Genomic DNA, 144,179 nt, shown 5'->3' with positions numbered 1-144,179 from the left:
TGTGTTTTAGGAGTGATTTGTAGATTTTTTTGACAAGGTACAGGGGGCTTTTCATATTATAAATAAATTACAGAAAATTGGAACCAAACTACTGTTACTCATTGTTATGCTGATGGTTTAGAGGGTTCTCAGCTCACAAGCTTTGCTAACAAATTTTCAGAATCCTCTCTTTCTCTGTTAAAAACTTCTGTTTCTCCATCGCCATTGACAGTAATTTCTGCTCTAAGTGGCTTGCCTCGTCTACGGCCATACCACCCTGAATGCGCCCGGTCTCGTCTAAATGGCTCGCCTTGTGTATCCATTACCACGGATCTGCCCTGACTGCTTTCAAAGAATAGTTAAGCTTTGAGCGCGATCCATTTTCTGGTCTAAAACCATGCCCCACAGTCCAAGCAAACCAGAAAAAGGGGATCTACAGCTGCTGGGCAGACTAACTTCTCAGATACATAGAAAGGTCTGTTGCCATAATCAGCATCTTTCAGGTGGTGAAATGGGATCAGAGACCATAATAATTGCCCAAGGGGTCCCAGCTAGGGGCTGCCAGGAGGCCAGCTAGGATCTGAGTCCTGGTTTCTCATCCCCAGATCCTTGCACCTTGACCTTAGCATGTTGGAAGAGATGCTGCATCAGTAGTGAGTGAGAGATTTTAGCCTGAAGGGACCATTTTGGTTTGATGGTCAGTAACACTGGGAAGTTCAGTGTTCATGAGGCCCTACAGTGGCACCAAGACATTTCACCCCAGGGTATGTCCATCTCATGGGTTAGATGCAGATGATTCTTGGCATCTGGGGAAGATGATGCTTCTTCCATATGTATCTAAAAGAATGCAGAGACCTTCCCATCTCCTGTTTTTAAAATTTTATTTATTTGGCTGTGCTGGGCCTTTGTTGCTGCTTGGGCTTTTCCCTAGTGGTGGCGGTCAGGGGCTGCTCTCTCCTTGCGGTGCCTGGGCTTCTCGGCACGGTGGCGTCTCTCCTGGTGAAGCGCAGGCTCTGGGGTGTGTGGTCTTCAGTGGTTGTGGCTCCCCGGTCCCAGAGCACAGGCTCAGTAGTTGATGCACATGAAATGAACACATTTTCAATAGGTTTCCCATATTTTTCTACATTTACTTCTTTTTGTCCCCCTTCTCTACAAGGATGGTGTTTAAAAAAACTAATGAACAATTAATGCACATTTAGCTGCCCTGAAGCATGTGAGATCTTCCTGACCCAGGGATTGAACCTGCATCTCCTGAACTGACAGGCGGATTCTTTACCACTGAGCCACCGGGGAAGCCCCCCACTTCCTTTTATTTTGTGTCTCTCATACGAAGCACAGGGCTCAGTTCTGATCCTTGGGAACAGAGACAGTTTAAGGCTGTCAGCCCCAATGGAAGGCTCATTGTAAAGACTGAGTATTGTGTCTCTTTCATAAGAATTAAAGATCTAACCTGACCAAGGCTCCATCAATGCTGATCAGGAAAAGGGGCGTCTTCAAAATATGGAAGACACTTGATCACTTTTTATGGACGAGATACTCTAATTATTCAGGGGGGATTCATTTTTCAGGTTGCAGAATTTTTATTGGAAACTATTTAATTTTCAGTACCCATCATTCCAAGTGGACAAGGATGAGGCACATAGAAGAATTACTGAAGCAGGAGGCCAGGGCCCCTGTAATTTGCATGCACCCATATAATATAATTTTTATCTTCTTTTCACATAGGAAGGCAGTGAAATTGCAGATATTGTCCACAGACCGCTGCCTAGCATATTGATCGTAGCAGAACTGTTAATAAGAAGGAGAAGAATGCGGGAAATTCAATTTTAGGAACTAGCTCTATTTATCCACACAAGGAGAACTTTCTCGGATGCTAACTAGAGCAAATGGAAGGGAGGATGCGTGTTTCCCTCCCACTCTTCTGCTCTGTTACTGTTCCCCACGTTCAAAATTAAACCGAGCACATAATTTCCCAAAGCAACTTGGTCATTTTCACCATGAAGATTAGACAAAAAGCAGACAGATGAATAAAAAGGAATGAAACCATAAGCAAATAAGCAGGGGTTGAAATCTCGAAGCCGGGCTCCTAATGTATGCTGCCGGTGGATCTCCGGTCTATTAAAGCCAGTTGTGAAGCGTTTACACTTGGTTTGTGCAGTTGAGGGGTATCACTGAGCCAGACAGCGATGCTCCCACGCTAGTCGCTTCCACTTGCGCCTGCCCGCATCCTGAGAGATGCTGTTTGCCACCATTCAAATGAGGCTTCCAGAAGACACCTTGTCTTCAGAAAATATCACCTTGTCAATAAATTTGCATTTCATATGTGGCAGAATTATTCCAGGAGGTGTCTTTAAGAATGGTGTTCTAAGGCACAGCCTTTCCAACTGTTTACGATTCACGCAGCCTGGTCTTCAAGGCATCTCGGCAGCTCCCCCTACTCATGTCCCACTGGCTCATCATAGCCCCCAGTGCCGCCAAGCTTCAGGAGGAGACAGGTGAGATCCCTCTGATCCTAGGAAAGTGAGAGATGAGACAATTTTCCCTCCTGAAGAGGAGCTGTGGACTTGCCCAGGGATGAGGCCCTCAGTAAATGTTACATGAAGGGATGCATGGCTGAAAGAAAGCCAGGATGGCAGGACAGTGGAAAGCTGAGCTGGTGATGAGAGGACTCGGTTCGCGGAGCAGGAGGAAGATGTGTAAAGATACGGTGACGAGCGAGCACATGATGGGCTTCTGCCTGAGTTCCTGCCAGCAGGTTTGACCGTGCTGGCCCTCAATTCAGAAACACTGATTAAAACAGGTGGCCACTAGGGATTTCCCTGATAGTCCAGGGGCTAAGACTCCACACTCCCAATGCAGGGGATCCGGGTTCGATCCCTCATGGGGCAACTAGATCCTACACACCGCAACTAAGACAGGCACAGCCAAATAAATAATAAAAAAATAAAATATTTAAATAGATAGGTGGCCCTTAGAACCAATTATTTCTTCCATGGACTCTGATATAAGCTTCAACACATCTTATAAGTGAGGGCTTTCAAGAACAGGATTAGAAGCAAGACCATGAGAAAGGGAAAGTGTCAGTTGCTCGGTCGGATCTGACTCTTTGAGACCCCACAGACTGCAGCCCACCAGGCTCCTTTGTCCATGGGATTTTCCAGGCAAGAATACTGGAGTGGGGGTAGCCATTTCCTTCTCCAGAGGGTCTTCCTGACCCAGGTAGTGAACCCGGATCTCCTACATTGCAGGCATATTCTTTATCATCTGAGCTACCAGGGAAGCCTAAGACCATGAAAGTGAAAGTGAAAGTTGCTCAGTTGTGTCCAACTCCTTGTGACCCCAAGGATTATACTATCCATGGAATTCTCCAGGCCAGAATACTGGAGTGGGTAGCCTATCCCTTCCCCAACGGCTCTCCCCAACCCAGGAATCTAACCGGGGTCTCCTGTATTGCAGGCAGATTCTTTACCACCTGAACCACCAGGGAAGCCTGAGACAGTGAGACGGCAATAAATTATTGCCATCGGTCAAGGGTATCCGGCACCTTTCTAACGAACTCATTTTCACTCACTGGAGACCTCAAAGCTCTCCTGAAGTCTCTCCATGGCCTGTGATAAGGTTGACTCAGATATAAGCACCTTGAACAGGTGGCATCTGAGTATCCACGCAGCTCCATTACACAGGACGGTTCCCTCTGATCACATCCTTCGTACCAGCGGGCTCAGTGATTCCTGCCCAGCCTGCCAGGGCCGTGGGTTCTCGTGCTCACCACCTGAGAGCAGGGAGGTGGAGACAGTGATCTGAGGAGAGCCCGGTGTCGAGAAATCCATATCGACATTTTGATCATAGGCAGCGTGGGACCGAAAGTTTTTGAACAACAAACCATTTGAAAGTGTGTAACACGCTTGTGAAAATATTCAAGGCATAATTAGATAAATAACAGATCCAGTGTCTATTTTTACTTTGCCTTGATGAGAAGCTTTGCAGGAGAGACTGTTGGTAGTTAATTCTCCTTAACAACAATCTGTGTAATCACAAACCCCAATTAGCCGTGCCTGTTCTCCGCGATACAAACTATTTCCTTAGCGCTTCACATCACTACTTTGTAATTAGCTTTCATCTACACGAGCTTTGACTAAAAAAATATAAAAGAGTGTAAGTGATTGTACTGCCACTCAGTATTCTGAGAAATAATCGCCTGCGATTTCAATCAGATTAATTTTATCACCCGTATTAAGGAAAATTACCTCCCTCTTCACTCTCTACAGCTGAGGGCTATTTCATTTCCTGAGATGTTCATAAAAGCATAATATAAAGCAATCTGTAATTGTAAATATCCTTCCCTAATAACTTTGAGATATTTCCTTAATACATCTCTACATTTGGAGTTTCCGTTCCATAAAATACAGTAACAAGTGCTCTATTATGTTTTAAGTGTGCGCTGTTAAGCCGGACAACTCGGCTCTGTCCTTCCTGTTTTTACATAGGGTTATATTTAACTTGCAGATAATGGGAACAAGGTTTAAAAGTGATGGAGCGGAATAATGGCGTTACAGCAATAATATATCTTGCCTTTGTGAGGAATAGAACTTTACAGCCCTATTTCAGGTCAGCCGACACTGATGCCATTTTTCACAGCCTGACAACTTTCACCTTCACCCAAACTCCTGATGCGTTCGGAACACCCTTTCCAGCCAGGACACAGAGGTCTCTTTGCTATGGGTGTCCTTCCTTGTGAACCTCGTCAGAGAAGAACAGAAAAAAAAAAAAAAGACTGTACACGCTGGTCTGGGATTTTCAAGGCATCCAGAGTTCCCACAGGCATCAATGCAAAGGGTTGAGAGCTTCCTCTGAGAGTGAGCGATCACAGGGAAGGTTTCAACCCCAGATGGGCAGGGAGCTGGAACCTTCCCGCTGGACTGAGAACCTTCCCATGGCCCTTGACCCAGCCAACCCGGGCAGGACTGCTGTTCTGATGAGGTGGTGGGCGGCCTTCTATGCGGCATTGAACACCACACTGCAGCCCACCGATTCCCCGACAAGAACAATGTATTAGGTGGGTCGTTCCATCAGAGTTGTACCTGGAAGGTGGACTTTAGAAGGATTCCGGATTCTCAGCTCAAAAGCATGTCAAAGCCCCACAGCTGGGAACCGTGGGTGAGGGGAGGTCTCCTTGAAACCTTGCTGATCATATTAAAATATAATTTGTATCCTGGGCCACCAATCCATATTTTCATGCATAAGAAGTCTACCAGCATCGAAGACTAGGCATACCCAATCCATACCACACAACTGTCTATATCTGTCCTAGTGGGCTCGGGTCATTTGAATTTGATAAAGACTGCGGGGGGCAGGCTGGTGCAGAAGGGAAGTCACATCGCTCTGTGCAGTGGACCTTGAATTGCTCTCCTACAGGCAGGCCCCATAGGGAAATGAAGTGCTCAGATGCCTTTAATCTGCTCCCCTGCAGCAAACACAGTGGCGTGTGCCAGCTCAACTCAGAAGTGCTCTCCCTTGCTTAATATTCTTCAGGCCTCTCTGTCTCCTGGCAGGTTTGCAAAGGTTTTTTTTTCCCTGCAAAATAATGTAGTGTGAACCAAAACTTTGGGATTCGAAATGGGAAGGGAAAGACGAGGAACCACGTGATCTTTTCTCGGTCTCCTGATGCGAGAGAGGGCATGACAGAGGCAGGCGCTCAAGTGTGGGAGCGTGCCTGATGAGAAACATCCACCGCGCCCATTTGCCACGTTGCAATTTTTTTTCTGACCCCAACTCCTGGCACAGGGATGGCTTGGAGCAGCAGCTGTGATGTGAGGTGACCTGTGACCTGCCACTATGTCTGAAGACACGCCTCCCAGGATGTGGGAGCAGTGACACCAAACTGAGACCCCACAAATTCGTTAGCCTTCCTCTGTTCATCACCTCGCTGTCTGCGAAGTCAAAAGAGGGTTTAACACGTGTTCTTGCCTTGTATGTTTTCATCCTTCCATCAAGACAGAGGCCTTTTAGAACATGAAGATGCCATCTGCTGTTATGAAGAAGGCTTGCACGTGTGCTAAGTTGCTTCAGTCGTGTCCAACTCTTTGTGACCCCGTGGATCACCATAGCCTGCCAGGCTCCTCTGTCCATGAGATTCTCCAGGCAAGAATACTGGAGTGGGTTGCCATGCCCCCGTCCAGACGATCTTCCTGACACAGGGATTGAACCTGTGTCTCCTGCATTGGCAGGGAGGTTCTTTACCACTGAGCTACCTGGGAAGCCTTTACATCACACTAGGGTCTACAGTAAACATCTGACCCTGACAAAGGAAGCTCTGATTTATGATATCTAAAGATGTAAGTTATAATTGCTGGGGGAAGGATGGGGGGAAGGGATAGTTAGGGAGTTTGGGAAGGACATGTACACACTGCTATATTTAGAATGGATAACCAACAAGGACCTGCATTCTACTCAACGTTATACGGCAGCCTGGAGGGGAGGGGAGCTTGGGGGGAAATGGACACATGTGTACGTATGGCTGAGTCCCTTTTCTGCCCACCTGAAATGATCACAACACTGTTAAGCAGCTATACCCCAATACAAAATAAAAGTTTAAAAGAAATAAAGATGTTAAACTCTACTACAAATTATTAATGATATCTCCCACCATTGCAAAAGTTAACAGATTATTGCAGGTGGAGTGAGTTCGGGCCAACAGTTAGGGACAGAGTGTGCATGTACATGGGAAAGGAATACACATTGTACAAGGGGATGATTCAGAAGGAAAATGTTTGGGTTGAATACCTCTCAGCAGGCATTTGTAAGGAAAGTCATCTCCTGGAGGAAGTGGGATCTCTTGCCATTTTCCTTGAGTTACAAGACATAAGGAAAAGGCAGCAGGTGTATAAATTGGTGGTAACCATGACCTGTGGTCACACAAGTGAAACTGATTAACACAGGTCAGTGGTGACCAAAGGAACACGCATCAGGCTTGGTTTGTCCACCCAAACTGTCCTGTTGGGTGGACTCACTTGGGAAAAGCTCAACTGCTCTTTGCTTATATGGAGATTAAATTACTCAGTTAATTAAAGATTTTTCTTTCACCGTGTTGGAAAATTACCTTGGGAAAATGTTTTCATTTACGTATCAAAATATTTCTTAACCTGTGAATTTCAGAAGCTAGTAAAGGACAGTTGGTTTTGATATCACTCTTCTTTTTTTTTTTTTTTTTTTTTTGGCCTTGCCCCTTGGCTTCCAGGATCTTAATTCCTTGGCCAGGGATGGAAATTGTGTCCTCGTGCAGTGGAAGCACAGAGTTCTTACCACTGGACCACCATGGGATTCTCTAGAAGCATCACCTTTAAATTGAGCTTCAAAGAGTTATGACAGTTCATTTCAGAATGCATTCATTCCTTATACATTGGTTTTAATAGAACATTTACTATATGAACCCTTACTATATATTGGATACTATTCTAAGAACTGACTGTTAGAGGGAAGGTCTTGTTTAAGACAGTCAATACATATTCCAAAACATTTTCTTTGTTTTTCTTTTTTTTCCACTTAGCCACTGTTGCAAAAGTAACCAACTTGAGGAAGAGCTGCAAAGACTGAAAACTATAAACACTTTTTACAAATTTCTCTTCACAACACCAAGAACTATTGCCTAGAGAGGATAAGAGTAGGGAATTTCACCCAACCCAGCAGATGTAATATCTGCAATTTTTAATAATAAAAGTAATGGGAATTAGAAAGATCTATGCTGATTCAAGATAGGAAAGCCTTCCTCAGCGATCAATGCAAAGAAATAGAGGAAAACAACAGAATGGGAAAGACTAGAGATCTCTTCAAGAAAATTAGAGATAACAAGGGAACGTTTCATGCAAAGATGGGATTGACAAAGGACAGAAATGATATGGACATAACAGAAACAGAAGATATTAAGAAGAGGTGGCAAGAATACACAGAACTGTACAAAAAAGATCTTCATGACCCAGATAATCATGATGGTGTGATCACTCACCTAGAGCCAGACATCCTGGAATGTGAAGTCAGGTGGGCCTTAGAAAGCATCACTACGAACAACGCTAGTGGAGGTGATGGAATTCCAGTTGAGCTATTTCAAATCCTGAAAGATGATGCTGTGAAAGTGCTGCACTCAATATGCCAGCAAATTTGGAAAACTCAGCAGTGGCCATAGGACTGGAAAAGGTAAGTTTTCATTCCAATCCCTAAGAAAGGCAATCCCAAAGACTGCTCAAACTACCGCACAATTGTACTCATCTCATACGTTAGTAAAGTAATGCTCAAAATTCTCCAAGCCAGGCTTCAGCAATACATGGACTATGAACTTCCAGATGTTCAAGCTGGTTTTAGAAAAGGCAGAGGAACCAGAGGTCAAACTGCCAACATCCGATGGATCATCGAAAAAGCAAGAGAGTTCCAGAAAAACATCTATCTCTGCTTTATTGACTACTCCAAAGCCTTTGACTGTGTGGATCATAATAAACTGTGGAAAATTCTGAAAGAGATGGGAATACCAGACCACCTGACCTGCCTCTTGAGAAACCTGTATGCAGGTCAGGAAGCAACAGTTAGAACAGGACATGGAACAACAGACTGGTTGCAAATAGGAAAAGGAATATGTCAAGGCTGTATATTGTCACCCTGCTTATTTAACTTATATGCAGAGTACATCATGAGAAACGCTGGGCTGGAAGAAGCACAAGCTGGAATCAAGATTGCCGGGAGAAACATCAATAATCTCAGATATGCAGATGACACCACCCTTATGGCAGAAAGTAAAGAAGAACTAAAAAGCCTCTTGATGAAAGTGAAAGAGGAGAGTGAAAAAGTTGGCTTAACACTCAGCATTCAGAAAACTAAGATCATGGCATCCAGTCCCATCACTTCATGGGAAATAGATGGGGAGACAGTGGAAACAGTGTCAGACTTAAATGTTTTGGGCTCCAAAATCACTGCAGATGGTGATTGCAGCCATGAAATTAAAAGATGCTTACTCCTTGGAAGGAAAGTTATGACCAACCTAGATAGCACATTAAAAAGCAGAGACATTACTTTGCCAACAAAGGTCCGTCTGGTCAAGGCTATGGTTTCTCCAGTGGTCATGTATGGATGTGAGAGTTGGACTGAAGAAAGCTGAGTGCCAAAGAATTGATGCTTTTGAACTGTGGTGTTGTAGAAGACTCTTGAGAGTCCCTTGGACTGCAAGGAGATCCAACCAGTCCATCCTAAAGGAGATCAGTCCTGGGTGTTCATGGGCAGGACTGATGCTGAAGCTGAAACTCCAATACTTTAGCCACCTCATGCAAAGAGTTGACTCATTGGAAAAGACCCTGATGCTCGGAGGGATTGGGGGCAGGAGAAGGGGACGACAGAGGATGAGATGGTTGGATGGCATCATTGACTCAATGGATATGAGTTTGAGCAAGCTCTGAGAGTTGGTGATGGACAGGGAAGCCTGGAGTGCTGCAGTCCATGGGGTCGCAAAGAGTCAGACACGACTGAGCAACTGAACTGATGATGATGACTCAGTGACAAAGGAAATCAACCCTGAATGCTCATTGGAGGGACTGTTGCTGAAGCTGAAGCTGCAATACTTTGGCCACCTGATGTGAAGAGCGAACTCATTGGAAAAGCCCTTGATGTTGGGAAAGATTGAGGGCAGGAGGAGAAGAGGACAAGAGGATAAGACAGTAGGATGGCATCATCAACTCAGTCGGCATGAGTGAGCAAACTCCAGGAGACACTGAAGGACAGGGAAGCCTGTGTGCTGCAGTCCATGGGGCGGGCCAGAGTCAGATACGACCAAGTGACTGAACAGCAACAACAAATATTCAGTCCCTGACATGGGAATTTTACTGACATATATGGCTCAAGTGAGATCATACGACAACTGTCCTAATTATGTTAGACATCATCAGAAAACAGAGATGGAGGAGTGGGATGGGACCATGCTGAAGAGGCCTAACTGCAACACGTGATTGAAGGGTCGCAGCTGCTTCCTTAGACATTTGGGCTGAACACCAGGAAAGGAGGAGCGCAGAGCCACAGGCTCCTGGTGCCTCCAGCCCCGCATCCCCTTCAGGGTGAACGCCCAGGGGAGATCTTCCCATCCTTCTTGCGACAAGATGAACAATGGTGCTATTTGTTCACTTTGTTTTTTTCTGAAGATTCCCTCTTTCCCAGGCTTCATTTAAACAAAGCCATGTGGAATTTGGATTCTTTTTAAGGAGGAAAGCCCAAGTGAACTACCCCAGCTCTGAGAAGGGGTCTGCCTCCTCTGGTCCTCCGCCTGCTCTAGGGATGAGCAGACACGCAGAGCACTCACACATTTTTGTGGAATGAGCTTAAGAATAAAGAGATGGGGAGGAGAATTTGGGGGAGAATGGATATATGTACAGCTGAGTCCCTGAGCTGTTCACCTGAAACTACCATAGCATTGTTAATCAGCTGTGTGTGTGTGTGTGTGTGTGTGTGTGTGTGTGTGAGTCACTCAGTCATATCTTGACTCTGTGACCCCATGGACTGTAGCCCGCCAGGCTCCTCCGTCCATGAGATTCTCCAGGCAAGAATACTGGAGTGGGTTGCCATTTCCTCCTCCAGGGGATCTTTCCAACCCAGGGATCAATTCCAAGTCTCCCAAAGTGCAGGCAGATTCTTAACTGTCTGAGCTACTGGGAAGCCTGTAATCAGCTATATCCCAACACAAAATAAAAGAAAATTTTTTTAAAGAAAATAACAAAGAAAAAAGAGATAACTTTACTGTGTACACAAACACTTTAAATAATTCCATGCACACTCACACCCAGCAAAACGTCTCCCAGCTGAATTTTTTCAGGTAGGATAACACTCGGTACTGTTTTGTTTTGTGTTTTGCTTGTCTATTCATTCTGTTTTTAGCTTTGTTTTTCCTCTCAGTGATTGCTCTAGCATCTAAAATATGCATCTTTAACTTAGAGTTTATTTAAGTTAAAATAATACTATATTATGACACACTCTGATACTATATCATCTATGATTATATATATGATATAATACAATATGATCATACACAAACACTTCCCTTGATTTTTAGTATTAAAACTACATTAACTTATCTGAGTCTACCAATATGGCTTTTTAACAAATGTTTTCATAGAAAATTATTTTATGGGTTTCCCAGGTGACTCAGTGGTAAAGAACCTGCCTGCCAATGTAGGAGTCTCAGGTTCGATCCCTGGGTCAGGAGGGAATGGCAACCCACTCCAGTGTTCTTGCCAGGAGAATTCTATACACAGAGGAGCCTGGCAGGCTACAGTCCATGGGGTCGTAAAGAGTTGAACACGATTGGGCAACGAACACTTTCACTTCTCTTTTATTGTATTTTAGGATATAAACTAGGGATTTTGTGCTCATGTGTAGGTCACATTTAAGGTAATGGAAAATGACCATCCAAGTGAGTGTTGCCAGGCAGATCCCTGTTTTTCTGCCTAGGATCCCAGACACTGAGCATGAAATGACTGCATTTCCCAGTAGGAAGGCTTCTCCCAATAAATTCCAAAGCTTTCAGAGGAGAACATTCTCATCCTTAGCCAGGCTCAATTCCTACCTAAACACCTAGAGAATATTCTTCAAGGGTCCGTTTGAGCAAAATCCTAAGGGAATTATAGAAGAATATCTGAATCCCAACATTTGAATCCTGCTGAAAGATGAATGATCAAACCATTGGAGCAGGCTCATGCACAGTTGACTCTAGTAAATAAAAGAAAAAATAAATTCACAAGAGAACCTAAAATCTTTTGACCTAAAGAAGACGTAATAGCCTGAGAAGCTCTTATGATGAGTGCTATTTGTTGTTTAGTAGCTAAGTCATGTCCAACTCTTCTGCATGAAAAGTCTTTATTACAGGAGATGACCAGTTATTTGACTGTTACATGAAATTCCTGATGTATAGTATTAAAACAATACTGAAACCCAGTACTAAGAACTCAAAATTCACAGAATGATTATTTTTGACCAAAATCCCCTCATCTGAAAGGATTAAATAAGACTGAAATCTTTTCAAATGCAAGTACCCGATTTACTAATGATTTGTACCTATACGCAAATCAAATTAATTGCACTGTTTCTGGAAATGTTACCAGTCAAGAGGGAAATCTCCCATTCATCAAACCCATTTAAATCCATTTGGAACCCTTTTTGAGGGGCATTAAAAAGATTTAGCTGTTTAAGGAGAGAGCAAAGCCATTTGGACACAATTATTTATAAGTATTAAACATGCTTCTGGTTTCCCCTTCATTTATTAGCATGAAGCCCAGGACCTCTCAGGTACAGAGTCCATCGTAGGTTTGACACTGGTCTCAGCTGTTTTCTTTCAGCAAAGATTCTGGCATCAAAAGACCACCTACTCTTTCAAGAGACATAAATGATTCAGTTCAGTTCAGTTCAGTCGCTCAGTCATGTCCGACTCTTTGCAACCCCATGAACCACAGCACACCAGGCCTCCCCGTCTATCACCAACTCCCGGAGTTTACTCAAACTCATGTCCATCGAGTCGGTGATGCCATCCAGCCATCTCATCCTCTGTCATCCCCTTCTTCTCCTGCCTTCAATCTTTCCCAGTATCAGAATCTTTTCAAATAAGTCAACTCTTCACATCAAAGTGGCCAAAGTATTGGAGTTTCAGCTTCAACATCAGTCCTTCCAATGAACACCCAGGACTGACCTCCTTTAGGGTGGACTGGTTGGATCTCCTTGCAGTCCAAGGAACTCTCAAGAGTCTTCTACAACACCACAGTTCAAAAGCATCAATTCTTTGGCGCTCAGCTTTCCATACGTGACCACTGGAAACACCATAGCCTTGACTAGACAGACCTTTGTTGGCAAAGTAATGTCTCTGCTTTTTAATATGCTATCTAGGTTGGTCATAACTTTCCTTCCAAGGAGTAAGCATCTTTTAATTTCATGGCTGTAGTCACCATCTGCAGTGATTTTGGAGCCCAAAACATTTAAGTCTGACACTGTTTCCACTGTCTCCCCATCTATTTCCCATGAAGTGATGGGCCCAGATGCCATGATCTTAGTTTTCTGAATGCTGAGTGTTAAGCCAACTTTTTCACTCTCCTCTTTCACTTTCATCAAGAGGCTCTTCAGTTCTTCTTCACTTTCTGCCATATGGGTGGTGTCATCTGCATATCTGAGGTTATTGATGTTTCTCCCGGCAATCTTGATTCCAGCTTGTGCTTCTTCCAGCCCAGCGTTTCTCATGATGTACTCTGCATATGAGTTAAATAAGCAGGGTGACAATATACAACCTTGACATATTCCTTTTCCTATTTGCAACCAGTCTGTTGTTCCATGTCCTGTTCTAACTGTTGCTTCCTGACCTGCCTACAGGTTTCTCAAGAGGCAGGTCAGGTGGTCTGGTATTCCCATCTCTTAGAATTTTCCACAGTTTATTATGATCCACATAGTCAAAGGCTTTGGAGTAGTCAATAAAGCAGAAATAGATGTTTTTCTGGAACTCTCTTGCTTTTTCGATGATCCATCGGATGTTGGCAGTTTGACCTCTGGTTCCTCTGCCTTTTCTAAAACCAGCTTGAGCATCTAGTCTCTGATTAGAAAGGAATCAAGAAATAAGCTGTCAGCTGAAATTTATGATTCCATGAGTTTGAGTAAGCTCTGGGAGTTGGTGATGGACAGGGAAGCCTGGTGTGCTGCAGTCCATGGGGTCGCAAAGAGTCGGACATGACTGAGCAACTGAACAGAACAGATACAATGCTAAGGTCCACAACAATTCATTTTAAGATGCTGGCTGCCATGAACACTTCCTTTCATTTGGCTGTGATCACTTAACAAATAAAAAGCATTTCTGAGCCACAAAAGGTCTTCCCTGGTGGCTCAGATGGTAAAGAATTCGCTTGCAATTAGAGAGACCTGGGGGTGAATGAAACCGCTTCCCCCCATTTTAGTGGCATTAATAGGTGTACATGGGTAAGGCTTGGAGGGGGCAGAGTGGATGGAGAGGAGGCCAGAGGTGCCTGCATGCAGAGCAAGCCAGTCTGACAGCACGCCTGCCATTTCTGGTGATAGAAATCACGGGCTTATAGCTGCAGTCTCCCAGTGGACGAGTACAGCACCCCAGCTTCTCATTAGAGAACAATTGCATCCCTCCCTTTTCCACATTAAACACGGGGTACACTTTGTGAAGTAAACACCCAGGGTCTTGAACCAGTGATTGGGCTCCAGCCTCAATGCTGTTTACTGTCCAGCACAGCCGCCCCTGCTCCTGGGTGGTGGGGACAGACGTGTGCGGGCGGGGAGAGCGAGCCTGTACACGCCGATCCCAGCTCTTTGGGGAGGGCAGCCTCAAGATTCCGGGCAGAATTAGCTCTGCCAATTGCCTTATTCCATCTGCTCCTAGAGACCCACACACTACAGTCATTAACAGAAAGATTTCCTGCGACGTTACAAAAAGGGAACACGGCGATATTTTTTAAAAGATGTGCTTTGAAATGGACATCAATCTGAACAAATTGTGCAAACATGCCTGATGCCAGTTCCAGAGCTGACCCTTTGATGTTTTATACTTTTATAAACCTATCCTCCTATTTTCAAGAATATTTCTTTGTTTTTAAGTTTATTTATCTTTAATTGGAGGATAATTGCTTAACATTGTTGAGTTGGTTTCTGCCATACGTCACCATGAATCAGCCATAGGTATATACATGCCACCTCCCTCTTGAACCTCCCTCCCATTCTCCCATCTCACCTCTCTAGGTTGTTATTTAAATTTGCTTTTGAACATGCCTTTACCTACTGTACGGCACAGGGAACTCTGCTCAAGGTTATGTGCCAGCCTGGACGGGAGAGGGGTTGGGGGGAAATGAATGCATGTATATGTACGGCTGAGGCCTTTCCCTATTCACCGGAGAATATCACAGCATTGTTAATTGGCTATGTATCAATACCGAATATTTTTGGTGTTAAAAAAATTAAAATTAAAAATGTCTTTATATTTAGCACGACATGGTCCCTACAGACTGGGGGACTTTTCATAAAACTGGAATGTTAAGTTGACCTCCCATGCCTAACAGATCCTTTTTTCTCTCCATCATCCTAACTTTAAAAGCGTAAAAAGTCCCAGCTGATGCCCTAGACTGTGTTCTGATCCAGCTTCATCTCTGCTCGCCATTCTGGCAACCAGGTTGTTGTTTAGTCGCTATGTTGTGTCTGACTCTTGCCAACCCCATGGACTGTATGTAGCCCACCAGACTCCTCTGTCCATGGGTTTCCCAGGCAAGAATACTAGGGTGGGTTGCCATTTCCTTCTCCAGGGGATCTTCTCAACCCAGGGATCAAACCCGAATCTCCTGCATTAGCAAGTGGATTCTTTACCACTGATACCACAATTAGCTCCGCAGTGCTTCAGCCTGTCACTAACATCTCCTGGTACCCAAGAGGCCTTCTCTTCTTGAATCTGTTGATCCCTGAAAACAGGTAATGTGTTCCCCTCTCTGGATGGGGTCAAATGTCATCTGTGGCAGAGTCAGCCAAGGGGTAGCACGCTGCTCTCATTTCCAGCATCTTCTCCACTATGAACAGCCCACAGCATGCCCTGTGAAGCATTTGTTCTCAATCCCACTTTAGGATCTGATGCTTTTATTCTATTTCCAAGTCTCCTGTGCCCTGGCCGGAGTTCCACAGCCTCCCAGGCCCTCATCTGCCTCCACAGAAGCTTAACTGTTCACTGTTACCTTCTGCAGTGCAGATAAATAAATGAGACAGAATCTCATCACGGCTTCCCTGGTGGCTCAGATGGTGAAGAGTCCAGCTGCCAATGCAGGAGACACAGGTTTGATCCCTGGGTGGGGAAAATCCCCTGGAGGAGGAAATGGGAAGCCACTCCAGTATTCTTGCCTGGAGAAACCCAAGGACAGAGAAGCCTGGCAGGCTACAGTCCATGGGGTTGCAAAGAGTCAGATGCAACTGACTGACTAACACACACGCGCACACACAATCTCATCGTACTTCTCACTTTACAAACGAGGATGCCGAAGGCGTGCCCATGGCGTTAGCTGTACAACATCGCAGAGCTGGTCAGTGACAGAGCCGACCCTGAGACTTCTCTCCGAGGGCGGTGCTTTCCAACGTCAAGGCTGGGTCTTGCCCAGTGATGAGTTTCTCATGCCTGTGTGATGACCTGAGTGTTTTAGGACAAAGACGGTCAGGTTTCCAAGCACAGGCTTGAACTGTGCTCCAGGTGAGGGAGGGAGGAGGGGAGGAATTACACAGCTGACCAGGCAGGACCTCTCAACTGTGCCCCCTACTGGCTGCCAGTCACTTCCATTGGGACCACTGCCCCTTGAACAGAAAAGAAATTCACCTCCAGCCCTGCTCTCATGGGGCCTTTTCCTACAACACTGACCCGGATTGTCTGTTTTCCACCCTCCAGTTTCACCTCCAAAATCTACCTTCACCTCCCAGGAAAAAGGGAACAACAATTGAAACAAATATCTTATGGGGAGGGGCTTCCAGGTGGTGCTAGTGTTGAAGAACCTGCCTGCTAATGCAGGAGACATAAGAGATGTGGGTTCCATTCCTGAATCAGAAAGAGCCTCTGGAGAAGGGAATGGCAACCCACTTCAGTATTCTTGCCTGGGAAATCCCATGAACAGAGGAGCTTGGTGGGCTAAAGCCCATGGGGTCACAGAGTCGGACACGACTGAAGCGACTTAACATGAGCACGAACACACATCTTACGAGGAGTTTGGAAGTGCTGGAAGGCCAAGCCACCCCAGGATGCCTGGAAGCGAGCAGTGTCTGGGGGGCATGCTAAACCCCCACGCAGCCAAGGTCTCTCGGGCAGACGAGCTTGCTAGCGGTGGTGGCTGTTGCAGCCCTGCGGGTGTCTGAGCAAAGCACTGGTGTGGTCACATTTCTGCTCATCCACAGGTAGTCACCCCGCTGGAGCCTGGCCACACACAGGACTACCCTCCGTGCCGAAGACAAGGACCTCCTGTCACCGGGAGAGGTCGAGCAGGGGTGGGAGGGAAGGACTGCTGCCCCCACACCTGCTGCGGATTCTCTGTAGGTCTTTCACAGTCATGGTTTTGACTGCTGGTGCTGACACTGAAGCCTCCGTGTTAGCAGCCAGCCCCTGCCCACACACTGTGCCCACTTCACTGGTGTGCTTTCTCCCACCAGCCACAGGGCTGTGATTTCCCTGCCCTTCTAGTTTGGTTTCCATTTTAGCTATTCTTTCTTCTTCAGACATCGATAGCTGTCTTCCTTTGTAAGGATCGAATGAGCACTTTGTAGGCAAAAACCCAGCAGGATGTATTATACTATAGTAATTTTTTCAATTTTAAGGGGAAGGGGAAAATACAATAATGCACACATTGCCAGAAAGAGTGATCCCTCTGAAAAGTAAGTAGCTTTGCTTTTAAAATACAAATAATAAAACCACCAAGGTCCCCTGCCAACAGTGTGTGTGTGTGCTAAGTCGCAGCAGTCATGGTCACCTCTCTGTGATCCCATGGACTGTACCCCACCAGGCTCCTCTGTCAATGGGGATTCTCCGGGCAAGAATACTGGAGTGGGTTGCCATGCCCTCCTCCAGGGCATCTTCCCAATTCAGGAATCAAACCCACGTCTCTTGAGTCTCCTGCATCGGCAGGAGGGTTATTTACCACTAATGCCACCTAGGAAACCCGCCCGTGCCAACCACCACCACCAACAAATCAAAAACTTTGCACCTTCACACCACAACTGGTAAAAGCCTGGACATCTAGGTGCAGAAAATGCCATATATCCACTTAAGACACAGTCACCTGATTCATAAATACAAATACATATTGATATTTTCATCGCCACAGAAACTTATATGTGAGAAAGAAAATCACACATGCAAACACATTGGCTGCTTCTGAAAACTTGGCCCCGAAAGTCGAGTATATTTTGCCATCGGCAGATGTTGTTGTTGTTTTTTATCATTGGAGACGTCGGTATTTTTACACACTTCAGAAAGGATCGTAGAAATCACGAAGGCTTTTTTAAAACAAACTTGAAGTCGTCATTTACATTCAGGGTCCAAAACAAGGTATCGGTAGGAGTCGGCCCTCTAATGAGATTTTTTTTTTTCCCTTCCCTAAACAAATGTGGAATGATATGCAATGCACTTTCCAAGCCAGGTCACCTTTAAGAGGCCTGGGATGGTTGTAGTTACTGAATTACCCGCCAGCCCTCCGCAGAGATGTCTGCCCTGCAAAACCTGTGACAAAGGACCAAAATGACAGCACTCTGACTCACTCCTACATTGTGTTTGTTTAGGAGGTCCTAGAAATTGTATTTCACCAACCACATTCGCTATCAACACACAATTATCTGGCTTAATCATGTGGAACAGTGGCAAATTCACCTGGGGCTTAAGAACTAATGACATTCTCGTCTGAGCTGCTTTAGTGAAATGGCCCAGCACCTGAAGCAGGAACAGCAAGATTGCTCAAGAAAATTTGGTTTTCTGTTTTCATTTCACAGCATAGGGCCTCTGCTCAAATCAACAAACACTCCTGATTAAATAGCCGTGCTGGCCGGCTTCTCCTCGCTCTGGCGCGTGGCTCGGAATGTTACATCGAGCGCCCCAGCCTCGGCAGGCCAAGGATTGTCTGGGACTTTGTGGGTGATGCATTGTCTTTCTGATGGGGAAATGAGTAAATAAATTGGCGGTGCCTAATTTGGGTCTGATGACAGTTATTAGTGCTGGGCAACTCCTGTGTGGCTGAGAGCTCCGCCAGCCTGGCAGCCCCAAAGTCACGCCAGTACGCTGCTCAGGTGTGTATTTTCATTTCCTCCCACCATTTGGGGCAAGGACGTTAAGATTCTGCTTACTCCTGAAAAACCCAGCCCCTGCCCTCGGCCCTACTAACCCCCAGCATGCAAGAAGCTTTGTGGAGTCACTGCAGACTGCTGTGAAAATCCCAAGGAGGGGAGGAGGCCAATTTTCGAAAGCTGGCAGGGGCGAGGGATGGAGTGCTCAGACTTCCAAATGTTTCAAAAAAGGAGGGGGCAGGCATGGCGTTCCTCCTGGAGGGCCACAGGAGGGATGGCCTTCATTTCTCAGAGAGATGAGTGATTTACACTCATTCAAAGGTGGCCCGGGAGACCCCCGAATTTCTGCTTCCCTTCTTGGTGGATGTTCTGCACCCAATGTCCTTTTATTTTTTTAAACGCCAGCTATGAACATCTGAACTTTATTTTATTTTGTAAATATTTACTTTTTGTATTTGGCTGCTCTGGGCTTCATTGTATCATGTAGGATTTAGTTCCCTGACCAGGGATCAAACCCTGGCCCCCCGTATTATGAATATAAAGTTTGAGTCACTAGACTGCCAGGAAAGTCTCCCCAGCGTCCTTTAATTTTTGTTTCATCTCTCTCATGAGCACGGGCTGTGGGGCTAATGGTGATGAGCAGAGCACTTTATCTTCGGCTATAGCTTTTGCTCTCACTGCCAGCCCTGGGGCTGGGTTGCCCGCATCAGAGCCCGAAAGCCTGCCATGTAGAGAAATTCCAAAGTCCTTAGGTTTGCCAGTCCAAGCATAGTTCATGCGCTTGCCTCTGGCCCCCCACGTCCTCTGCTCCAGCTTCCCCTCTCATGACTTCTAACTACCACCAACACCATGACAATCCCTACCCTCAGAGAATAAGAAGGAATGCATAAACAGAAAAATTATACACAGAGCAGAAGCAAAAATAACAGTGATAAACCCTGAGCGGTAAAGGATAAAAGGGAGAGAGAGAAAGCAGGAGAGGTCAGAGATTAGCACAAGTCTGGAGACTCATTGTCACACTGACTTTGAATATTTTTTTTAAAAACACAGGGGGCACTTCATAGGAGAGTCTTTTGATACTTAACACACGAAAGGGCTTTTTGACGGACCTCCCAAAGTAACCTGCCTCATAATAAAATGGCTAATGGCACAAACAGCAGCCCCCCAGGGCTCCTGAGTGGGTGAATTCATCACACTCTCACTCTTTTTCACCGGCCGAGTGCAGTATGTGCGGCTTGTCGGTGGCCCGCCCACCTGTGACCACTTTGATCGCGGTGAGACAAAGTGTAGTCAACCTTCATTGCACAGTTCAAATAAAGTTACTGCACACTCACCACCAGCAGCACACAGCTGCCGAGCATCAGCCAGAAGCTGCAGTTCCTGACTTTGTCAGAAAGAGACCATGATACAGCTCAAGACGACAGGAGTTACGGGAAATTTCTCATTAAAAGGAGGCACTTACATATGAGGCCATTTACATACGAAGAATCAGGGTTCAGATAAGAAATAACACTAGTTCAAAATCAACTAACTCTGAGAAGCAAGGTTACAACTGGCATTGTGCATGCGTGATCTGTCATTATTCATACCTGACTCTTTGTGACCCCATGGACTGTAGCCTGCCAGGCTGCTCAGTCCAGAGGATTCTCCAGGCAAGAATACTGGAGTGGGTAGCCATGCCCTCCAGCACATATTCCTGACCCAGGGGTAGAACCCAGGTCTCCTGCATTGCAGGTGGATTCTTTACCACTGAGGCACCAGGGACGCCCGACAACTGGCCTTAGCACCTTTCCATTGCTTCTGTGAAGCCTCAGAAGTGGAAATGACTTAGACTAATCTAACACCACTGTCTTCCAAAACTGCACGCATCCAGAAGTCTGCTGCTGGCAGAGGGCTCAGGGATTTGCCGCTTTTGCCTCCGTTGGGGCTTCAGTCTCCCCCAGGGTGTCTCCCTCCCCAACCCTTCTACCAGCCATCCACAATGCGGACATGTCCGTCATCCACAATGCGAGAAGGACCCGAGTTTAACAAGCCACAGTTCTGCCACGAAGGGGACCACAATACGGCTGCTGTTAGTGCTGCAGAAAAATAAAACTAACGAGTTTTCAGAATCCACTGTAGTTATAGAAACATATGCAAGGGCTTTGTGGGGCTTCCCTTGTGGCTCATATGTTCAGAATCTGCTTGCAATGCAGGAGACCTAGATTTGATCCCTGGGTTAGGAAGATCCCTCGAAGGAGGAAATGGCAACCCATACCAGTGTTATTGCCTGGAGAATCCCATGGATGGAAGAGCCTGGCGGGCTACAGTCCATGGGATCACAGAGTCAGACACAACTGAGCGACTAACACTTTACTTCTTTTCATGCAAGGGCCTAAGAAACCTACATGGAAATGACCATTCTATAAACAAAGGAAAGTGCAGCAACTTTTCAAAAAAAAAAACATGATATTTGCACCATGATTCTGCTCTTGTGAACAGGAAGGCTACTGGGAGAGACATAAAATCACCCAGTGATCACATAGAAACAGTCCCAATAACTTGAAGAAAAACAGGGCCAGCAGTTCAGAGCACCACCAGACATCACTGAGCAGGCAATGTATAAGCTTAGACCTGAAGGATGAACAGAGAGAGAGCCATGTGCATGCGGCTGGGGGGACAGGCAAAGGGGGAATAGACAGAGGAAGACCCCCTGCTAAGAGTCATCACAGTGATGTCTAGACCAATTATATGCTGACTGTTGGCCAAGAGACTAGACCTGTGACCCCAAATGGACTAAAGCATGTAAATAACCCACTTTGTGGGATTCTGGCTTCATTCTTCTGTCACTGTTACATACTGCCTGTGACCATATGTGAATCACTTCTCTTTCACGCACCCACTTTGAGACAGATGAGCAGAAAAAGAAAACGCTCAACCTGACTATAAATTAATAACAGAAAATCAATGATGAAAATGGTTTATCACCTGAAAGTGATAGGTTTTCTCTTGACGTGACCAAACGATTCCTCTCCCATCCTTCAGTCCTGGGGCAAAAATGATCTTCCCACAGCCTCAGAGCAAGATGCTTTCACCATCTACCACAGCACGTTGGATTAGAAATCCCATCTGACCATCCAAATCTACATGAACTACTTGCCTAAAATAAAATTTTCATGTTGTTTCATAACTCACAGATTTTGAAAATTATCCCACAATTTTTAATTCAGTGGGATAAAGTAAAAATACCCAGACTAACTCATTACTAAAACAAACCTTATTATTCTCTAACCTTAAAAGCATATTTTGAATTGCAAAAAAAAACCAAAATAGCATTCATGAACTATATGCTGAGGACATTCAGGTAAATGGTGAGGATAATTTATAAAAGCAACCTGTTGACCAGCTGTGCCATCAGGTAAAGTCCACTCAAATTCCTTATTTTTCTTTTTTTGCCTGAGATTCTCCATCAGATGTAGTGGTCCCCACTCTTCCAAACTGCTTTGTGGTTGTTGTTCAGTCACTAAGTCCTGTCCGACTATTTGTGGCCCCATGGACAGCAGCATGCCAGGCTTCCCTGTCCTTCACTATCTCCAGGAGTTTCCTCAAACTCATGTTCATCGAGTTGCTAATGCCATCCAAACATCTCATCTTCTGTCATCCCCTTCTCCTCCAGCCCTCAGTCTTTCCCAGCATCAGGGTCTTTTCCAATGAGTCAGCTCTTTGCCTCACTCAGGTGGTCAAAGTGTTGGAGCTTCAGCTTCCGCATTAGTCCTTCCAATGAATATTCAGGGTTGATTGCCTTTAGGATTGACTGGTTTGATCTTTTTGTTGTCTAAGGGACTCTCAGGAGTCTTCTCCAGCACCACATTTCGAAAGCATCAATTCTCTGGTGCTCAACCTTCTTGATGCCCCAACTCTCATATGCATATATGACTACTGGAAAAACCATAGCTTTGATTATACGGACCTTTGTCAGCAAAGTGATGTCTCTGCTTTTTAATACACTGTAGTTTTGTCTTAGTTTTTCTTCCAAGGAGCAAGTGTCTTTTAATTTTGTGGCTGTATGCATCATCTACAGTGATTTTGGAGCCTAAGAAAATAAAATCCAAACTTCTTAGGCAATGAGGAAATCAAACAAAGTGTCACAGCTTTAAAAAAAAAAAAATGTGCTTTTTAAAAATCACCTAACTAAATGCATGTAAGCTTATTACACTGTCATTACAGATGAGCCTCCTAGGTCATTGGAAGTTGGAACCAAAAACTCCATCACTCTAGGTGAGAACAAAGATGAAGGAAACCTTCAGAAGAAAAATAAGAGATAACACAGAAAATGCACAGTACAAGAACAACAAACCCTTCTTCTTGTGAATTACCTCTAAATGACCCAGTAGGTATTCCAGAACCATTCCTGACCCTTTACCAACAAAGCCCTTTGCTGCTTGCGGTAAACTGTTAATAATGGACTATTATCATAATATTTCTTCCCAGGAAATTATCTGAGTGCTTTGCTCATTAGAAAGAGCTTCCCTAGTTTTGTTCCTAGAGGTTCTTATTCGACTGATAGGGAGAGAGTCCTGAGGATCTGGATATTTAACACATACCACATGTTATTCTATCAGGCAGTTTTGAGAAATACCACTGCAGCCTGAGTAAGCAACTGAAGGGCCTTAAGCAGGAGTGTGGCACCCTTCAATCTATGCTAAAACCAAATTGCAAACGCCTCATCTGGGAGCTTTATACTTTGAGGCGGCGATTGGCTTCTGGAAATCAGCTAGGGCACTGTTAAAAAATCCCAATACCCAGGCCAGAGCACCATAGACTAATTACAAAAGAAGCTCTGGGGTAGGATCCAGACACAGCATCTTTAAAGCTCTCCAGGTGATTGCAGTGTGCAGCCAGATTGGAGCATGTGAAATTCTGAACAATATTCTCCTGGCTACTTACTCAAACAGGATGGCCCACCTCCCTCTCTGGCAGACTTTGGGTTCTAATAATAAAAAGTCAAGGCTCATTAGGTCAGTGCTGGGTGTCACTTGCTTTGTTTTTCTTTGTAGAACTCACCACAATCTAACACTGTAATATCCTTTAGTAGTTTTTAAAACACACAGAATCTATCTCCCCCTTTAAAGTATATGTTTCATTAGATTGAAGACTTTTTCTGGAAGAGCAGTGCCTAGTATAGCTCCAGTACTTCAGACACCTGATACGAAGAGCCGACTCTACTGGAAAAGGCCCTAATGCTGGGAAAGACTGAAAGCAAAAGGAGAAGCGGGAGACGGAGGATGAGATGGTTAGATAGCATCACCAACTCAATGGACATGAATCTGAGCAAACTCTTGGGAGACAGTGGAGGACAGAGGAGCTTGGTGTGCTATAGTCCTTGGGGTCACAGAATCTAACACGACTTAGAGACTAATCAACAGTACATGGTTGAAAAACTTTTTTGTGTTGTTACTGGATACTGCATATATAATATCACTTGGCAGAGGATGTGGGGGGAATATAGCAGATAGATTTTTTTGGATGAAAAGAAAAAAATAACTGTGAATTAAGATATTTTTGTCAATGACAATGTAGATAGACATCTTCCAGGCAGCAAGAGAAAGTGATCCAAAACATCAGTACCCTCCTAACAACATCAGCAGATTGGTGTTGAATTCCCCTCTTGAAGGGAAAAATTCTCATAGACAGCCAACCACCATTAAATGTTTGCCTCCCAAAGTCATTTAAATGATAAAAATATCTAAGTAGATCTCAACTCGTTATGTTCATAATCTCATACCTGTAGAAAGCTCAAATCAAACACAAAACCACAAACCAATAAAAGTACATTTAACAAAATTAATGTGGTACATGATGCAAAAATAAAAATGCCAATTTTGTTTTTAATAGGAAAGAGTTCTACCTTTTTTACTTTTAACTTGCTCATTTATCTCTTTTTATTTTGAGCATAATGGAACATCATCTGATCAACTTTGTTGAAATGTTATTTTCTTTCTGAACAATAAATGTGTAACTTATAGTTAATCCTTAACTTTAATGAACATATATATTTAAAAGGGCACTTCAAAAGACAATACTAGCAAAATGTAAAACTCCAGTTTAATCAAGTTCATCAATGTGTGACAACTATGATACTTACAATAAATATAAGTTATGTGTAGAGATAGGATTCCCCCCCACACACACACTGTAAATATGGTGCTAAGAGAAGGCTTGAGTATAATAAAGGACTTGAGTTACCAAATGTTAATAGGAAAAAGGGTTTCCCAGGTGGCTCAGAACTCCCCACCAATGTGAGACATAAAGACACCGGTTGGATTCCTGGGTCGAGAAGATCCCCTGGAGAAGGGCATGGAAACCCACTCCAGTATTCTTGTCTGGAGAATCCCATGGACAGAGGAGTCTCGCAGGCTACAGTCCATAGGGTTGCAAAGAGCTGGACATGACTGAAACAACTTAGCAATAGGTAAAATGTTTATATGTATGTGGTGGTGGTTTAGTCACTAAGTCATGTCTGACTCTGTGACCCCTTGGACTGTAGCCCACCAGGCTCCTCTGTCCATGGGATCCTCCAGGCAAGAATCCTGGAGTGGATTGCCATTCCCTTCTCCAGGGGATCTTCCCGACTCAGGAATCAAAGCCATGTCTCCTGCATCTCCTGCATGGGCAGGCGGGTTCTTTACTACCTGTGCCACTTGGGAAGCCCTTTAAGGGATCCATTTAATAGGAAATGTTTAATTTCCAAAAGTGGCCAAACTCTTCAACCCTCCCTCTAACCATGCCCTCTGTCATGTGACTTCGGAGTCCTTATGAAGGCAGAACCCTCCTGTTTGGGTTGGAACAAGACCTGGGTTCGATCCCTGGATCGGGAAGATCCCCTAAAGAAAGTAATGGTTACCGACTCCAGTATTCTAACCTGGAGAATTCCAAGGACAGAGGAGCCTGGCGGGCTACAGTCCATGAGGTCACAAAGAATCGGACACGACTGAGCAACTAACAGTTTCACTTTTTCATCAGGACATCAAGGATGAAAAGACAATAAGCTGTGGTCCCTGCTCTTGAGGACCCTTCTATCAACTTGACAACATATCGGAAAATATAATGAAATAAGTGTTTTGCCTTCTCTCTTCTGTAAATTATAAGAATGAAGTAATGGTACTCTTCAGTTCCTAGTGTTTAGCTTTTATAAATACTATCTTCTAATTCTCTGTGAAAAACCAAATGGTCCAAATTAAAGAAAAGTCAATTTGTTTATTCCTCAGTTTATAATGTCACACCTCAAGGTAAGACTCCCTTGAAAATATGAAACTCCTTGACATTGGCAGTATGGAAAAATAAAAGTACGTGTCGCTCAGCGGGTGCCTGGGACCTATATTATGTCCTACTGTTGGTTACAGAATTTTCAATATTTCCTTATCCTTTTTCACTCATATGAACTGCAGCTTATAGCAGTGGTAATCATTTCCTGTGTTTGAAAAAGAGATGAAAGCATTCATGGATGAAAGTCAGTTGGATTTAATCTCCTTCTCTCTCATCCAGGGCACTGCACTGATCATTTTCCAGGAAAACAAGACTTAAGCTCATTTTTGTCATGACAAAACTGGTTTCCTAATAATCAGATGGCAATTCCTAGTGTACACAATTCTAATATAATTACCAGGAGGAAATGTGGAGGGAGTTGCAGGTTTGAGATAAAGAAAAGCCTGTGAATTTTGTATTAATGTCTCAGACTCTCTTATTTGTGCAAGTAATCAATCTTTCGGGGAGTAGAATAGTAATTCTTTGTGGGAAAAAAAAAAAATGACAAGAGTCAGAGGAAGAAAGGAGATAATCTGAGTTCCATTCGGTACACAGTGGGTCAGCTGTGAGTGACAAAGCTCATCACAAAACTATAGCTCACAGAGTAATCCCAGTAGCAGCGTCTCATTTGCAGCCCAAGCAGTGTTAATGACATGTTTAACAGCTGCTTGTTGAAGTTTGGAATCTGCATTAACCCGCAGAGCAGTGAACAGAGAAATGAGGGAGCGTATTGAAATCAAGCCTTCATTATGCTGACAGCCCAGGTGAAAGGCTGTCCGGAGACTGTACTGAGGCGGGGAGGCAGGTCTGGAGGGTGGAAGGTTCAACTGCATGTGAGGACCATCTCGCAGATGACAGGGGCTGATCAATAGACACAGAGGACCACAGAAGTGATGGCTCCTCTCTGAGACAATGAGGTGGGAGAGGCTGGCCGTGGTATTGAGGTCCTGGCGGGAAACACCAGCCACTTGGCTGGCATGACCGTCACTGTGCATCAGCTCAACCCCACACTCCGTCAGCGCTGTCACAGTGGGGACGTCAAGTGATGCCAAGGTTCAGGCTCCTTCACCCCCGGGAATATTATTTACCCAGCACTGCTCCAAAAGCAGAGGAGTATAAGTGCCACGGCGTGGTCCCTAGGCTTCCTAAAAGAGTGTTTGTCGCGTTAGCTTAAATGAATGACTAAATGAGTTTTCCTTTTATTGTTCAATCACTGTCATGTCTGACTCTTTCTAACTCCATGGACTATAGCCTGCCAGGTTCCTCTGTCCATGGGATTCTCCAAGCAAGAATACTGGTTGCCATTCCCTTCTTCTGGGAATCTTCCTGACCCAGGGATCAAACCTGCATCTCCTGCACTGGCAGCTGGGTTCTTTACCACTAACCACCAGGGAAACCCAAATACAACTCCTTATACCGGCCCATAGTTCCCTGAAAGTGTTTCTCTGGCTTTTCCCTTGCAAGAGGACATTCATTACTGAAGACCAAGAAGGAGGACGTGGGGGGAAGAGTCATAGGATTTGGGGCAAGTCCGAGCTTCTCTGCACTTCTTAAAACGTAGGGCTGCCCTGGTGGTTCACAGGATAAAGAATCTTCCTACAATGCAGGAGACTCGGGTTCAATCCTTGGGTCAACAAGATCCCCTGGAGGAGGAAATGGCAACTCACTCAGTATTCTTGCCTGGAGAATCCAATGGACAGAAGATTCTGGTGGACTACAGCCCATAGGGTTGCAAAGAGTTGGACATGACTGAGCAACTAACACTTTCACTTTTTCACCTTTGGCAGCTTGTGTGAAAGTCCTAGCTTCAGTGTTCTTGCCTATAAAAAGAAATAACAACATCTACCTTACAGGGTTAAGGTAAGGATTGAAGTAAAACGCTGAAAGCCCCCAACACAAGTAGACGTTTCATCAAAAGTCTCTAGGATTTTTATCAGAGACCACCTCCATCAGCAGTGCAGATGTGGCCAGTCTGCGCAAAGGCCCTCCCTGGAGTAAACTGCACCCGTGGCACGGGTCAGGACCTGCTTGACGTTCTGCGTCAGGACGATCCCCTGAAGGAGAAAATGGCACCCACTCCACTCTTCTTGCCTGGAAAATCCCATGGACAGAGGAGCCTGGTGGGCTACAGTCCATGGGGTCACAAAGAGGTGGACACGATTGAGCATGCATGCATGCATGTGCGTGCATGCACACACACGCACAGCTGCACTCTGGTAAATTGTCAGCCCCATGAGACCTGTGCATTTTTTTTTCTACTTTGTCGACTGATTCACTCCCTGAAAACTAAACAGTGACTAATCCACAATGGTCAAAAGATATGTGTGGGTGACAAGCCTACTGTCCCCATCTAAAGCACCTTTCACTCCGCTGTATATTGCTTCTATATAAAGCTTTCTTCATTTAAAAAGGAAGAATGCTGGGGCTTCCCTGGTGGTCCAGTGGTTAAGAATCTGCCTGCTAACGCAGCAGACACAGGCTTGATTCCTGGTCAGGGAACTGAGATTGCACATGTCATAGGGCAACTAAGCCCGTGCATCACAACCTGTAAGCCACAACGGGAGATCCTGCATGCTGCAACTAAGCCCAGGTACAACTAAATGAATGTTTTTTAAAAAAGAAGAATGGTGGAATTATTGAATTATAGTATCTTAGTTCTCATTTCTAGGAAAAACCAACTCACTGGAAAAGACCCTGATGCAGGGAAAGATTGAAGGCAAAAGGAGAAGGGGGTGGCTGAGCATGAGATGATTAGACAGCATCACCGACTCAATGGACAGGAATCTGAGCCAACTATTGGTGATAATGGAGGACAGAGGAGCCTGGGGCTGTATCCATGGGGTTGCAAAGAGTCAGACAGGACTTAGCAATGGAATATCAACAGCAAAAGCACTCACTTTATTTTGCAAATGAGGAACCAACTGAGGCCCAGAGAGAGGTTGATATACTCTGTGAAGAGCAGGCTAAGCAATGAAGATTTCACAGCCTTAAGGAGATTCCCATAGAACAGATCACTCCTATACACCATGTCTGGGATGCTTTCCCTTTAACCAAAGCCCCGAGCAGTGAATTTTCATAGTCATTCAGTCATGAAAGCAGGCTTGCCCACTGGCGTTCTTTCTTTGCCCTCAAGTCATGTTGCCTTTCAGGTCTTCTATGTTCTCTTATACTTTATATAAATGAGGGAATTGGAGAAGGTTTTGTCTTCACAAGGCTTACTGGAGAACATGGTTCTTCCATCCTTATGTAAGTGTGTATGTATGTGTGCACCAAGTCGCTTCAGTCATGTCTGACTGTGCGATCCCATGGAGTGTAACCCACCAGGCTCCTCTGTCCATGGGATTTCCCAAGCAAGCATACTGGAGTGGGTTGTCATTTCCTCCTTCAAGGGATCTTGCCCATGCAGGGATCAAACCCTAGTCTCCTGCGTCTCCTGCATTAGCAGGTGGATTCTTTACCACTAGTGCCACCTGGGAAGCCCCTTGCATCCTTATATTCCTACTCAAAATATAGCACCTCTGTCGTAACATCTATTTTATACACCAGATTCTAGGTAAGATTTGTTTAGGGTTAAAGACAGTTTCTCCAGCTCAGCAGCACTTGCCCAGACGACCTTGAGGCTCCCTTCCCTCCTGTTCCCCTTGGGAACAGAAAGAACAAAGTCAATTCCATGAGGAGCCACTGGATTCTGACTGCAGCCCTCCACAACTTCCCCTTCCCAAGGGATGAGGGTCTCAACAGAGGAGGCCAGAGGAGGGGGAGGTGGAGGAGGGGGGTCAGAAGGAACTATTAATAGAAGGTTGAGAAGAACAAGAAGAGGAAGAAAGTCAACAATTCTACAGGACGGCCAACAGTTTTTGGCCCATGTATTTCTGCATCTGTCACCTTAGTTAATCCTCACAAAAATCCAGGGGTCTAAGTACCAATGGTATTAAAATGAAACAGTGGAGGCGATCAGATGAAGTTACCTCACTGAGTCACCCAGTCTGTCTTAATGTATTCATTCACCTGCTAATAGAGGAGACGCAAATTCCATCCCTGTGTTGGGCAGAACCCTGGAGCAGGAAATGGCAATCCACTCCAGTATTCTCATCTGGAAAATTCCATGGACAGAGCTGCCTATCAGGCTAGAGTCTGTGGGGTTGCAAAGAGTCAAACACAACTGAGAGACTAAACAACAGCAGCCCAAAGAGCAATGGTCAACAGCTCGCATCTCTGAAGTCTGCAAATCCAGGCAGCACTCCTTCCCCAGAGAACTCGGCTTAGGTCTGGAATAGCCAGATCTCTCCAGGTTAATCTCCTCACCCCAGCACCTCATTCATTCTTCTGCTTTGCATCCAGGTAGAGACTGCTCCGTTGCAGACTCAGTCCCTAGCCATGAGGCCAATAAACAGTTAAGTAGCAGGAGACAGCCTCAACTCCTTCTTTGGCATGCAAATAAGGATGACTAGATATTCTGAAACCATGCCAAGTGTTCAGAGCACTGAGCCTCCTCTTTCTGGTTTTGTGACATCTTGGGATCCCCTCCTCCCAACACACCACACTCTACCCTCTCCTAAGACCTGAGGCTTTTCTTAAATTTCCTCCAAATGTCTTCAAATACAAATAGTTTTAATTCACTTTTCACATATATCTATATATATGTTTGCTGGTGTAACTGCACATATTCCTTTTCACATGTAACTACATATGTATATTTTTAAATGTACCTATAGAGGGCTTCCATGATGGCTCAGCGGGTAAAGAACCCGCCTGTTAACGCAGGAGACAGGAGATGACAGTTAGATCCCTGGATTGGGAAGACCCCCTGGAGAAGGAAATGGCAACCCACTCCAGTATTCTTGCCTGGAAAATTCCATGGACAGAGGAGCCTATCGAGCTACAGTCCATAGAGTCGCAATGAGTCAGACACACCTAAGTGACTGAGCATGCATGGAGGTCACATACACCTGGAAAAGTACTTGGGTCTCCCTTGCTTCTCTCTGCCCTGGTACATGAACTTCCCCATTCATCACAGTTTATCCTGTATCCCTCCCCCACTATCAACCCTAAAGAGCCATGCTTCCCCTGGGTAGTAATAATAACAGTACCTACAGCCTACAGAGCACCTGTTCTGTGTTGGGAACTGCACTAGATATTTTATAGATAAGATCTCCTACACTTCCCCCCAAAAGGAGAGTTACTAGTATCTGCCTTATAAGGAAAAACTGAAGTTTATAGATTAAGTGAATGTCTAAGGGCACATGAATACTAAGGGAAAGGATTGATATTCAAACCCAGGACTAGTTTTCCCTAAAGCCCGTCATATTAGCCAGTAACCTGTGGGCCTTGCATCGCGCTCCTCAGGATCTTCCTGTGGATGAACAGGATCTTCATTCACTGAGCACGTGTTTACTGAATGCCTGTTTCCTGCCAGGCACTCTTCTAGGCACGCCAGATCTGGCAGGAGACAAAACCGACAAACACCCAGGCGTTTGTGGAGCTCACACTCCAGTGGGGAAGACTGACAACAAAAACATGAGTGAATCTGCCGCCTTGATACACGTTTCCAAGATGAACAGGGCTGAAACTTACAAAAGGCGAGATTACTTGTCTTTCCATGTAGCCTTCTGGGAAGGCCCCTGCCGGGTGAAAGAGAATGATTTTTTAAAAGGAGGCGGGACACAGGCAAATTGGCAGGCAAGCTGGGGGTCTCCAACAGAGCTTGACAAAACCAAGCCAGTCAACAGCTTCTTGCCTTGTGGGAGGGGAAGAGGAAAACATTTGTAAAGTCTGGACTTTTAACCAAGCCAAGATATGCGTGCCCAGTCATGTTCGATGCTTTGCAGCCCCATGGAATGTAGCCCGCCAGGCTCCTCTGTCCATGGCATTTCCCAGGCACTGGAGTGGGTGGCCATTCCCTTCTCCAGGCAATCTTCCCACCCAAGGATCAAACCCACGTCTCTTATATCTCCCGCATTGGCAGGAAGGTTCTTTACCACTAGCGCCACCTAGGAAGCCCGTGTCATTTTTACATTCAGTCAAAAGCTATTCAAAATGCAAATACTGTAAGAGTCTTTCCACAATGCCCTCACAGAATTTGGCCACAGAAGCTGTATAAACAATCTTTAGTCTTCTCTGCCAGGGCATCTTCCCAACTCAGGGATCGAACCCATGTCTCCTGCGTCATAGGCAGATTCTTTACTGCTGAGTCACCAGGGAAGCCCTGGGGAATCTGCCTGCTACTGCTACTGCTAAGCCACTTCACTCGTGTCCGACTCTGTGCGACCCCATCCCTGGGATTCTCCAGGCAAGAGCACTGGAGTGGGTTGCCATTTCCTTCTCCAGTGCATAAAGGTGAAAAGTGAAAGTGAAGTCGCTCAGTCATGTCCGACTCTTCGCAACCCCATGGACTGTAGCCTACCAGGCTCCTCCATCCATGGGATTTTCCAGGTAAGAATACTGGAGTGGGGTGCCATTGCCTTCTCTGGGGGAATCTGCCTAAGTCAACACAAATCTTTTAACATTTTTAAAATCTTTATTGAATCTGTTACAATATTGCTTCTATTTCATGTTTTGGCTTTTTAAGCTGTGAGGCTTGTGGGATCTTAGTGGATCGAATCCACTCTCCCTGCATTGGAAGGCAAAATCTTAACCACTACATTGCCAGAGAAGTCCCCTCAACAAAATCTTGAATGGGGAGAAAGAATTTAAATCCTCACCTCCGAAATCCCAACCTCTTTTCCACTACAAAGAGCTTCCAAACTTTTACTGAGGAAGCAGTGTACCATCTATTTAGAGATTTCTTTAGTTTGACTTGTTGGCAGCATATTCATGGTTATAAATTGAAAGGAGAGACAAAGAAAAGGAATAACATGAAATAGCAGGTTTTTACTGCATAAGTCCTATGATGGCATACAAAATTAGGGAATAATGCTATGGAAAAAAGGTATACTGCCATAAAAATAATAAATACAACATTGGTGTTTCTTACTGTGCTAATAGATAAAAGATAAGGGACATTCCTTCAGAATACTGGAACTAAACATTTTTAATAATAATTTTTAAATTATCACCAACATTCAGTCTGATTACAGCTCTGTGTTCCCTAGAATTCTCCTTTAGCTTGTTGCATGAAAATGGATAATTTGAACTCACTATTCTCTTCTAGCCTGTTCATCGGTGTGCCATGTCCTGAAAGGGTAAATTAAAAAAAAATTATTTATGTACAAAAATAGTGGCATCAAAAGTAAAAGAAACAATGTCCAAAGAAGGGGAACAAAAAACAAACAATGAATTTCAAACCAGCAACAGCAAATCCCAAACAAGAGCTTTTGTGAGCGGATCACCTGGATCAGAGAGAAGCGTTCCCCCCTGCAATTCTCACTTCGACCAGGAGGGGGTGCTACAAACCTTCAAGGTTGCCCACCCAGCTGTTGCTCAAACCATCCCTTTCCTTTCAGAGGCAAAGCCACTGGCTGGAAGTAAAGAAGACAGTGTGGGTGTGTCAGGAACTGGCCTGAAGCTAGCTGACTCCCCAGCACCCTGAACAATGACACCAAGGTGGAGATGTTCATAAGAGCTGCTCCAATCTTCCACGAGGCCAGTTTGACACTACACCAAACCCCAACTTCACAGTTGGTTCATTCAACACACAAATAACAGAAATGACAAAGTCAAGCTCTAACTTTTCCAACTAAGTATTCTAAAGATGGCGTGAACTGAGAATCATGGCGACAAGAGGAAAATCTAAGTATCTATCTGAGTGTGTCAGGGTTAAAATAAGTTTTCCCTATGTCCCCCTTGAAATTAAAACCCAGTGAACCTGGCTCATGAATCTTTTAGTTAATGAACTATTTTGCTAGCAGGAGGTTTAGCCAGAAAAGGACCGAAACTGTTTTAAGTTTTTGAAGTCATCCTCTCACAGCAAAAGGGAAAAGACCCTCTCTCTTAAGAAAAATCTTATAACTGTATGTGGGATACAATTATAACTGGTTTGCTCTAAATTCCGGAGAAGGCAATGGCACCCCACTCCAGTACTCTTGCCTGGAAAATCCCATGGATGGAGGAGCCTGGTGGGCTGCAGTCCATGGGGTCGCGAAGAGTCGGACATGACTGAGCGACTTCCCTTTCACTTTTCACTTTCATGCATTGGAGAAGGCAATGGCAACCCACTCCAGTGTTCTTGCCTGGAGAATCCCAGGGACGGGGGAGCCTGGTGGGCTGCCGTCTATGGGGTCGCACAGAGTCGGACACGACTGAAGCGACTTAGTAGCAGCAGCAGCTCTAAATTCAGTACAATCTTGGCTGTGTATTAAGCAGTTGAACAGTTTTTCTCCGGGTTTTTTTTAACTTTCATAAAATATTAATTTTCCCCCCCTGTAAACATTGTTCCAACCCGCTTGGTTAATGTGATGAGGTGCGTGTGGTCGGGAAAGGAGAGCTGTATTATTACCACCATGCTCTATTTAAGCAGTGCACCACGGTCTTTCAGAAGCAAAGGGCACATTGAAATAAAATCAGCCCAAAAGTGTTCCTCTGTGTTTACATCTCACAATAGCAATCACCACCACCATGCAGGGCGTTTCTCAACAAGGCCTGACTGGCTGAGGTTAACTGCCCAGAGTACAGCTGAAGGCCAGCAATTCTTCCAAGCTACTTATTAACCCCCAGGAAATCTCCTGAACCCTGAGGGTCATTGTTCAATCCTTTATAAGCAGTTTTCCAAGTATTCTGAGTACTTGTTCTTTCCTGAACACCTACAGCCGGCCAGATCGTGTTTGTATAAAGAAACGCTCTTTTTTTTTTCTCTTTAAAAGTGGATTGAATTTCAGGTCACCTTAAAGGCCAGTGGCTCAGGGAACCTTCCCCACAGCACCAGGAGCTCAGCTCAGTGCTGCGATGACCTAGCAGGGTGGGATGGCGGGGGAGGAGTACGGGAGGGATGCTCAAGACGGAGGGGATGTATGCATACATCTGGCTGATTCATTTTGAGGTACCGCAGAAATTAACACACTGTAAAGCGATTATACTTCAATAAAAAGAAAAACAAAAGAATGATCCTCACATGCTTTCAGAGGTATTTAGAGGGCACGTGGGTGCGTGTGTGTGTGTGTGTGTGTGTGTGTGTGTGTGTGTGTGTATGTTCTCAGTCTCTTAGCTCTGTCCAGCTCTTTGAGATCCCATGGATCATAGCCCACCAGGCTCCTCTGTCCACGGGATTTTCCCAGCAAGGATACTGGAGTAAGTTGCCATTTCCTTCTCCAGGGGATCTTCCCAACCCAGGGACTGAACCAGCGTTTCCTCCATCTCCTGCATTGTCAGGTAGATAATTTTACCACTGACCCACCTGGGACTGCCAAGATGGCATGAGATGACCTGTGGCTCATTTCTGGCATGACTATGTTACCCAGAATTGCAGAGTCTTCTATATCCATGAAGTTGCTGTTCTTTGCATAATCGACTCAGGTTGCAGAGTTCACAAAAAACACTACTAAACATAAACAGAATTATTATTGGAGAAATATTTTGCACATGTCCCAAGAGAAGTCAATCTTTTTAGAGAAAAGAAAAAAGACCAGTGGCTCAGAGAAGGTCATTTTCATCACATTTTGGCTTCTGGTTTCTTTTGTTTTTTTTTTTTTTCCCTAAGGACCAAGAGAATGGAGAAGGTAAGGGAAAGAGGGGGAGACAAAGGGAAGGCCGAGGAGCCCAGGGACCAAATTCCTCCTCCTCCCAGGAATCACCCTGTGAAGGACAGGAGAGCAGGGAGGCTGCTGGGGAGGAAGGAAAGGCCCAGAAGAGACGATGCAGGCTACAAGGAGGTCGGAGACAGAGGAGCCACTCTGCCAGCGACACAGCCGGGCCCAGGCCAACCAGAGACCACAGCTCAACCCAGAGACCGAAGACAACACTGCTGATCTCTTTCTGCAAAACCAAGAGACTCTATCCATGCCAGAGAGTCCCATGCATGTGTGTTTTAATATTGCAAGAAATTGAAGAGTATAGACTAACTTGCCAATTTATGACAATAAATAGAATTAAAATTTTGGTCTGCCTTGCCAATAAAAATTTTATATTTCACCTCAACATTTAATATCTTCTAGATCAGGTGTCTGGTATTAAGACATTGTGTAAATAGTGGAGATTATTTTAAAACCACAAATTAATTATAGAGCTGTCCAGTGTTAACTCATTGGGAAGTTTTGCGTGCCCTGTACATTTTGTGTGTCTGTGTGACAGAAAGGAGGGGAGTAAAAGAGAACCACAAGAAAGAGGAGGGAGAAGAAAGAATCTTCTGAGTCAAAGTGACTTCATCTATTCTACGTGTTAGGGTCCCTCCTTCCAAATCATTTTTCTATCACTTATTAGTGCCCATAAGAAAAAAAGAGTGTCAAATGAAAATGAAGCTCTTCTAAACAGATATTGTTAACAATAAGTATATCCCTGAAAGTGAAAGTGAAAGTCACTCAGTCGTATCCGTCTCTTTGCGACCCCATGGTCTACACAGTCCATGGAATTCTCCAGGCCAGAATACTGGAGTGGGTAGCCTCTCCCTTCTCTAGGGGATCTTCCCAACCCAGGGACCAAACCCAGGTCTCCTGCATTGCAGGTGGATTCTTTACCAGCTGAGCCACAAGGGAAGCCCCAAGTATATCCCTATTATGACCTAAAAAAACAATTGGGGTCTCTTCCTAATCATCTAAAATCAAAGACAAAAGGAGATTCCCTTATGGTCCAGTGGTTAAGATTTCATGCTCCCAATGCAGGAGGCCCAGGTTCCATCCCTGGTCAGGGAACCAGATCCCACGTGTTCTAACGAGGACCTGGCACAGCCAAATAAATAAAATAAATATTAAAATCAAAGACAAAAGACTAGATACATAGAAACGATATATACTTTGTTTATAATTTAAAAAATAAAATGATGTGAAGGCTGTCTCAAAGGACCAATAAACTTTCTAAAGTCATATGGCAGAAACATCACTATAGTTTCTTCCTTTAGCTGAGAGAAGAGAGGAAAACTATATTCATAAACACACACATACCAAATTGCCCTACCTTGATGTACTGGAGATCCCTAGCTCCTTTCCAATCTAGTGGTGGGCTTCCCATATACGTTTATGAAACATTATATTAAATCAGTCCAATGCAATTCAGTGAGCAGTGATGGGCATCTGGCTGAAGGAGAATCTCACCCTGGTATTTTTATGAGGAGTATAAGGGGAACTGTGATATCATAAATGCAAAGGAGGTGATGAGCGTTGCCTATTCAACCAGGGTAGGGCTGAAGGAAATTTCTATAAAATGTTTTCTAATTTGACAATGTCTACACAAGCAAGAGACATCACTTTGCTGACAAAGGTCCATATAGAAAGCTATGATATTTTTTTCAGTAGTTATGTACAGATGTGAGAGTTGGACCAAAAAGAAGGCTGAGTGCTGAAGAATTGATGCTTTCAAGTTGTGGTGCTAGAGAAGACTCTTGAGAGTCCTTTGGACAGCAAGGAGATCGAACTACTCAATCCTAAAAGGAAATCAACCTTAAATATTCATTGGAAGGACTAATGGTGAAGCTCCAACACTGGCCATCTGATGTGAACAGCCAACACATTGGAAAAGAGCTTGATGCTGGGAAAGATTGAAGGCAGGAGGAGAAGGGGGCGACAGAGGATGAGGTGGTTGGATAGCATCGCTGACTCAATGGACATGAGTTTGAAGAAACTCCAGGAGATAGTGAAGGACAGGGAAGCCTGGTATGCTGCAGTCTGTGGGATCGCAAACAGTCAGACATGACTTAACGACTGAACCAAAACAACAACGCAAGCAAAATTATAGTATTGGGCAAAGCAAGTCCCATTATTTCTGCATCTTGGATGCTGACATAAATACAGAGCAAGGTATAAGTAGTCAAACATAAGTAGTGTTGGGTTGTCTTTATAATGACATGGTATCTGGTATACATTGAATCATAAAAGGATTCAAACCAAGCCAGCAGCCAAGAGCAGGGTTGAAGGAGGTGTTTCTTGCAGACACTAGCACTTGAGCGTCTAGGACCTTAATTCAGAAAGAAGCAGACAGTTCAGCTGGATGACTCTTCCTTTCCCCCAAAAAAGACTTGGAGTCCCTGAGTGAGAAGGAAAAATGCCTTCCGTGGCCTGCCCACTGCCATCCTATCCCTGAAGGCTATCCTGAGACTAAGTGCGGCAGAGCCTGCTGAAACCTGCACAGCTGTGATAAAAACACTTGGACCAGGACTTCCACAATAACTGTGTGCATGGCTAGGTACGGTTAATTATTATGTTTTTCTTCACCCTTTCAGAATTCATAAACTCTGCCTCAAGGTCAAGGCATGATTTTTCTGTACTTTTAACAGGTCATTTATTCTTAAAATGTTGGGGTTTTTTTTTTTTTTTTTTTTGAGAGAGAGAGTGAAACAGGTATATAACTTTAGGGAAAAATCCAACAGTCCAGTTTGAAGAGATGGTTAATGGTGGAGGGGATGTTGTTTTCCTTAAATATTTCATTAGTTTTTTCACCTTGAGATTTTTTTAAAAGCCACGTGTTTATGATGATTATTATAGGCCAGGTATCCTGCTAAGAACTTTTTATATGTTTTAGTTTTCACAATAACCATATGAAGAAATTTCATTACCATTCTCTGTTTACATACTGGAGGTTAGAAAATTTCAAACCCTTTGCAGGAGTCCTGTTACTAGTAAGACACAGAACTGAGGTGTGAATTCAGGTCTGTCCTGACTTCATATCTCTTTATCTTAATTACTGAGTAATTTTGCAACTGAATTGCTTTTCAGAGGTGAACTACTTCAGATAACAAAATGAGGTTTGCATTTCCTTCCCTATTATCATGTTCAGTCAAAGGATAATAGTTAAAAACAACACTAGGGACTTCCCTGGTGGTCCAGTGGTTAAGACTGAGCTCTCACTTAGGTTGGCTGGGGTTTGATCCCAGATTAAGAAACAAAGTTCCCACAAGCCACACTGAAGTGCCAAAAAAAAAATACATAATAAGCAAAACAAAAACAATGCTGTATTAGATATTTACTGCCTTGTCAATTTCTTCACTTTTACTAAGAGTCTCGTGAAATAAAAAGTTTTATTTCAAAAGGCAACACAAAAAAATTTCAAATGATGGTTTCTTTCCCTACAGGGAATCCTGCATAACTAAGGAAGACATTGGCCACTCCCCAGTTTCATCCAAGCAAAGCTCTTCTCATCCAGGAGAGTTTAGTAGTGACATGTTGGTATTAGAATAGCTGTCTATTTATCCTGGCATAGTACTAATATTGTTAACCAGAAAATTCACATTTATCAGTGTAGAAATGCTGCATTATCAATTCAACCCTTTCGGTCCCCTTGGAACTGTTCAAGGGTTTACATTTTTGTAAATGGAGCTTTACATTTTACAAACAAAAGCTTTCTTTTCTACTCCCCAGAGCCCATCCAAAAAGTTGTTCCAATAGCATCAACCTTCTGCTCCCACCATAAATACATACACATGCACACACACATGGGCACACACATGAACACACACTCATCTCATTCTTAGAGGAAGAAATAATGAATAGGGTATTTGAGTACGAAGCTAATTAAATGCACTTAGCCTACACTGCCATCAGCTTTCTATTCAGCTTAATGTATATTCCTTTACCTATGTAATCAAGGCATACACCCCAAGCTGTCAACACCTCAGCCCAAATAATCAAAGCAGTTCCTGGATAATAAAGAAACAATATGCAAACAAAGTGTTTCTATGGCCTCATGAATTTATGTATGGCTCAAAGTTCTCAGATATTCTTTCTATGAACTTCTGATTCAGTCAATAGTCTACACTGACACAAAACAAGAGTGAAACATTCTTGAATCGTTTCTTATGCCTGTTTATACCATTTATTCATGATCTACAAATTTATTTAATACACATTTCATGTAAGCTTAAAAGAAGCTTCATGAGAAAATGTAAGGAAGCAGCATACATAGAAGATGGAAAGAAAATGTGCTCTTTTTCAAAGAAGAATCCAGGAAGATTTCATGTGCGGTGGAGCAACTAAGCCCGTGCACCGCAACTACTGAAGCCCACAAGCCAGCGCAAGGAGAAGCCCTCGCACTTCACCCAAGAGCAGCCCTGCTCGCCGAAACTAGAGAGAAGCCCATGCGCCCCAACGAAGACCCAGCACAGTCCAAATCAGTAACTAAAGAAATAAAAATTAAACAAACAAAAGATTCCTAATCCCAATAAAAGAAGAGGGATGAAATTTATTTCAAAAAAGAATATTTTTAAAGCTCAAATGTATCCATGAACATGGCTGTTTCAGCAATCTGAATGTTTCTTTCACAGAGAAACAGGTTACTCCTGACTTGTTTTGCAAATATACTTCACACTGATTATCAGATCACTCTCAGTCTGGAAGGGATTGTTGTTTTACCAACTTTCAATAAATATGAAATAATCCTGGAGGAATAAGTGCACAATAAAAGTCTAACTGGAGTTGCTTTGTTTCCCAAATGCAAACTTGTTCAACTGCAGACTCTTTATCCACCACAGTTCTGAAAGGGAGAATTAGGTCATGAATGGATGTGACTGAGAAACAGAGGTTGAAGAAAAAAGATATGACATTCCTCAACCATGCACAAGGTATTATGAAAATACATAATGCAGTGTGGTGCCCTTCCTCATAAAACAGTGACCAGTACAATTATAATGAATATACCAATGTCAGTGGTTAAAGGCCACGCAAAAGAGTCATGGGGAGATTACTTTCTGAGATTTATAACACACTGCAGATTTATATTTATGTATTTTCACTAGAGTTGATAATAGGTTAAGGTTTGGAATGGCAAACATTCCAGCTATAAAATCTTTTTAACGAGACATATGTGCCGAGGATATAGGACAGCGAGAATTAAAAAAAAAAAAGGTGCTGATTTTGAAGAAGTTAGACAATTTTTAACTTTCGTTTATTCTATACTAGAGTACTGACATGCTAACTAAAAATTGAAACTATCAGTGTAAAAATGCTATTGCTGTTGCTGTTATTTGTCCTGACAGACTCTGTCACTCCATGGGCGGCAGCCCACCAGGTTTCCCTGTCTTTATTATCTCCCAGAGTTGGCTCAAACTTATGTCCATTGAGTTAATGATGCCATCCAACCATCTCATCCTGTATGGCCCTTCTCTTCCTGTCCTCAGTCTTTCCCAGCATCAGGGTCTTTTTCCAATGAGTTGGTTCTTCACATCAGATGGTCAAAGTATCAGAGCTTCAGCTTCAGCATCAGTCCTTCCAGTGAATATTCAGGGTTGATTTCCTTGAGGATTGGAAGAGAAAGAAAGAAAGTGAAAGTCGCTCAGTCGTGTCCGACTCTTTGCGACCCCATGGTATAACAAAATAACCCCCTTGAAGTTTTAATGTGATCCAGTAGCTCTCTTGTGCAACACAGCCTTTAAAAAGTGCCAAGATTTATTGCTTTGGGAAAATACAACAGACTATAAATCAAGTTATGATAACAACTATGAAAACTTCTCTTACCGTTCTATACCTCTAGGCTCACCTCTGCCCAAGGAAGCTCTGGAAACCTTCTATTCAATAGACTCTGTCTACAAATAGTTATTTATCACACCTTGAGAGGTGGCTTCACCTCCACAGCAAAGTGTCTGGAGATTTCATTTGTCTTCACTCACAGTTATGAGAACAAAGGAAACTTTGATTCACTCGGTCGGGATGAAACGTATCCATATCATAGCAATATTAGGGCCTTTTAATCATCTCTCCATAAGAAAAGATTAAAATGCCTTAGTTATGCGAGATTAAATGCTCATTCGGTAATTGCAATGGACAGTATGCTTTCAGAGTGGGAGAATTAAATTAAAAGAAAGACAACTCTGGAAAATGTACTAGTGGTAGAATTAGAGGATGTTTCATCAGGTCCTGATGTCTCCACAGTAATGAATCTGCCAAAAGATAATAATATTTTAGTGAAAGCTGTGATTGGATAAGTCACATTATTTATTAACTGTTACCCTAAAATATCACTTTTGTCTTATTATTAAGAACGGTTAGAGGGCAGCTGGAATGCCTGACACAAGGTATTAGAATTGGATTGTGTCCATCACAGACACTGGAGGCATGATGTTTGAGCTTGGTATTGGAACTCACTAGCGCCTGCTAGCTGAGTGTTCACAGACCAGGGCCTGCCAAGGTCTCAATTATGTTTCCAGGATCATCCATGGACTCAAGAAGAGCTGTCTTTAATTCCTAAACTTGCTCTTCAAAAAATTTCAAATAGATGCAGGTATTGTCAGAGATCAGAAAGACTAAAGTTACAAAAGTGGGAGGGAGAAGCTTTTCTGGTGACCCAGTGGCTAAGACTCTGTGCTTCCAATACAGGAGGTCCAGGTTTGATCCCTGGCCAGTAAGACATATGCAGCCAAATAAACATGTAAGAAATATTGATATTTCTGTTGTTCAGTCACTCAGTCCTGTCCCACTCTTTGCGACCCCACAGACTGCAGCACGCCAGGATTCACTGACCTTCACTATCTCCAGGGGTTTGCTCAGATTCATGTCCATTGTGTCAGTGATGCTATTTAACCATCTCATCCTCCGCTGTCCCCTTCTCCTGTGGCCTTCAATCTTTCCCAGCATCAGGGTCTTTTCCAGTGAGCCGGCTCTTCACATCAGGTGGCCAAAGTATTGGAGCTTCAGCTTCAGCATCAGTCCTTCCAATGAATATTCAGAATTGATTTCCTTTAGGATTGACTGGTTTGATCTTCTTGCAGTCCAAGGGACTCACAAGAATTGTCGCCAGCAACACAATTTGAAAGCATCAATTCTTCAGTGTTTGGCCTTCTTTATGGTCCAACTCTTAACATCCTTATGGTCCAACTCTTAACATCTTAACATCCAACTACTGGAAAAACCACAGCTTTGACTATATGGACCTTTGTCAGCAAAGTCATGTCTCTGCTTTTTAATACAGTCTAGGTTTATCACAGCTTTCCTTCCAAGGAGAAAGCATCTTTATTATTTTTTTTTAATTTGTAAAGAAAAAAGATTTGGTGGGAAAATGTCTTCGAAGCCCTCTCTGGAGGTTACCGGCATTCTCCTGGGAAGCAAACTTTCATGGACAGCTTAATTTAACTCCTTAGATTCCCAAAAAGCTTATGTGATAAAGACTACAACATACCAAAGAACAAAAGGATATAGACTACTTCAAGCAAAGCAGGTCTGGAGGGTAAGGAAGCAGCAGGAAATCAATCAGTAGTTACACTGAATTTCCAAGGGCTTGCCACGGAGGAGGGGGAGGGGGAGGAGGAATCCAAGGGCCTCACAGCTGTAAGAATTCTCTCTCACTGGGTGGAGGTCCGTCTTTGTCCTACTCAGGCCTTGGACTGACTGGAGGAATACCACCTTCACTATAGAGCCATCTGCTTTACTCAAAGTCCACTCATTCAGACTTTTGTTTGCTTGTGTTTGGTTTGTACTAGTTGCTCAGTCGAGTCTGACTCTTTACAACTCCGTAGCCCGCCAGGCTCCTCCGTCCATGGGATTCTCCAGGCAAGAGTACTGGAGTGGGTTGCCATTTCCTTCTCCAGGGGATCTTCCCAACCCTGGATTGAATCTGCTTGTCTCTTTCCTCTCCCGCATTGGTAGGCAGATTCTTTACCACTAGCGCCACCTGGGAAGCCCTATTTAGACATTGTGGTGTGTGCTGTGCTGAGTCGCTCAGTCCTGTCTCTTTTCAACCCCGTGGACTATAGCCTGCCAGGATCCTCTGTCTATAGGATTCTCCAGGCAAGAATATTGGAGTGGGTTGCCATGCTCTCCTCCAGGGGATCTTCCCAACCCAGGAATAGAACCCAGGTCTTCCACATTGGAGGTGGATGCTTTACATCTGAGCCACCAGGGAAGCCCTTATTTAGACGTTAACCTCATCCAAACCCACCTTCACAGGAACACCCAATACGTGGGACTAAGTATTTGTCCCCACTGGCCTAGCCAAGTTAACACACAGAATCAACCTTCACGGTTTCTAAATGGACTTGCTACTTAAGACCCAGTTGACTGACCATCTGGGCAAGGAGCCACAGCATCATTTACAGAGAAAAGATAAAAGAAATAAATCTGCAGATAAAAATGGACTCTTCCAAGTCCCAGACATGAAGAAGAGAAGAAAACCATGATGGGACTAATCATGATAGTAAAATCATTTCATCATTTCAGCTTCTCTCAAGTTGGGTCAAGTGAATAACTCTATGAGAAAAGCAAAAGATTGTTTAATAAAATATTAAATCAAGCCCATGTATAGTAGTGTTACAGGGTGTGATAGTTAATTGTATGTGTCAATTTAGTTATGCTCTAGTGCTCAACTGTTTGGTCAAACACCAGTCCAGATAAGGCTGCAAAGGTATTTTTAGATGTGATTAACACTTACATCAGTAGGCTCCAAGTAAAGCAGGTGACCCTTCATAATGTGGGTGGGCCTCATTCATTCAGTTGGAGGACTTAAGAGAAAAGTCTTAGGTCCTTTGAGAAAGAGAAAATTCTACCTCCAGATTGCCTTTAGACTCGAAACTGTGACTTCTGCTAAAATGTCCAAGCTGCCCACCTGCCATGCATAAGTCAAATTTACCAGCTCCCATATTCATACAAGCCAATTTTTGCAAATCTTTCTTTCTGTCTCTTTCTCTGTCTTTCTCTGTCTCTCACCCTCTCTTTCTCACTTACTCTGTGTGTGTGTGTGTGTGTGTGTGTGTGTGTGTGTGTGTTAATGTTAGTCACTCAGTTGTGTTGGACTTTACATGACCCCATGGACTGTAGCCCACCAGACTCCTCTGGCATGGAATTCTCCAGGCAAGAACACTGGAGTGGATTGCCATTCCCATTCTCTAGGGGATCTTCCCAACCCAGAGATTGAACCTGGGTCTCCAGCATTGCAGGCAAATTCTTTACCATCTGAGCTACCAGGGAAGCCCAATAGGATGTGTGTGTGTGTGTGTGTGTGTGTGTGTGTGTGCATCCTATTGGTTCTATTTTTCTGGAGGACCATGGCTAATACAGTGGTGGAGAGCTTTATGGCACGAATGGGCCCAGTATCTGAAATACTTCTCTTCTAAAATAGGTGTGCTGTTCTATAAACAATCCTTATATCTTATTTTTAATGTGTATATTAACACTTATTTAACTTTGTTACAAATTTTAACACTTCTGTTTTAAATTCATAAACTCACTTTCTGTGTTAAATTCATAATTGACCAGCACAAAACTCTCGGAAGAAGAAACTAAGATTGCCTGAAATCTGTTTAGCGCCTTGCACACCGCAAGCACCCTTTGAGTGGTCCAGGTGTACCAATTAATCTTCCCGCATTACAAGGATACGGTTTCCCAGGTGACGCAGCGGTAAAGCATCCGCCTGCCGATGCAGGAGATGTGGGTTCCATCCCTGGGTGGTGAAGATCCCCTGGAGAAGGAAATGGCTACCTACTCCAGTATTCTTGCCTGGGAAATCCCATGGACAGAGGAGACTGGGAGGCCACAACACATGGGATCGCAAAGAGTTGGACACTACTGAGTACACGCACATAACACGTAACTAATCTGTTCAGACAAAGAGGTTTGTATCCTCTCTATGCGTCTACAAGACAAGATGTGAGGTCTCTAAATACAATAAGGTAAGTGGACAGCATCCCTTAGCTGATAGCCAGGAGAGACATTTGACTGGCTTTCATCAACTTCCACCCACCCATGTTTCATATCCAGCAAGTTTTAAAGCACGCCAAGAAACAGAACTGACTAACTCCTCAGTAGCTAATTCCAGCATACACAACATCCGCTTGCATGCTAGAAATGGTGTTCACAGGATGCAGAGGCTATTAAAGTAAGATGTTCACTCAGTTAACGTTATATAAAACCAAGTATGCACAGGCAAAATTATTAAAGATTTGTTTACTTGGAACTCTGATATTTGCCATGAAAATTCCTACAATTAAAATTTGACTTAAAAAAAAGAAGTTTGTCCCTCCTCCCTTTAAAAATCAGTTTCAAAAAACCCTTGATAGAATCAGCTAATTAATTCTTGGCCTCTTTAACTAACACCACATTTGAAGTCATGTGCTATAAATCAGTTTCAGTTGAGATATTAAAATCAGATTATAACAGAAAAGCCTTGTAAATATTTGCCTCCAAATGAGTTTAAGAATAAATATATATTCAGTATATCATCCATATTTAGCAGATATTAATAAGACAAAGCATAGCTTTAAATTCACTTATCATTTAATACAAAGGAGGAAATAGGAAAGTGAGCCTGATTAGCTTGTTTATTCTTGGGCTTGGTAATACCTTATTAAAATTTGAGGTTCAAAATTGATATAATCTGTCAAATGTCAGCAGAAATATTTATTCTGTAAATGAAGCTTTAGTTAATAGAACTTTAATTTGAAGTATTTTACATTTTCTTCTCCTCCATAGGAAACTGGAAAAGGGCTGGACAAGTCTTGATAGGAATGTGAAATTAACACATGCAGCGTGCTTGCTCAGTCACTAAGTCCTCTTTGTGACCCCGTGGGCTGTAGCCCACCAGGCTCCTCTGTCCATGGGATTTCCCAGGCAAGAATACTGGAGTGGCTTGCCATTTCCTACTCCAGGGGATCTTCCTGACCCAGGGATCAAACCCAGGTCCCCTGCACTGGCAGGCAGATTCTTTACCTCTGAGCCACCGGGGAATAGGAAATTAACACTGAGGTCTGAATTTCCTTTCCAAAATCTGTGCTGACACTAGAGGTCAGCAACCTTCCAGAAATGATATCTTGAGTTTTCATTTACTCATTGTAATTTGCGATTTTGACAGAACCACAGAATATTAGGTGAGGAAGTGATCTTACTAATGACTTAATCTGCTGTCTTTCTAGAGGAAAAAGAGGAGAGATCTCAAGAGGACCAGGGACTTGGCTGGTCTCACATTTACAGGGAGTCAGGGCTGAACTCTGGACGCTGGGAGCTGATCAATGGCACTTAGCGTTGGGACTCTTCATGGTCACCGAGATCCTATGTGGGTGCTTGTGCTAAGTCCCTTCAGTCATCTCCAGTGCTATGGACTATACATCGTCCTATGGACTGTAGCCCCCCTATGGACTGTAGCCCCCCTATGGGCTGTAGCCCACCCTATGGGCTGTAGCCCCCCAGGCTCCTCTGTCCACAGGATTTTCCAGGCAAGAAAACTGGAGTGAGTTGCCATTTCCTTCTGGAAATCTTTTCAATCCAGGGATCCAACCCATGTCTCCTGTGTCTCCTGCCTTGGCAGGTGGAGTCTTTACCACCGGCACCAGCAGAGAGGCCCCAGAGTAGGTTGTCTATAGGACTTCAAACACTCATTCCATATTTTACCGATAAAATCTACCCGCTTCCAGTATTTTCAGCACCCCATAAACTGGACCTTAATGCAATGATTTTGAAGACAAATTAACCTCTGAATCTATCCTAACTCAGGTTTGTAAACAAAAGTCTACTTATTCTGGAATGGGAGCTGCTCAGCTTTTGCCCGAGGCTGCTCTCAAAGCTCTCCAGTCCCTTGGGTTCAGAAGACACATTACTCTGGGAGACAATACCCACTGCTCTTCTTTACTCAGACAGGCTCAGACAGCTTCTGTTTTGTACTGTTTTCTCCTCCGTCTTCCTGACACTGTATCTTTTGAAAATACAGAAGAAAAACTTAAGTTTGTGACTCCTGAAAATGTCTATTAGAAAACAGACATTCACTTTAAGTGAACATGGAAAATGACCTAAACACTCCAATACCAAAATTAAACATATGGTGATGAGGATTTCTTTAACAAAATAATTAATTAGGCTTCCCTGCTGGCTCAGTGGTTAAAAAAAAAAAAAAAAACCCACCTGCCAATGCAGGAGACCTGGGTTCGATCCCCGGGTCAGGAAGACCCCCTGGAGAAGGGAATGGCAACCCACTCCAGTATTCTTGCCTGGAGAATCCCATGGACGGAGGAGCTGGCGGGCTGCGACCCCCAGGGTCACAGAGTTGCACCCAGTGAATAAACACCAGCAAGGACACTCCCTTTTGAGTCGCCCTGGGAAAACACGCCCTGGGGGGCCATTCTGTCTCTATCCTGCAGCTGCCCGGGGGCCTCACGTGTTTCTTCCTTCTCAGCTGCAGCAGGTACAGCAGTGATGGGACTCTGCACCCGAATGTGGACCAGTGGGATGGGCGGCCTGGGCGGCTGAGTGTCTGTGTGGCACTTCCTCTCTGCACTCACTTTTTATCACATGGATCGGGGGACCAGTGCCTTACATCCTCAGCCCCCTGTCATCTACCATCACATTAATGTGACATCATTTTAGTCTGTTAGAGCACCGCGACAAAAAAAGGAAGCGTTAGAGCCTGACAGCACCTGTCAAGAGTGTTGCAAATATTTATTTGAAATATTGGATTAAACTGGTGTCATGTGACATTAGCAGCAGCAACTTGTCCCTATAGAGTAAGTTCATTTATTTGCACAGTGTAAATGAGGGCATCGCACTCAGGCTATCACTAAAGAAAATGTCCCCTCGCGTAGTTATGGAATCAGAATTTCTAACGTGGACAGGAGCATCGCAACCATGAAGAATGATGCTACAGCATTCCTAACTCGAGGGCTGGCCATCTTCTCATGGCTCAGAGCTGAGCAAGCCAGTCGCTGTGCCCGTGAATGCCAGCTAAGCTTCTCCGACCACAAGGGCGGACATCCAAGTGCTTACATTATTTCCAAGCAGGGTTTTAAAGCCATCACAGCCTTGCTCTAATCCAGCCTCATTTGTGCTTCTCCTGTTTCCTTACCTGGACACTCCCTGAGTGAGTAGGAACCATCTGGCCCCGTTCTCTCCACCTGAGCATCCAGCACCATGGCTTCCTCCTACCAAAAGCACAGTGTTCGGTGCCTGAAGATCCAGGGCAAACTTCTCTTTTTAACAGACGAGGGAACCAGTCAACGCACATGAGTTACACAGTGAGGGCGAATTGCTTAGTTACATTCCTTAAAACTCACACGGTTTTGATACACAGTGACAGTCTCACTCCTGACTTACAAGTATACACTGTTGTTTCTTGTTGTTTAGTCGCTAGGTTGTGTCTGATTCTTTTGCAGACCCCATGGATTGCAGCCTGCCAGTCTCCTCTGTTCAAGGGGTTTGACAGGCAAGAATACTGGAGTGGGCTGCCATTTCCTTCTCCAGGGGATTTTCCTGACCCAGGGATCAAACTCGTGTTTCCTGCATTCGCAGGCAGGTTCTTTACTGCTGAGGCACCAGGGAAGCCCTAAATTAAGAATTTAAGTATAAAGCCTTCACATCTAAAAATGAGTTGTGAAGTTACCCATCTGGAAGTTGAAGACTTCAGTTATAGCTATACTAGGTGAGTGAGGGAGTGAAGTTGCTCAGTCGCATCCGACTCTGCATCCCCATGGGCTGTAGCCTACCACACTCCTCCATCCATTGATTTCCCAGGCAAGAGTACTGGAGGGGGTTGCCATTTCCTTCTCCAATTACTAGGTAGCTGAACATTAAATATTTACCTTCTTATAAAAAGACCCTGATGCTGGGAAAGATTGAGGCAGGAGGAGAAGGGGGTGACAGAGGTCAAAATGGTTGGATGGCATCACTGACTCAACAGATAAGAGTTGGAGCAAATTGTGGGAGACAGTGAAGGACAGGGAAGCCTGGCGTGCTGTAGTCCATGGGGTCACAAAGAGTCAGAAACGACTTAGTGACTGAACAACAACAATTTCAACTATGTTCTATGCTAGTGATGAAAGACTAGGAAGCATCAGCTCTTTTAGGTCACGGGATATTAGAATAACTCCATTGGTGATGAAGATCATGGTGGAGATGACAGTGAGTGTGGCAACATCAGCTGCAGGGAAGTTCCGGGGACCTAGATGCACCCAGAGAGGAAGGACCTCTAGGGGAGCGACAGCCAGGTTTTAATGTCCACATTGTGTCAGCCTCTTTCCCTCTGGTTTCTGTTTTCCCTAAGAGGGGATGTGAAAGGTTTAGGAGAAACTGTGATGTCATCTCCACCCTCTGGGGTTCAATGAACTAAACCTGAGAGTTTAATAAATTTAAATATGTTTACTGCAGCCTGATGAAGAAACAGGACACTACATCTCGGAAGCCCCCTCCCTGCCCTCATCAAAAGTGACCACTGTCCTGACTTTCATGGAAGTCACATTTTTGTTTTTCTTTGTGCTTGTATAATTGTCCGCCTCTTTGCAACACCATGGACTGCAGCATGCCAGGTTTCCCTGTCCTTGACTATCTCCCACGGTGTGCTCAGATTCCTGCCCATGGAGTCGGTGATGCCATCCAACCATCTCATCCTCTGTTGCTCTTCTTTTGCCTTGATGTTTCCCAGCATCAGGGTCTTATATGAACATGCATTTTCCTAAACACTAAGGCTTAGTTTCACCTGAGTGGGAACGTTTGCTCAACATTATGTTTGTGAGCTTCACCTGCTTTTTTGGTCCAGCCATAGATTTGTTAATTTTCAGTGCTGTGTATCATGCCACTATATAGATAACTTATTTATCCATTTTATTGATCATGGTAACATTTTTTTTCCTGCTTGAGATAATATTCATAAGGCTGTTGAAATATTCTTGTATGTGTAGGTAAAGAGATACATACAGAGAGATATAGATATTTCTTTGTGCACATATGCATGCATTTCAGGGGTATATTTTTAGGTATGTCATTTCTGAGTCAGAAATTTTATTAGATAATTATAAACTTTTATAATTTTATTTGATAATTTTCAGTTTTATTAGATAATTATAAACTATTTTCCAAAGTGATTCTACTAAGATTTGCCATCATTAGCAGTATAAAAGTATTAATATTCCTTCCTTTTCCTGGAACACATTATCCATCTTTCACAATTTCAATCATTCTGCTATATCGGGTCATATAATGAAGACATGGGGAAGAGCCAGAGCATTCTTAATGCTATTTGGGGTCATTTGTGACCGAAGCACAATCTAGGGTGGGGGGATGTAAGGACAGTCCTCCAGGACCTCTGCCTCCTGGAATCCATGCCCTGATGTAATCCCTCACCTGGAGAATTTATAGACTCGTTTCCTGGAACAGAATGCAGCAAATGTGATGGGTTATCACCACTGAGATTAGGTTAGAAAACAACAGTGGCTTCGGTGGTGGCCACCTTCTCCTAGCCTCTGATTCTTTCTTTCTCTCTCTCATCAGCACCCACCACATCATGACAACACCCAGGCAGCCTATACAGAGACCCATATGGCAAGGACCTGAGGCCTGCCAGCAACTACATAAGTGAGCTTGGAAGCAGATCTTCACGGAAGTGAGCTAAGAAGTGGATTCTGCAGTCCCAGTTGACACTTGAGCTGACTGCAGCCTCAGAAAATATTTTGATTGTAGCCTCACGAGATTCCCTGTGCAAGAATCCTCCTTTCTGACCACTTCTAGACCCTTGACCCACAGAATCTATGAAATAAGAAATGGTTTTTTTTGATCTAAGATACTAAGTTTTCAGGTAACATTATGTGGAAATTTGCATGGGTGCATGCTCCGTGGACTGTAACTCACCAGGCTCCTCTGTCCACGGGATTTTCCAGGCAAGAATACTACAGTGCTTTGCCATTTCCTCCTCCAGGGCATCTTCCTGACTAAGTGATGTAGCAATAGCTAAAAAATATATACTTTGGTACCTGGAAGTGGGGTGAAAGTGTTAGTCATTCAGTCCTGTCTGACTCTTTGCTACCCCAAGGACTATAGCCTGCCAGACTCCTCTATCCATGGGCTTCTCCAGGTAAGGGTACTGGAGTGGGTAGCCATTCCCTTCACTAGGGGATCTTCCTGACCCAGGGAGTGAACCTGGGTCCCCCGCATTTGCTGGCAGATTCTTTACTGTCTGGTGTCATGATGAAAAATACCTTAAAATGTGGGAGTAGCTTTGGAATAAGACGGTTGGTGGAAGCTGGACTTTTGGGAAATGTTAGAGAAGGATACATTTCCTTGCACAGCCTGTTAGTAGCACCCTAGGTTTTGAGGATCTGAGTTAGGACTTACAAGGAAATCACAAATGTATTTCTGGAAACTGGAGGAAGGGGATCTTGGTTAAATAGCGGTGGAAAGGTTTGCAACATTATCACCTGCAGAAACGTGGAAAGTAGAACATATGTCAGATGAAATAAGGAGATTTCCAAGCAAGTTGTTGAAGTTACCAAATGGTTTCTTTTTGCTGTTTATAGTACATGAGAGAGAAAAGACATAAATGGTGGGAAGGACTGTTCGTCACAAAGGAACCAGGACTTAACTGGATTTGAAAGTTCTCAGACCCTCAAGATAACAAATAGCTATTGCTAAAGCTAAAAGGGCTTACCTGGTGGCTCAGACAGTAAAGAATCTGCCTGCAATGTAGGAGACCCAGGTTCAACCCCTGGGCTGGGAAGATCCCCTGGAGAAGGGAATGGCAACCCACTCCAGTATTCTTGCAGCCTGCCAGAATTCTTGTATTTTTTGCAGCAGTACTCTTGTAGCCCGCCAGCCTCCTCTGTCCATGGGGTCATAAAGAGTTGGACACGACTAAGTGACTAGCACTTTCACTCTCTTTTTCAAAGTTAAAGATGGTTTCCAGGTAAAAGTCAAATCCAGAGCACTCTCAGCAAAATATGACCCAGAGACGAAGCTGAATGTAGGAGTATAAAGTCTTCTGTTACATCTATAGAACAAACAAAGTCGATGCCCCCGAGTACAATACAATCACACAGGAGGTCCTTTAAAAGAGTAAGGGTATATGTGACAGATCCTCTCTATTGAACAACCAGACCTTGAAAAGCCTAAGGTCTCATTAGAAAGGGGTTAGGAGGCATGGCTTTTGTTTAATGGGAGGAACCACAAAGAAATTCTAAGGCTGCCCGCAAAATTTGAGATGATTTTTTTAGGAAAAATATAATCAGGCTGGAATGAACATTCAGCATCAGTACAAAATGAAAAGAGGCATTTGGACCCCTGAAATTCTACTGGCAGGAGGCAGGTCAAGAAAACTACTCAGCTGCAAACAAGTCCTACATTTCTGGAAAAGGGAGGATGGCTTGGGGGATGGAGTCAAGAGTCAAGGAGACTTTTTTCTGGGCCCTCATAGCTAATCCCAGAACTTCCAAGATTTTTTTCCCAACAAGATTTCAAAACTGCTATGGACCAATGACTTACTTTCTTGGCCCACGCTTTTCTCATTTTTGAGTAAGAATATTTATAGCGGTTATCCTGTCTGTCCCACCACTGTATGTACATGCAGGGGACATGTATCTTCTCTCTTTAGTTTAGACTTATGGATAGAAATGAGCTCCCCATCAGAGTTGCACTTAAGAACTATTCCTGAGGCACCTCCTCCACACCCGAACCTGAGTCAAATAATGGCATCCTGAACTCTGAGCTGAGTTTAGGATGCGATGAAACTTGTGGGCCTTGGAGAGTGTGGATGTGTTTCATAGGTCAGAGAGACAGGAACCTTTGGGGGCCAGAGGGAAGAGTGTAAGATGCCTCCAAGTTAGTGCCACTTCCTGGTAGAACAGATGGCTCGGTGGGAAAGAATCTACTTGCCAATGTAGGAGACACAAGAGACTCAGGTTTGATCCCTGGGTTGAGAAGGTCCCCTGGAGGAGAGCATGGCAACTCACTCAAGAATTCTTGCCTGGAGAATCCCAGGGACAGAGGAGCCTGGTGGGCTACAGTCCATGAGGTCACAAAGAGTAGGATACGACTGAGTATGCATGTACACAATGCAACACTTGGGAGCTCCAACCCTAGGCTAAGGTGGTTCATCAGAGTAAGCCCTCTTTTCACAGGTCCTGGATGCCAATCTTGCTGTCTTAGGCCCTAGATATTGGCAAATGCAATGTTCAGTCTCTCCCGTTTTCAGCTTCTGCCTTATGAACCATTAGTTATCGTTTGGAGAAAAGATGGCCAAAAGCCAATGCCAATTTTTTGGACCACTGCCCTTCCTTTAATCTCAAAACACAAAATAGATGCTGATGTCATTACTAAAACATCAGTAGGAAGCTCACTGGATCGTACAGAGGCAAAGGGACCAGAGCTAACATTTGTGAGCAACTTCTAGATGCACATGTTTATTATATGACATTGCATTTATGACTCACTTTAAAAGTGGTAATTCTTCTGTCCCTATTTCTACATATTGATACAGAAACACAAGATTCATAGTTATGATTTGCTTAGAATTTCAGTTAGCAAGTAGCAGAAACAGAATTTATATACCAAGTTTTTCTGACGTCAAAGACCCATTCCTATTGCACTCTCTACGCTGACCTCTCATTGAGCTTCCCTTAGAGTTAGAAAGGGTAAATATTTTTAACACCCTATATGCAAAGAACACAATAAGCAATAATGCACTTGACTGGGACATATATTACTTATTTGTTTTAAAGTTTGCACCTTTAAAAATTATTTATTTGATAGCTCTACGTTAGATACATGGGCTCCAAAATCACTGCAGATGGTGATTGCAGCCTTGAAATTAAAAGACAATTACTCCTTGGAAGGAAAGTTATGACCAACCTAGACAGCATATTAAAAAGCAGAGACATTACTTTGTCAACAAAGGTCCATCTAGTCAAGGCTATGGTTTTTCCAGTGGTCATGTATGGATGTGAGAGTTGGACTATAAAGAAAGCTGAGCGCCGAAGAATTGATATTTTGAGTTGTGGTATTGGAGAAGACTCTTGAGAGTCCCTTGGCCTGCAAGGAGATCCAAGAAGTCCATCCTAAAGGAAATCAGTCCTGGGTGTTCATTGGAAGGACTGATGTTGAAGCTGAAACTCCAATACTTCGGCCACCTGATACGAAGAGCTGACGTATTGGAAAAGACCCTGATGTTGGGAAAGATTGAAGGCAGGAGGAGAAGGGGATGACAGAGGATGAGATGGTTGGAAGGCATCACCAACTCAATGGACATGAGTTTGGGTAAACTCCGGGAGTTGGTGATGGACAGGGAGGCCTGGCGTGCTGCGGTTCATGGGGTCACAAAGAGTCAGACACGACTGAGCGACTGAAGGACTGAACTGAACTGAACTGAACATTAGATACTATTCTGGTTTTGCTGAGCCTGTGATAAACAGCTATCTCAGCTTCTTATGACTTATGAAGTGCATAATAAAGGGAAGTATGAAGCCACAACTGCGGGGTCTGATCTAGAATAACCTATACTTGTGCTACTCAGAGTTCTCTGCAGGCATCCTGGTCTGCTATCTGTCACCAGTTCACGGGGAGAAAAGGACAGAAAGTGGAAAGCCAGCATCTGCAGACCTGTGGGGCAGTTTGGCATCTCCGTGAGCTCCAGCTGTGTAGTCAGGGTCTCCTCAGCTGGAAGGGGTTTGGCCGAATCTGGAGCTGCTGAGCTCAGGCGTGAGTTGCATGTGACCGGGCTCGTGCCAGGCTGGCACAGCAGGACTTGTTGAGACGGGAGCCCAGGAGTCAATGGAAGTTTTTAAAACACGTCACTCACAGCAAATAATCTGAGAAGCACTGATTACTGACAGTGTCCACTCATGTGCTACTCTGGGTTGGCACCCCTGCCTTCCCCTGATGGCAGTTACCCCAGCAGCAGTGAAACCTCGGACTGGACCTTGGAATGGGTCCCTCATGCTGGGAGCCTTTCGACCTGTGAGCCTGTGTGTGATGCCAGCTGCCATATCTGTCCTCTGGCAGGCTTAGGTCCATGGAGGCTGGCTGCTCCAGTGGCTGCCTAGCCCAGAAAAAGACCTGACCCAGAAGTGGGAGAGAGCATGGAAGCCCACTCCAGTGTTCTTATGGGCTTCCCTGGTGGCTCAGCTGGTAAAGAATCTGCCTGCAATACAGGAGACCCGGGTTCGATCCCTGGGCCGGGAAGATCCCCAGGAGGAGGGCATGGCAACCCACTCCAGTATTCTTGCCTGGAGAATCCCTTGGACAGAGGAGCCTGGAGGGTTACAGTCCACGGGCTCGAAAAGAGTTGGACACGACTGAGTGACTGAGACTGCTACTACTACTACCAGATCAGTGGGAAAAAATGCTGCATACCGAAATTTGTCATTATTTCTGTATTTTAACCCCCATTTCCCTATATTTTGGTTCTTCATAACTTAGACCAACACAGAGAAAACTAAATTTGGGACCATCCTGTTGTGTAATTTATTTATTTTACATCTCGTTGCATCCTTCCGGCTTGTTCTACCTTCTAAGACAGCTATCTAGAATTATAACTTTGTTTTAAATAAAGCATATGAACACTAATATTTAAACTTTTGCAACTCTCCAGGAAATCCTCAGGACACCTCCATGGTCTGCTGACGACATCAGGATTTGGAATCCCCACTCTGGTCAGTACCCAGGGACAAGTTAGAGTCCTCTGTGTGTGTGTGTGTGTGTGTGCGTGTGCACGCACGCACATGCACACTCAGTCGTGTCTGACTCTGTGATTCCAGGGACTGTAGCCCGCCAGGCTCCTCTGTCCATGGGCTTCTCCAGGCAAGAATACTGGACTGGCTTGCCATTTCCTTCTCCAGGGAATGAGCCCACATCTCTTGCATCTCACGCATTGGTAGGCAGATTCTTTACCACTAGCACCACCTGGGAAGTCCTTAGAGTGCCCTGGGGAGCTTTTAAAATAGACTCATACATTGCTCCCCTCCCCAAAGAAAATGACTCAGTTGGTCTGAGGTGGGACTAGGTTCTGTCTATTTCAAAAGCCCTGAGGCGGTATTCTAATGTGTAGCTAGGATTGAGAAACACTGTAAGGCCAACTTCAGCTCACAGAGTGCTTGTTTTTTGCAGTCTGACCCCAGAAACCCTAGAACAAGCACACGATTCCAAGTATTTCTGCCTTTCAAAGGCAATTTGGACAACAAACACACTACCAATACCTCAGAAGCATCAGGAAGACTTCTAGTAAAATGACATTCTGGAAGCTGAAGTCCAAGAACAAATCTGAGTCCATTTAAAATTACCCTCAAACTGCACCCCCAGAGACATTTAAAATGATTTGCAGGACTTCTCCGCCCGGACAAGGCAATGGCACCCCACTCCAGTACCCTTGCCTGGAAAATCCCATGGACGGAGAAGCCTGGTAGGCTGCAGTCCACGCTAAGAGTCAGACACAACTGAGCGACTTCACTTTCACTTTTCACTTTCATGCATTGGAGAAGGAAATGGCAACCCACTCCAGTGTTCTTGCCTGGAGAATCTCAGGGACGGCAGAGTCTGGTGGGCTGCCGTCTATGGGGTCGCACAGAGTCGGACACGATTGAAGAAGCGACTTAGCAGCAGCAGCAGGACTTCCCTGGTGATCCAGTGGCTAAGACTCCACACTTGAAATGCAGGGACCTGGGTTCGATCCGCAGTCGGGGAACTGGATTCCCACATGCCACAACTAAAACCTGGCATACATGTGTGCTCAGTTGTGTTGGACTCTCGGTAATGCCTTTGACACTGAGCCCCCGAAGAAGCCCCTAAGAAGCAGCACAGGCAAATAAAAATAAATGGTTTGCAATCTTCTGACAGAACTGCTACTGCCTCTTGTATTTCCTGCTTTGCTCCATGCTGTAGCTGAGGAAACGCGGTCTCCAACAATCCCAGGCCAGTGACTGCAGCCTGGAGCTCCCCAGGGTAGAAGGAGCTGGGGCATGGCTGAGGGTCCCTCCCTGAGGGAGGGGTCAACACGCTAGCCCAGAAGGTGAACAGTAGGGCTCCAGACAGTCCCTGGGTGCAACTCTAGGCTGGGGCCCGGCTCCCAGGAAGGCTTGGAAACCACCGGCGCTCCTGAGCCAGATCCTACACCAGGCCTGCTGCCTTATCCCATGAGTTGATCTGAGCTGAAATTTTGTGTTTGATTCTCACCTCTATTCCCTCAGTGAAAATCCCATTATCTCTAACAGCTGTGTGTCAAGAAAAGACATGGATTTTGTGTAAAAACAGAAGGATACCATACTTGTTTTTCTAGGTAGCCTTAGGCAAAACCGTTTTAGCTCACTTTCTTGGCTTATTACATAAAGACTTAAACTTTGTGTAGAAAGAGAGGAGTTACTTTAGTGTGAGAAACTGGAAAAAAGGAATTCAATTCAATTACACAGAAGCAAGTTGATAATGATATTTAAAAAAAAAAAAAAAATACAGCCTGGACCAAAAAGATGGCACAGATTTGCCACTAAAATATTATTTGCAGTTTATTATTTCTAGATAAATTCATAAAGTGAAAGAAAACCAGAAAGGTGACATACACTGCTTGTGTAAGCCTTGAAATTGATTTCAGAAGCATTGGCCCTCACGACAAAAGAATTTCACAGTTTAATTAGGATGGCTCAAATCCAGTGTCTATATTTAGGATAAGCTGGAAATTACAGTGTAGAAATGAGAGTCATCCAGCAATACTCTAAATGGGGCCAAGGGATCTATGGAAAAAACTACCACAGCTTTTCTCAGCTAAACATAAAATTTCTCAGCTTTTGTTTTTCAGTGGATACAAACAGAATAATCTCTAAGAATCTTTTACCTGTTTAAACTGAGGAAGGAATTTTTCCTAAAATTCCCTAAATACGAACTGTTAAATCCGCACCTACACATATTACCTAAATTCTTTTTTAATACCTGTGTGATCTGTGCTTAAGCACAGTTCAATTTGGCATTTAATTTATAACATATCAGAAGAATCTCATTAAAATTCTGAATGTATATAAACATATTTTATACAGCTAATATTTTGGCTTCATTTTGTATGTGGTTGGCAGAGTTCTCATGGCACTCTATCATTAATTCCTTAAATATTCCTGTTTTCTTCTCATCATTGGTATATCATCAAATAAATCAGTTCAAACCCAAGATGTGACAGAAAGAACCATATGATTACTTTTTTTTAACTTCAGGAAATGTTTTAAATGATCTCATACAAGTTATATTGGCTTCACATTCAACAACTTATTAGAGGAGCATATGATTATTTATGACCATAATTATGGTTTTTGGATGTCCAACAAGAGTGTTTTCCTTCTTCCTCTTTCTCTTCTTCACCGTGATCTGGGTCTGAGTTTATATATACTTGTCAGTAATTTCCCTAAAAGCAGTTTAAATGCTCTAAATAATACACTCAAAATCGTTAAGAAAATAAATCGCTTTAGCGAGCTGACCTCCGCAGCAAAGATGCTGGAATGCACAGTGAATATGCAGCCAGAAAGACGCAGAGAGAAGTCAGAACCTTGGGAATCAAAAATCCTTTGACATTTAAGTTACCTGCCTTGGCTGAGGGTTTAATTTTAAATTACAAGGAAGGAAATATTCCAGGTAAAACAGCTCTTAGCCAGTTGTAACTAACAAATCTATTGCAGATATCCGGTGCAGAGGCTGAGTGTGTGCCATCACTACTTGTGAATTACCTTCTCCTCTCATTTATTTATTCTGCAATAGTTCCAATACTGCCCCATGCTATCTTTTGAATGTCAGGCAGCTCATTCAATGTGGTCATTCAGATTTGTAAATGGCCCCAAATTCACCAAACTCCACCCTGAAGACCCAATGGAATTGAGTTTGTTTGCTTGTGTGTTATTGTAAACTGACAGGTACACTGACTACTCCTTTAATCCTCAAACTGTCACTTACAGATAGGTGATCACACTCTATCAGTGAATAAACTGAGGTTAAGTATTAATACTTTCCAACTGTGGTGCTGGAGAACACTATTGAGAGTCCTTTGGACAGCAAGAAGATCAAACCAGTCAATCCTAAAGGAAATCAACCCTGAATATTTATTGGAAGGACTGATGCTGAAGCTGAAGCTCCAATACTTTGGTCACTTGATGTGAAGAGCTGACTCATTGGAAACGACCCTGATGCTGGGAAAGACTGAGGGCAGAAGCAGAAGGGGGCGACAGAGGATGAGATGGTTGGATAGCGTCACCAACTCAATGGACATGAGTTTGAGCAAACTCCAGTAGATAGTGAAGGACAGGGAAGCCTGGCGTGCTGCAGTCCATGGAGTCACAAAGAGTCAGACATGACTTAGCAACTGGACAACAACAACAAAGTACAAATCAGTAATCCGATGCCAGGGTCTCAGCAGAGAAGGCCTCCAGGTGAACGCTGTCATTCCCATGCTGTGCCTGCTTCTGTTCCTGCACTCTGATGAAGCAGTTTTGGAAACATGATCCAGGAGGCACCACTTCTTGCTTCCCTGAAGCCATCTGGTAACTGAAGGTGAAACCAACAAAGTCCATTTTTCTCTTTCTGGAAAAATGGGAAGTTGGGTAAGGTGATGGTGGCTGAAATAAACACCTTGGGCTGCCTTTGTGTTGTTTGTTAGACCTTCAGTCATGCTTTACTCTTTGCGACTCCGTGGACTATAGTCCCACTGGGCTCCTCTGTCTCCAGGCAAGAATACTGGGGTGGATTGCCATGCCCTCCTCCAGGGGATCTTCCCGACCCAGGGATCAAACCCACATCTCCTGTGTCTCCTGCATTAGCAGGCAGATTCTTTACCATCTGAACCACCAGGGAAGTGGCTGCCTTAGTTCAGTTCAGTTCAGTCGCTCAGTCGTGTCTGACTCTTTGCGACCCCATGAACCGCAGCACGCCAGGCTTCCCTGTCCATTACCAACTCCCAGACTCCTCCGAAATCCAAGTCCATTGAGTCAGTGATGCCATCCAACCATCTCATCCTCTGTCATCCCCTTCTCCTCCTGTCCTCAATCTTTCCCAGCATCAGGGTCTTTTCAAATGAGTCAGCTCTTCACATCAGGTGGCCAAAGTATTGGAGTTTCAGCTTCAACATCAGTCCTCCCAATGAACACCCAGGCCTGATCTCCTTTAGGATGGACTGGTTGGATCTCCTTGCTGTCCAAGGGACTCTCAAGAGTCTTCTCCAACGCCACCGTTCAAAAGTATCAATTCTCCTGTGCTCAGCTTTCTTTATAGTCCAACTCTCACATCCATACATGACCACTGGAAAAAACATAGCCTTGACTAGACAGAACCTTTGCTGGCAAAGTAATGTATCTGCTTTTCAATATGCTGTCTAGGTTGGTCATAACTTTCCTTCCAAGGAGTAACTGTCTTTTAATTTCATGGCTGCAGTCACCATCTGCAGTGATTCTGGAGCCCAAAAAGTAAAGTCTGACACTGTTTCCACTGTTTCCCCATCTATTTGCCATGAAGTGATGGGACCGGATGCCATGATCTTAGTTTTCTGAACGTTGAGCTTTAAGCCAACATTTTCACCCATCTCTTTCACTTTCGTCAAGAGGCTCTTTAGTTCTTCTTCACTTTCTGCCATAAGGGTGCTGTCATCTGCATATCTGAGGTTATTGATATTTCTCACGGCAATCTTGATTCCAGCTTGTGCTTCCTCCAGCCTTAATTTCCTATCAAATTAGCTAAAACATCCTGAATGTCTTATTGCTTCTTTTAACTCAAATTAAAAACCTTCAGCCTCCAACCAAAAAACTTTCTTACACTTTGGAGCGAACTAATCAGGAGGAGCACTGGTGATTTCTATGACAAGGCAGGCAAACCAGGCTGATCAGATCTTGTTGGTCACCCTCACGATAGGCACGGGCATTGAGTGGACCCCGAGGAAAGGGGTTTTGCACAAAGAGCCGCCAGCTGGCCTAGAGCTATTCATTTCGCTCATGCACGTGGTACTGTGTCTGGTGGACACCCGGAAATTGCAGAAAATCAAGACTGAGGCGGAGCAAGGTCCCTTTAACAATGTGGAGAAGCGCCCTAAGGGATGTTGTTCCCAACACTGCCACCAGGTGGTCATTCCTGGGAGAGACTTACTTAAATAAAAAAAGCAAAAATACCTCTGAAATTCCTGCTAATGACCAGAATCTAGCCAAGTCTCAGATCTATCATCAGTTTACAGCCAAATGGACGATTCAGTCAGCCAAATTCAGAACCCTGGATCTTCAGGACAAAGAACTCACTCTCTTCAACTTGTTAATAGGAGGAAGAAAAAAGAATGAAATGGAGTTTGTATGGAAGCAGGGAGGAGTGGGGGAGCTACTTTAAAGGGCAGGTAAGAGATATAGTGATGAGGACTTCCCTGGCAGGTCCAGTGGTTAAGACTCCAGGCTTCCACTGCAGGGGGCACAGGTTCAATTCCTGGTCAGGGAATTAAGATCCCCCAACAGAGTTGGACTGTGAAGAAAGCTGAGTGCCAAAAAATTGATGCTTTTGAAATGTGGTGTTGGAGAAGACTCTTTAGAGTCCCTTGGACTGCAAGGAGATCCAACCAGACCATCCTGAAGGAGATAAGTCCTGAGTGTTCATTGGAAGGACTGATGCTGAAGCTAAAACTCCAATAATTTGGCCACCACATGCGAAGAGTTGACTCATTGGAGAAGACCCTGATGCTGGGAGGGATTGGGGGCAGGAGGAGAAGGGGATGACAGAGGATGAGATGGCTGGATGGTATCACCGACTCGGTGGGCATGAGTTTGAGTAAACTCCGGGAGTTTGTGATGGACAGGGAGGCCTGGCGTGCTGCGATTCATGTGGTCACAAAGAGTCGGACACGACTGAGCGACTGAACTGAACTGAACACACTCCTATGAAATACACTGGATAGGCACACTCCTATGAAATACACTGGATAGGCACATGGAATTCTGAGTCAAACAGATCAACTGTAACAAGACATTTCTGAGCCAATTGGGGAAAACTGGTTATAGCTGTTTATCAGATGATATTAAAGAATCATGACTCATTTTTCTGATAATAATATTGAGGTTTATTTGTAAAAGAGGAGCACTTTAACTTATAGATAGGCAGTAGCCATCAGTGACATAATACAGTATAGAGGATTTGTTTTAAAATAGTTCAGAGAAAAAGCACGGTTGGGACTAGATGAAAGGAGATTGGGAGAAGGTTGGTGTCTAGAATCCAGGGAATACCACACGGTGGTTATTACACTGTTCCTTATGTTTATAGGTTTGAAAGCAACTTCAGTAAATATTCATTTCAAAAACCTGCTAATTTACAGGAAACATATCAATAACTTTAAGTTATATACATATGTACTATGTGTGTTAAGTCACTTCAGCCGTGTCCAACCCTTTGCGAGCCCATGGACTGTAGTCCTCCAAGATCCTCTGTCCATGGGATTCTCCAGGCAAGAATACTAGAGTGGGTTGCCATGCCCTCCTCCAGGGGATCTTCCCAACCCAGGGACTGAACCTGTGTCTTCTGCATTGGCAGGCAGATTCTTTACTACTTGAGCCACCTGGGAAACTCTATAACATAGTATCTGAACTCAAAGTCAAATTAGCATTTTGTACTCAAATTCCATTTTGCATTCAACTTTTTCATTGCTGCGCCCTCACAATAAGGCCTTGTCTACCCTTACAGGAATTACAACAAACCAGAGCGCTCCAATTAAATTGGGCACCAGGTCAGTTTTGATTTTTTTCTGGTTTAAAGTCATAAGAATAAGGACTATAACACAGAGCAACCATTGGTTTACAAAAGGTAAGAGATTTGAAGGAGAAGGAAAATTTTCCAAACAGGTAAAGATAACAAAGGTAATTTTTTACACTGATGTCTTTCCCTTTAAATTTCACTTAAAAAACAGCTACAAAAATATTTTTCTCCAAAAACATTTCTTAGTGTGGATGCTTTATTTTTCTTGAGGTTGGCAGTGGGTGGGACATACGTAAACATACCAATTATAACCAGTGTCATAGTAACTCTCCATATTAATAAAGTATCTCCTTATTAATCTCCTTATAAATAAAGTATAAACATACCAAACATAACCAGTGTCACAGTAACTCTCCTTATTAATAAAGTATTTTATGTTTCTGAATCAATATCACTTCCAGTGATTAAAAGATGCCAAAAATCATTGGCTATATTTCAATTTCCCCCAAATTATGATCTCCCTCAGTTTAAGAGAGGGGATTGGTTTTGCTTCACAGCTGTCAGAAAAGTCTCTGCCTCTGATCAATAACTTGCCGGATGGAGCTTTCCCAGTGATCAGTGGTAAAGAACTGGCCTGCCAATGCAGGGAACACGGGTTCAATCCCTGGTCCGAGAAGACCCCACATGTTGCACAGCAACTGAGCCTGTGTGCCGCAACTATTGGGCCTGCGCTCTTGAGCCGGGAGCCACGGTTAGAGAGTAGTCCCCACTCACTGCAACTATAGAAAAGCCCATGCAGCAATGAAGACCCAGCGTAGCCAAAAACAAAATAAAAACTTACAGGATACACTTGTGAGCGCCCAGAGGGCAGGTGCCAGGTTGGCTATTACCAAGATGCTGAGCAGAGCAATGGATTTCCTCTCTTGCTTTCCTCGGTCTTAAAATGGGCAGAAATCGTGCCTTTGCCGAGAGGATCCGGGCAAGTCTACACCACCCGGGGCTGGGGAGAAATAACAGGGTGGAGTACCCATCCCCTCCCCCAGGGCTCCGCCCACGGGCTCCCACCGCCTCCCCCTGCCTGGTCTTCCTGATTCCGGACTCTGCACCTTCCCGCCCCTCTGCCTGGACATCCGCTGCCTGCTTGGCTCCCTGTCCCAGCTCCCGAGTCTTCTTTGGGTCTCAGCTTCACCGTCAGCTGCTACGGAGATGTTTCTTTACCTCCAGTTGACCTTTGCTTCTGAGAAGGTGAAGTCCCCTAACCATCTCCTGTGTTTCTTGGGTTTTCGACATTTCTTGGTGATTTCACAAATGAATGACTCTCCTCTCAGACTCGGTTCCAACTGAGAAGGCTTGCCCGTCTGTTCAGTGCTCCTTCTATGCGCTTGCACGCTGTGCAAGTCGCATGGTAAGCCTCTCAGTCGAGTCCGACTCCTTATGACCCCATGGACTGTAGCGCGCCAGGCTCTTCTGCCCATGGGATTTCCCAGGCAAGAACACTGGAGTGGGCTCCCATTTCCTTCTCCAGGGGATTCTTCCCGACCCAGGGATCAAACCTGCGTCTCTTGCATATCCTGCACTGCAGGCAGATTCTTTACCACTGAGCCAGCAGGGAAGCCCTCTATGATTACAAGGAAAGAATTAATTAGGAAGAGTACTTACAGGAGTACTCTTATTATCCTTATAAGAATTCTTGTTAGTCTTATAAGAATAGAAGCAACTTTGGACAAGTTACTTAACTTCTCTGTGCCTGAGTTTCCATTACTGCAAAATGGGACTAATAAGAGTCCCTTGTATGGTTGGCATGAGGGTTAAGTGGGAACATCCACTATACATGCACACGCATCATTGAGTCGTATGGCTTCGCTAGGACTAGCAGCTCCCAGGGACCAGGAACCCTGACCGGCAGGAAGATGGGACAGCGTGGGATGACAGCCCTCAGACCCTCCCAGGGAGCATGGTCTCTGAGTATCACTCTCCAAAGTCACAGCTTCTCTGCTCCCAGCCACTTCTGTTTACCTCCTCGGGGTAGAGTTGTTGCTCTCCATCAAGTGACCAGGGGGCAGCTGTAGGCAAGAGCAGCTTTGGGGTTTGGGAAGAAGGGGAACAAGGCCACTCACAGCAGCAGCATGAAGGGTGTACGTGTCTGGGTGAAGTGCCCTTTCACACTGTGGGGTATTGTTAACTAGCTTCACTCGTGTCCGATTCTTCATGACCCCGTGGACTGTAGCCCACGAGACTCCTCTGTCCATTGGATTTTCCAGGCAAGAACACTGGAGTGGGTTGCCATTTCCCCCTCCAGGGGCTCTTCCTGACCCAGGGATTGAACCCAGGTCTCCCGAATTGCAGGCAAATTTTTCCCACTGAGCCACCACTGAAGCCCCTCGCATTGGACAACTGGACACCAAGTCAATGACAGAGGAGTGGGGGACCCGTACCCCCCTCACGCTCCGCAGCTTCCCAGCCCTGGCCGTGGCTGGACCAGGGCAGAGCCTCAGCCTGAGATGTCAGCAGAAGGCAGCCCTGCTTAGACAGCACCTTTGGCCTGGGGCAGTGACCTGCTTTCAGTCTGGAGGCTCCCGCCTGGATACAATTAGCTTAGGACAGGCTCCGGGAATCAGTATGCAAATGTGCCGTAATGCAACCTTCCTTGTTTTCTAAAGCCGTCATTTCTTTTTCTTTTCTTCTTTTTTTTTAAAGAAAAAAAAGAAAACAAAACCTCATGTATGGATAGAAATATCTGAGCCCAGTGGTCTCTGCTGACCGCTGGGTCAGCATGGAGGTTCCTGGTCACAAAGCGCCATCCATTAATCACCCTGACAGGAGCAATTACAAAGCGGACGTGCTGCAGAGGGGCGTTGCATTTCCCTGCTGCATGTGAACTGTTGAGGGAGTGGATAATTGGAAGCATTTTTGGAAAAGCAAATACTATAATCCCCAGTTCCCTTTAATTATATGTATAAGCAGGTATGCATTTCCTCCATTCATTCAAGAAACATTTATAAGACATGATATGGTACGGGAGAAACAGTGGAACAATAAGCATTAGGAATAAAAGTGATAGGGAAGCATTTAGGCATTAAAGAGAAAAATAGTTTAAAACAAATTTAAGATTTGTTCTCTGCTAAGGGAAATGGCAACCCACTCCCATATTCCTGCCTGGAGAATGCCATGGACAGAGGAGCCAGGAGGGCTACAGTCGGTAGGGTCCCAAAGAGTTGGACACGACTGAAGCAACTTAGCACTTGGCACACACACTCCAAGTGACTTGCAACTAATTGGGAAGGCGCGTTATTGACAAATGAAATGATAAAATGGCCATTACACCCCAAGGCAATTCATGTTCAGTGCTGGTTTATACCAGCAATGGTGGAAGAGAACAGAGGAATGGGTTACCGTAGACTACTGAAGAAGTTCAGGAGGGATTGGGACAGAAAAGCTTCGAGAGACGAGTAACTGGAAATTCCACATAGAAGAGTGACATTTATTAAGAGAACTGTTTAATTTTAGAGAAGAAATTTCTCAAGGGATTGTGAGAAATAGCGTGATTGGAACTATATCATTAACAGATTAAATCTCCAATAATGTATCAGATTATGCTCTGTCAATTTGTTAACAAGAGAGATACTCTGAATGACTTGAATAAGGAGAAAAAAGCCTAGTTACTGGGGGATTTTCTAGGTGGCTCAGTAGTAAAGAATCTGCCTGCCAGTTCAGGGGCGGCAGGAGACTAGGGTTCGGTCCCTGGGTTGGAAGATCCCATGGAGGAGGAAATGGCACTCCACTCCAAGTATTCCTGCCTGGAGATTCCCATGAACCTAAGAGCCTGGCTGGCTACAATCCATGGGGTTGCAAAGAGTTGGACATGACTGAGCATGATTGGGGGATGCCAGGATGTCCCATCAGGGGCTGACCTGAATAACTGAGGCTCAGGGGGACAGAAGCCAGCTATGTCTGGAAGCCTCAGCGTCTTAAGGGATGGGCTGCCATTCATGGGGCTCAGAGGCCATGACATCAGACCTCGATGTCTGTGTGTTTCAGATCTCCTCTTCTTGGCGGGAGCATCTTTCTGCATGCACTGAGCCAGAAACCTGCTCTCTGCATCAACAGCTGCGGGCAAGGGGCAGTGCCAGTGGCCCTCCTGTGTATTAGGATCGTCCCCAGAGAAGGAAATGGTTGAGACTCGGGAGGCCTTGGGGAGGCATCTATTGTAAGTAAGTGAGGACCAGGTACCAGCTGCTTTGCTACATGATGATGTCACCTGACTATGACGTTAAGTCCATTCTCTATGAAACACACAGACGCATAGCAGGGAAGGAACAAGATAAAAATATGTCTTTAAGAAGAATATGCTATGAGTGATGCACCCTTTGGATTTAAAGGTAGAACAGACTCGAGGTCAGAGGTGTATGTGACAATGGTCCCCAACAAAATCTGGAGTATCTGTCACAGCCATGTCCTCCTGGACCCCCATACTCGACAACTCTGAAGACAGGGATCGGGCGCGGGGAGCTAGAACTGGTGTTTGGGTAGCGCTCCCCAGCAACTCAGGAGTTTCTGAGGCAGGAAGCCAGACCAGTCACCCTGCCAACAAGCAATGCAAAAAAAGCAGCAAAGAGATGGTGCAAGCTTTGAAAATGACACTGTCAGTTTAGGGATGTGTTTGGAAATGGAGGACCATGACTAAGAAGTTGAGGTGATTCCCACAGTTCAAGGTCAGGGAAAGGGGACAGCATCATCACACGGAATAAAGAGAGCAGAAAGGACACTGATCCACAGAGATAATGATCTGGCATTGGTGTCGAGCAGGACTTCAGAGCAGAGACCGTCAGTAGGCGTTTGGACCCAGATGAGCAAAGCATGTTATCATCCTAGAGGCTGTAATTTATACATGGGTAATAACGTATGAACAGAATCTATTCAAAATGAAATTAAAGTATTAAGATAATAATGAAATCTAAACAGTATCTCAGCAATGCATCTGGATTCAGATGTAACTAACCATATGAGGTACCTTCATGAATATTATCTTATTTAACCTTCACAATTACCCTGTCATGGAACTGAGCCTCAAAGCTCTAAATTATGTAAATTGTCCAAAGTAACACACACGTGGGGTGGAGAAGCAAGAATCTAAACCCAGAGTTTGAATTCCTGAGTTCTCTCTGTAATATCTTTTTGCGTGTATGCTAAGTCGTTTCAGTCGTGTCTGACTCTTTGGGACCCTGTGGACTCTAGCCCGCCAGCCTCGTCTGTCCATGGGATTGTCTAGGCAGGATTACTGGAATGAGTTGCCATGCCTTCCTCCAGGGGATCTTCCTGACCCAGGGATCGAACCCGAGTGTCTACATCTCCTGCATTGGCAGGCAGATTCTTTACCACTAGTGCTATCTGGGAAGCCCATAACATCATCACCCCTTTCCATTAAGAAACAAACAAAATATGTATATGGACAATCAGCAAATAGGAGGAACACAGTTACAGACACTGGGAGAGGTAGGCATCTACCATGTTAGTGTCCCTATGGATGACTATGTTTCTTAAAACAAAAATCCAGGTGAACTAAAGAGATCAAAGACAACAGTCACTGCAGATTCCCAGCCTCAGAGTCAGCGGAGGCAGTGTTTCTAATTCCTCCAAGTCACTGCTGCGTGGCCTCAGTACAGTTGTGGTTCAAGGTCTTTGATTGGCAGCTCAGCTAGCTAACACGCAGCTACTATTCCTCTCCCTAGTTCAATAATTCCACAGTGACCCCTGCTGGGAAGAAATCATGGCTCAGTCCTGCCCTCCTCCCATGAGAGTTCCTGCTGGGCCTTGGTGGGGGCAGGAAAGGGGGGGGGTCTCCCCCCTCTTCCCGAAGCTGCTGCTCATCAGGTGAGGGTGAGGTTCTTCAGGATGATGACTCACACCCACATTTCGGTGCCCTCTGAGCTGGGCGGGTTCCCGCCGGGCCCCAAAGCAGCAGGACCACCACCCACCCCTCCCCTGCCCCAGGCCTGGCCACTGAAGGGGACACACCTATGTGTCTTTGAGCAGCTCTCTCCCTGGCCCCTGTGTGTAGACATCAGTCCCCTTCGTCACACCCCAGCCGTGACACCGTCCTGGGGCCTCCGGGATACTGTACTTAATAACAAAGTGAAATTGAAAAAAAAAAATAAAAAGTCCCTTGGCATAACTGAGAAGATGACTTCCTTGGAAAGTGCCAAAATGTTTTAGAAATACACAGCAGACAACAGAGGCGCTGCATATTTCACCAGGCGGGATCGTAATTTATGTGATGTATTTTTAACTGTGAGAGGTGATGGGGGAAACCACTTAAATTTCACGTGAGTTGAAGATTTGTCAGTTACGCAGTTCCTGTGGTGGCAGATCTGGAAAATGTCAGAAGGACGGAGCGGTTACCCACAGAGCGTGCCTACAGATGGAGCTCTTATTTGGGCTCTGACTCCCCCTGTTGTCAGGAATTCACTTCTTTCTGGGAATAGTTTGCTTTCCGTGAAAGAAATCAGAGTTTACCTTGTCTGTCAAATGTTCTTTTCTAAATCCCCTGTCTCCCACCTTTGCTTTATCCTTCATGTCTCTGCGTCAGCCTCTGTGTGATGCTGAGATGGCCCTGGTCTTTGTGGCCAAATGGCATCTTCCCAACTCAGAAAGCGGGCTTCCCAGCTGGCTCAGGCGGTCAAGAATCTACCTGTAATGCGGGAGGCCTGGGTTCGATCCCTGGGTTGGGACGATCCCCTGGAGAAGGAAATGGCAACCCACTCCAGTATTATTGCCTGGGAAAGCCCATGGACGGAGGAGCCTGGCTGGCTACAGTCCACCGGGTCACAAACAGTCAGACACGCCTGAGTAGCTAAACACAGCTCAGAAAGATTGAGAAAGATGCTTGTGTCCAACTTGGCCCCTGCGCCATCTCAGGGGGACAGGCCCTGTGGACCAGTCACCCGGTCTGGACTGGCCCCCGCACCCCCTGCCAACACACACACACAGAAGAGCTATGTTGGAATAAACAGCCTTTAGTTCGTCCCTGGAATTTGTGCTTAATTTGAATTAAGGCTACAACAATCAGGAAAAACTAGCCCCTTAAGCCTCGGGGACTTCACGCTGAAACACACACAAGGGCAGAGCTCTCCGGTCTGAGGCTGCCCTGGTCCCCCCGCCCCCACCGCAGTTCCCACCCCCCTCCAGACGTGCCAACAGCCTTTTGGAAAGATACCCGTGTCCCAGGGAAAATGTTCTTTCTAGATGAAGCGAGCCCTCTAGTGGCGATTTTGCAAGCTACAGCCTCTATTTTAAGATTTCAAGGGGGTGGTTTCAGTTTCTTCTTTCTTCTAAAGAAGCCCCCAGAGCTAGTCCTCACTGTGAACTGATGGAATTCCATTCCTTTTTACTCCTCCCCCCCCCACCAGCAATTCTATTCTCCTCTCCCCAGTGGGCAGCACCCTTGAGGATCTTTTTGTCCGTTGTAATCCATGCAACTCATCCTCACCCATCAATCTGGGACCCTCCGTCCCCGTGCCTTTCTCGCCTGGAGAATCGCTGGTGTTCTGACTGCATGGGCCACATTCTGAGAACAGTGACGCCACACTGGCAGCTGACTAGCAAACCCTTCTCTGAAAAGTTTGGCCATGAGCTACAGCTACAGTGCATTTGAGTTTCAGTGTTCCAATATTTACCCCCAAAGTCACACTGTCTGCCATGCTGGTCACATGTAACACTTCTGCTTTTATCGTGCTCCAAACAAACTGAAAAGGAGTGTTTTGACTGTCTAGGACAGAATGCTGGGGATGACACGAATTTGCCAGGAGCAAAGAAAGCAGAAATCAGTGCTGACTCAGGTGGGCTGCAGTTCGCTCCAAACCATTTACATCAACAGATGAGATCCACGCAGCCTCTTAAACAGCTCTGGGGTCCTTTGGGGATCCTAATCAGTCAGAAAACGGCATGTGTTTAGCACCCATGTTTTATGCCATGTGAAACAAACATTAAATACAAAGGCAAAAAGAAAACTGGTGACCAAAGTGCTCGTGGTCAGATAAAGAAGAGAGAAAAATAAACAGGTGAAAATCAACGGAGAAGCCGAGCCCATCAGAAATATGAAACAAAAGCACCGTCACTTCAGGTTCCTTGAGTTTCTATGCGGTTCTCCCAACAGTAAGTTCTGTTTCTCCCCAGATGGAATCCAGGGCTTGGTTCACGCACTTTTAAGAGGATGAGCCGTCCTGGACTCCTCCCCCTCACCTCTCACACCTACGATGTATCTAAATCCATCCTTTGCTGCCCTTCATGTGCCAGTGACTTGGCTGGGCTCTCGGAGTCTGCCTGAGCAGCTGAGACACTCTTCTGGGCTCAAATCCTCACAGTCATTTCACCCAGGCTCCCCATTCTCCACGGATCCCTGATTCTAAAATCCCCCTGCAGATCCAATCCTGCTGCAGGCCCCATCAGGGACCTCATCCTCTGCACCAGTTTCCAGAGTGCGCTCGGGATTCTGACACCATAAGACGTCGCTGCCAGGGCTTCCCTGATGGCTTGGCAGTGAAGGGCCCACCTGCCAGGGCAGGAGCCGCAAGAGACACGGGTTCCATCCCTGGGTCGGGAAGATCCCCTGGAGGAAGAAATGTCAACCCACTCCAGTCTTCTTACCTGGAGAATCCCATGGACAGTGGAGCCTGGTGGGCTGCACTGCATGAGGTTGCAAAGAGTTGGACACAACTGAGCATCTCTGCATATGAATCAGCATTTCTCACTACTGATCTCACTGCGAACCAGTTTGGACCCATGACTAGCAAGCAGGAGAGTGCAGCTAAAGCAAGTCCTAGTGTGGAGATGACACAGGCCCCCACCCACCAGCACATCCTCACCGCTGCTCCGGGAACCCTGTGACTCAGGCGGGTTCCCGGGTCCCATCGAGTTGGCCTCCAGGGCCCCAGGGTCCCACAGAGCCCACTCCCAGCATCGCAATCACAGCACATAATGCTCCCAAGGCCCACACTAGCCTCTTTCACCCTAACTGTGCCATCAGTTTTACATGCTTTCATATTTGCAAGAACAGCATCTCCATCCTGTCAACAACAGCAAAACATTCACAAGAAATCCGTAAAAAGTCAGCCAATGCTTTTATGATTTTTCTTATTTGAACGAGCAACTTTATAATTCTTGACATTTGGGGAATTACAGCCACCTAAATTGAAAATAAATCCACAAACTTCACTTTGTGTCTAACATTTGTTTTTTAAAATTGAATTGGGTTGGAACTAATGTTCTAAGAATTCTCTATTACATATGAAAAAATTAGAAGCACCACAGGGTAGCTTAGAGCTGGGGATGGAAACCACCTGAGAAGACAATTAGCCTTGGAGGGAGGTCCCGTAATAACACAGGGTGCTCATCTGGGCCTAGTGTTCCCGGGCAGGGCAGGGAGTATATTTCAAGCAGACAGCAAGGCAACACTAAGTTTATGTGTTGCACTCAAGAGAGGTCTCCCGTCCCTAATCTGAGCATTAAATTAAGTACATTCAAAATAAGCACTGGGTTTGAGAAGCTTGGCATAGCTTTCATATATCAGGATTCTTCTGTGTAAAACCGAGGCCTGTATTCATGCATGCTCATGTGTGTCCAACTGTTTGTGACCCCACGGACTGTAGCCTGCCGGGCTCCTCTGTCCATGGGATTTCCCAGGTAAGAATACTGGAGCAGGCTGCCATTTCCCCCTCCGGGGGATCTTCCCGGCCCAGGGATCAAACCCGCATCTCCTGCATTGGCAAGCAAATTCTTTTACCACTGGGCCACGAAGGAAGCATAAAGCCAAGGACTGTATACATCATCTGGGAAGCTAGTCCTGGCGCGACTGATGGCTGAGAAGCTGGGGGTGGTCTAGAGGGTGAGGCCTGTAAGGACCAGTTCTCTTACTGTCCCTAAAGGGCCATGACCTCCAGGGGGCCCTTCAGAGATCTGGAGTCCACGTCCTTGTAAAAGCGGTCGTGGAGGCACACAGCAGCACTCACAAGATGGACTGTTTCACATTCTCAGGGAGCTCCTTGGAACACTCGGCTTCATGCTCACCATTTATGGGGCCGTGGGCAAGTGATGCTGTCTTCTCTGAGCCACTGCTTCCCTCTCTGTGAGGTGGGAAGATGACATCATAGCTCTTACTTAATAGGATTTTTGTAAGGATGAAATGAGATCCTCATCTACAGTGCCTGCTGCATAGTCAGCCCTCAGAAGCTTCCGGAAGATGGAGACACCACTGCACACATGTTTGAAAGTCCAAATCCAGAGCACTGACAACAACAAGTGCTGGAGAAGATGAGAGCAGCGGGGCCCTCTTTACTGTTGCGGGACGCATGCAGAGCAGAGAGTAGAGAGGCTTCCCTGGCGGCTCAGCGGCAAAGAATCTGCCTGCAGTGCAGCAGCCGCAGGTTCAATCCCTGGGTTGGGAAGATCCCTTGGAGAAGGAAACGGCAACCCACTCCAGTATTCTTCCCATGGAAAGAGGAGCCTGGGGGGGCTACAGTCCATGGGGTCACAAAAGAGTCAGATATAACTTAGTGACTAAACAACAACAATGCAAAGTAGAAGACACTGTGGATGAGACTGTGGCTGTTTTTTCAAAGGTGAACATTCTCTTACCATACCATCCAGCAATGGCATTCCTTGGTATTTATCCAAAGGAGTTGAAAATTTATAGTAACTAATGAGGACCTAGGCTTCCCTGGTGGTCAGACAATAAGGAATCTCCCTGCAATGCAGGAGACCCAGGTTCAATCCCTGGGTCGGGAAGATCTCCTGGAGAAGGGCATGGCAACCCACTCCCGTATTCCTGCCTGGAGAATGCCATGGACAGAGGAGCCTGGCCAGCTACAATCTGTGCAGCTCCGAAGAGTCGGACATGACTGAGCAACACAAATCAACTAAGCAACAACAAATCAAGGTGAGTAGATTTTTTTTAAAAACCTGTGGTACAGTCACACAACAGAATATTATTCAGTGCTAAAAAGAAATTAGCTATCAAGAAAAGATGTAGAAGAAACTTAAATGGGTATTGCTAAGTGAAAGAAGCCAATCTGAAAAGGCTTGTTGTTCAGTCAGTCAGAGTCAGTCTGACTCTGATCCCATGGACTGCAGGCTTTCCTGTCCTTCACCATCTCCCGGAGCTTGCTCAAATTCATGTCCACTGAGTTGGTGATGCCATCCATCTCATCTTCTGTTATCCCCTTCTCCTCCTGCCTTCAATCTTTGCCAGCATCAGGGTCTTTTCTAGTGGGTTGACTCTTGGCATCAGGTGGCCAACGGATTGGAGCTTTAGCTTCAGCATAAAAGTCTGCATACTGTATAATTGCAACTATGCAACAATATGACACTCTGGAAAAGGTAAAACTAGGGAGACAGGAAGAAGATGGGTGACTGCCAGGAGTTAAGGGGAGACAGGGATGAGCAGGCAGAACACAGGATATTCAGGGCAGTGATCCTACTCTGTATGGTACTATAATGGTGGGTACGCGTCATTGTACGTGCATCCAAACTCACAGAATGCACAGCATGAAGTGTGAACTCGAATGTGATCATAGGTAATAATGACACGTCAGTGCAGGTTCATCAATTGTACCAAGAGTACCTTTTCAGTGGGGGGGACCCTGTGGGGATCAGGTTGCAAGCAGAGGTTCTATGGGAAATGTCTGCATCCGTTGCCCGGTATCGCTATGAATCTAAAAGTGTTCTTAACAAATTAATCCACTAAAAAATATTTTTAACCATGGTTGTTATATAAAATTGCCTCTAGCTTTAGATTCTGGCATTCTATGTAGCCAGTATGTATTTGTAGGATGAAGTTCATGTTTATGGAGTATTTGTGTTATCCTGGCCTCTGGTGGTGAATTTGCAGAGATGTCAGAATTTTTGACTTCTGCAGTGAGCGTTTCCACAGCACTTTGCCCTGATGTTGGTTTTTCCTGAGCTGTTATAATTTTTGCGCCTTTCCCACCCCCTACAATTTCTTTGTGTGCTGCTGATGACTATTATTATCTTTAATTTCCGAAGGAGGAAATATGCACAATAGGTCCTCATCTAGGAGGTGTTATTTGGGCATAAATAACACCTCAGGTGAAACAGGTGGGGCACAATTTGCATCTTGGCATTAAATTAGAAGTAAACCCCAGGAATATTTTATTCCTGAAATAACAACGACCAAGCGGAAACACCAGTGTGATTAACTAACGTTACTTGGCTTTCACAATTACTTGGTAACAAATTCGGAGTAGAAGCCACCTGCTTACGGGCTGGACTGTTCTGGACTGGCAGCCCCACAGGCTCCTCAGCTGGAGCGTCCAGGCAGGTCGGTGGACTCAGCACCAGAGAGCCTGAGTCCCATCAGTGATGCCGCACTGCTGTGGCGCCATAACCCTGGCAAGTACCTGAACTTTCCTCAGCATCAGTTCATCAATGTTTTGGTTGGGGTTTTTTTCTTTTTTTAATTTGTGGAGTGATGATAAGACTCTCTGACTTTTACACCTCACCAGGTTGGGAAGAAAAAAGACAAATGTTGACACATGTAGATAAAAGAGACAGTGTACCTGGGGCAGTGCTTCTTCCTTCAAGCAGGCTGTTGTGCCTAAAGCTCATCAACAGATGATCCTTTAGCCCCAGAGTTAAGACCACAGCAATGTGGGGTCAGGGCTTGACTTGCCAATGGCCACGAAGAGCCATAGCCTTATCAGAGATGTGTTTAGACGTATGTCCATCATGCTGGCCACAAATCACAGAGCACTGACATGAAAAGCAGAGGCCTAACCAATGATTCAAGGCACCGAATACTTCTCACAGCACAGACATGCAGTGTACACTCTATGTCTTCTAGACTAGCAGTTAACACAAGGTTAGGTAAGCTCCTTTACTAACTCAGGACCCAGTCACAGAGATGGAATAGGTTATGTGTCGCTGACTTAGCAGACCCCACTCTGATTAAGTTACATCACCTAATGGGACATTAATGTCCTGCACCTCAGGATACGAGGCACTGTGAAGACTCCATCATCTCTGTGACATTCTTTCCCCAAAGCCCTGGCTCCAATTCATCAAGGTATCAGAAAAAACCAAAATGACAGACACCTGAAAAGGTAACTGGTAGGTACACGTCAAAACTGTCAAGGTCATGACCGACAAGGAAAGACTGGGGAAAGGTCACAGATGGGAGGAGGCCCAGGAGAACCTGCAACTAGATTCAGTGTAGGCTCCTGCCCCGGATCCCAGGACACAGACAGACACGGGGGAAAGGCTGGTGAATCAGAAAGAGTGTGCAGTCTTGGAGGTCTTGCTGCTGCTGCTATCGCTCAGTCATGTCTGACTCTTTGCACCCCCTTGGACAGCAGCACACCAGGTGTCCCTGTCCTTCACCATCTCCCAGAGTTTGCTCAAGCTCATGTCCATCAAGTCAGTGATGCCATCCAACCATCTCATCCTCTGTTGTCCCCTTCTCCTCCTGCCTTCGATCTTTTCCAGCAACAGTCTTTTCCAGTGAATTGGGTCTTTGCCTCAGGTGGCCAAAGTATTGGAGTTTCAGCTTCAGCATCAGTCCTTCCAATGAATATTCAGGGTTGGTTTCCTTTAGGATTGACTTGTTTAATCTCCTTGCTGTCCAAGGGACTCTCAAAAGTCTTCTTCAGCACCACAGTTCAAAAGCATCAATTCTTTAGCACTCAGCCTTCTTTATGGTCCAACTCTCACATCTGTACATGACTGGTAGAAAAACCATGGCTTTGACTAGATGGACCTTTGTTGGCAAAGTGGTATCTCTGCTTTTTATAGCACAGCTAATTTCTCCAGAGTGGCTCTGTGCTTTCTCTGTCTACAGTTAAAACTGCTCTGTAAGTTCCAATTTATTTACAAATAAAAAGTTCTGAAAATATCCCAGTGCTCGGTATCCCAGGCACCATGCATGACAATTCCGAGGAGGTTCTGGAGCCTGGATTGCCTGTGGTGGGAGAAGGGAATGATAGCTACCCTGCTTAGCTCGATGCAAAGGGTCAAAATGAACATGGCTGTTATCTCAGTTAATACAAAGAGTATATTCATAACTAGTTTATGCCAGACTGTGAACAAATAACTGAGGGTTTATTTGATAAGCTCCTGCCAGCAGCCCTCTTATTTACTAACACACCGCCCCTCTTCCCACATCCCACCTGCCTGGAAAAGAGAAAATCCTCCATGAGATCATCAGCTGTCCCGATTCTCGTGTTGACTCTTCTCTCCTTATATCGATCTTATGAAGTATGCCACGAGGGCCTCGGAATAATGATGACTGCTGTCATAATTAAGCTCTGGGATGGATTTTAAAGACTCAAGGAGGACCCAGCAGGTCATCCAAGCCCATCTCCCCGCCAGTGCACAAGGGTTGTGCAGGATTTGGCAGGTCCATCCCCAGGCTGTAAAAATTCTAAACTAGTCAAAAAATTACCACCATGTACAAAGGATGATAAAAAGTTTACCTTATTCCTGGATGATTCTAGAGGGAAGGGGTTTGGGGCAGGGGGAGTAAGACATGAATAGCTTCCTGGAAACAACTGCTGTTCTATTTGGAGTATATTTTCCAAGGTGAAAATGTGGTTATTTTCCATTCAATGTGATAGCTAGGGCTTATTGTTATGCAAGAGTTGCCTCTGCATCAGATAAATTAAAATTTAGCACTGACCCCCAGCTGTCCCTCAAACGATATTATAAATGCCTCTGTCCTAGTTCCAACTTCTTCTGGCTTATACTCAAGTGCTGGACTTGAACACAGTTGTGTATGAGGCTGCCATTGGCTCAGACATCTTAGCAACAATGTCAACATTGCCTAGGAATGAATGCTACAACAAAACCTGATAAGGGCCACCACTTGCTCAAGTAACTGTATGTTATCAAGTTCAGTGGGGCCTTTTCCAATGAAAATTGTGAAATGTACTCATGGGTATATAAATCCAGCAGAAAAGGGCAACAACAACTATGATGTCAGTGAAAACAGGATGTATTTTCAGGGGATAGAACTTGGAGGAAGATTGAGGAGAACTGTTAAACAGAAGAGTTAATTCAGAAATAGATCCTTGGAAGATGTTTTGATTATGTACAAAATGGAAACCTGGTGGCATAAATGACAAAAGCAGATGAAGTCCGGTGAAAAATGTGACTGCTGTGTCTATCACAATCACTCTTCCATGCTGGGCACAGGGAAACAGGGGCACGGAAACATTAAATGTGTCCACATTTTCCATTCTTCTTGAGTTTTCTCTACTTGGCACATACATTCACCTTTATACATACAATACATAAGAAAATGTAGGTGTGTAGCCTATGGGAAAAAAACCCATAGCAAAAACCATGCCTGGCCTTTCCCCACAAGTACTGTGTGAGCTGGGCACATCATGTCCGTCATAAATCACAGTGGAAACTTACATAAGAGGCCTATCCCAAGGGACTTCCCTGGTGGTCCAGTGGATAAGAATCTGCCTGCCAACTCAGGGGACAGAGGTTCCATCCCTGCTCTGGGAAGGCTCCCCACGCTGCAGGGCAGCTAAGCTCCTGTGCCACAGCTACTGAGCCCACGCTCTTCAACTGCCGCAGCCTGCCCACCTAGAGCCGGTGCTCGGCAACAAGAGAAGCCACTGCAATGGGACGTTCGGGCACGGCAAGTAGGGCGCAGCCCCCACTCACCACAACCAGAGAAAGCCCAGGTGCAGCAGTGAAGACCCAGCACAGACAAAATAATTATTTTTTTAAGTCTTAAAGGAAAAAAAAAAAAAGCAGCATCTCCAAAGAACCATAGTTCTGTGTTTGAAATTCTTCACCACTCTTTTTTTCAAGCTTTCCCAGTGGCTCAGATGGTAAAGAATCCACCTGCAATGCAGGAGACCTGGGATCGATGCCTGGGTCAGGAAGATTCCTTGGAGAAGGAAACGGCAACCCGCTCAAGTTTTCTTGCCTTGGAAATCCCATGGACAGAGAAGCCTGGTGGGCTACAGTCCATGGGGTCACAACGAGTCAGACACAGTTGAGCGATTAACACTTTCACTTTTTTTAAGAATATTTATTTATTTGGCTGCGCTGAGTCTTAGTTGCAGCATGGTTGGGATCTAGTTCCTCGACCAGGGATGCCGTCTGTATCGGGAGCATGGAGTCTTAGCCACTGGAACACCAGGGAAGTGCCTTTATCACTCTTCTTTTAACATGACTGCATGGAAGATGTATGCAGATGAGCTCCTGTTTAGAAAAGGTTAGTCAGTTGGCTGAAACTGAGAATGCACTCTTCCCGAGGTCCAGTGTTGTAAACAATAGCTTCCATCCCGGGGTGGCTCACAAAAGCCCGCTGTCAGAGCTGTGATCCTGCACTTCTGTACCTCTCTACACAGAATGCTCTAAACCTCAGGGCTTCAAGACCAGTCATTCACACACCACCAGGGCTTAATGCCAGTGATCCAGCGCTTTCAAATTTCGAATCCTGGGTCTGTAGGATAAAAAAGGTCATTTATATGAATGGATGTCAAGAGTTTGTTGTTTATGATGTCTGAGGATCGTGGCATTAAAAATAATCAGTAAAGTTTCAGACATATGAAATTAGCAACAGTAATAAGACACCTATACGACTATAACAATGAATGGGGTACAGATTAAAAATCAAATACCCTGCAGAAGACATAAACCCTTAGGTGTGTGTGCTCAGTCATGTCTGACTCTTGGCAACCCCATGGACAGTAGCCCACCAGGCTCCTCTGTCTGTGAGATTTCCCAGGCAAGAACACTGGAGGGGGTTGCCACGCCCTCCTCCAGCCATGAGAGCAGCAGCGAGCTTCCCTCCCACAAATACTAGTGAAACCGTGTAACCTGGATTGGACTTGAACCCACAATCTTTAACTGAGAGCACATACCCAATATCTCAGGACTTAATGAAGCTCAGGGTCTTGATGTCTCATCACAGAAAGAACTCAGTGAGAGACAAAGTCAAAGGTAAGAAGCAGATTCATTTAGAGAGAAACACACTCCACAGACAGTGTGGGCCAGGTCGGAAGGTGAGAGCAGCCCCAGGGTGTGGGGTTGTCAGTTTTTGTAGGGGTAGTTATCTCATAGGCTTGTGAGTGGGAGAAGTATTCTAACTGTTTTGGGGAAAGGATGGGGATTTCCAGGAACTGGGCCACTGCCCATTTTATGAACTTTATAGTCGGCTTTGGAACTTTCCTGGTGGCTCAGACGGTAAAGAATCGGCCTGCAATGTTGGAGACCTGGGTTTGATCCTTGGGTAGGGAAGATCCCTTGGAGAAGGGAATGGCAATCCACTCCAGTATTCTTGCCTGGAGAATCCCATGGACAGAGGAGCCTGGTGGGGTACAGTCCATGGGGTTGCAAGGAGTCGGACACAACTGAGTGACTAACACTAACACTAACTGACAGACCTGGAACTGTCATGGCATCTATGGGGGTGTCGTTTAGCTTGTGGATGTGCTACAATGAGCTAAACTGAGGCTCAAGGTCTAGTGGAAGTCGACTTCTCTGCCATATTGGACATATTTGGTTCTAATCAATTTGTGTCATGTCCTCGGGTTGTGTTACCCTTTTAAAGGTTATGCCCTGTCCGTTTCACTAGCAGTTTTACCGGTTTTTTCCACTAGGGGTAGCTTTCTATCACGAGTGACCTGAGAGGTTATCACCCTTTGATCATTCACAGGGCGGGGACTGGATTTCTCCTTTCTGATTAACAGCTGCACAGAGTGGTGTCTCCTAACCAAGTCACATTCCAAAATATCTTTACTTCTCTAACCCTAAAACCACAGGTCACTGCTACCCAGTGTACGTATCAGCCAAATCTTTTGGAAGTTGCTTGTCTTTCTTGACCATTCTGTGAATACTCTGTATGATAATGAAGGTGAAACTTTACACTGCTCCTCTTATGCTCAGCACTCCACCACATACTTCCAAATCTTGGCTGAGGCTTCTCAGGCTGGGGGAAAATGGTTTCTTTTCAACAAACAAGCTTCCAAGATCCCATGATGCACAAAACACTTCAGTTTGAAAAGAGAGGAGAGGAAAGCCAAATAAAATGGGCTCAGGCTGGAAAGCCTTGAAGCTGGGGGATTCTTTGAAATCATTCACAGATGCTGGATGTACCCTTGACAGGTCACTTCATCCCATTTAGCACTTTTTATCTTTGAGTTCCAAAGCTCTTAAGCAAATGGAGAAGGTAGGAAAGCTAACATTTCTGATGATATAGTTTATCAGACTGACAACCAAACTGAAGTTCCCCTGTGGTGCAAGTAAGACATGGTTCCAAAAAGAAATAATGCAAAAGAAAGGAAAAAGGGGATCATAGAGATCACACCTTCACATTTAATTTCAGAGAAGAAGACCTGAAGTTGATGTCTGTTTAGATCAGTTGTGCCCCAGTTGGAACATGGGTGCCCAGACCTGCAGTGCAGTAACATGAGCTTTGCTTTAAATAGCTGCCAGCAGCCATGTGGTGGCTGGCAGCAGGCTAGGGTTGCGAGGAGACCGATCTGGTTCAAAGTCAAGTCACATAACAAGGGGCAAGTAGGGCTGATGTGCAGGAGAGCCATTTTTCATTATCATTCTGTTTTCCTTTATATATATATGTATATGTATATAAAAGGGCACTAATTCAATTTGTATATATATGTGTGTGTGTCTGTGTGTGTATGCGTGTGTGTATATATATACATATATATATATTTTTTTTTTTATTTATTTTTTTTTTTTTCCCTCCTTTGGTTAGCCAACCAGATATGGAAATCCACCCCAGGAACTTCTGAGATAACTTCTCTTCTTTGGCAGTCCTATTTTCTCTGTTGCTGTTGTTTAGTCACTAAGCTGTGTCCGAATCTTTTGCAACCCCATAGATAGCAGCCCGCCAGGCTCTTCTGTCCATGGAAAGAGTACTGGAGTGGGTTACCACTTTCTACTCCAGGGAACCTTCCTGATCCAGGGATCAAACCTGTATCTCTTGTGTCTCCTGCATTGGCAGGCTGATTCTTAACCAGCTGAGCCACCGGGGAAGCCCCACCATGAGCAATGGCCTCTAAAGATAAGGCAAGAAAGACACTTCTGCAAGGCGGCCTCTGCTTTCTCATCCTGGGCTTTCTAGTTTGCACTCAGGGTGGCATAAGCCACTCCAGTGGCTTCAGACTCCTACAGCCTCACACAGAGTTTAGGTCACTGATGTCATCGAGCGTGCCCTGGGACCCTTGACCTCTGAAGCAGCCCGTTGAGTGCCTGGAGCCCAAAGCCTGCAGCAGAGGGGCTGGTCAGGGGAGGATTTCAAAGTAGCTCACTTCGTGCTTCTTCATTCATGCAACAGATCCAACATGCAATCCTAATCACTCACAGAAATCTTTCTGTTTTCATTCAAATATGTCCAAAATATTTTCCTTCCATTATTAGGGAGAAGCCAAGAGGTGTCATAGAAAGAGCACGCTGTGCAAACACCTAGAGAACCATCTCCAGTCCTTCCTCACAGAGTGGCCTTGGGTGACTTCTACACCTTCTCCAGCCCCTCAGCTCCCCAAGGGAGTGACACCACCAAACGGCGTAGGAATGGGTAGTGGCACCCAGGGAGTGCTCAAGAATCGGAGTCAGCCTGTTGTTAATCTTGTCTGGACTTTCATCCGGTGGAAGTCTAGAAAGTATTCTTTATTACTTTATTAATACGATTTGCAATTGTCCACAATTATTTGACTCAGTAACCTAGGGTATGTGCTCAGTCGCCCAGCTGTGTCCAACTCTCTGCAACCCCATGGACTGTAGCCCACCAGGCTCCTCTGTCCACGGGATTTCCCCTGCAAGAATACTTCCCTTGCAAGAAGATTTCCTCTTCCAGGGGATCTTCCTGACCCACGGATCAAACCCACCTCTTGCATCTCCTACATTGGCAGGCAGATTCTTTACCACTGAGCCACCTGGGAAGACCATAACCTAGGGTGGACATTCCTTGTTATTTCTCCATTTTAAAATATATCCACATGAAAATAAATACATAAATAAAATATATCCACATGGAGAACAGCAAAGTGACCCAGAAACAGCAGGATCTCCAGAATCAGAGACTCTAACACAGACCAGGCGGGCCCATGTCTGAGATGCGTGGGCTTGGCTGCTATTGAGAGTGTAGATAATCTCTGAAATATCTAATGACATGAAATTGTTCAAGCTGTCATATTAAGTAAAAGTCTGAGTTTACAAAGCACTTTTCTGTATGACCCTTTAAGTTATCTAATGTCCCCAGGTGGCCCTAGTGATAAAGAACCCACTTGCTAAAGGAGGAGGCAGAAGAGAGGTGGGTGGGTTTGATCCCTGGGTGGGGAATATGCCCTGGAGGAGGGCACGGCAACTCAATCCAGTTCTTGCCTGGAGAATCCCTTGGACAGAGGAGCCTGGCAGGCTACAGTCCATGGGTTCACAAAGAGTTGGACATGACCGAGTGACTGAGAACTTTGTTACCTACTAGAACTATTTATGCACTGCTTGACTCTAATGGTGGAATTATGGATGAAATTTCTTTCTTTCTACTCATTTATACTTTCTGAATGGTTTAATGAATATGGATAACTTTTGCAAAGAAAAACAATTTGGAGAAGTAAACAAATTTTAATGTCTTTTTTTTTTTCTGTCTTATTGTGTCTGTGAATAGGAAATAACAGACCTTAGAAATCATATTTTTCTGGAGGTTGGGTAGGTGGTAAAATGGTAGGCTTTAGGGTTCACCATTTTATGACTAAGACAACAACATTATGAAGCAACTGCATTAATTAGAAATGTCATGCTATCATGTGGACAGGCAAAAGTATTAGAAATCATAAACTGTACTGATAATGCTATTGATCAATCAATCAAAAACTAAGTATCTATAAGCATATGATGTGGCCCCTATTCCCAGCAGCCTTGAGATGGTCTGCCAATTGTGCTAGTAGTCAGGTCAAGTGGAGAGAAAGTAGTAAAAAAAAAAAAAAATCCACAAAAACAAACTTATAAACGTAACACAAACACACACACCCAAGTTGATAATCAATAATTATCAAGCATTGACACCTCTTCTATCATATAAATATACTCTTATAAGTGGATTTAATCTTCAAATTCAGTAAATACATTTCATAGATTAGTCATAAAAGCAGTCAGTGTCCACTAACAGTACACTTAACAGTATTAGCTAACAGCATACCTTCAACCCCAAATTAAACATCTTCATTCAGCATCTTTGTAGGGTTTTTCCAGCAGTTTCCTATGTTCCCTGTCACAGAACTGAGCTAAACTGCTTGGGCAAAGAGGAGAAGGAGAGAACACAGCCTCCACCGGAGTCCAAGGTCACACCTCACTTTCCTCTTACCTCACTCTTTCTACAAGTGTCACCAAAAAGCTATCTTATTTACTGAAGTGAAATGTCAAGACGCAAAGTCAATCCTCTTAAAAAAATTTTTTTAAACTTTGAAAGATTTGGAAATAAATTAATACACTAAATAGAGAAATAAAACAAAGCATACTATCCCAAATCAGATATAAGACTGTTACAAGAATATATCTCAGTTATTTTTAAGTGTATTTTACTTGCTGACATAGTAAATACAACTCACCTTTCCTCCATGGATTGTTGCTGAAATAGATCAGGCAATATGCTTGAATTAATGTGATCAATGCATTATAACTATTACTTCCAAAGTGTGGATCTGTGTAAAAGTGTCACATACATCAGATATTCAGCCAGTTACCTTAAGATAAATATATGGTAGTCACACAAATATTAGAAAGTAAGACTAACCATCTGAAAACTACAAATATTCAAACCTTTACTAAAAAAAAAACCAACAAAACAGCTTGCGCATGAAATTCGAATGACGTATAATACACTAGAAAAAGGCTCCATTCCAAAGTTCTACCAAAAGGAATTGTTTTTACAGATGCCATGAGTTAATCAAATACATCTAGCATCATCTGGAAAATTTAATAGCATGCCACAACTTAATATCACAGTCAACACGCATAACAGAACCCATAATTATTTTTGTAATAATCAGGCCAAAAGCAAAGAAAGAAATGAAGCAATATAAAAAATGAAACAGAAGAACACAAAGGAAAGTACGAGGAAAACGTTTATGACAAAATTGAAACCGCCTGAGAAACCAGTTAAGGCCCTGAAGTCTTTTCTTTCTTCTTCAACAGGAAAGTCCGGTCGGTAGGTAACCCCTAAAATGCCCTGTGATCTGCACACACCTCAGACTTTCATTTTTTTCCCCAGAGCACCCTCCCAGTAAGCCAGGTTTAAAGGAAAAGCCCAAGGTGTGCACAGAAGAGACAATCTTGGGACTGGGGATGAGGCACCTGGGGACCAGCGCCTCTGCTCCCACCAGGCTTGGCTTCTGAGGGGCCACCCTTTCGTCCACCTCCGGCTCAAGCCCTTGGTGTCCGCGGCCGCTGCGGAGAGAAACGCCGTGTCTGGAACACGTCAGTCCACACACCGCGCAGGGCGGCCTTCACTAGGCGAGTCCTCTGTCAGGGGGCTTCCAGAATGCAGATTGGACCTAGGCTTCTCAGATGGATGTGATTTCCATCAAAACTAGTGCCAAACAAACATCTTTGATATGCAAAATGTCTACTCTAGTGAATATAATCATTCCTACATGCCCCCCCACCCCGCCCCGCCCCACCAAGTTTTCCTCCAAGAGGTTAAAGCAAATAGCAGATCTGTAAATGCTAATGTACTTGTTGTAAAGCTGAAAACAGGGAGGGTCAACAGAGAAGGGCATCAAATGATGAGAAGAGCTACAACCCATAAGATCTTGGGGAAAGTTAATATTTCATAGTCTTTAATAAAGCAAGACTATTATCACCCTCATCTGGAAGCATTTGGACGTTTATAGTGAGTGCATATTAAAAACACATGTCATCAGTAAATCTTCACATGCTGGACAGATTAGCAATATAATTTTTAGCTGGAAATTTTAAAATATCAAATAGAATTATGTACAAAGCACAGGCGCTTGATTTTTACATACTTTCAACCATATTCCATATACAATTAAGCCACTTTCAGTTCACAAAAATCCAATGTGCATTATCTGTGATTTGGTATAGAGATTTGCTTCTTTTAAATATAGCTTAAGATTTATATAAGCATGCACAATTAAGTGAATAACTTAACATAACCAAACTTAATTTTGCTTAAGAAAGCAGAATTAAATACAGGTTGGTTTTGTGGGGGCCCATTCTAACTGATGAGTTTGTGAGGTTCCTGCTAAGGGAGCAACTTTGATCTATTTTTAAGTGGTGAATAATCTGCTCACAGGAGCTGGTACCTGTATATGTGGATATTTATGTACAGAGAGAAGTAGAGTTAATTCTCTGACAACATTTGCTGTTGTTCATAATTACTCTCCCAAGAATTTTTCTTAAGAGTAGCAGAAGTGAATGTGAAGGAGGCTTAAACCAATTCATGATTTGCCCCTGGTGATGGTATGTTGCACTTTCAGGCCTTTGTCACCTGCAAACTCCAACAAGTATGGTGAAAGGGATGAGGCCGATGTTACCTGCAAACTAGGTTCCTGAGGGCACTTAGACAGGACTGAAGTACATGGAGAGATTCTAGGACCCTCTCATGAGAGAAAATCACAATGCCTAATTCAAATAGCAAGTAACAAGTTACATCAACTCACTCTATGCCAGGATCATGGAGACAAAATGAAAAAAAAAAAAGGCTCTGTTTTAAAATCATTCAAGGAGACACTGGAGGCAGCAGTCTGACTAGTGATGTATCTGAATGTGCCGTCCAACAAGCAGAAACAGTAATCCAGCCAGCAGGGAGAAAAAAATCCCCGCTGGGGCCAGGAAAAAGGACCAGCCATACAGCACAGAGGGGCTGAAGTCCAAGCAGTCTCTCATTCTCATGCGTCTGTAGCTTTCCATGTCAGCCACCGCCTGGACCCAGATGACATACAGCATCACCACCAGGGAAAACAGGACACCTGAGGGGACAGAACAAGACACCTTTAGCCTTTTGAAGATGTCTGCCCGAGAGTGCTAGCAGACCCATCACACACCTGATGATAACACTGTCCGAATCCAATTCTAGCTCAATCGCCTACTTTGTGTCAGACCTGCTATTGCATGCTTCCTAGGTACATCACTTATCTTCAGTGTTCAGGGCATTGAGGGCGAGAGCTGCAGAAGAAGGAGGACAGTGGCTGACCTGTACTGACTGAGCGCTTGCTGTGTGCCAGGGGCTATATCAGGTGCTTGTGAACCTAAGAGTCAAAGATCCCTTGTGCTATTGTGAAAGTCATGTCCGACTCTGTGGGACCCCGTGGACTGTAGCCCGCCAGGCGAGAATCCCTCTGTTCATGGGATTCTCCAGGCGAGAAAACTGGAGTGGGTTGCCATTCCCTTCTCCAGGGAATCTTCCAGGGATTGAACCCAGGTCTCCTGAAATGCTGGCAGATTCTTTACCGTCTGAGCCACCAGGGAAGCCCTGCCTAGCAGAATTTACTTTCCAACATTTATCTGTCTTTATTGTATGTCTTGTTTGTGACGAGCATTGTTATGTTATTTCTTTCAACATGTACAACATATTCATGAAACAGGTACTCTGAACCCCCAGTTTCAAGTTTATGCAAACTCAGCTGGTAGCTTTCCTAGCTGATTTTTAGTTCAAAGTCTTTCGACTATTGGTATAACAATATAACAGTTATAACTACAACTCACTGGTACTGTAGTTAAATGTGACAGTGAAAACAGAAGCCAAGTAAGTACCAGAAAAAAACAGAGATGGGAGCACTGAACTAATATAAAAGAACATACGTGACTGTTTAACAAACTTTCTGCGGATTTGCGATCAAGAGCCTTATCAAATAAAAGAAAGGCAGAAAGAAAGAAAGGAGGAAGGGAGGGAAACTACTAAACATAATTTACCAACCATTTCAATATAAAACTGCAATCCACTGACTCAAAAATACTGTTGGGATTACAAGGGCAGAGAAATATCATAGTGTTGGACCCTTGACTTTATCAAATAATATGACAGTTGAGCTTTATGAATGAGGAAATCTGAGACTACTACTAAGCACATGCTTTTCCACGTGGCTGTGACTGTGACAGCAGAAGGAGGTGGTACCGCTGCACTTAGCTGCAGTCTGGAGAGTCTGGTAAGTTGCTTTACCATTGAATGAGTGACAGGTCCCCATATATGAATTTGTCCCAAAGCAAAATATACTTCCAGTAGTCACGTATGGATATTGAGAGCTGGGCCATAAAGAAGGCTATGTGCTAAGAATTGATGCTTTCGAATCATGGTGCTGGAAAAGACCCTCGAGAATCCCTTGGACTGCAACGTCAGTCCTAAAGGAAATCAATCCTGAATATTCTCTGGAAGGGCTGATGCTGAAGCTGAAGCTCCAATCCTTTGCCCACATGATGTGAAGAGCCGACTCATTGTAAAAGACCCTCAGGCTGGGAAAGATTAAGGGCAAGAGGAGAAGCGGGTGGCAGAGGATGAGATGGTTGGATGGCATCACTGACTCAAAGGACATGAGTTTGAGCAAGCTCTGGGAGATGGTGAAGGACAGGGAATCATGACATGCTGCAGCTCATGGGATCGCAAAGAGTCAGACACAACTTAGCAACTGAACAACAACAAAAATATACCTGAGGTCACTCGTTATTTGTCCAGAAGTTTAATCCAAACTTGTTAGGGATCTACTGTACTCTTTGAATGAATGAACTGAACCATCGGGTATAAAAGCTCCACATTCTAATTGCTAGTCTGTCTGGAAGGTAGGCACCACCCTGGATTAGGAGCAGAGGCCGAAAAACATGGAGAGAAGAGAGCATTTAACGTGGGTTACAAGCCTCACCATCCATCGCTCTTGTGGAGTTAACCATGTTCCTAAAGCATTTAGGTGTCCTCGCCCTCCTGGGTCATCAATTTCATAAAGAATCTTGAGAAGAAAGGACCACACGTTATGTCAAAGTATGTCATCATCAGAGCTGAAACTTTACCCTGATTGTGATACAAGCTACAGAGTTGTGAAGAGTCCACACAATGGCTTCACTAACAAGAACCATCCTTCACTCTGCCTTCTGAATGTGAATGTACACATCGCAGTGCAGAACAGAGCCGTCTAATCACTGCACGACAACCGGATCACAAAGAAACAGTGAAGCTGGATCCGGCCAGCAAGCTTCTCGCAGAACTATGCCTCAGATTGTGACAACAATATGGGGAGGCCATGTGCTGTCTAGCAACTCTGAGCATCTCTATGCATTTTTTTTTCAGCAAATACACTGACAGTGTGCTCTGCTAATGTAAAGGTTTGGCTTGGTCATCTGCATACCCTTTGCAAACACATTGCAAACATTTTTTATCATTTGTTAATATATATACATATTTTCAATCTTCCTTGCATCCTGTGAATCTCTTTTGCTTTCAGGTATTTTTATTTTAAAGAATTTCCTTGGTGAAAAACTAATAGCTTTATAGATCTTTTCTTCAAGAATTGTAAAACTCTTACTGAATTTAGACTATATTTTGTAAAGTATTGTAGGGGCCTCCCAGGTGGCTCAGTGGGAAAGAACCCCCTGCCCATGCAGGGGACACGGGTTCAGTCCTGGTCCAGGCAGCTTCCACACGCTGCGGAGGAACACGGCCTGTGCGACACAGCTATTGAGCCTGTGCTTCAGAGCCTGGGAGCTGCAACTACTGAAGCCCGTGCACCCTAGAGCCCGTGCTCCGCACCCAGAGAGGACACTAGCAATGAGAAGCTCGCGCATGTTACTAGAGAGCAGCTCCCACTTGCCGCAACTAGAGAAAAAGTCCAGGCAGCAGTGAAGACCCACAACAGCCAAGAATAATAAACAAATAAATAAAATTATTAAAATGTATTGTAGAACATCATGCAGATGATCCACAATAAGGAAGAATTAAGTTACATTTAATTATTGCTGTTCTTTGAAGAGCAATTACATCCTGAAAGCAACAAATAATAGTGGTTTCTATCAGTACAGTCTTGTTCACTGGTTAGAGACATAGTCCATTTACTTCATAACAGATCAGCTTATGATTATACCCCTGGGGTAAAACAGTGCTTTCCTACTCTTCATAACCCATTACATCGCCAGTGTCTTATATGTGTGTATGTGTGTGCACACAGACAGACAAACAGAAGGAAAATGAACTAACATGGGGAAACTATCAGTATTTACACCAAAGGCCAACAGATTAGCTAATATGGTAGCAAAAATTTATGATGGGGGCTGCATGAAGTAAGTAGCCCAAGGAAGAGTCAGGAGACTGTGCTTACAGTGGGACTGATCATATGCATACATATATTGAGGCAAACTGGAGTCAAGTTCTTCACTCCTGAAAAGGGAGTCACAAATTTGAAAAGGGGGAAAGCTAGAATGAACTCTGTGGTGCTTTTTTAGAATTGAATGTGTTGGTGTGAATTTATGGTTTTAGATAGATGGATAAATGAATGAATACGGAGGCAAATGTGTGCACACACCTTTGTGCATGTATGTACCTAAATACACTTCCCGGCTGTTCCCTGTGAAAGTCTGGGAGCAACGCCACCCCAGTTCCATGGAGCACACCAGGCATCCAGATCTTGGCTTTTAAACACAGGATTCAGGGCACTGCTGAGAAACAGTTGAGTCCAGGCTGGGACAGAAAGTACAAGATGAATCTGGAACATCATGTTATACCAAAAAAGTACACGTGTGCTCAGAGAATAGTGTGGACATTCAGAAAACACATCTTGGGGCTTCTCCTAGCCAGTTCTAAGAACATTTGACTATTAAACAAATATTGATAGAAGCCCTTTACAACTCATCAAACAAAAGAGGGATCCAAGAGCCCACAGAGATATAAATAAGCAAGTGGATAAATAAGTAGGGAGAAGGGAATGCCTTTCATTCAGAATGCTGACTTACAAATACAGAAGGAAGAGCTGAATCAGAAATCACTGCTAGGCGATCATTTAAGTCAGAATTAATTCAGGCAAGAAACAAAAATGGATACTAAAACTAGTGGATGAAATTTAGATGGGAAATAAATATTTACACCAGCTCAGAGTCTCTTCCCACAAAACACGTATTAGTTGTAAAGAAAAAACAGCAACTTTACACCAAAGAAACTTGGCAAATCCCACTTTACTCAAGGGATCAAGGCTGGTAAAACCAGGGACAGGACAGACTGATGTTACTTCCCACTGCAAGAGATTCAGTGAGAACACAACGCAGCGGCTGTGATACTGCAGTGGAAAGGGGAGAACCCAAACCCAGTACTGAGGAAGCATCAGACAAACCAACTCAGGAATGTCCCAGAAAACCACAGGCCTGTACTCTTCGAAAGAGCCCAGCTCATGAAGGTCAAAGCAGGATTTATTCTGGTTTGATGGATACTCAACTGAAACATCTAAACACAGAGCATGTTCCAGGACTTGATTCTTTTGCTTTCTTTAATAGACATTGTTTGGAAAATTAGCAAAATGTGAAGGGAGTCTCTGGGTGAAGGGGCTTACCATTTCTCTTACGTTTGAAAATATATCAAAACAAGAAACAAAATGAATGAGCAAAAAAAAAAATGTGGAAGTGTGTGGCTACCTGTGCTGGAAAGTGAATGTGGTGGGGTGGGAGGAGAGGATGTGTGTTCACACCCAGAGAGATGCATCTCCTATCGGTGGGATATTGTGACTGCTGATGAACAGCAATATTATTGATGATTGGATCAATAATGTATGGATGTGAGAGGTGGACCATGAAGAAGACTGAGCAATGAAGAATTGATGCTTTCCAACTGGTGCTGGAGAAGATTCTTGAGAGTCCCTTGGACTGAAAGGAAAGAAAGCCAGTCAATCCTAAATGAAATCAACCCAGAATACTCATCGGAAGGACTGATGCAGAAGCTGAAGCTCCGATACTCTGGCCACCTGATGCAAAGAGCCAACACTTGGGAAGGACACTGATGCTGGAAACGATTGAGGGCAGGAGGAGAAGGGGGCAACAGAGAATGAGAGAGTTGGATGGCATCACCTACTCAACGGACATGAGTTTTAGTAAACTCCGAGACATAGTGAAAAGACAGGTCAGCACTAATACTATGGAAAAACCTTAACTACAAAAAGAAATTTATAAAAACATAAGTAATAGCTGTCTTGAGAGACAAGTGAATTATATTTCAAACCCACTTGCTACAGTGATTTTAGCAGGAATAGAAAGTATTGTCAATATTCAGGTAATAATTTTTTTAAATGAAGTTATATTTAAATTAGGTCATACATTTTGAAAGCACAATTTATCTCCAATTGAATTTTATAATTTCTATTATTTGAAGTCTAACAAAAATTCATAAAATAGTTTCCTGGAGGCATAATCAAAATATGGTCCCAGAGCCCATGAAGCTTTGTGATCATAATAAAACAAATAAATGGACAAATAATTACGGCATATCAACAACAAGGTGGGTTTCTTACTGGCTGTGTGGTGAGGAGTCATCCAGGCTTATGACTAAGCATAGTTTCTATCACAAATGTTACAAATTCAACCTGGAGAGCATTTTTTTGTACAAAGGTCATTTTTCTGGTTTCATGTCTTTATTTAGTCAATGAAATCTATGTATTGGGTATTATCGATCAGATTTTTCAAATACTTACTACTTTTGTAGATTGGCATGATAATTTCCGATAAACATCCTTTATAGTCAATACTCTGTTTTCTCTCTCTCTCTTTTTTTTTTTTAACTTTTTGGCCATTCCCCTTGGCATGCAGGATCTTAGTTCTCCAACTAGAGATTGAACCCACATCTCCTGCATTGGAAGCACAGAGTCTTAACCACTAGACCACCAGGGAAGTCTCAATACTCTGTACTCTCTTATGAAACAATTATCGATGATAAATAGAGAATGATTGTGCAGGCGTATCCATACCTACTCACAAGTAGTGAGGGGTTTGATCTGAGAAGCAGTTTCATCTAAGGCTAAGGAAGGGTCTACTGCGGTAGCTGAGTTTCGGGAAGTACTGGGTGGTTGAAGGGCACAGGGCTGCAGTCCATCCACCCTGGTTCAGGTTCACCGTTTAGAAAGTTTAAACTTTCCTAGCTGAGTAACACTGAGCATGTTTGTAACGCCTCTGTGTCTCTGATTCATCACTGGTAAAACAAAGATGACCCAAGTGCCCACCGAAGAGAGCAATAAGGGAACAGAAGAAAGCACTCCAGGAGCAAGATGCCCCAGACAGGACGAGCACATAGCCAACACTGAGCTTTGGCATGTGCTCTTGCTGTGGCTAGAAATATCATCCACTGAAATCTTCTGAAGCATCAGAGCTTCTCACGTGACGGGACTGTTTCAGGACGGGCCAAGAGGCACGAAAAGCAGGTTGCCGTGGATTCTTCTTTCTGAGACTTCACGGGTCTGCCCGTGCCTTGCTGGAATCGTCCGCCAGGTGGCGCCCGTCAGCTCACAGCCCCAGTCTAGGGGACATTTCAGAAAGAGCATCAGGTGAATCCAGACTGGAGCTTCTTCGTATTAAGGACGTTTTCTGTTTTCACTGTCCAGTCAAGCAAGCCTCCCTCCCCTCCACAGCAGCCCCTTAGTCACAGGAAGCCGAGATTCTTCCTAGGAAAATCCAGCCCGTGTCGATCTGATCATTCAGATAAATCTATACCTCATGTGCTTCTCTTCTACCTAAGAAAGTGTATGTGAAGGGAAAAAACGGTCTCAGAAAACACATAACATAATCTAGTGAAGAAAGCAATATGCCCTGTCCACTTACTACTAGTTATTTTTCCAGCAAGTGACAGTTTGGGGCAAGGGTGTGGAATGAAACAGAATATTCGCAAACAAATTAAACCCCTCACAGTACCGATAAACAGTAGATGTTAATGATACACGTACTTTGGAAAAGGAAAATGAGGCAGATGGAAACACACTCTGCCCATCCACCTTGGCAAAATTCACTCCAAACCAGAGATCCTATTTACAGGCCAGAAAGTCTTGTCACCTGACATGTTTAAGACTCCTCAGTGTGGAGGTTAATTATTCAATGCATTCATTTGTCAGGCCTGTTACTCTAGTTCTCAGCTCAGATATATTTTTTAAAAGGGGGTGGGGAGCATTTATTTATCCATGTTTTAAATTGAAGCTTTTTTCAAAAAAGTTCCACCAAAGCTATTACTGAGCAGCCCTCTCACATCCTTGATTCACCTGGGCAGGAGTCAACCACAGTCCAGATGGTCCCCAGCAAGGATGGTGCAACTAGCCAAGGCTGGGGTGGTGGGGGCGGGGGTGATTCGTCTCTCCCCCTCCTCCCCTCTATAGTCATCATCTGGCTCAGAGGTTAAACTGACTGTGATGCGTCCTTTTTGAATTCCTCCTCTGGGGACTTGTCCCTTTGCTTTACTGTCACATACAGGCAGACCTTGTTTCACTGCCCTTCACTTTATTGTGCGTCTCAGATATTGCATTTTTTAGTAAAGTAAAGGTCTGTGGCAACCCTGCACCGAGCAAGTCTGTCAGCGCCATTTATTCTACACACTGTTTGCTCACTTTGCATTTCTGCGTCACATCATGGCCATCCTCACACTATTTCAACCCTTTTCACTATTGTTACACTTGTCAGGGTGATCTGGCATTGCTGATCTCTGCTGTTCCTCTTACAAGAAGATTATGACCTGGTCAAGTCTCAGATGATGTTTAGCAATTTGCGGCAGTAAAGTATATTTTAATTAAGGTCAGTACATTTTTTTAGACATAATGGTATTGCACACTAATGGATTATAGCAGAGAAGGGTCTGGAAGCAAACCCTCATCTCTTCGAGGTGTGCCTGTGTCTACCACGTTGACTCCCATTCAAAACCAAGACAGGGCAAGTCTGATTCCAACAGTCTGTGCCACAAGTCTCAGCTGAGAAGCAATGTGGAGAAAAAAGAAACTTTCAAAGAAGCATCTGAGAAAGAAAAGCAGTATGACTTTAAAGTACTTTTGTAAATAATAACTATTCTAAGCTCTTCCCTATTTAATACCCGCCAAGGCTGACTTACTCTGGTACTTGATATTTATGGGTAAAAAAAAAAGTCAGATTGAGGATATTAAAATTCCACATGAGAAGAGTATCAGAATCCAACACGATGATTTTCCTAGACAAATCCCCAAATGTGACAACTGAAGATGCAAGGCAAGTGTACAAAAACAGGTACTTTTAGAAACATTAAGAGTCATCTGTACACCTGAGACTCTGGACTGAGCACAAGGAAAAGCTGAGCAGCCATTCTGCATTTCCGGAAAAGCCAAGACACTAATTCTCCTTCAACAGTACATCCGCCTGACATACCAGCAATGGCTAGTTATTATTCATCACTATTTTCCTCCACCGCCCATCTCCAACAGACCAGAGCCCTGAATAAAATGCTCAAGTCCTGTACTTTGGTATATATTTGGTTCCATACTGAGAAGTTATGCTTTTGATTTTCTCTGAAAGTCCACTGCTTGCCTGCTAAGAAGACAGAAGCTTTAGCAAAGCCACCCGGCAAGCCCTTGCAGGCCCTCCAGGCCAGTTTCCCTCACAGGGAGGTCCCCTCAGCTCCCCTGGGGGGGGTCCCCTCAGCTCCCCTGGGGTCAGCAGCTATTTATAGTCTGAGCCTCTCACTACAGGGACTGGAGAGAGCAGGGGCGCTCAGAGAGGTGTGTGTGCCTGTAAGTGGAGAATGCTGCCTCCAGGCCATCAGCAGTTCTTCCCTGATCCCTCCTGCTTTTGATCTGTTTCCTCCACCCTCTCCTCTGCTCTGACCATTTGGCTTTATCTGCAGGAAGATGTGAGGAGCCGGGCATAACCCCCAAGCCTCCTGTGAGCTACATGTTTGGGCTCAGCCAAAGGAGAGTGAATATCTGACATACTACGTCCCTGGGATTCTAAGAACTACTTTTTCTGGCATTAGGGTAAAAAACGTCTCCTGCAGTATGTATCCATCACATCTGTGTTTTCTCTAGAAATGAGCGTGGTTTGCCATGAACTACTACAAATTCCAACTGATCTTTTAAATGAATTAAGAAAACACACCACAAATCCGACGTGCTTCTGAGTCAGTTTTACCATCTTGAAGAAGAATGTCACGTTCCCTTCACATCCACTTACCCCCCTAACCCATGATTTTAGGGGCTCCCATCCCAACCCTCTTAGAAAGCACTGTCCTCCAGACAGAAGGACATCCTCGGGGTGTCTCACCCCACTCACTCCACTCACGTCCCTGGTGAGCCACGGCAGCGTGTGAAACAGCTGTGTGGACAAGGAAAGGATGTGCCCTGCGGTCACTGAATGGGGCAGGAGTCAGGCCACAGCTTGGCCTCTATCACCTTCCAAAGGACTCACTGCACTGCCAAGGCGTTCCTTTGGCTAGCATACCCTGGGGCTGGAGTGCAGGCTTCGATGTTCCTCTGACCACAAGACGAGTGAGCAGTCTCACAACGTGAGATGCTAACAAGGCATTTAGCCAAGATTCCTAAGTTTCCCAGCCCTCTTGACCCAGCTGAGGCTCTGTGGAGCTCTACACCCAGCAGAAAAAAATATAATCCCAGGTTGTCATTCAAGAAAAGTTGATTTCAATTATGGAAGAGAAATCTCTCTACCCTGTTGTTCAGTCGCTGAGTCGTGTCCGACTCTTTGTGAGACCCTGGACTGCAACACACCAGGCTTCCCTGTCCTTCACCATCTCCCAGAGTTCGCTCAAACCCGTGTGCACTGAGTCGGTGATACCGTCCAACCATTTCATCCTCTGCTGCCCTCTTCTCCTCCTGCCCTCAGTCTTTCCCAGCATCGGGGTCTTATCTTCACATCGGGTGGCCAAGGTATTGGAGCTTCAGCATCAAGTCCTTCTAATGAATATTCAGGGTTGATTTCCTTTAGGATTGACTGGTTTGATTTCGTTGCATTCTAAGGGACTCTCAAGAGTCTTCTCCAGCACCACAATTAAAAACAATCAATTCTTTGGTGCTCAGCCTTCTTTATACCCTGATAAGCTGATAAAATACCATTTTTAGCTGTGATGGATTATCACACAATGTCAGTGTCCCAGAACATGCCAAACCCTGTCCTCATTATTTCCGGTACACTCAGGGATCTTACTCATCCACAGCCAATTCCTGCATTGACGTCGCTTTGCCAGGCGTTACGAACATTCAGCCACACAATGATTTTCTCCACATAATTCAAATGTTTTTTAATGCCACGCCTTCTGACATCTTTCCTATCATATCGGGTATCACAGGGTGCGGAGAAACCATGAGTCAGCCGTCCATAGCAGAGCCCCACGGAATTCACACTGGAAGAAAGGTCAGCCACTCTTCAGGCCTTGGAGTGGTGTGGCAGAGACTCACTTAAACATACCCCAGGGCTGCCACACCCTGACGATCACCTCGCACTTGGTCCGGAACTGAACTTCCGTGGGGAACACACGGCCCGGCTGGAGGAGGCATCTGGCCAAGAGCGGGAAGTGGCGACACAGGGCCTTCAAACTCTGCCCGAGCCGCTGACAGAGCGTGAGGAAGACCGCGGACTCCACGCCCCCTCACACTGACAGCTGTGACGTCAGCACGCCACGGCTGTGCGTGCGTGGGATGCGCCCGAGCGGCCTGCGTGCTGACGCCAGAGGCCTGTGTGCACACAGCAGCAAGGCCAGTTGGAATGTGGTTCCGCCCTCTCAAAGCTGTCGGTCCAAATAGAGAGAGAGTGTCTTGTTTGTGGTGTGCATAAAGTAGCTACGGCAACTGCGGGCCCGGGCGACACCTGTTCCCGACTGCCAGGCCCAGCACGGAGAGTTGGCATGGGGAGACAGCAAGGTCTGGAGTGACCAGCACGGCCTGAAAATGAGAGGTTTTGGAATACTTGCCCCCTGGAATGAGAACTCTTTGTTTTGAAAACGTGACCTCTAACCACGGAAAGCTCGATAAATTCGATCCAGTTTAACTTAGTAAATGACTACATGCACGGTTCCATGTTAAATACAGTACAGAAAAATCCTGGCTGCCCCCAAAACCCAGTGATCACAGCATATTTTCCCTAATGTCCCTATAGGATAGTCTGTAAGTTTCCATTTCCAATCGGAGAGTATTAATTGCCTATTAAGAAATCTGGGGGTGGAAATAGTAGACAACTGAAAGATTTGTAAGATTTGTCTCTCAATAACACTCAGGCTTATGGATGATTTATTAAAGCGCCATAATTGCTTTAAAAGATGTGTCTCATAGTGGAAATTGCTACTAGACAGTAAGTTTCAGGTATTCCTGAGACCATCACTTGTACTGTCCAAACTGATAAAAAAAAAAAAAGTAATTTAAAAACTCTTATCCAATGGAATACCTTGTTGTGTTCTTAGGAAATAAACGGCCATACACAAACAGTAAATAATTGGTCTGTGAAAGAAATTAAAAGTCAGATTTGAAGTTTTCTTATAACTGTCTAGTTGAGTGGCTTTCAGGACTGAACCCCTGGAACACACTGACTCCTCCCTTTTGCATGAAGGTCTGAGCCAAGAGGACCTCAGCCCCATATCCAATGCAGCCAGAGACCCAGTGAAGAGGGAAAACCCACTGAATGGGTTTGAATCAGATGCTTCACCTTTCTTCAGAGTCCTTAGCCAAATTAATTCTTTAGATACACAATTTTCTCAAACAAATTATAAAATGGAAAAAAAAATGACCAACAATTTTTTCAAGAGCACTGCATACACACAAACACACAATTCTCTAAGACAAAACTCAGGATCACAGTATCTCTGAGTTTAAAACAATCATGTTGCCCATAATGTAAGTACTGGACTATTGCTAGTACATATTCCCTTTATGGAGAAAGGTTTAAAAAGATGGAAAAGCAAAGAAGAAGAAAGAAAGGTTTTAGTAGAAAGAAAGGTTTTACATTTTAGTAGAGAGAGATTATTTCTGGGAAGATCATGGGGAAATATACACCATAACTAGACCTTTGAATGAAGTGAGACTAGAGTGTGATATGTGTGAGAAAATATATTTTGTGAAGAAGATGCTCAGTTTTAAGGCACATAAGGGATTCCAGTTCAGTTCAGTTGCTCAGTTGTGTCTGACTCTTTGCGACCCCATGGACTGCAGCACGCCAGGCTTCCCTGTACACCACCAACTCCCTGAGCCTGCTCAAACTCATGTCCATTGAATCAGTGATGCCATCCAACCATCTCATCCTCTGTTGTCCCCTTCTCTTCCCGCCTTCAATCTTTCCCAGCATCAGGGTCTTTTCCAATGAGTCAGTTTTTCACATCAGATGGCCAAAGTATTGGAGTTTCAGCTTCAGCATCAGTCCTTCCAATGAATATTCAGGACTGATTTCCTTTAGGATGGACTGGTTGGATCTTCTTGCAGTCCAAGGGACTCTCAAGAGTCTTCTCCAGTCAAAAAGCATTAATTCCTCAGTGCTCAGCTTTCTTTATAGTCCAACTTTCACATCCATACATGACTACTGGAAAAACCATAGCTTTGAATAGACAGACCTTTGTCAGCAAAGAAATGTCTCCACTTTTTAATATGCTGTCTAGGTTGGTCATAGCCTTTCTTCCTTTCTTCCAATCTTTTAATTTCATGGCTGCAGTCACCATCTGCAGTGATTTTGGAGCCCAAGAAAATAAAGTCTCTCACTGTTTCCATTGTTTCCCCATCTATTTCCCGTGAAGTAATGGGACCAGATGCCATGATCTTAGTTTTTTGAATGTTGAGTTTTAAGCCAACTTTTTCACTCTCCTCTTTCACTTTCATCGAGAAGCTCTTTAGTTCTTCTTCACTTTCAGCCATAAGGGTGGTGTCATGTGCATATCTGAGGTTATTGATATTGCTCTCAGCAATCTTGATTCCAGTTTGTGCTTCATCCACCCAAGCATTTCACATAACACACTCTGCATATAAATTAAATAAGCAGGGTGACAATATACAGCCTTGATGTACTTCTTTCCCAATTTGCAACCAGTCTGTTGTTCCATGTCTGGTTCTATCTGCTTCTTCTTGACCTGCATACAGATTTCTCAGAAGGCAGGTAAGGTGGTCTGGTATTCCCATCTCTTGAAGAATTTTCCACAGTTTGTTGTGATCCACACAGTCAAAGGCTTTGGCATAATCAATAAAGCAGAAGTAGATGTTTTTCTGGAGTTTGCTTGCTTTTTCGATGATTCAGTGGATGTTGGCAATTTAATCTCTGGTTCTTCTGCCTTTTCTAAATCCAGCTTGAACATCTGGAAGTTCATGGTTCACACACTGTAGAAGTCTGGCTTGGAGAACTTTGAGCATTACTTTACTAGTATGTGGGATGAGTGCAATTGTGCGGTAGTTGGAACATTCTTTGGCATTGCCCTTCTTTGGGATTGCAATGAAAACTGACCTTTTCCAGTCCTGTAGCCACTGCTAAGTTTTCCAAATTTGCTGGCATATTGAGTGCAGCACTTTCACAGCATCAGCTTTTAGGATTTGAATAGGGATTTGGTCTAATGGAATTATGAAGTGTAGATAGATTATCAGTCATGAGATCTAAGTCAAAGAAGCCAAACACAGTGTGATTCCACAGATATGAAATGTCTAGAAGAGGAAATTCACAGGGACAGATAATGGACTGGTGGTTTCCAGAGCTGGAGGGGACAGAAGGAGAGGGGAGGATGAGGTTTCTTTGTAATACGATAAGAAAAAAGAATATTCTGGACTCAGATAGGGCTGATCTTTGTCCAGCTCTGGAAATGTACTCAAAACACTGCATGACACATTTCAAAATGGTACATTTTGTGGTATGTGAACCATATTTCAAATATTTAAAGTTATTTTTAAATTCATATGGGTCCTTGATAAAGAGTCCCTGAAGACTAAGTGAAGAGAACAGTTGAAATAAGAAATGAAAAGAAAGACAGAATAAGTTAGATAGGGCCCCTGTCCCCAGGGTGGGCTTTGATTTCGTTTGCTGTTGTCGTTTTGTGGGGTTTTTAAGCTCTTTGAACAGAGATCACTCTTATTCCCTCTGCAAAATTAAGGATACTTTTTATACAAAAATAGTGCTTAAAGAAGCCATTTTGTTAACTGACCATTGGTTAAGTGATTCTGGGCAGCAACATGAGATATCTTTGCAGCAACTACAGAGGCCGCCGAGCCGCCCAGCCTGTCCCGTCCTTCACGGTCACTACAGCCTCAGGTGAGGCACCAGGACCTCCTCATGTGACCCTGAAACACAGCAAAGGCATGTCCAGCTGGGTCTTGTTAGTGCTCAGTCGTGTCCGACTCTGCCCCTGTGGACTGTAGCCCACCAGGCTCCTCTGTCCATGGGATTTCCCAGGCAACAATGCTGGAGTGGGTTGCCATTTCCTCCTCCACAGTTGGGTCTTAGGCCGAAGTCTGTCTAAATTCCTAGAATTCTTATGTTTACAAAAAGTTATTGTGCTTATGTTTTCAGGTTAGTGCTCTGAATTTTAATTCCTGATGAAGAGAAAAAGTCTTAAAATTCACAAAACTCACCTATTCAGTTATTTTTCTATTTGTACTATGATCATTTCAGTGGGACTTAGAAGGACTAGTTGGAAAGCTGACTAAAATAAATGCAGGTTTTACAGAGAAGGTGCTTAGATAACACATATGAACCACAATTATGAAAATGGAATGATGATGTTATAGAAAAAATTGATTTTCACCTGAGATAAATAAATCATGAGGGTTTGTAATATCATAATGGGCTATCTTCTTAGGCACACACACAAGAGGCTTCACATACATCCAGATGTTATAGACAGCCGTGTCGTGCCTCCTGTTTTACGGGTGGAAATTGAACAGGACAAGGGAGATTCAAAGGCTCTTACGGCAGAGCTTTCCTGTCTATTGTCTTCATTCACAGAATGTGGAAACAATGAGCAAATGGAAAACACAAAGTCCCTGGAAAAGTGTGTACCCCCTAGGCATCACTCAGGAAATACTGTGTGTGCATATTAATATATTACTAACTCCTAGAAGTCTCACCTCTGAAACCAGAACTGGAAAATACAAAGACGCATTCCACGGCTAGAAATCACAGCCTTCACACTGGACGTACCTGCGGCGAGGTAGGCGCCTCCCCCGGCTTTGTAGAGAAGGTGGCTGGCAAAGGGAGCTGCGCAGATGATCAGAAAGCTTGCAGTCACCACGGCGACCACCCCCAGCAGCATCAGGACCGCCCAGAAGCCACGGTAAACTGCAGGTCCCAGGAGAAAAGGAAAAGAGTAAGGCACACTTAGACTGTGAACACGGCAGGCTGGCTCACAGAGACTTTCTCTCTTCTCCATGCTTCTAATTTCAGCCCCAGCACGCTGGGCAGCCTCCCAGGCTGTGGTCCTGAGTTATCTTTGAAACGAAGCCTCACCAGATGACTTTGGATTCAATGATGCCGAACTTCTACCAACACAAGCTTGGTATTTACACCACGCACAAGCTTAACATATTCCGGGAGCTCTTTTTCTGACCAGCTTATCCATTTAGAAATGGGAGCACTCAGAATTCTAGAAAGACTCCTCTTGAGCAAGTTCCCAGATGGGTCACACACAGGAGTTTATACCAAATGGACAAAGACATAAAAAGGCATTCACATCCACAAAACTGCCTCTTACTTCCTGCCAAGAAGATGTTTGTACCACAGTGATCCCTGAGAAGCTGCTAACAGTCCCTCCAGTTTCCTAACAAAAAAGTGGGCTTCTATTTAGGTTGTGACTCTATTGGAAAATAGTCTTAAGGTAATAAAAATGACAAGCAAAGCCAAACAAGAAAAGGTTTGTATAGACTGAGATTTAAAATAAGATATTTTTAAGACTTACTACTTTCTATGAATACTTGTTCTTAGATTTAAAATGAAAAGTTATAGTGGTCTCTTAGTCAAGGGTCAGTAAGTCTGAATTAATGGATGCAGCTAGTGATAAATAAATAGTGGATTTGGTGACATATAGTAATCGAATAAAAAGGAATTCTAATGATCATTTTTGAGTAGGATAATTACTGATCCACTAAACAAATTGATCATTTTCCAAAGGCTAAAACACAAAGACAAATTCCTACATGTGTAAATGATGAAAATCATAGCACAACATACTGGGGAAATTACACTTTTTTATGAAAACACAGAAACTTCATAAGAAAGTAAAGAATGATTTTTCTCGACAAGCCCACCTGGCAAAAAAAATATATATATATATATAGATATAGATATAGATATAGATATAGATATAGATAGATAAATCAACCGGAATCTTTAAGAGGAAAGAGGATGGGAAGGTGGAATATTGAGGAGAGGAGCCACTGCAGTTAAACAGGAAAAGGAAGTTTGCATTTTGGTGTGAGTAACTGGGTTTTGAAGGCAAGAACACAAGGGCAGACTTTCACCTCACATGCCGATGTGCCTCGTGGGGCACGGCTGCTGGGCTGACTGTGTGTGGAGGGATTCTGTGGTTGTATTCCAGCTCCTCGGGGCACAGGGCAGGAAAGTACTGATCGACTTGACTGTGGGAAGTAAGAGGGAAGGCTTTGAGACAAACCTTTGCCTTCCCTGTCCGACCAGAGTTACTAGATAACAGAGGAGCCTCACTGTTTACACTTTCATGCACCTCATTTACTGCACTATCATGAGGTGGTTCTGTGGCAAGCGGGGTGTAAATGTCAATAAGAGGTGGTCCAGGGAAAGTGGAGCATGACAAATTATAAAGCATAGTACCGTAGAGAAACACAGCTTTTGGAATCAGAGTGCCCTGAGTATTCACCACTTACAGTTACTTAAACTTAGGTGTTTGTCACCTCACATCCTGTCCAGTGAGCTCAGGAAGTTAGTGACCCATAGGACATGTTCTGTACAAGAAAAAAAACAATAATTTGTGGACCTAGCTTGACCATGCAGAGACACGAATACTCGCCTGCTCAACGTGGAGGAGGAACTGATGATGGAAGCATGACATCTATTCAAGAAAAGCAAAAAACCTCTTCTCCCCCTCCCCACTTCTTTGATTATGAAACTGTAGCCCAGTAAGTTCCAGGGTACTGCATTTCTCACTTGTCTGCTTATAAACCTCACAACTAACCTATTCTAAGAAATCACTTCTTATCTGTCACTTTGCCTCTTGCTGAATTCTTTTCTGCTCTGAGACTGAGAGCTCTGGGTATCGGAGCTCTTTGGAGCCCCTAAAGTGACTCCTAACGATACCAGGGGGACTTCGATAGAGAGAAGGACCCGGGGTGGTGACCGCTGACCCTGAGGCCTGCTGCTTCCGGCCCTGGTTTACTCTAGCACAACCGCCCGACTTTGGAGTCTCAGGCCCTGGGAAAATGCAGGAGCAACAGACTGGTACTCCATGGAGGGGGGTCCCAGCTGCCTGGAGAGTTGTGACCATACGGACACAGCTTTCACGTGAACCTCCTTACTGCAGTCACCACAGCCTTTATTTCTGCCCACGCTTCAGTGTTCCAAAGTGCGCAACTCTCAGCCTGTTTCAGAATTTCTTGGAACTTCCTGTTTCTTAGCTAATTATATTACCTAGTTTGCATATGTGGCACACTTCAATTCCAGAGTGGAAATGTTCGGTTGTAATGAAGAATCGTCTCGGAATTGGGTAGTTCCCCCACTGTCTGAAGTAAAACTGAGGCAATCTGAGAATTTTCAACATGAAGTGAATTACGTTGCATGTGTTTTGAGATATTGCTAACTGTGTAACTCTGATAGAACACAGTTTTCTAAACCAGAGAGCACTGTCCTTCAAATAAGTTTATAGGAAGGGTTGAAAACATACATGACAAGTAAAGAATCAAAAATATTTGTTACTACTATTATTTTTACATGCTTTGTAATAAAATGCTCTTGTCAACAATGTAGTTAATACTTAAAAGATATCTATTAATCTCATGGATCTAGGATAGGGCAAGCTTTTAGTTCTAGTACATAGACACTAAAAAGTTTAAAGAATGTTCTTGTTTGGTTAGTGATTTATATACTGTTTAAGACTTCTAGATATTGAATGTATCTCTGAGAATACTCAATCTGTTTGCTTGTTCTTAATATGAGCCCATAAAAACTGCAAGTTCTGTCTCTGAAAGCTTTGAACTGTGCCAAGCGAAAACATCTCTAAAAATCCATTTCTACCCCATTAAACACAATTCAAAGTTCAACTTAAATAATATTGAATTTCTATTAATTCCTTAGAACATGAAGCAAGATATACAATATGCATAGATTTACATGTAATCTACATCGTCAAAATTTGGATTAATTAAAGGAAAGCTTCATCTGAATCAATCTGTGAAAGGCCAGAATTAACTACTGTTTTCAAAGAAATGAAGTTCTGTTAATTCTAAATAAATAGGTGAACTAACCTAACAAAGTGGTCCTTGGTTGGGTGTTGTAATGAGGAAGAGGATGAATAATTAACAGAAGTTGTTGTTAAATAACTAACAACAGATGTTATAGAAATGGTTCTCCTGAAGTACTCAGTATATTTTCCTAAATCGATCAAACTTTCAACCTGACAGTATTACTTTCATGGGCTTCCCTGGTGGTTCAGATGTAAAGAATCCACCTGCGAGTGCAGAAGACCCAGGTTCAATCCCTGGGTCGGGAAGATCCCCTGGAGAAGGGAATGGCAACCCACTCCAGCATTCTTGCCTGGAAATCCCTCCTGTGGACAGAGGAGCCTGGCGGGCTACAGTTCATCGGGCCGCAAAGAGTCGGACACGGCTGAGCAGCTTAACACACACACATCGTTCCTGTAGATGGACAGAGGATGAACTGGCAGGAGAAAGCACAGACCAAGGAAAACAAGTGAAGCAGTCATTACAGCCTCCAGGCGGGGGCTGGGCTGGGTGCGGAGAGGAGAGGGGGCAGAGATAACATGAGCTTTAGTGATTTTGTTGTTAGGGGTGGTGAGAAATCAGCAGGAAAAAGGCTCTGTTCATGGCTGTCATCTGTACGCCCAAACAGGCTGTTCCGTTAAGGTACCAAGACACCTCGACTGGATTTTGTAATATTTTAATTTACACAACAAACCCTCTTTCATACAGAGCGTAAAGAGGGAAAAGTCAATCCAGATGATCACGATTCCAAATCTATAGTGTTTTGATCAATTATTCTGTTGTGTCTATAAAAATGTAAATATTGTCTTTGCAGTTTCAAGATAAACTTCAGTGGTGTTCATTTTTCAAAGCTTGCGATCTTGCCTCAGACACCCCACGAAGCTAGTTCAGAGAGCCAGTCCTGTGTTTCGACACATCCTGGAGCACAGTGTGAAGTGCTATAAACCGTTCCAAAATGAAGCCAAAACAAAGCCCCGCCACCCCCTCCCCATCCTCGTCGGCAAACGAGGGCCTGCGGCATATGCTGCTGTAGCTTCGGGCAAGCCGCTTCTGCTGCTCAGGCCAGCAAGCCGGCCCTGCATCTCCACACACCACTTGCCTTGGCGACGGCGGGCGTGTCTAAAAATACAGGGATGCCGGCACCGGAGCGGAAAGACAGGCTGCCCGGCGCGGTCGTCTGAGCTCCACCGCGGAGGCCGTGCCAAGTCATGTGCTCTGCCCAGGCCGTGGGTTTTCAGGACAAAGAGAACACTAAGAGGCCTGACAGAGTTTATTTACTTCCCTCTTGTAAACCTGGCTGCGAAGGAATGGCTGAGAGGCAGAAGGTGCCTCCGGGAGCGGGGCCCCTGCGCCCCCGCCGCCGGCGGCGGTGACCTTGGGAAAGGCCCCAACGCCACCGGAGGAGCGTGGCTTCTCCCACCGGGGAGAGCTGGGGCACACTCAGGGCGTTAGTCATTGTCTGGGCTGCCCTTCTGGCATCCTCAAGGTCGTGGTAGGGAGAAAGCCAAGGGTCTCAGAAGCGAGGTGAAGGACCTCAGAACAGGCCACCCCCACACATGCCAGTTTGGTACCAGGGTCACTGTGAGCTGGGGTCAAATAGGAATCAACGCACACTTGCCGGAGTTTTCCTTGTCTGACGGGAGGAAGGAGAAACTTCGGAGAAATGAGGACCTCCAGAGGAGGAGTTTTATGGCCGCGAGAAAGACAGCAAGTCAGCATAGCGATGGGCCTTCAGATAAACCTACCAAAACAACCCGTCTCTTCTCTTATTTCTCCTGGTCACTTTCCCCTAATTTACAACCCAGGCTCAAATTTCTTTTTCCTTTGTCTTGTCGCATCTCCATGTTCATCACTCTGCTAAAGGATACGTAAGTTCCCAGGCCTATTTGGCTTCTTCAGGTCTCGCCTTTCTACAAAGGCCTCCGTGTGCACACGTAAGCGTCAAGCTTTCCTCTGTCACTCTGTCTTTTCTGTCTCTGTAATGTGATAATACCAGCAGCCATCCTACCACGCCCTTAAGAAGACTGAATGAGCTAATGCGGGTCAGCGCGGAGTGGGGCCTGGCCCCACACGCTGCCCTAGTTGCCGAAGCCCGCCCATGACTGGGCAGCACTCTGCGCTGTCCTTCTTTAGCTTCCCATGTCCACGTCTGGCCGGTGCCTTCCTACAGGGCAAAGCCTCAGTCTGGCCCATCTCTCCTTCTCTAGGAAAAGCTGTATACCTGACATGCAGTGGATGCTCAACAAAATACGAGTAAGTGGGTAATTGCTAACTTATCACTCAGTCCCCACTGAAATCTCAATATGTACAGTCAAGGTTGGTGAGATATTTAATGACCATGGGAAAGAAAGAAGCACACCCATTCACAATGGAAACGAATCGATGGTCTTGGCCTCTGGTCGCGATGACTGGAGGGGACCATTATCACTGAAATCACTACTAGGGAGAAACGGGCACAGGGAGAGAAGAGCTGAGCAGTCAGGTGGGGAGATGTGAACACCCAGATGCTAGGAGCACCAAGGGCTGCTCAGCTCTTCATACTGTTTAAACATTAAATATGAACCTGTTTACCCAAAGGTTTGGGCAGACAACTGAGAATAAGTATAGCAAACCCTTGCTTCCTTGGCGGCGAGTATCTTCTTGTAAGTTTCTTAGGACCTCTGAGTCCATATCTTTCAGATGATTTGCCTCCAAAAATTTGTAATACCCTAGACACACATTTCTCTGAGGAATTTTATGGTCCTTTGTCACAACTGTACATCCAGGAATCTTTCTCTAAGGGAGCTGACTCAAAAGTAGTTTCTCTACTTCTTTGTCAGAAAAGTTAGTTTAGGAATTGCACAGCAGTAAAATGATTTGATATTTCTCCTCTATTTTTATCATAAAACACCAAAAAAAGAAGCAATTAACAACTGAATTGAATTCCACTTTTTCCTTCACCCATGCTCAAACAGAGACTGAGAAATCTACTGCGTACTGGGCACTGAGCTAGATAAGTACATACTGGTGATGTGCCATGAAAAATGCCCAACATGTGCTACCAAGCAGTCACTGGGAGTGAAAGCCACAGTCAGATGACTTCAGCTGTGCCAAGTGCAAGGGAGGATCCCATGGTATGCCGCCCAGGAACAGAAGAAGGGCACGTGACCCAGTCTAGGCATACGACAGAAGGTTCCTTGGAGGAAGTGCTTCTTAAACGGGAGAGCAGGAACACAGGAAATGGAGGCAGAGAGCAGAAAGCATGAACAAAAATCAAGGAAGAAAGTGGTGTGTGCAGGGAGCTCAGTGTGAGAGCACAGAGAAGGGAAACTTTGGTGCCGGGGAAGTGGTGAGAGAGAGAGCAGGCAGGAGGGAGGTCACAGGGGTCCTTGGAGAATACAGTTGCTCACCAGGAGAACACTTCGGCCCACATTACATGAAACTTTCCCTACAAATGATACAAAAAAAAATCACTGATAAATTAAAACAGGCGTTTTAACCACATAGACCTTTAATCTATCGATAATCACACCACTGGCAAAAGGTTAGGAGTCTGGTTTTGTGGGGGTGGGGGGTTGTTCAGGGAGAAGGAGAAACAAAGGCAGTGAAACACATACTGCCTTTTCTTTATTTTATAAATTTACATCTTCTTGATTTTTTTTTAAAGGGTAAAATACTTAGAGATAAAGGCACCCCAAAAGATCTAACAATACTTCATGGAAACTAGCCCGTCTTATGAGTAAAATGTAATGGCAAGAGACCTTATCAAGGACTTGTAATAACAAAAGGGAGTTAAAAAGTTTCTAGGAAGAAAAGAAGGGAATAGAGTTGAGAGTGCCCAGTGGCTGCTGCAGTGCGAGGGCCCCGCAGGCAAGCAGGGGCCGGTCCCAGGCAGCGAACACCTGGGAAGAGTAGCTGGCCAGCTTGGGACCCAGACCTGCATGGTTTGGGATGTGAACCCGCAAGGCAGGAGTACTAGGTCACGGGTGTGAAATGACTGTCTCTTGGGGACAGACAAGATAGCTTGTGTCCCTGGCAGGGCAAGCCTGCCTCATTCACTCCAAAACAAACTCTCACAATTTGCTTACTCACCAACAGACGGAGAGTCACATTTGCTCCACTGGTCTTTGCTGTTCAAAGTCAGCATTCATCAAGGACCTAAACCCCTCTCCCCATCTCTCACTGACTAGGCCTCTGCTAGGGATCAACCTGAAGGAACGGGGCAGAAGTGCCTATCAGCACCCCAAGTCCTCACCGACTTGTCTCCTATTTGCTGTGTGCTCTTGAGAAGCGCTCACTATCCAGGCCCCCTGGTTTTCTGTTTGTTTCCTGAGAAGAGGTAGACTAGCAGTCTCAGAAGTCACTTCCAACTTCCCTGGTTAGAGTTTCAACAAGTGAATAGTCAGTACTTCCCTTTGATAATGAACTGCATAGACTGAACTTCCAACTCTCCGCTAGAGAAGACCAGCTTTCTAAAACTGCACATTTTAGGCAGAAAACCATTGAAAACATCAAACACAGCATTCCCATAGTGACTTTGTACATGGTGTAGTGGGGGATCTGGTTTTATTTATTTATTTGCAGTGATAAGATACATCTTTGGAAGACTTCCCTCTGGAGTTACTCAACACAGCAAGCTATTAGAGCAAATGCCCTTCATCTGTGTCACAACAGCTGTTGCTTTGGGAACAAGTTAACACTTTGCTTTCCATAAGATGTGTCACTTCCCTTAACAATACTATATCAATGCTCTATCACGGCCACATGCAGTATTGAAGCAATGAATCTGAGCCCTAGAAAAAGCACTTTATAAAAATCAGTCATGTTTTAAAATAACTACATTTAAAAATCACTTGAATTTTATTTCTACACCCCCAAACTTGTTTGTAAAGAGCAATAAAGAGTAAAAAAGAAAAGAAAAAAACTCATATTGAGTCACCATACCAAAACTAAATATAACAGAACTCACCAATTCTCCCCCAAATAACAAATAGATTTTGTTTTAAACTATATATTGCTTGTTAGAAAAATAAGGCATAATTTCCCTTACAATGTTATCAAGAAGGCGACTGTGGAAATGAAGGCAGCTCACTGAAGAGCTGAACTCTGAGTTGAGAAACCCAAATGGTCTTGGTTTCCTTGGCTTTGAAAAGGCAGCAATGAATCCTACCTGATAGCATGGTCTCAAGATCCAGGGAGGCAGTATTTGTAAAATAAAGTAGGCGGGTTCGCCCAGCGACTGCACATAATAGGAGCTTGTCACAGGAAATGGAATAAGTCATTTTGTTGTGATAATAAAGATTTTTATAAAGTAAATAATGCTTTTCTTCTTATATATTTGCCTGTAGATATCAGTAGGTTTTAATACTCAGAAACAAGAAATATGGGTATTAGTGAACAACTTTGAAGAAATGATGATGGTGCCTTTGAGCAATTAACAGCTGCAATAATTGATAAACTCGCTGGATCTAATTAATCCCTCATGTAAGCACTGAAATTTATCAAGCAAGACTTACATGTATCATTCATATACTCTGATTTAAAGGTAAAAGAAAAGAGAGATTACACAAAATGTGATATATGTGTTAAAGGGGATATAGGGGTAGTGAGCCTGAGAAGTAAATCTAGGTTGCAAAGCACGAGGCCAGGTTGCTGTGGACAGCCTGCTCAGTTCAAGGTCAGACCCCCGTCCACGCCTCACTCTCCTTCCAGGCGGCACTTGGCCAATGGTATCACTCCTTTCTCTTAGAAAGGGCCCCCTCTCTGGTTTGCAGAACACCACACTCGCCTGGCTTTCTTCCCTCTCCCCTCGCTGCCCATCCTGTCTCCTTTGTGGCTCTCTCCTCTTCCTGACTTCTGAACAACAGATCATCTCAGGGCTCCAACCTCAGACCGACCTCCTTTCTCTCTATCTCACTCTCCAAATGCTCTTATTTTTCTCCATGGTTTAAGTACACCCCCCAAGCAATGTCTCCCAAATGCACACTTTCCGCCCAAAGGGCTACTTTAACTCCAAACTCTGGGACCCCAAAGCCTACAAAATATCTCCACTAGGTGACCTGAACTCAACATGTCTGAAAACTAGACAAGCTTCCTCTTAGCAATCTATCTCAGCCTTCCCCATCACTAAAAATAACAGCTTCATCCCTCCAGTTGCTAAGAAAGTGTCCTCATTCACTCTGCTCTTTCCCTCACACCTCACACCAGGCCATCAGTGAATCCGGTCAGCTGTGCCTTTGGAATGTAACTAGATAAAGTGAACTTCTGCTTCCAGGAAGATGAAGCACACATACGTTCCCCTATTGCTTCTTTTAGTCACCACGAAAATCCCTGGCGATCATCTATGAAACAAACAGAAGAGGCAGAAAGACAGGAGAGAAGAAGAAGGCTGACCAGGAAACCTGGAGTCCAAGGAATGATGTGATGATGAGTTCAGGTTTTCTTTTTGCTCATTCATCCAATACTTAGAGCACAGGGAGCCAATAACTGGGAAACAGCAAGGGACACAGCAGCAGGCCAGCCCCCTGCTGCGGTCATGTCAAAAAAAGGAGGGAGGTGAGGCTTTTATCACCACCAGGTAGTAAGGTTCACTGCATATGGAAAAGCAAGCAACCCAGAAATGCCAATAATCACAGTGAAAAAAATTTCCAACAAAAACAGTTTGGTTTGATCCCTGGGTTGGGAAGATCCCCTGGAGAAGAAAATGGCAACCCACTCCAGTATTCTTGCCATGAGAAATCCAATGGACAGAGGAGCCTGGTGGGATACAGTCCATGGGGTCGCAAAGAGTGGGACACGACTGAGCAACTAAACCACCACCACCACCAAAGAACCAGGTAAGGGTCTGCCTGTCAAAGCAAGAAACTTTTAGAAAATAACCACTTGACACAAGTCAAACACTACGGAGGACTTCCCTGATGGTTCAGTGGTTAAGAATCTTCCTGCCAGTGCAGGGGACACGGGTTCAATCCCTGGTCCAGGAAGATTCCACATGGCGCCCGTTTACCACAACTACTGTTTTTGCACTCCAGAACCTACAAGCCACATGTGCTGACCCCATGTGCTGCAACTACTAAAGCCCACGCACTCTAGAGCCCGTGCTCTGCAACAAGAGAAGCCACGACAACGAGAAGCCTGCACACCACAACTAGAAAATAGCCGTCCACTTGAGGCAACTAGAGAAAGCCCAAGTGCAGCAATGAAGATCCAGTGCAGTCAAAAATAAAATAATTTAAAAAAAAAAACACAGAATAAAATGTTGGCCCCAACCCTACTCTGATCAGCAAAGACTGAGAGGGGAGCCTAGTTTTTGACTCCCGACAGGCTGTAGTAAGGTGCCCTCCCTGCTCCACTCACACGAAAGGATGTAGAAGACAAAGCTGAATGTGGGGTCAAGACGTTGATCTCCGTAGAGTAATGGGGCCACCGTTCACAGTGAGAGCGGAGACCACGTGGGGACCTGGACTTCCACCCCTGCAACGTGGGAATTAGACATCCCTCCCCCTGGGGCGATAGCAGAGGAGGCCTAGTTGAGAGTTAGGACTTTCACCGCCAACCATAGTAGTGAGGCCACCTTTGCAAACCTATCGTGTAAGTGGAAATCAGGGTTAAAGTTGTAATGATTCAGTCCTGCCCTTCCTGGTCAGGATGGCATCAGCAGAAGCACAGTGGGAAGCCAGAACTCTCACTATGGCCCAGAAGTACCAAGGAGGGCTCCTCCTTAAGTCAACACAGTCTAAATGGGGAAGCTGGAATTCCATCACACCCAATTTTATTGAGGCAATGCCCCCCACCTCCCTGCAGGAGCAGTGTCAAAAAAGCCAAAAAAACAGGCGATCTTGAGTTGACTAATATAATATGTCCAAATCCCTGGCTTCATTTTTTTTTCATCGTTCCTTTTTATTTTTTAAATTGCGAAAATATGATAACACATTTACAGGAGATTTGGAAAATACAGAACAAAGTTACATATAGTTTCACCATATAGTACAATTGTTTTAAGTAGATAAATTAAGATTTTTAGTTGGAGTTTCAATATCAAACTCTCAGAAGTTAACCGAATGAATGGGCAGAGAAGTAGAATAATATAGTATACCTGAAGAGCATTATGAACCAATTTGACATAATTAAGATTTATACAATTTTCACACAACAGTAGGATACAAATTTTATTCAAGTTCCCATAGACTTTAAACTAGGAGACACTGGAATATATCCAGAGACATAAGACCAGGTGCAGAAGACATTTAATTTCCAAATACATGGGATCTTTTTTAAAAGTATCTTTGATGTTAATCTCTCATTTAAATGCTTTCTTCTCTGCAATCACCCTCTGTGTTTTTCATTCTTCTAACTTTATTGAGGTTTTCAATGGCTAAGTCAAAAATCTGGCTTCATTTTTAAATGAGGGCATACCAAGAACCAGAAAAATCTCAACTTCAATGGAAAAGATCACTCAGTAGATAGCAATGAAGATAGAGATGTTAAAATTATCTAAGAAGGGCTTTGAGAGATAAAAGTGATAAAATGATAAAAATGTCTCAAAGAGCAAACATGTACATGCTTGACCCAAATTGAATAGAAAACAAAAGTTCCTGACAAATAAATAAAAGATATAAAATATAACCAAAAGGAAAGTTTAGAAATGAAAAATATAGTAACCCAAAATAAAAATGCAGTGGATGATCTAGACAGTCGAAAGGTACAGAGAAGAGATATACTCTAAAAAAAACTTCAGATAATTCAAATGGAATGAAAGTTTTAAAAATCCAAGTAACCCTTAGAAAGGCAGGATAAAGAAAAGAGAAATGAAAAACAGAGAGAATAAACAGAAAACAAAAATTAAAATGGCAGGGTGAAGATCAATAATAACATTAAGTACAAACAGTATGAAAAAAAGTAAAAGTGTTAGTTGCTCAGTCATTCTAACTCTTGCAACCACATGGACTAGCCCACCAGGCTCCTCTGTTCATAGAATTCTCCAGGCAAGGATATTGGAGTGGGTTGCCATTTCCTTCTCTAGTGGATCTTCCCGATCCAGGGATCGAACCTGGGTCTCCTAAGTTGCAGGCAGATTCTTTACCATCTGAGCCACCAAGGAAGCCCATACACTGAAAGTGTAGACTTTGCCTTAATGTGTATGTACCTAACAACAGAATATTAAACTATGTGAGGCAAAAACTGATAAAACTTAGAAGAAGATAAGAAGGATACACTGTTAAATTGGGAGACTTCAACACCTCTCTATCAGAATGGACAGATCCATCTGGCAGGAAATCAGAAAGGGCATAGCCAGACTCAACAAGGTCATCAATCAACTGGATACACAGTTGAAACCCTGGAACAACATGGGTTGGAACTGCATGGGTCCACTAATATGTGGAATTTTTCAATAAATATGCAGTTGTCCCTCCTAAGCCATCAGGTCCATATCCATGGATTCAGTTCAGATGGGTTTACTGTTAAGTTTTACCAAATATTTAAAGAAGAAATTATACCAGTTCTCTCTCTACAATATCCCAGAGGGAAAGAAGTAGATGTCATACTTTCTAACTCATTCTATGAGGCCAATATTATCCTAATATCAAAACCAGACATTTATAGGGAAAGGAAACTACAGTCAATATCTCTCATGAACATAGATGCAGAAATCATCAACAAAATATTAGCTAACTGAATCCAACAATGCATAATTATACATGATGATCAGGTAGGCTTTATCCCAGGTATTCAAGGCACCTTCAACACACAGAAATCAGTTAATACAACCTATCACATCACCACATCAACAAGGCTAAAAAAGAAAAATCACATGATCGTATCAGTAGATGTAGAACAAACATTTGACAAAATCCAACACCAATTCATGATAAAAACTCTCAGTAAACTAGGAATGAAGGGGAAATTCCTCAAGTTGATAATGCATATTTAGGAAGCCCTATAAGCACACACAGACAGCTAATATCATTCTTAATTGTGAGAAACTGGAAAGTTTTCCAGTAACATCAGAAATAAGACAAGGATGTCTCCTCTCACCACTCATTTCAACTGCCCTGGAAGTCCTAATTATGCTATTAAATAAGAAAAGGAAACAAAAGGTATACATATGGAAAAGGAAGAAATAAAGCTGTCTTTGTAGATGATATGATTGTCTATAAAGAAAATCTGAAAGAATCCATAAAAAAAAAAAAAAACACTGCTGGAGTGATTATAACAAGGTTTCAGGATACAAGGTTAATATACAAATTTTTTTTTTCATTCCAGCAATAAAGAAGTGGAACTTGAAATTAAAAACTTATAATTTACAGTAGAGCCCTCCAAAATAAATATTTAGGTTTAAATCTAACAAAATATATATTTATATGAGGAAAACTATAAATCTAATGAACAAAAGAAAAGAATTAAATAAATGGAGAGATGTTCCATGTCTAGAGTAGTAAGATAACATTATCAGGCTGTCAGTTCTTTTTAACTTGATGTAGACATTCAATACAACTCCAATCAAAATTCCAGCAGGTTATTTTGTAGATATAGACAATTGATTCTAAAATTTATTTGGAGAAGCAAAAGACAATACTACAAAAGACAATAATACAAAAGACAAATAATACAATACTGAAGAAGAAAATTACCGTGGGAGGACTGACTACCGGCTTCAGGATTTTCCATGAAGCTAGAGTAATCAAGAGAGTGTGGTAACTGGCCAAAGAGAAGATGTACGTAGATCAGTGACACAGAACAGAGAGCCTAGAAATGGACCCACAAAAGGATAATCAACTGACATCTGACAAAGGAGCAAAGATAATAAAATGAAGCAAAGAAAACGCTGCTGAACCAAATGGACATCAAATGCAAAAAAAAAGGAATCTAGAATCAGACTTTACACTCTTCACAAAAATTAACTAAAAATGGATCATAGACCTAAAAGTAAAATGTAAAACTATACAATCTTTAAAAGATATTACAGGGAAAACCTTGGGTATGGTGATGACTTTTTAGAGGTCCTTGGGTATAGTGGTGACTTTTTAGATACAACACCAAAGAAACAAGCCATAAAAGAAATAACTGATAAGCTGGACTTCACTAAAATTCAAAGCCTCTGTTCTGTAAAGGACAATGGCAAGAGAATGAAAAGACGAGCTGCAGCTTGGAATAAAATATTTGCACAAGACACTGACAAAACACTGATCTGAAGTACAGATGGACTGTTGAAACTCAACAATAAGAAAACAGACACCTTAAAAAAATGGCTCAAAGACCTTAATAGACACCTCAGATAACAGAGCTCATATCTCCTCCACCTCTGCACCCCCAGGCCCCTTAGTCTCCAAGTTCTTTCCCTGTCTTATGTTTCTCTGGACACCTGTCATCTTCCAACGTACTATAAAACTGGTTCCCTTTATGTCACTTTTCCTGCCTCCCCTCACTAGAATGGCAACCCCAGGAGGGCAGGGATTTCCAACTCTTTTGTTCACTGTTGTTTCCCAGAACCTAGGACAGCGAATACACACAGTGTTTGCTGAGTCCATTTTAATCAACATTGTCACATAGAGTAGCCAATCTTGGCCAGTACATGTGGTAATATTAACTCTCATGTACTAGGATAATGGGGATCATGACATTAATAATGAGCTTTATTCATGAAGTCCTTATTCTTGACCAGAAACTGTACCAAATGCTTGATGTGGTCACACACACACACACACACACACACACACACACACACACACTCAGAGAGCAGAGAGCATTCCACTAGGGAGAAGCTAGGATGAACTGACATGCCTTGGAGATGACTTCTTTGGGGTGTTGTAAGTTGGTATAGCATATTAAGAATGAATGACATTTATTGAATACCAAAGACAGGGCAACCACTATGCTAAGCATTTGTACTATTCTCTCTTTCTATTTTAACCACTGTATGAGGTTGATACTAAGCTCATCTTCCTTTCACAGACAAGTGAGGTGAATCTGGGGGAGACCAGAGATAGGAAGTCACAGCTCCAGATAATGACCGAAAGCCCAGCTTGTAACGCCCACAGAACCTGTACCAAGAGCCAGTTCCTGTGCCGAGCACTCTGAACAGCATTCATCTAGTTCGCGAAAGAGGGGTCAGGAAACTGTGACCGTTCAGCTGGTGGCAGCTCCATTCAACTCAGAGCTGTCAACTCAAAACAGACATCACCGTTTCTGTGCAGACTCCCTGTCACTGTAGTTAATACTGAGGTCCCCTCCACACACACTCTTTCTCCTTGTATTTCTCTCCAAGTATGTGACTGGTTTATTTTTTGCCTCCACTGCAATGAAAGCCCCAGGAGGGCAAGAATTTTGGGCTTGCTCTAGAGCATCCAGAACAGTGCCCAACATACAGCAAACACTCAATAATTTTTTTTTTCATCAAATCTAGTTAATATTGTTTTCTCAAAAAAGGTCTGAAGCCTGCGGCAGAAGCGATGCTAGTTAAAGATAAAATCGAGGCCAAGATGGTCTTCTTGCTCCTTTCTGGTTTAAATATCCAGTGTAAAAGAAGACAGAGGAAACTAAGCGTTATTTGGGTCCAGACTCGGAGTTGGGCACAGAGTGTGGGTAATACCGGTATAATTCTGAAGAGGAGCTTGGGCCCTGGGTCAGAAGTCTTAGGGATGAATGTCTAGTGTCCCAATAGTTCTCAATGAGGTGGTTCTGTGCCCATCCAGATACCCCAGGATATTTGGCAATGGTTGGAGATATTTTTGATGGTCACACCAAGAGGTACCACTGACACCTAGTGGGTACAGACCAGAGATGCTGCTAAATGTCCTACAATGCACAGAACCGTCCTCCCACCATAGTCATCTGGCCCCAGTGTCCACCTGCCAAGGCTGAGAAACCCTGGTCTATGGTGCCAGGAGGTGTCCTTTCATTAAAGGGGCTTTCTACTTCTGTGTGTAGCTGACAGCGTCACAGATATTACCAGCACCCTTTGTCCAGGTTGCACGTAGCCTGTCCTCTGGGAAGGGAAGCCAAGGTACACTGTTGTAAATGACCAAACAGTCTTGTTTACAGGGGCTTCCCATGTGGCGCAGTGGTAAAGAATCCACCTGTTAATGCAGGAGATGCAGATTCTATCCCTGGGTTTGATCCCTGGGTCGGGAAGATTCCCTGGAGGAGGGCATGGCAACCCACTCCAGTATTCTTGCCTGGAGAATCCCATGGACAGAGGAGCCTGGTGGGCTACAGTCCATGGAGTCGCAGAGAGTCAGACATGACTGAGCAACTGAGAACAGAAGATATTTCCAAATAAATAGGTACTTGACATTTGTGACCAGAAAAGAAAAAAAAGAAAGACTGAATTGTATTTTCTATTAAACTTTGCAGAGCATGCTTTTCTTCCCCCTACACAACTTAAACAGAGCAGAAATATTTAAAACTATCTGGCAAATTTACAACCATGTCCAGAATCATCATATACAAACAAAAGAACTGGCAAATAAGATATGCTACACTAGCATACTGGAATTGCAAGTAGAACGCGGTGGGGGGTGAGCGGGGCAGGGGGGTGGGGTGGGGGGAGACATTCCAATGAGATTAGTTTCCTGTGACATGTTGATCCGTCTACTCAATTGTTTAAGCATTTATATTAACCCTAGACTCAAATCTTAATTCAGTCGTTCACTGCTTCAAGCTGTCCAGTACAAGGGCATGCATTTTTATGGTTTAGTTTGCCCTGAAGAGTAAAGCGTGGAGCTGTTTTGTGGGAACCCGCAGCTTTCTAAAAGGCTGTGCTCTTTGAGTTGCCTTCCCAAGGCCCAGGGTTGGCTAACGGCAAAGGTCTCCACTTCCTCGCTGCCCGCTCCCCGGACACCCGGTGTGAGGTTTCACGTTCTGTCCTTCTGCTGCCCTGCCCCTTGAGGAGGATCACTGCCTTCTGACCTCTCTCCAGAAAGAGGAGGAGAAGCCTGGGGCAGGGCTTGGCTCCCAGGAGGATCCGATGTCAGAATGCGCAGGAAAATGACGGAGAAAAAGCAATGCCAGGGAGACAGAGCTGGGCCCCTGGCTCAGCCCCAGGGATGGCCCATGCCCAGCAACGGGACGCAGAGCAGAAGGGCTGGGGTCTCAGGCCAAGCCAGCAGCGCCTGCGGGGCTGGATTCCAAAGGAGCTGGCTTCACGGGCCTCCCCTTGGTGGCGAGGGAGCTACCAGGGCTCAGCAGAACCTCTGCATCATCGGAGCAAGCCCTCTTGGCCCCTTCTCATCCTCGTCCACTCCACGCCTGCACTGAGGACAGCCTTGTTCTGCCCAAGACTGGCACCTGTGCAGACCCCTCTGACAGCACACCAGCCAGCCATCGCCTCGATTCTCCCTGCTTCTCTCTCTTTCTCCTTCCTGGACTGTCTTTGCTTCTTTCCTTCTCCTAAGTATAACTGACATTTTACCACCTTCTTTACTATGACCTCTCTTAAAGATCATAATGTATCAAAAACCATCTCTGCAATTCTTGGTATCTGTTATGCTAATTAAAGTCTTTTAAATCAGTTGGCAGTCCTGCACGTCAAGCTACTTGCTGAATTATTTCAAACTGGTATTCCACTATCAACCCAAATTTAATGTGTCTAAATCCAAACTAAATCCCAGTCTTCACTTCAAAACAGGCCCTCTCCTCCTGATTCTCATATTTCTGTCTTCCTACCACATTTTCTTAGTTACACGATACAGTACTGGTTGGCAAGCAGTTTGATACCCTGGGAAAATAATAAAAATGCAATTTTATTCCTACCTTTTGATTCACATTTATGTAAATACAATCCAAAGAACTAATACAAATTACAACAAATGTTACACACATAAAATTATTTTTAATGTGGAGGTGGCAACTAACATTTAAAATCTGAGAGACTATTAGGCATAAACATGGAGAAATATCAGCTAACTTAAAAATTTTAAAGTGAGATATACATTTGTATTTATAATGATCAAAACAATGTAAATATGCATGTAAAAAGGACTGGAAAGAAATACACTAAAATAATATTTATTGTCTGGAGGAAAGTGACCATATTACCTTGACTGTATGTTATTTAGTAGTTATATCTACTACTGTGGGCAAGAATCCCTTAGAAGAAATGGAGTCACCATCATAGTCAACAAAGAGTCTGAAATGCAGTACTTGGATGCAATCTCAAAAATGACAGAATGATCTCTGTTCGTTTCCAAGGCAAACCATTCAATATCACAGTAATCCAAGTCTATGCCCCGACCAGTAATGCTGAAGAAGCTGAAGTTGAATGGTTCTATGAAGACCTACAAGACTTTCTAGAACAAACACCCCCAAAAAATGTCCTTTTCACTATAGGGGACTGGAATGCAAAAGTAGGAAGTCAAGAAACACTTGGAGTAAAAGGAAAATTTGGCCTTGGAGTACAAAATGAAGCAGGGCAAAGGCTAATAGGGTATTGCCAAGAGAACGCACTGGTCATAGCAAACACCCTTTTCCAACAACACAAGAGAAGACTCTACACATGGACATCACCAGATGGTCAATACCGAAATGAGATTGATTATATTCTTTGCAGCCAAAGATAGAGAAGTTCTATACAGTCAGCAAAAACAAGACTAGGAGCTGACTGTGGCTCAGATCGTGAACTCCTTATTGCCAAATTCAGACTTAAATTGAAGAAAGTAGGGAAAACCATTAGACCATTCAGATATGACCTAAATCAAATCCCTTATGATTATACAGTGGAAGTGAGAAATAGATTCAAGGGATTAGATCTGACAGACTGAGTGCCTGATGAACTATGGACGGAGGTTCATGACATTGTACAGGAGGCAGGGATCAAGACTATCCCCAAGAAAAAGAAAAGCAAAAAGGCAAAATGGTTGTCTGAGGAGGCCTTACAAATAGCTATGAAAGGAAGAGAAGCAAAAGGCAAAGGAGAAAAGGAAAGACATACCCATTTGAATGCAGAGTTCCAAAGAATAGCAAGGAGAGACAAGAAAGCCTTCCTCAGTGATCAGTGCAAGGAAATAGAGGAAAACAATAGAATGGGAAAGACTAGAGATCTCTTCAAGAAAATTAGAGATACCGAGGGAACATTTCATGTAAACATGGGCACAATAAAGAGCAGAAATGGTATGGACCTAACAGAAGCAGAAGATACTAAGAAAAGGTGGCAAGAATACACAGAAGAACTATACAAAAAAGGTCTTCATAACCCAGATAATCAAGATGGTGTGATCAGTTACCTAGAGCCAGACATCCTGGAATGCAAAGTCAAATGGGCCTTAGGAAGCATCACTATGAACAAAGCTAGTGGAGGTGATGGAATTCCAGCTAAGCTATGTCAAATCCTAAAAGATGATGCTGTGAAAGTGCTGCACTCAATATGCCAGCAAATTTGGAAAACTCAGCAGTGGCCACAGGACTGGAAAAGGTCAGTTTTCATTTCAAAAATCCCAAAGAAAGGCAATGCCAAAGAATACTCAAACTACCGCACAATTGCATTCATCTCACACACTAGCAAAGTAATTCTCAAAATTCTCCAAGCTAGGTTTCAACAGAACGTGAACCATGAACTTCCAGATGTTCAAACTGAATTTAGAAAAGGCACAGGAGCCAGAGATCAATTGCCAACATCCACTGAATCATCAAAAAAGCAAGAGAGTTCCAGAAAAACATCTTCGGTTCAGTTTGGTTCTGTTCAGTCGCTCAGTCATGTCTGACTCTTTGCGACCCCATGAATCGCAGCATGCCAGGCCTCCCTTTCCATCACCAACTCCCAGAGTTTACTCAAGTTCATGCCCATCGAGTCGGTGATGCCATCCAGCCATCTCATCCTCTGTTGTCCCCTTCTCCTCCTGCTCCCAATCCCTCCCAGCAATGAGTCAACTCTTCGCACGAGGTGGCCAAAGTATTGGAGTTTCAGCTTCAGCATCAGTCCTTCCAATGAACACCCAGGACTGATCTCCTTTAGGATGTACTGGCTGGATCTCCTTGAAAAACATCTACTTCTGCTTTATTGACTACGTCAAAGCCTTTGACTGTATGGATCACAACAAACTGTTCACAACAAACTATGGAAAATTCTTCAAGAGATAGGAATAACAGACCACTTGACTTGCCTCCTGAGAAATCTGTATGCAGGTCAAGAAGCAACAGAACTGGACATGGAAAAACAGACTGGTTCCAAATCAGGAAAGGAATACATCAAGGTTGTATATTGTCACCCTGCTTATTTAATTTATATGCAGAGTACATGAGAAATGCTGGCCTGGATGAAGCATAAGCTGGAATCAAGATTGCTGGGAGAAATGTCAATAACCTCAGATATGCAGATGACACCACCCTTATGGCAGAACGTGAAGAGGAACTAAAAAGCCTCTTGATGAAAGTGAAAGAGGAGAGTGAAAAACTTGGCTTAAAACTTAACACTCATAAAACTAAGATCATGGCATCTGGTCCCATCACTTCATGCAAATAGATGAGGAAACAGTGGAAACAGGGACAGATTTTATTTTCTTGGGCTCCAAAATCACTGCAGACGGTGACTACAGCCATGAAATTAAAAGATGCTTGCTCCTTGGAAGACAAGTTATGACCAACCTAAACAGCATATTAAAAAGCAGAGACATTACTTTGCTGATAAAGGTCCATCTAGTCAAAGCTATGGTTTTCCCAGTAGCCATGTGTGGATGTGAGAGTTGGACTATAAAGAAAGCTAAGTGCTGAAGAATTGATGCTTTTGGACTGTGGTGTTGGAGAAGACTCTTGAGAGTCCTTTGAACTGCAAGGAGATCCAACCAGTCCATCCTAAAGGCAATCAGTCCTGAATATTTACTGGAAGGACTGATGCTGAAACTGAAACTCTCTGAAATACTTTGGCCACCTGATGGGAAGAACTGACTCATTGGAAAAGACCCTGATATTGGGAAAGATTGAAGGTGGGAGGAGAAGGGGATGACAGAGATGGTTGGATGTCATCACCAACTCAATGGGCACGAGTTTGAGTAAACTCTGGGAGTTGGTGATGGACAGGGAGGCCTGGGGTGCTGCAGTTCATTGGGTCACAAAGAGTTGGACACGACTGAGGGAATGAACTGAACTGATGTTATATAAACTGAATTACATCTTATTCAGAGAGCAGTTTCTTTATCAGCCTAGATAGCCCTAGGTTTCTGTTTGGCTACCAAATTCACATGTTAGCTTTTTAATATCATTTATGCCCACCACTCCCTCTTGACCTCTGTTGTCCCATCCCTTGTCCTGCCCTGATAATGTCCAGGGAGGACCAAGATGCTGGTCCATGAGGAGGATCCTGTAGGTTGGCCCATCAACCCTCTGAACTCTTCTCCCCCTCCCCCTCTCCTCTTCCTCTCCTCCCTTGCCACAGAGCCTGGAAAGCAAGCAACTCCAAGCCCCAGCAAGGCCATGTGACATGGTTCTGACAAGGGAAGCATTGGCAGAAATCTACTGGAGAATTCCAGGAACACGTCTGCTCTCCTGAAGATGGGAGAACATGACAGGAGCTGTCCACCTGCCAAGGATGTGGAAGAAAAGGCAGAAAGGCCAGGGTCCCTGACAGCATCATGATAGCAGCTGTTTCTGAACTTCTTATTGTGGGACAAAAATAACCCTTATTCTTCAGTTGCTATTTGTTTTTGGCTACTTCCAGCTTGATGAGCTGCTGACTAACACCTTGCCTAGTTGCCTTCTTGCTTCTAGTCTTACATCATTCACATCACCCTACCTTTTTTCGTAAGACTGAAGAATGAGCAGACCAGAAAAGAATAGTAAATAAATATTGACAATAAAGGTAAAAGAGAGCTGACACATGAAAACAATGCTGTAGACCTAAAAAAGTTACCAGAAGTATGAAAAAAACAATTTTAAGAGTAAACGAGGCCCACTGAGTAAAGGTTTAAAAATTCCTACAAGCATCAGGAGTCATTCAAGGCATCAGTGTCAGTACCACAGTCCAGTCCAGTTAGTGCAGACTCTCAAGAGATAGTAGTTCTACAAAAACATTCAGTCAAGAGTGGAAACCACGGTGAGTCAAACAGAGAAGACATTACATTTGTGGAGCCTAGAGTTAAATCGGGAAGGGATATATGAACAAAATAATTCTGCAGGTAATATTTAAAATCTGTGCTGTAAATTATCAAATGAAAGCATGGCTTTTATAAAGGAGAGCCTGGTCTAGCCCCTGTGTTAGAGGGGGAAGGGGCAGCAAGGAAGTCTTCCTTAGGAACTGAAGTCTGAACTGCGTGGTGGGTGATCCTGCTTCATCAAGGAAACGGGGAGGAGGGTGTGGGACGAGGGAGGAGCACCTGGGGAGAAGGATGGACACCCTTGGGCCCTGCAGTGAGAGCACAAATGCTGATTCTGAGCAGCTGAAAGAAGGCCGTGTGGCTGGCCTGTGTCCACGTGTTTGTTCCAACTCATCAGGAAAAAACCAGAAATTATGTTCAATATATTCTACTTCATAAGAAAGCCATTTCCACTTGGAAGTAATAAAGTTACGTTTATCGCTGAAAATACAAACTGCAATTTGGCATTGTCATTTCATACAAACACTGAAGGATCTTCTAAGTATCCGGCACTATGCTAAGTGCTGGCGATACAAATATGAGTAGGTCACAGTCTGTGCCTTTGGGGAACTGCAATAAACAATGAAGAAATCGAGTAAATGACCAGTCACAGTTAGGTACAAGGAGCACCTTGGTGGGTGTGGTTAAAGGCCAAGGGGACGCCTAGGGAAACGACTGATTCCTTTCAAAGGGTTGAGTTACCTTGAAAATTAATCTACGTTCAGTACATCATCACCCGATGTTAGCAAGTTAATGGACTATGACTAAACTTAAGCATGAAACAAACCAGAAAATCTGAATTCTGACAGATATCGAGAGGTAATGAAATTGTTTAATGGACTTCGAAGTACACAGTCCTACTTCAGAAAACAATTCTGAGAATTAGATCAGCCCCTCTAAGCTTGGGCAACCATCCAAATAACAAGATTTGAACATAACTGGATCTTAGAATGTGCATTTGAGATTAAAACAAAAATAAAGGAAACAGTGAATTAGACCAGACTGTACATACAAGTCAGGATCAAACAGAAGGGTTAAAAAAAAGCCAACATAAGTTTATTTTGTTTTTTTTATTGAGATCCAACTAAAAGACTTGACTTTAAAAGATTTAATAGTAAGAACTAAAATCAGCCTTTTCATTCACTGTAGTTGATAAGATCATCAATAAACAAAACCCAGAGGCTTGGACCTTAGGTTAGTTCTGCCAGTGATCAACTGTGTGAAGACAGAAATCACATGGTTTCTCTGAGTCTCAGCCCTCTCATTGTGAAATAAAATAATTTCATCAGTAATGTCCAATAATTCTAAAATAGTCTTTCCAGAAAACTATCCACCACTGTATCACTTTCACTGATTTCAGTATTAGCTAGCTGTAATTGTAAAAATTCTGGAGAAGGCAAAGACATTTTGCCAACAATTTGCCTGGCCACAATACATCAGATTTCACAAACAATACTTTGAATTTTCCCAAGATGAGTTGACAAATGTACTGTTGTTGTTGTTTAGTTTCTAAGTCATGTCCAACTCTTGGCAACCCCATGGACTGTAGCCCACCAGTCTCCTCTGTCCATGGGGTTTCCCAGGGAAGAATACAGAAGCACCATTTCCTTCTCCAGGGGATCTTCCCAACCCAGGTATCAAACCTGTGACTCCTGCATTGGCGGGTGGATTCTTTACCATCTGAGCCATCAGGAAATCCCAGCAAATGTATAATGCCTGATAATTATGAAGCTATGAGGTTGATGTAGTTCTGGAGTCTAGTGAAATCTCGTGGCTTTATCAACTAGGAAACACACACTTTCAACCAGATTGAATCTTTTTGATGAAGTCTGTATCTTTCCCTTAGATAAAAAAAAACAATAAAATAATCACCCAAATATAATGTCAGGTATCACTGTACCAGTAGTAGGAAGATAAATGGAACTTGCATATACTATTTCTGTTGTAGGACATACCTCTTCTCATCTCAGTCATTTTCCCTTAGTGTTTTTGCTTAAAGTGAAATAAGGAATTGCAATATGTATGCCAAAGAGGAGTGTGACAGCTTAAAAATATGGGACACAGTTTTGTCACTTGATCCAAAAAGTGACATAGTAATTATATGTAACGCAGCATAATAATTCTAAATGTAATTGCAGTGCAATTTCGCTGACATGCATTCACTATCCTTCCCCATCATTATTATGCACAGATAACGTTACCTTGTTTTGCAAGTTCACCACCATCTCCTTAGGGCTTCCCAGGTGGCGCTAATGGTAAGGAATCCACCTGTCAATGCAGAAGACTAAGAGACGTGGGTTCAGTCCCTGGGTTGGGAAGATCCCCTGGAGGAGGAAATGGCAGCCCACTGCAGTATTCTTGCCTGGGAAATCCCATGGACAGAGGAGCTTGGCAGGCTACAGTCCATGGGCTCTTAAAGAGTCTGAAGCAACTTAGCACACACTCATTATCTCCTCGAGGTGAAAATTTTTCAAATATGTAGATTCACTTTTAAGTATATGCAGCCTACCAAACCTATCTTATCACAGGACCTCAACATACGAGTATTAGCAACAGCAATACACATATTTATGCAAATACCTAATGTCCTAGAAAGAATGACAAGGAAGGGATATCGTTTTCATAACTTTTTGTAATGTAACTTTATAACACAGAGTAGTTTATCTGCCTTTTTCCCATGCCATGTCCTCTGTAGTCAGTGAGAAAGTCCACATCATAAATGATGTAAGAGGTTTGCAAATGTGACTGAGATGACTGTTTTAAAAAACAGCTGTTTTTTAAAACAATTATGAAATGATGGGGGAACTTTACTTATCTATTTTTGGTTGCACTGGAACCCAGGCAGATTTTTACAGGAAAGAGCATCTGCACCACACTTATTATTAAGACCAGCAGCCCCAGTCCCTCTGAGCTCCGGCAAGTCTGGTGGACAAGCACGACCTCACCCCTTTTCCTACCCGGATCCACACCTGCTCCATAACACGTCATGTTAATGTGATATAAGCAGATGCTATACCCTTTGACAAACTCAAAACAAAATTAAAATGTATGGAAATTCATATTTTATATAAAGATGAAAAAAATGGATGATGGATATAAGAGTTCATTGAGTTCTGTGATTGTTAATTTTATGTGTCAGCTTAGTTAGACGATGGTGCCCGGCTGCTTGATCAAACAGTAGCCTTAAAGCTGCTCTAAAGGCATTTTGATGTGTCAGTGTTTACAATCAGCAGACTATCAGTAAGGTAGATTATCCCACAGTATGAGGGGGTGGGCCTCATTGAAGGACTTAAAGAACAAAACAGGGTTTTCTGAAGAAGAAAGAACCCTCCCCTAGACTGCACCATAGAAATTCTACCCAAGTCTCCAGCACTCAGAGTCAAGACCTCAGCATCAGCTGTTATCTGAATCTCCAGCTGCAGGCTTGCCCCACAGATTTCAAACTTAACAGCCTTTCAAACAACAGCATGAGCCAATTCCTTAAAACCTCTCCCTCAATCAATCAATCAATCAACCTCAGTCTCTCTCTCTGTACACACACACACACACAAATCCTATTGATTCTCTGGAGAATCCTAACTAATACACATTGATCCAGAATATTAAATGTTAAGTATTCTCTTTGAAAAACAGATTTTTTTTTTTTTGGCCCTGTTAATGACACCACTAAATTCTGTACCAACCCTTAGTTTTAAGCTTAGGATAAACACTCTCTTATGAAAAACTTCATGCAACCAGCTGAGAATAAAGTTGACATATTGAGCTCATGTACTTTTAAAAATTAGATTTACATGCTAAATATTGGGTACTTCGTACAGAAACTAAGTTTATATACTTTCTATAGAAAAAGTAGTATGAAAACATGAAAGAAGCTGGGCAATCATGATTCCCAGTTAACAGCATAGGACTCTCCTTCTGCGGAATATCATACACAACAGTTTCATCATTTTGTAGAAATACAGTAACATAATAGCAGCACTAGTGGTCAAGAACCTGCCTGCAAATGCAGGAGACATAAGAGATGTGGGTTCGATCCCTGGGTCAGGAAGATCCCCTGGAGGAGGCCACGGCAACCCACTCCAGTATTCTTGCCTGGAGAATCCCATGGACAGAGGAGCCTGGTGGGCCACAGTCTACAGGGTCACAGAGTTGGACATGACTGAAATGACTTAGCACGCAATCACATTCTTACGTATGACAATGGCAAAAATGTTTTAAAATCAGGGTGTATATTACAATGTTTTCCATTGTAAGACTAGTTTTACATCAGTTAAACTCTCATGGAGCAGTTCTTCCTGATGTGTGTGTATCAATCGTGTCCGACTCTTTGCGACCCCATGGACTGTAGCCTGCAGGCAAGAATACTGAAGTGGATTGCCATGCCCCTCTCCAGGGGATCTCCCCAACCCAGGGACTGAACCTGGTCTCCCGCATTGCAGGCATATTCTTTACCATTTGAGTTACCCGGGAAGCCCATCTTCCTGATGAATACCATTATTTTCATATTAGAAAACAAACACACTTATAAAAAATTATCATGATAAGCAACAAGCAAATGGGCTTTGATTTTGGACGAAAGTTGCATTTTATTAAGATTATAAATGGTATTTTAAAAGTGACATCTTGGGAATTCCCTGGCAGTCCAGTGGAGAATACTTCACCTTTCAAAGCTGCAGGTGTGGGTCCAATCCCTGGTCGGGGAACTAAGATCCCACATGCCCCATGGCCAAACAAACATACAACAGAAGCAATACTGTAACAAATTCAATAAAGACTGTAAAAAAAAAAAAAGTCCACATCAAAGATAAATAAATAAATAAAAATGACATCTTATTTATTATTTTATATATAACTGCTATCAAAAACACATTGAAATTATAAATTATTTTTTGATTGCCCACAAAGCTGCTGTGGGGGGAATGTTTCAGAAAGACCGCCCTTCTGGAGGTGCCCTGAGGACCCACTACTTACTCACTGCAGAGTCATAGGAGGTGGAGTTGTGCTCGCCTCTCAGGAAGGGGTATGGCGACAGGTAAGCGTGGGTGCAGTTCTTCCATGGGGGCTGATTGGCTGGGAAGGAAGGCAAGACAGAGGTATTTGTTACTGAGAGGCTACATGAAGACTTGTTCCCAGTAGAAGAGAAATACAGGCTGTGGGTGGTACACAAGCAAAATAAAACTACAGATCAACAATCTCAGAGAATTATTGAATAGGGACGAACCTCCTTAAAAGTCTCATATGGAATAGCACAGGAGACCTGGAAAGTGGATTCATCTAAAACATCTAGCTCATGACCTAATCCAGTGGAGAGAATGCCCTTAATATCACCTACAATTGAACTCACCAGATTTCATTCATTTTTACAACAGTATTCTCCAGTTCCTAACATAATGCTCAGAACAGAAAAAAAAAAAGTTGTTGTTTAAAAATCTAATAAATTTAGATCTAACTATGATTGCTTCTAACTAATGCAAAATTTCTTCTATATTCTACTTTCAGGGAAAAGATGTAGATGATAGACCGTACAAGTTAATGATTATAGTTTATTTTTAGCATTTGAAGAAACCACAAGAACTTTAATGTTGTTTGAAATCTTGATGATTTCATCACATACCCTTTAAGGAGTAAAATATTTTTTCCTTCTCTAAGTCTTGGCAAACTCTTCCTCTTGCAAAGTCTGACTTACTTCACGTCACCAAAGCCTAGATAATTTTCATCGGCAGATCACATGCTTATTCTCCTCCCCCAAATGACAATCATAAACTCTATGAAATATGTCTCTCAAAATGCCATTTCATCACGACTTTGTTTCTTTTAATATATGCCAACTTACTATTGACCTGTCTTCTGTGATCTCAAGTTTTTATGATATACTCCATAATCATGACTTGTTTAAATGCCATACTTTGATTTATCACAGGAGTAGTTTTGATAAGAAGCCTAATAATTTCAACCCACAGTAAGTCAGAAGGTAATAAACAGTTCTTTCATTGTTGGATGCAATAAGATAAAGGCTAGCTATTTTCAGTGAATTGATTTTCAAAGATTAACAACAATATAGAAAATACGGTTGAAAGAATGCAACTGTATTTTTTAAGGAGTTCAAAAAAGAACTTTAAAGTTTCTGTAAGAGAATGGAAACATCAAAAGCAAAGCATTTCTTGATATTGCCCACAAACTTGGTTTAAGCCTTAATAGAGCAAGCTTTCATCTGTTACTGCTAATAATTGTTTCGTTATAAAAAGATTTTTTTTAAAAATTTTGAAGCTGTTACTATAAAATAGTACATCTCTAATTCTGAATTTTTAAATTTGTGATTTCAAGGATTTATAGCCCCCAAAATAAAAACATTTATTTGCAACATAGCAATAACAGACACTCCAAAAACATACTATAGATAACATTTGCTTGTTAAGGATGATGTATTTTAAATGTGAGCAAAGAAATAGTAGATTGTCCAATTCTGCCATAAATACTGACTGCAATTTTATGTTAGAAAATAAAATAATTATTTCTATAGCCAATTCTGTTTACTGAAAAGGAATCAGTAACCTTTGAAAGGAACCTTTGAGAAATATCCCATTGAGATTCCACAGCTAAGAATCCACTCCTGTTTTGTAAGTGACGTGCACCAAAATAAGAAACTATTCTTTTTTATTGACAAGCCAGGTGTTGGGGTTGGGGGGGAAATAAAGCTGAATTGCACTTACTGTACCAGAACTGCCAGATATTGGAATCATTCTCTCCCACAATCCCATTAAACCAACATCTCCAGAAGAATCCTTCATGGTGGAAAGTGACGTTTTCTATCTGTACAGAACACAAATGAAGTAACTGGTATCAATACAAGGAATACAATCTGAATAATTACATCTGGGAAATTTTTTAAGCAACGTATTGTTTCCCAAATAATAATGGTCATTAGCTTTCTACATATCTCTTCCGAGAAGAAATAGACATTCCACTGCTATTTTTGGATTCTCAGAAGATATGTAAGGCTATCCTCATTACCACCAAGTACGACAACATTTTGAAGAAGAAACGCACATTTTGTTCACCTGAACACTTTCCCACTTCAGTCGCGAGAAGCCAGTAATCTGATCCAAAAGCCACCAGAAAGAGTAAAACCCCCAGAGCACCAAAGAGAGCCCCAAAGAAGATGGCAATATTTAGTCTCATTTTCAATTCACTGGTTTCTGTTGAAATAAAATAAGAAAATAAATGAGAGCGGACACCCAGATCCTCAATTGAAAAAAACAAAAAGAATAAAGACTTCTGAGCAGGCAGGATCTTCTTGAGCAGCGTCTCTTGGTGTTTCAGCGGAGTCCCACTCACATGGGCGGTGGATTCTTGCTGCCTTTGCGCTCCCCTGGAGGGCCTCCAGCCCGGCAGCTGAGAATGGCAGGCTATTTTAGGACACTGACTGAGGAGTTGCCTCTCTCCCCAGGGGATCAAAAAATAGTTGACCTTCCCCTGATGGTGGAGGGGGTAGTATCAGGAACTGGCCAGAATCATCCTTATAGCTGCGGGGCAATCCGGAGAAGTGGAAAGATGACGGAACGGTGTGAGGTCCCTGCCAGCACTGGCCCGAAGTCTTAAGTGCCTGAACAGGCTCCTCTTGATCCAGAATGACCATGAGAACTCTGCAGACACTGAGGACCCTCTACAAGGATAGATACGCCACAGGTGTAAAGAACCACAAAGACCTCTCTCGGATATAACTGGGAAAAAGGCGTAAGTAGTTCAATCAGTCAAGAATCCACCTGCAGTGCGGGACACTGGCTGCAGCATAGGAGAGCTGGGTTCGATCCCTGGGTCTGGAAGATCTGGAGAAGGGCATGGCAACCCACTCCAGTGTTCTTGCCTGGAGAATTCCATGGACAGAGGAGCCTGGTGAGGTCCTCTGAGGATTGCAGTTAATTTCTTTTTGGATATTTTTCGAATAGAAAATAGTGGGTCAACAGACCTAACATAACACCAAGTACAGTTCAGGTTCACAACCTAGAAATTCATAAGTATATTTAAAAGATCAAGAATATGGTAACATAAACTCTTAAAGCAGAACAAAGTAATTTTATGTAGCACATGCTATGACATCAATTGCAGTTCCCAGATCCTGTACAAGTTATTCCAAATGATCATCCCCAAAGTAGACTCATGAAAAAAGTCTCAAAAGTATATTTTATAGATTAAAATGAGAAAATACAGCCCACATTTTCTTTTGTTTCTTTCATTTTGAATATTCAACCTCCTTAAAATAGGGAGTCCTACTTGACACCCATACAAGTCACCGAATTGCAATTAATCTACACATTCTTCATGTCTAGCATCTCTAGTTCATTTCTTTGTTTTCACTCCATGTCTAAATATGCCAGAGAGAATTTTTTAAGTATTTGTGCAATATTTGAAAATTTTCACTGTCTCTAATGGTTACTGTCTTTTGTATTCAGTTCTAACAGTGGTCTCTGCATCTTCTGAAGAGGCATCTGACCTCTATCAGCCTCCTTCACCACTTTTGTTTGACATGGGATGGGTCCTTAGAAACGAAATCGTGTGTGTGTGTTTGCATGTGTGTGTGTTCGTGTGCATGTTCAGTCACTCAGTTGTGTCTGACTCTTTGCGATCCCATGGGCTGTAGCCCACCAGGCTCCTCTCTCCATGGAACTTTTCAGACATGAATATTGGAACAGGTAGCCATTTCCTTCTCTAGTCATCTTCCCGGCCCAGGGATCAAACCTGCGTCTCCTGTGTCTCCTACATTGGCAGGTGGGTTCTTTACCACTGAGCCACCTGGGACGCCCCCGATAGGCAGAATAATGGGTTCCCAAAGATGTCCACACCCTAATCCTAAGCATAACCACATAATCTATGAATACATTGCCTTACATAGCATTGACCTAGATTATACAGGTTGGCCCAATCTACACACATGAACCCTTACAAGAAAAGTAGAGAATCCTTCCTGACAGTGGTTAGAGAAAGAAATGTGACTCCAGAAAGTGTCAGAGACTTGCCAGGAGGAGGAGAGAGGCTACAAGCCAAGGAATGTGGGCAGCTTGTAGAGCATGGAAGAGTTAAAAAAAAAAGCAACAGATTCTCCCCAAGAGCCTTCAGGAAGGAGTGCTGCCTACCAACACCTTGACTTCAGGAATTTCTGACCTCTGCAACTGCAGAAAAGTAAATTCGTATTGTTTTAAGCCACTAACTTTGTATTGTTACATTTTTACGGCTGCAGTAGGAAACTACTAAAGATGCTGTTCTATAGTTAATGCAATATAAGATCAAATTAAGGTGTTTTTCTTGGGGGATGGTTGGGAAGAATACATCTTCAAGAAGTGCTTATTGGGAGCTTGCGGCTGTCCAGGCATTTTATTAGATACACAGGCCCTGACCATGAGGAGTTCATGAGCTAGTGGGGAAACAATGATTCATTGGAATGAGGTGCATAGATGACTTCTGGTCACCCCAAATAATTCTCCCTGCTCACTCACACACACCCTCCCAAGATAACAGTAATTGTGGTCATGCAGTTTTATTGTAGGTGACAATGTTGTTATTTGGAGAGGAAGAGGAATCTTTATAGGCAAAGTTTAATTCATTTTATTTATATCGTAATGGCTTATGATAAAAAACCTATGCATTAGTACCAAATCTTTAGCATATGCATTCACAAACACACACGCATATATACAAGCAACTAGACTTTTTAAATAAGTAGAAAAGAGTGTAGGATTTTGTTATTGCTACTATTCATCTCAATTTTTATCTCTGTCACACACAAAATATCACCTTTCTGGAAGAAGTTCATCAACTATTTTTTTCACCATTTTTGGTTTATCCAAAAGTGAATAAGCATCATTATAAAAATGTATATATATATATATATATATATATATATATATATATATATATACACATATATATACACACACACACACACACGTGTGTGTGTGTATATGTATATCAAACCAGCTACTAATTAACCAATCTAATTGTTTTCAACCATTCATTCATGGGCAATTATTTGAGAAAAATACTAGAGACTAGTTCTGATTTCATAAAACTTTAGTTCTGATTTCATAAAACTTAACTCCTTTAGCTCAGTTATCGTTATCCTCAATGTTTATCATAGTGCTTGACATATATGGAGCACTAAAATAAAATAAAAATCTACATGTATTATGACTCTTGGCTGTGATGTAAGTACACAGCCTGAGTTATTTAACTGGTGATCCATCAGGAAGAAATAGTGCTCATCTTGCCTGTTCTTTGTGAAACCTGTAGAGAAGGATTTTAGCAGAGTCTGTGCTTCCTCTGCAGATAATCACAAACCATCTTTTAAAAAATCCACTGTCGATTCTTCTTCTGAAATAAAATAGAATTTACCATCCAGGGGTCAAAAAGTTTCTTTTTTAGAAAATTAGACCATTTGCCTTTCGTTTGAAACACCTAATTTACCACCATTCCTAAAATATTCCCAGCAATCATTCAGTTATCTCTTCCTTGAGGTCTGTCAGCACCTTAAAATGTTGTCTAAGCTCCAGCATAATTGTTAAACAGCTGCTGTGTTCCCGTGATGTGTTCACAAATTCAGACATTGGATCTTCTCCCTTTCCATCTCTTTTCTAGTGAAAGACCGGGAGATTCGGGGAGACAGACAGACCTTAGCATCGACCTCAACTCACAGTGGCTTCCCTTATAGCTCAGTCAGTAAAGACTTTGCCTGCAGTGCAGGAGACCGGGGTTCGATTCCTGGGTTGGGAAGATCCCCTGGAGAAGGAAATGGCAACCCACTCCAGTAATCTGGCCTGGAGAATCCCATGGGCAGAGAAGCCTGGCAGGCTACAGTCCATGGGGATGCAAGAGTTGGACACAACTTAGCGACTAACCCCAACTCACAGTAATCCTGTAGTAGGACAACTCCATCACTACTGTGTGTGCCCATGCCTGTGGTGAATACTGAATCTATTTCATGTTGATACGATGATCACAGTGAACCTGCCAAGGCACAAGCCACAAGCATGGTGTCTCAGGTTCAATCCCTTGGGAGTCCTTGACTGTCAGAAATGTAAATGGAGGTGAATAATAGTAACTAATATTAATGAGCATTTGCTCTGTGGCAGATACCATCCTAAGCATATTAGATGCCTTGAGTACAAATAAGTCTTCAGTTGGTAGAATACGAAATAATCTGTTTCTTGGGCAGGAAGTTCAGCATCTAAAGTCCTTCTGGGTAGGAGTTAAAGATCTTCCTGGTGGCATACAGAAGGCCAGAGGTAAGTATGGGGAGCTCTGCATGGGGTCCTCCTGACTTTCTGGAAATAATATCCCACTTAGAGTCTGCTGTCTCTGAGAGAAATTATGGCAAAAACTATTTTAAAATTAATTTCTCAATCTAAAACAGTTTTTAAATCCATCTTTTAAAATCTTGAGGATACAAAGATCATGAGCATTCCAAGGTATTGTGGTAAACTCCTCCCTTACAAATTAAATAAAACCTGACAACCAAAGGATAGATGACCATAAACAATGGAAGACTTTGCCTGTTTTGATTCGATGTCTTTTTATTTACTTAACTGTGTTTTTTTTTAACCAGTAAACACACTACAACTTAACAGAAATCCCAAGTCATGTTTAATTTGTGAGTGATAAGGAGCAAAACATTTTTTCTAAGGTCATAATTCCCAATCTTGGTATTGCAATAGTCTTAATTATTTCAACATATCTACTGAAGCTAGCTAAACATTCTACAAAAAAAAAATTAATTCTGGTTTACTTTATTCTTAAAAAAAAATACAGGGATGACAATGCTCAACATCCAAAAGTGCTGAACAAATGTGTAAATAAATAAAGAAATCAAACTTTCAGAAACAGAAGTGGTTTTGTGGAGATCTGAGGGTAAATGCTTTTTTGTCTTGGAATACTATGTTATAGATCCACAATCTTTGTCTGCCATTCCAACATTAAAAATTTCTGAAAACCAAATGCTTTCAGCAAACCAAACCTGATTGGCATGAGGATGCAAATAAACTATAGTATGAATTCTTATACATTTGATTGCACAAGCACAAACGGGTTTGATTACAGTGCTCACCAGGTTCCACTTGGGTGTGGTGGTGAGGGTGTTAGGTAATGTACAGTACACACATATTGCTACTTTTTCAAAATCCCCCAAATTCTGAGTTCTAAACACACCTAGCCCTAAAGGTTATGTATAAAGGTTTGTGGTCCCAAGCCCTAGACACAGACAATAGACTGAGTGATGACCCTAAAAGCAACTGTTCCCCTTTGATCACTATTTAAACAGATTTTCACTGCCCACGAACCATCACCACAGGTCTCTGTGACCCTAATGGCCTCTTAAGTCTCTGTTTTATGTTGTAGTTCTTGGGTCTTGTATGTCATGCTCCCTGCTTCCTCCCCCATCCAACAATACGACAATAGGACCACAGCCTGTAATTTCATGAGATTATCTTTACAAGCCTTCTCATCCTGCACATAGTATAGGAACAACAAATAAACTTTGGGGCGGGGGGATGATAGAGGTTCTGTCTTTGTTTACAGCTACATCCCTAACCCTAGCACAACGCCCTATGTACGTTCTCAGTAGGCAGCTCAGCTGGTAAAGATTCTGCCTGCAATGCAGCAGACCCTGGTTCGATTCCTGGATCAGGAAGATTCCTTGGAGAAGGGGTAGGCTACCCACTCCAGTATTCTTGGGCTTCCCTGGTAGCTCAGCTGGTAAAGAATCCGACTGCAATGTAGGATACTTGGGTTCAATCCCAGGGTTGGGAAGATCCCCTGGAGAAGGGAATGGCTACCCACTCCAGTATTCTGGCCTGGAGAATTCCATGGACTGTATAGTCTATGGGATCACAAAGAGTCAGACAGGACTGAGCGGCTTTCACTTTAACAGTAAAAACTTGGCTGACCAAATAGCCATCTGAGTTGAATTAAATTGGGTTGAACAGTGCCATCTGCTGGCCGCAGGTAAAGTTTGCATTCCACCATACACTAAGGTCCATCGGACTAAGGTCCATCAGGAGTTTTATCACACAAATAGTGCAGTGCAAGGATTTGCTGTGCTGACCAGCCTTAACTAAGATGGTGCCATCCAAGTACTACGGCTCTGATAAATAGCTTACGTTGAATGTAAGTGAATCAGGATCTATCCACAGGCTCATTCACTCATTCATGTGGGCAGTTTACACTCCACTGAATTGAGAGCTACTTACACAAGGAACTCACACAAAGGGATTATATTACACAACTATCTTCCACTTTGAAAAAGGGTCTGATGCCCAGCTCCAAGTTCAGCTCCCCAAAGAACTCCATTAGTGTGCTGAAGGGCATTAACTCTTGAAAGGGGAAAAAAACTTGGAACTTATTTTTTTAAACCTGCTTTCGATTAAAATCAACACACACACACACAGACACACACACACACACACACACACATCACTTCAGAAACAAAACTGGGGACCAAAGGGGAAATTTTTTGATATATGAAAGTAGAAATGAAAAAAATGTAACTTATAGGAATGTATGTATTATATGACAAATACAAATTTAATGATGGCAATTTTGATTTTAACTTACTCATCCCTTTGTTTCCTTGTAATTCTTTCTGAAGGAATACATTATACTCCCTATACCAGAAGTCTTGCGAATGAGAAGAGTCCCCTCTCTGGTCCCTAGGCTGTGAAACCGCTTTGCGTGAATCTTGCATACACGATGTGAGTCTTAACTTAGAGAAAGACATTTTTATTTATCCTTGCCTCTGGGGTATGTTGCCTTCCCCTTAAAAACCTTTGTCACTGGGTCATTCTTTACCTATCAAGATGAAGATGGACTTTTAAAATCTCCATTCCAAAGACTTTTCCAAGAAGAGACTGATAGAAGGCTCAGATGAGTCCAGGGTCTGTGAGCCACTTCAAGTCAACCCGCAGAGGAACGACAATCCAATTCAGGAGTGAGTGGGAGGATGGGGAGACACATTCCTGTTACCTTTGTGTCCCCAGGCCCTTGTTGGGGAAACAGCTGGTGTTGCATTGATGTGAACACAGTCAGAACTGCCGCAGGTACTTCAGCCTTCTCTTCATGTCCTGCTGAGCCAAGTCCGTGTTTAAGTCCTGTTTCATTTGACCAGACATGTGATAAGGGACACAGCTGGCTTCCCATGCAGCCCAGTGGTAAAAGTATCTCTCTGTCTGTCAATGCAGAAGACACGGGTTCGATCCTTGGGTCAGGAAGATCCCCGGAAGAGGAAACAACAGCCCACTCCAGTATTCTTGCCTGGAGAATCCCATGGACAGAGGAGCCTGGCGGGCTACAGTCCACGGGGGGCCATGGACTGAGTCAGACATGACTGAGCAACTGGCATGCACGCAAAAGGGATAAAGTTAGAACCTACCAGGATACTCAAATAGCACAAAAGCTAAATAACAACGACAACAGCAACAAAATAGTAACACCTCGGGCACACACAGAGCACTCACTTTGTCCTGGGCACTATTCTAGGAGCCTGGGGCTTATCGATCCACTAACCTCCATGGACTTAGGACTTGTGGAAGAGGTAATTGAGGTTAAACGAGATCATAAGGAAGGGGCCCTAATATCATCCCAGAACAGGGAAACAAAGTCAGGAGTAAAAAGATGCTCTGGGCACATCTCAGCTCAGTATCAGTTGACAAATAAATAAAACAATGTGACAAAATCAGTAAGACTTCCATTTCCATCTTGAAATTTAGAAAGCTGGAAAGAGCACTCTGCCAGCTTTCCTGCAAGTGAAAGGTGAGGCAAACCGGCCCGCACCTTAAACACAAGGCAGCACTCGGGCAGTGCTCCCCACCTTAGGCACCACGGGCGTCAGAAACTGGATGATTCTGTTGTGGGAGCTGGGTGCCGCCCTGTGAGTCGCAGGATATTCAGCAGCACCTGTAGTCTCTACTCACTGGATGTCAGTAGCACAGCCCGAATCCCAGCATGCCCCAGGCAGCGCCAAATATCCCTAGGAGGCAGAGTCACCCTCAGGTGAGAAGCACCGCGCTAGAGAAAGGAGGTCCTATGGCGCAATGGGGGTCACCATGGCAACGACAAACCACCCTCACACTACTCTGGACCCAAGTAACACATACTCTCACACCGAATGGCTGGCCGAAGTGTGTGTGTGTGTGTGTGTGTGTGTGTGTGTGTGTGTGTGTAGTAGTAATAGCATAACTTCACTACCTGCTGTCCTATACAGCATGCCAAACTTTCAACAAAATATGACGGGACATGTAAAAAGCAAGAAAAACCAGCTTGAGCTCTATTTCCAGAATGGTAGCTTGGGCAGCTCCACAGATCCATTCCCCAGTGAAACAAGTGTAACTCGTGAAATCTATTTCAAACATCTGAACATTTAAAGTCTAAGGAAATTGCCCTCAAGGCAAATAGAACATTAGTCAAAATAAAGACTACTTAGATTTTTATAAGAACACCAAGTGTCCTTGACATTTTAGCCATGATCCACTCTCTCCTTATTTCACAAAATACACAAAAAATAATAATTCACAACAGACTACTGGCCTAAATGTAAGAACTAAAACCATATAACTCTTAGAAGTAAACGCGGGTATAAATATTCATGACCATGAATTAGGCAATGATTTCTTATATAACCCAGGAAAAGCACAAGCAATACAAAAATTAGATCAATGGGACAATAATGAAATGAGCTTTTGTTCAACAATGGAAACTACCAAGTAAGTGAAAAGATAACCTGCAGGGTGGGAGAAATACTTGCAAATTAGATATCTGATAAAGGACCTGTATCTAGACTATACAAAGAATTCTAACAACTCAATAGTAAAAAGATAAACAACCAGTTTAGAAATGGGTAAAGAGTCTGAACAGACATTTCTTCAGAGAAGATAAGCAAATAACCCATAAGCACATGAAAAGATGACCACAAAATGCCTACACTCTTCCAGTCAAGGAGATATAAATTCACCATCATTGGAAAATTAGTGTTGAAGAGGATGTGGGAAAACTAGAGCCCTCATATGCTCCCTGGGATGGGGGAGCCTGGTGGGCTGCCGTCTATAGGGTCACACAGAGCCAGGCACGACTGATGCGACTTAGCGGCAGCAGCAGCATACACTGCCAGTAGGAATATAAAACGGTGCAGGCACTCTAGAAGATAGTTTGACAGTTCCTCTAATATTTAAACGTAGAGTTACCAAATGATCCAGAAGCCCCACTTCAAAAAGAAAACGTGTATTTATACAAAAACCTGTACACAAATGTCCATAGCAGAATGAGTCATAATATCCAAAAACTGGAAACAACTCAAATGTCCATCAAAACAACCAATTTGGTAGCATGCAAATTATATCTTAATAATAAATCCCATGGACAGAAGGCGCCTGGTGGGCTACAGTCCAGACATGACTTAGCCACAAAACAACGATATTGTTTTGGAAAAAAGAACAAAAAAAATGCAGGCTGAAGAGACAAAGCAATCATCACAATTAAACTCAGATATGACATAGATGCTGAAACTATACCCCAATGGGATTAAAATAATTTTGATAAAGTTGTTAAAAATTATATTGGAAAAGACAATGTGTAAGATAAGATAGGCATCTTTAGCAGAGAGGTGTAAACTATAAGTAAAATATCAAATGCAAATTCTAGACGTCAAAACACAGTAACAGAGGTGGAGAATGTCTTTGACAATTTCACCAGCAGGCTAAAGACAGCCAAGGGACAAATCAGTGAACTTGAAGACAAATCAACAGAAATTATCCTAGCTAAAATTTAAAAAAAAAAAGTGAAAGAAAAAAATAAATAGAACACATCATTCAAGGTCTAATGGGCAATAGCTTTAGATCATGTTATCGTATCACTGAAGTCCCAGAAGTACAAGACAGAAAATGGGGCAGAAGAAATATTTGAAGAAATAATGGCTGAAAGTCTCTAAATTAGAGACACATCAAAGAACAGATCAAAGAAGCTCAGTTTAAATAAAGCAGGATTAAAACCAAGACAGAAAAAACATACAAGTAGGCCGATCACATTCAAATTGCTGAGTATCAAAGAAAAAGATAAAATCGTAAGAGGCTGCCAGAGAAGAAAAAGTGGGCTTCCCTGGTAGCTCAGCTGGTAAAGGATCCACTGCAATGCAGGAGGCCCCGGTTCAATTCCTGGGTCAGGAAGATCCCCTGGAGAAGGGGTGGGCTATGAATTCCCTGGTGGCTCAGATGGTAAAGAATCCACTTGCAATGAGGGAGACCTGGATTCGATCCTGGGTTGGGAAGACCCCCTGGAGGAGGGCATGGCAACCCACTCCAATATTCTGGCCTGGAGAACCCCATGGACAGAGGAACCTGGCGGGCTAGTCTATGGGGTCTCAAAGAGTCGGACATGACTGAGCGACTAAGCACAGCCCAGAGAAGAAAAAGACACAGCTAGAACACGGCAGACACATCACCAGATAACATACAGATATGCAGACAACAGAGCGACATCTTTTAAGGACTGACTGAATTAAAAACCCACATTTCATCTCAGATCCTACATCTGTTAAAAGTGAAGGGAAAATCAAGCCTAGCCATACTATAAAAACAGGAGGAATTCATTGCCAGCACAGAAGATAAGAAATGTTAAAGGCTTCAGGAAGAAGGGATGTGATACAGATCAGAGACTTGGTTCTAAACGAAGAAGAGAAAATTGCTCTAACTGTAGTTTCCTACAGTGGAAGCATTTGTTGCTGATTTAGATCTTTCTTGTTTCTGACACATGCACTCAAAGCTGTAAATTTCCCTCTAAGTGCTTATTTGTTGCATCTGACAACTTTGACAAGTTGTATTTTCATTTAGTTGAAAATGCTTCTTTATCTTGAGACTTCACCCTTGACCATGTGTTATTTAAAACTGTGCTGTTAACCTCAAGATATTTCTGAGTGTTCCAGTTACTTTCCGTTATCAAGTTTTAGTTTAATTCCATTGGGGGAACACAGCATACTTCATATTGTTTCTCTTTTTTTGAGATCGTTAATGCCTATTTTATGGCCCAGACTGTGGTCAATGTGATCTTGATATGAACGGGTATCCTGCTGATCTAGCTGAATTCTAGATCCAGTGGAATGTGACGCTGTTCTTTGGCTTTCTGCATTTGTGAATATGATATGTCTTATGTGTGGGGGGGTGGTATTTATCCTGCTTGCTGTTCTGAGTTTCATGTGCCTGGGTGTACAGTTGCCTGTCATTAACTTTGGAAAATGTGAGGCTATTTTTACTTTAAATAATTGTTCTCTCTCCCTTCTTCTAGATATGATCTCAGGTAGCCTAGACCTACAATAGCTTGGAGTGGGGCTTGGGTTCCCAGCCAGAGATTGAGGTTGTGTCGGGGCAGTGCAAGCACCAGATTCTAGCCACTAGACCAGCAGTCGGTGCCAAGGTCTTTGGCGCTTCAGCTTTGCAGAAAAGAATTTCCGTAAAGACGGAAAGCAGTGAAGCAAGTAAAGTATTTATTAGGAGGAAAATGAGAACAATACATGTAGACAGACACACGGGCAGACTCAGAGGGAGAGTCCCTGAGCTGTGCCCCCGTGGTAGTTTGAATTAATTTTATGGGGCATTTCTTCCAGTTTCCTTTGGCCAATCATTCTGATTTGCCTGGTTCACAGTCCATATTGTGCTTCCCTGGTAGCTCAGTTGGAAAGAATCTGTCTACAATGTAGGAGACCTGGGTTCAATCCCTGGGTGTGGAAGATCCCCTGGAGAAGGAGATGGCAACCCACTCCAGTATTCTTGCCTGGAAAATCCCATGGACAGAGAAGCATGGCAGGCTACAGTCCATGGGGTCACCAAGGGTCGGACACGACTTAGCGACTACTCCACCACCACAGTCCATATTTGGTATATCTTAGGATCTTTCCATATGTGTACACACATCTCTCAGCCAAGATGGATCCTACTGAAAAGGGCTATAGGTAGAACATCCCTTGACATGACTCCCCTTTGGCCTCCAAGAAGCCTTTTCTGTGCGTGTATGGTCGGGAAGGTCTCCTGACTTTGGGAATGAGAAATATGCCATCTGTGCAGGGTTCAGCCTCCTTCCTTAATTGCCTGCTATTCTTGTCTTGGAGTTTTGGTCAATAGAGAATGAATCTCCAGTTGTTTTACCCTGGAGGGGGGGGTGTCCATCTGCCTTCTTGCCTTAGTATCCCAATTTTGTATATATGTTTTGAAATTGACTGACAGTTCAACATTCTGATTATTTTTTTTCACTTCTTTTTGGTCTTTGTTTTCCAGTATGGG

General features: G+C 43.7%; 1 protein-coding gene and 1 long non-coding RNA gene across 3 annotated transcripts; both read right to left on the bottom strand.

Annotated features, from left to right (window-relative positions):
* Positions 1-31,371: 31,371 nt before the first annotated feature.
* On the bottom strand, positions 31,372-37,217 carry LOC110125731 (uncharacterized). The gene is made up of 3 exons (XR_002310163.2): positions 37,114-37,217; positions 35,402-35,545; positions 31,372-31,512 (listed from the first exon to the last, which is right to left on the bottom strand). It is a non-coding gene; the product is annotated as an uncharacterized lncRNA (long non-coding RNA).
* A 48,219-nt stretch (positions 37,218-85,436) lies between these two features.
* TMEM182 (transmembrane protein 182) lies at positions 85,437-132,221 on the bottom strand. Of its 2 annotated transcripts, XM_020874869.2 has the most exons (5): positions 131,923-132,218; positions 131,586-131,685; positions 129,847-129,945; positions 102,570-102,707; positions 85,437-87,472 (listed from the first exon to the last, which is right to left on the bottom strand). In XM_020874869.2, the coding sequence occupies exons 1-5, from the start codon at positions 132,052-132,054 to the stop codon at positions 87,252-87,254; spliced, it is 690 nt and encodes a 229-aa protein (XP_020730528.2). In that variant the 5' UTR covers positions 132,055-132,218; the 3' UTR covers positions 85,437-87,251. The 2 variants fall into 2 exon arrangements, with proteins under 2 accessions (XP_020730528.2, XP_020730537.1); XM_020874878.2 differs by lacking the exon at positions 102,570-102,707 and having other exon boundaries at positions 131,923-132,221.
* Between the last annotated feature and the right edge of the window lie 11,958 nt (positions 132,222-144,179).

The sequence above is a fragment of the Odocoileus virginianus genome, chromosome 2 (assembly GCF_023699985.2).
Source record: "Odocoileus virginianus isolate 20LAN1187 ecotype Illinois chromosome 2, Ovbor_1.2, whole genome shotgun sequence".
Classification (NCBI taxonomy): domain Eukaryota; kingdom Metazoa; phylum Chordata; class Mammalia; order Artiodactyla; family Cervidae; genus Odocoileus; species Odocoileus virginianus.
This window is presented reverse-complemented; position numbering and strand designations above follow the sequence as displayed.

Bases quoted from the DNA above. Each gene is read 5' to 3' on its own strand.
- TMEM182 (XM_020874869.2), bottom strand. From the start codon at position 132,054: ATGAGACTAAATATTGCCATCTTCTTTGGGGCTCTCTTTGGTGCTCTG. The intron at 129,946-131,585 runs GTAAGTGCAATT...CTTCCTTCCCAG, and splicing joins TATCTGGCAGTTCTGGTACA to CCAATCAGCCCCCATGGAAG. The intron at 102,708-129,846 runs GTAAGTAGTGGG...TGGGACCTGCAG, and splicing joins CTCCTATGACTCTGCAGTGA to TTTACCGTGGCTTCTGGGCG.